Source organism: Cricetulus griseus, chromosome 2 (genome assembly GCF_003668045.3).
Source record: "Cricetulus griseus strain 17A/GY chromosome 2, alternate assembly CriGri-PICRH-1.0, whole genome shotgun sequence".
Lineage (NCBI taxonomy): Eukaryota > Metazoa > Chordata > Mammalia > Rodentia > Cricetidae > Cricetulus > Cricetulus griseus.
Window position 1 is genome coordinate 402,666,237 of NC_048595.1, and position 144,179 is coordinate 402,810,415.

General features: G+C 39.1%; 2 protein-coding genes across 5 annotated transcripts; one reads left to right on the plus strand and one right to left on the minus strand.

The window, feature by feature from the left end:
• Window positions 1–11,405: 11,405 nt before the first annotated feature.
• Window positions 11,406–22,156, minus strand: Ormdl1 (ORMDL sphingolipid biosynthesis regulator 1). Of its 2 annotated transcripts, none has more exons than XM_027396834.2 (4): window positions 22,026–22,156; window positions 20,333–20,513; window positions 15,447–15,598; window positions 11,406–12,896 (listed from the first exon to the last, which is right to left on the minus strand). In XM_027396834.2, exons 2-4 carry the CDS (start codon window positions 20,504–20,506, stop codon window positions 12,761–12,763), a joined length of 462 nt encoding a protein of 153 aa, XP_027252635.1. In that variant the 5' UTR covers window positions 20,507–20,513; window positions 22,026–22,156; the 3' UTR covers window positions 11,406–12,760. The 2 variants fall into 2 exon arrangements, with proteins under 2 accessions (XP_027252635.1, XP_027252634.1); XM_027396833.2 differs by having other exon boundaries at window positions 22,030–22,153.
• Window positions 22,157–22,211: 55 nt separating this feature from the next.
• LOC100751321 (PMS1 protein homolog 1) lies at window positions 22,212–109,382 on the plus strand. Of its 3 annotated transcripts, none has more exons than XM_027396831.2 (13): window positions 22,212–22,354; window positions 32,134–32,285; window positions 38,637–38,819; window positions 46,748–46,850; window positions 63,290–63,453; window positions 79,680–79,796; window positions 89,908–90,030; window positions 90,908–91,051; window positions 91,208–92,079; window positions 99,805–100,290; window positions 103,097–103,227; window positions 106,016–106,176; window positions 109,069–109,382. In XM_027396831.2, exons 2-13 carry the CDS (start codon window positions 32,154–32,156, stop codon window positions 109,231–109,233), a joined length of 2,781 nt encoding a protein of 926 aa, XP_027252632.2. In that variant the 5' UTR covers window positions 22,212–22,354; window positions 32,134–32,153; the 3' UTR covers window positions 109,234–109,382. The 3 variants fall into 3 exon arrangements, with proteins under 3 accessions (XP_027252632.2, XP_035296830.1, XP_027252633.1); XM_035440939.1 differs by lacking the exon at window positions 22,212–22,354 and adding an exon at window positions 33,082–33,186 and having other exon boundaries at window positions 32,154–32,285; XM_027396832.2 differs by lacking the exon at window positions 22,212–22,354 and adding an exon at window positions 33,085–33,186 and having other exon boundaries at window positions 32,154–32,285.
• Window positions 109,383–144,179: the final 34,797 nt, after the last annotated feature.

Below are 144,179 nucleotides of genomic sequence, written 5' to 3' on the forward strand. Positions count from 1 at the left end.
TGGTCTCCTGTGCCAATGCATTCCAGGCTATTTCCCACTTTCTTTTCTATCATGTTCAATGTAACTGGATTTATGTTGAGGTTCTTGATCCACTTAGATTTGAGCTTTGTGCATGGGGATAGATATGGATCTATTTGCAATCTTCTGCATGTTAACATCCAGTTATTCCAGCACCCTTTGTTAAAGAGGTTTTCCTTTTTCTGTTATATCATTTCTGCTTCTTTGCCATAAATGGTGTGTGGACTGATATCAGAGTCTTCTATTCAATTTCTTTGATCCACCTGTCTGAGTTTATGCCAATACCAAGCTGGTTTTATTAGTATAGCTCTATAGTAGAGTTTGAAGTCAGGGATGGTGATGCCTCTGGAAGTTCCTTTATTGTACAGGATTGTTTTAGCTATTCTGGGTTGTTTTTTAATATGAAGTTGAGTATTTCTCTTTCAAGGTCTGTAAAGAATTGTGCTGGAGATTTTGATGAGAATTGCATTGAATCTGTAGATTATTCTTGGTAGGATTGCCATTTTTATCATGTCGATCATACCTATCCAAGAGCATGAGTGATCTTTCATAGTAGATGATTTTTTTTTTTGATGTGTTCTTGGATCTGGTTTGCCAGTACTTTATTGTATATTTTTGTATCAATGTTCATGAGGGAGATTGGGCTGTAGCACTCTTTCTTTGTTGCATCTTTGTGTGGTTTGGGTATCAGGGTAACTGTAGCCTCATAAAAGGAGTTTGGCAATGTCCCTTCTGCTTTTATTGTGTGGAACAGTTTGAGGAGTATAGGTATTAGCTCTTCTTTGATATTCTGGTAAAATTCTGCACTGAAATCATCTGGCCCTGGGCTGTTTTTGGTTGGGAGACTTTTGAAGACTACTTCTATTTCCTTAGGCCTTATAGGTGTACTTAATTTGTTTAATATGGTCTTGATTTAATTTTGGTATGTGGTACCTATCCAGAAAATTATCCATTTTTTTTTTTTAGATTTTTCAGTTTTATGGTGTAAATGTTTTCAAAGTATGGCCTGATGATTCTGTTTTGTTATGTCCCCCTTTTCATTTCTGATTTTGTTAATTTGGATATTCTCTCTGCCTTTTGGTTAGTTTGGACAAGGGTTTGTCTATATTGTTTATTTTCTCAAAGAACCAACTCTTTGTTCTATTGATTCTATTCTCTTTGTTTCTCTTTTATTGATTTCAGCCCTCGATTTGATTATTTCCTGTTGCCTACTCCTCCTATGTGAGTTTACTTCTATTTGCTCTAGAGCTTTCAGGTGTTTTGTTAATTCACTAGTGTGGAATTTCTCTAACTTCTTTATATAGGTGTTTAGTTCTATGAACTTTCCTCTTAGCATTGCTTTCATAGTGTCCTGTAAGTTTGGGTATGTTGTACATTCATTTTCATTGAATTCTAGGAAATCTTTACTTTTTTTTATTTCTTCCTTGACCCAGAGGTGATTAAGTTGGGCACTGTTCAGTTTCCATGAGTTTGTAGGCTTTCTAGAATTTGTGATGTTTTGAATTCTAACTTTAAGCCATGGTGACCAGGTAAGATACAGGGGGTTATTCCAATTCTTCTGTATCTGTTGAGATTTGCTTTGTAACTGAGTATATGGTCAGTTTTAGAGAAGGTTCCATGTGCTGCTGAGAAGAAGGTATATTCTTTTGTGTTTGGGTGGAATGTTCTATAGATGTCTGTTAAATCCATTTGAGTCATGGCACCTGTTCAATCCCTATTTTTGTTAATTTTATATCAGGCAGACCTGTCCACTGGTGAGAGTGGGGTATTAAAGTCTTCCACTATTAGTGTATGGGGTTTGATGTGCAATTTAAGCTTTAGTAATATTTCTTTTACAAATGTGGGAACACTTGTATTTGGGACATGTATATTCAGGATTGAGACTTATTGCTGGATTTTTTTCTGTGATCAATATGAAATTTCCTTCATCATCTCTTTTGTTACCTTTAGTTTGAAGTCTGTTTTGTTAGTTATTAGGATAGTTACACCAACTTGCTTCTTAGGTGCATTTGATTGGACCTAATTCCCATTCCTTTATTATTCTGAGGAAATGTCTGTCTTTAAAGTTGAGGTGGGTTTCTTGTATGCAACAGAAGGATGGATCCTGTTTTCATATTCATTCTGGTAGCCTGTGTCTTTTTATAGGTGAGTTCAGTCCATTGATATTAAGGGATATCAATGATCCACGATTGTTGATTCTTGTTATTTTTTATTGTTGGTGGTGTGTGCGTTTGCTTTCTTTAGGATTTGCTGGTGTGGGGTTATTTATTGCCTGTGCTTTTCTGGTATGTCTAACCTCCTTGGGTAAGTTTTCCTTATAGTGCTTTTGGTATGGCTCGATTTGTGGATAGGTATTGTTTAAATCTTGTTTTGCAATGGAATACCTTGTTTTCTCCTTCTATGGTAATTGAATGCTTTGCTGGATATAGTAGTCTGGGTTGGCATCCATGGTCTCTTAGAGGCTGCATGCCTGTCTGTCCAGGACCTTGTGGCTTTGAGAGTCTCCATTGGGAAGTCCGTTGCTATTCTGAAGGGACTGCCTTTATATGTTACTTGACCTTTTTCTTCCACAGCTCTTAATATTTTCTTTATTTTGTATATTGTGTTTTGATTATTATGTGGTGAGAGGACCTTTTTTTTTGGCACAGTCTATTGGGTGTTCTGTAAGTTTCTTGTACTTTCATATTCATTTCTTTCTTTAGGTTGGGAAAGTTTTCTTCTATGATTTTGTTGAATATATTTTCTGTGCCTTTGAGCTGGTATTCTCCTTCTATCCATATCATTCTTAGGTTTGATCTTTTCATGGTGTCCCAGATTTCCTGGACATTTTGTTATTATTATGTTGGATTTAATGTTTTCTTTGGCTGATGAATCTGTTTCCTCCATCTTATCTTCAATGCCTGAGATTATTTCTTTCATTCTGTTGGTTATGCTTGCATCTGTAGTTACTGTTGATTGATCCAGATTTTCCATTTCCCGAATTCCCTCCATTTGTGTTTTCTTTATTGTCTCCATTTAAATTTTAAAGTCTTGAACTTGTTTGGTTTTTCTTGGCTTTCTTTATTCATTGATTTCTTCCAATTTTTTTTGTTTGTCTTTTCCTCTCTTCCATTTCTTTGTGGGAATCCTTCATTTCTTCTTTAAAGACCTCTATCATCTTGATCAAATTATTTTTAAGTCATTTTCTTTTGTTTCTTCTGCATTGGGATGTTCAGGTCTCCTGATGTAATACACCAGGTATTTATATTGTCCTTTAGGCTGTTGAATGTATTGACATTTACCCATCTCTTCTTTCCCTTGATGCAGGCAGTGTCTTTGCTTCTTGATCCAACCCTTAGTCCCCTTTCTCAGCCCGTTCTGTGCAGTAGATGTCTGTTCCAGGGGCCACTGGGATCTTGGTGGATGGGTAGATTGTGGGGGGAGATCCTGAGTCTTCTCTGTGCAGTAAAAGTCTGTGTCCCAGGGAGACACTGAGGTCACTGGGGGATGGGTGGGATTGGGGGTGGAGTGGGATTTGTAGGTTACAGGGTCTCCTGGGAGGCTGTTGGTGTAGCCTGCCTGCAGGAGTCTTTCCTGCTGACCTGTTAATGTGGCTGAGATGGGTGGGGAAAGGGCCCAGGGTTTTGCTCTGGGACCAAGGGCCTAGTAGCTGTGTGGTCTGGATGGGAAGCTGGTCACTCACCTCTCAGTCCTCTGTTGAACAGATAAGTTTAACTGGTAACAAAGCAGCAGTGTCTAGTTGTTGCCTACACTCATAATTAGGAAGAAACAATATCAGAGGTGAAAATAATTTTTCCTATGTAACATGGGCCCTTTGCATTTCTGTGGACTCCAGTTTAAGAGGCAGATGCATGGAATACCTTATAGGCCAGTTTTCCAACCACAGCACTCCCAGACTCTCTAGTGTCTGCAGTGATTCCTGCTGATTCCCTTTGTTTTTCATTCTGTAAGGTAAGAAGAGTTTGCCCTTGGTGCTGAGGGAAAGACAGCAAGGTCCATGCTATCTTTCTTCCCAACTGTGATTCATTCATTACCTTTAGGACAGAACTGGAAAGCACTTGAGTACTTGAACAGTACAGGAAAGAGAATGATAGACTCTCCAGGGACTTTCAGTATTGAGCATGCAGTGGCAGAATGAACTGACTTGCAGCTTCCATGAGCCCTGGCCCCACCACTTCTTTTCACACAGAGGAAATGACACTGAAGGCCATGGGTTACAAAACAAGTCACTGCTGACACTAAGTTCCTTTTGTCATGGTCTGCCTGCAGTGCTTTCTACCCTACTGTTTTGTGTCCACCAACCAGAGTATGAATGCCTACTCAGTGAGTGCTTAGAATAAGAACTCTTTGTTTTGAATAATTTAACTGCAAGTGTTTTTATTTGTCTCCCACTATTTCTTTAGAAGGAAAATTAAGCATTCCTTTTGACAGTTTTAAGGTGACATCTGATGCCATATGAGAGACTAGAAGATTTAAAGGACATTATTTCTGGAATACTTATGTACTAGCACTCTTCATATCACTCATTTCTATGTAGCCAGCTGAATGCCTGATATCCTGTATTTAAAAAATAGTCAAACACTGAAAGTCAACCACTCTATGTCACTCATTTAGCAATTATATTTACATTCTATACAGAATTAAGTCATAATGTGATTTACAGTTTTGAATATGACTTCCATTACAAATATATCACAATAGAATATAACTACATAAGATTATAAAATGTATTAAATTGTAATTTTAAAGAATTTCTCGAGATCAAAATGATAATTTTTCTTTTGGATTGTTATCTTATAATTATAAAATCGATGAAAAAATACAAATAAATCCTAAGATTAAAAATGAAGGAAAAGGAGGGAATAGGGTAGAAATGGGGGAAGGGGGGGAGGGGGGGTCGGAGATAAGGCAGTGTTTACAATGATATGTAGCATGTTATATAACTGCCTCAAAGGTGACACAAACAGATCTAAGAGCACCAGTACTCCCATTATTTGAAACACCATGGCAAATGTCATCATTTGCTATAATGTTTGTCTAAATTGGGGATAAGGTGGATTTGGTGAAATGGTGAAAATTAAATACAAAACACGGCAGAGCATAACACGCTGCTGTGCTTTCCTGACCATCCCACAGCACTTGCTCCACATAGGACATCCTGGGAGTCTGTTTGAAAGACCAACATTTAAGTAATGTGGTCCCTGGTTGTGACACCTGCAATCCTTGATCCTAGAAGGTAGAAGCAAAAGGATTTTGAGCTGGAGGCCAGTCTGGGCTATACAAAGAGATTCTGCCACAAAAATAAATTATCGATTTAAAATTGTTGCTATGGTACAGGACATTGGACTTTGATTTTTAAATTTTAAAGTAGTTCAGTTTGTTCATTTTGTATGCTTCCAAACCTACTATACCTGTAGGTAATAAAAAGAAACATTCAGGATATATGGTGCCCCAACTTAAAAAATGGAAGATCCAGTCATGAAATAGGAGGTGCAAAGAAGAATAGACTTATCCTTCCACCATAGAATTATTGTCAGGAAGTTTATAAAATGTTCCAGATGTGAGTCATCTGGAAACTGTGTTAAAACAACCTGTGACTTTGTGCTATAGTTTGAAGACCTCTATTTTATGGAATGCTGAAGCCACTTTAACTCAATTCAAAAATCTCTTATCTTTCATTTTCAAGCCATAGTATTGCACATGTACACTATTACAATTTTTTTCTTCCTTTGCCACAATGACATTCCTAGATAGAGGGATTTTTTATTTATACTTTTAGGTGTTGAGTTAGTTGTGCCACTTGACAACTTGTCCGTTGCATATAGGAAGTAGAAGATCTTTGTGTGTGGGAAAACAATGAAAACATGAACAAACAAAAGGAGGCTTAGAAGTGAGAGAAGAAAGAGAATATGTCAAACAGGCCATTAAACCAAAAGCATCTGTCTCCCTATGTGTGGTTAAGGAACAGGCTGGATGCCCAGAAATTCCCCCGGGGTACTGTTTAAAGCAGGAAGAGTGGAGTCAGATGTAATGTGTATTCTCCCAACACATTCCCCATATGACAATGCAAGCTCATTGCATTGTAGTTATACTACACCTTATGATTTACAGAACATTTTATAACCAGATTTCCTCAAATAGGCAGAGACTAAGCATTTAACACCCCATAACCTATAGACTGTGAAGCCCTCCATAGCATTTGCTGCAAGGCCATGCCTTCCTGTGGATGGCTCACAGCCAATGACTGATTGCAGTGGAGATCTCAAGGAGGCTGGTTCCTGGGAGATGAGGGATTTCTTTGACTCTACAAAGTCCTTGTCGAGTATTCCTTAGAAAGCATGACAATCTAGGAACATCTCAACCATCTTTTTCTCTAGACTCAAAGTCACAGGTACAGCATAGCCTGATGCCTCTGCCAGAGGTAAGGATGTGATTTTAGACTGCACAACACTTCACTCAGTAGAATCTTGCATATTTGATTCCGTCTTGGCATCTGGAGGACTAGACTGAAATAATGTACATAAATATGCTTTTCTGTATAATATGCAGTGAATCTACATATATTAAACATGTACATAACCTAGAAATCTACTGAGATGGAAATGAAAGCTTCACAGCTGTAGTGATCTTCCGAATCTCTGGACAGCCTGGGTACTTGGCAGTGGTGCCTCCAGAATTGGTTGCTACAGGCACAGATTCATTCATTCTGTCTAGGATGCCATTCAGACATTCTCATTTTCAGTGGATGTGGTGATGTAAACCCTAACAGGGAAATTTCTTTTGAAGGAACCCAATAACATGCATTTCAATAGTTCCTTCCTTATGTGGCAATTATTTAAATTCAAAGCCAGATAGAAAAATTATTTGATACAAATTCGGTAATTTAAAAATGTACTACTTAAAAACCTGTGGAGCAAAATAGCTTATGGTAAGTTCTCCCTCACTCTATTAGTTCTTATTAGCTGACTTGCCTGAAGTTTTCTGTTACCCTACTTCAGTTTTTGAGACAATTTTTGCTCATGAGAGCCTGTAGGTTCACTCTGCATGAATTCAGTTTTGAAATGTGATGGGGGATGTCCTTTTGTATGTTTCTCTAATTGGTTGATGAATAAAACATTGTTGGGCCAATGGCCAATGAGGCAGTAAGTGGGGCCATGAGAAGAAAGGTAGGCAACAGAGCTTGCCAAAATAGTCACAATGTAGCGGGCAAAGGAGTTGCAGGTCCAGCATTTTCCGGTAAGCCAAGACCATGTGGAAACAGAGATTAGTAGTTATGGGTTATAATTAAGACAGAGCTAGTCAATAGAAGCCCTAATCATTGGCCAACAGTATTATAATTAATATAAGTCTGTGTGTTCATCTGGGGCTGACGCAGCTGTGGGACTAGGCTGGTGGGAAAGACTGCTCGAAACAGAAATGAACAATGTTTTACTGACAAAGCCTGATGAGACCATTTGTCCCCATAATCTGTCCCTGTTGAGCCATGAGTGTTCCTTTATCCAGTATATCCACACTGGATAGAAAACCTGCTTACTAGTTGCTTTATAGCAGCCTTAATTAACAGTATAAAACATATAGAGTTCAGTATTATGTACAGATTCAGGTATCTGTGTCTTGACATTGGGGCTATGACATTGGCAAACTAGTATACAGGAGTTGGTATTTTTTCTTTTGCTCAAGAATTTGCTGTGGAGAAGCCACATAGTTGTGCAGAATTGCATGGCATGAATGTGTATCGTGCATGACTTTTCTTGTGATTTCATAAAACAATGAACCCTGATGGGAACACTCATGACAGACTAAAGAGATGCTATTTGATTCAAGCTTGATGAACCATGGAGCTTATTGAGGTTACTACAGAGAAATGGTTGAGGTGTCACTTTGAGAAGTGTGGGTGATCTAGATAGTTGCACCACCAAAAGCTCACACCTGCAAAAGCAAATGACTCATGAATATTACAGCTGTGGAGTTCTCCACACAACTTGCAGGCAGCCATTTCCCAACACTGTTAAAGCAGTTCTCCTTTGCCCCAGCCATTGTTCACTGTTCTATATAAACTTGGAGAGAGGCCTTGTGGCAAGTTTCTTGTGGATTTTATGAGGCTGAGAATACCCCCTTCATAAGAGGGACTTTTTAATCTGGAGGGGAAAGCTACACAAAAAAACTGAAAATAAGACTGTGGTCTGGGGATAGAGCTCAGTGGTATAGCACTGGCCTGGTATGCACAGGGTGCTGAGTTAAATCGCCAGCACTGGAAAACAATCCTGTAGAAGCTATAAATGAATTAGCAAATGGCCATCCATTCTACGAGTGCTGTTTCTCACATCATACTTAGTGTGTGCCTGTCAGGTGACATTCTCTGTAGCTTTGCTAGTTTGGGGGTAAGTACTTTGTGAATTCAAAATTTAGTCCTAGACTGGGAAAACTATGCATTTTCCTCATCAGAATGTTGAGGATGTTCTGACATCTGCTGCATCTGATGGTCTCATAAAGTTACAAAGCCTTAAATCTGGCCATCATTCCGGGTCCTTCTGTCAGAAGGCACAGGCTTCTCCTTCTCAATTGTCTTTTCTCCTGTCTGGAGAGTAACAGAGAACACTCAGGTGGACAAGAACAATTTCAACATCCGGGACCATGAGCAGATAACCAGCAGCTCCAAGACTCCCAAGTGGCAGCTGGAACAAGTGGACTGAGAACATTTTGTTAATGCTTATGCAGTCTTCCAGACAGCTTTCCATGGGGCTTTAACTTCTCCATTGTCTCCCATCAGACTTTAGAAAAGATGAAACATGTAGTAAGCTCTCAGTTGCTAGGAATGTGGCTGGGATCTGCAACAGCATGATTGAGGGCCCAGGTGGCCATTACTGGGTACAAGGCTTTGGAACTATGAGAAGCTGAAACAGTCCATCTCAGTACCACTAGGCTGGGAAGCTGCTTCTGTAACAACATTCTCCACATTTGTGTTCATTTATTTGGGGGCAGAGGAACAATATTTTAGTAGATCAGGATGGGGAGATAGCACTGTGTATCAGCGGACTTGAGCTTGGATCTCCAGCACCAAGAATAACTGGGCATGGGGGACACATGTATATAATACTAGTGCCAGCAAGGAGTTTGTTGGAAAGCCAATTAGTGAGCACCAGATTCTCTGAGACTCTGTCTTAAAGATTAAGGCAGAGAGCAATAAAAGAGAACATTTAAGAACACCTAATGTTTACTTTTGTACTTCATGCTCAATACACACAAACAGTGCATCAGTTTCACAGAGTGTACTTAATTGGCATTTCATGTGAGGAAAATTTTAAAATGTCTTCCAGGATAGAAAGGGGAAGATAAATTCTCAGTATAAGGCTAGCATTACTATTAAGAAAAAAAATATAGCCAATATTATGAAAATAGAAAAAATATTTTGTGTGTGTTGTAGAAATGGATGCCTTTAAAAGCTTTGCTATTATTTGGGGTTTATGTTGTGGTGACCCCCAATCATAAAATTACTTCATTGCCACTTCATAACTGCAATTTTGCTACCGTTATGAATTAGAATATAAATATCTGCTCTGATAAATATCACCTCATCCCCTCTTGTATTTAACTTGCATTCTACACAATAAAATCAAAATTGAATTTAGAGAAATCCTTGCAAAGTAGGATAAATGTGAGACTATACTTTATGGAACATGTAACAGCTACAGTAATGCTTACTCAAGACTGAACAGTTTGAACAAGTTGCTAACAGTTTTGTGGCATGAAGATTAGGATTTTGGCTCTATATAAATAGCTTATAACTTCCTTATAAAATGGGTTATGTTGTCCTCTATTACTGTTAAATCTGGCCCTAGTGGAGGAGTGGCCACCAAGTGCTGATTTGAGCTGGTATAGGGGACTGGAGTCTAGTCTTTAAGTATTTTTCCAACTTAGCGATGTCAACACATATCTATTAGGCTGAGTCACAGATACTCTTAAGTAGCTGCTCTTATGCTCCTTTAGAATCTATAGTTTGGTGGATATAACACCACAAATCTAAAACACCAAAAGGAATGTGGCATGCCAAAAACATAGGAGTCAACTTTGAAAAAAACATAAAGCAGTGAAAATTGGCATGAAGAAAATAGAAAACCATTACGGGGCCCCACAGTAAAAACATCCTCACTTAAGATGCACTCAGGCTGGAGAGATGGCACAGCACTAAAATGTGCACATCCAAGTTCCATTCCTAGCACCCATGGCAGGCAACTCAAAATCCCTTGACAATCAAGCTTCAGCAGACGAACACCCTCTACTGGCCTCTGTAGGCACTACACCCATGTACAAACCCAAACAACTGTAATTAAAATCTTGGAAAGATCTAGTGGCTCATTACTACTTATAAGTTGCCAGTATGTCTCTTGACTTCATTAGATTTAATTAAGTTTTGCTGGCCTTGTACTTGCAGCAGCCTTGCTGGTGCTGAGGTTACAGGTATATACTACCACATCCAGATTAGTAGAATTATGTCCCAAATAGTTAAAGTGTAAGTGTATCAAACTGGCATTTTTTTCAAGTTTGACACAACCATTCATCTAGAGGCTCACACCAAGTACTGAGTCCCTTCGCTTTCTGCTCTCCAACATTCACCAGTGTCATCCACGAAGCATAATCCTGACCACTCACCATTTTGCTTACTACTTCTTAGTCTGAACTACTGCTTGGCTGCAGTGCCTTCCCAACTATTCTTCCTGTTTTCTATTTTCTTGGCTATTTTCAACAGCACTCAGTGAGCTTTAAATACAACGAATCTCTCTCATCTTTTGTGTAGCTTTGTCCTGCTAAAAAGAAAATCTGCTATTTCCATGATTTTGGACACCTTGTAACCCAGCCCATGGTGTGCTGCTCAGTTCCGCATCAGCTGCCATTCTTTTTGCTTTTCCCTGCCCCAGTGGCTTTTTCATTCTCCCTCAACACATTTCTGATGTTCAAGAATCTCAACATCTGTTACTACTTCTACTGGTAATCTTATCTCGACCATCGTGCCTTTTTCTACTTCTTAGATGAAAGCAGGTGTCTATTCAAACCATCCCCTCTATGGCATTTCTCACTTCCTGAAGTACCTATACTGTAAGCAACTCCACTGAAGGAACAGGTTTTTCTTGTTCACAGACTCTGCATCAATCACTAAAACAGCATAACCAAGCAGGCTCCATATAGCTTTGAGTAAATATTTTTAAAGCATTAAAGTAGAAAGCACAGAAAGCAGGGGGCAATTTTTTTCTAAATATGTGTAAAAATATAAGCTTTTAAAAATGAAGTTAAGCAGAGGAACAATTTTTAGTAAATTCAGTTGCTTAAAAATAAATCTGAAAAGTGTCAACGTAGTTTTGATGATTGTCTTGGAAATTTTTAAAATAATCTTACACCAAGAAAAAAACTTTTTATTAAAGCATCAATTACCAGTTATTTAAAAAGACACAAGACAAGACAAACATACAAAGGCATCATCATTCAACTGATTTTTAAACTCAGTACTTTTGAAATATGAAACAATGATCACCACCCCTAAGTCTGTTTATTGCTAAAAATTGATTAATAAGTTGGTCTACAACTGTTTTCAATCTTAGGTTACTGAGTTTTTCAGCTTTATCTTATAACATTTTAGAAATATATTTCTCACAGTAGTAATTTCATACAATTAATGCTTGCAATTATAGGCAGCTTCCCCATGTCACAAGAATTCAATATAGTTGTTGCTGTGGCTATAGGTACCATTTGAGGTTGTCTATACTAAGACTCACACATTTAAAGGACACATGAATAGGCAGACTGTGGGGATCAAGAGCAGAAAACTAAGAGCAGATAAGGCTATCTTTTCCTTCAGACTAGTTAACAGAGGTTCTATCGCTTCAGCTCCACTGTTGGAGAAGCAGTTCGGCTCAAAGCAGCTGGTTCCATTCTGCATTTCCTTTTCTAAAGAATGATAGCCTTTACTAACTTGCACAGCCAAATAAAGTTACTTTAAGGTACCCCAAACCTAAACTACTTGAAATAAGTTATTCTCTTAATTGGTTTAGCAGCTTTGCTTCTGGAAAAGCAGTAAAACCCACTTTGTTCCAAAATGAGAATGCTGACTCAGAGCCTTGACTGTAAGATACCTGCCTGTCTTCTATCAGAGTGAGTCATGAAGGTGAACCTTCACAAACTTTGTAATATAATAAAGCAAACATGACCTCATTTATCAACACACAATACTTAGTCAGAAAAACCAAGAAAGTACACATATAAGGTTGAAGGGGCTTGTATAAAATAAGAGGGTGTATGTCATATAAAGGGAATGTGTACAGTAATAAAAACTTGTATACAAGATGATTCTGCTTTATAGAAGTCTGTTTAAACTGACTATAAATGAATGATTGGAGTTTTCCTTCCCTAACATAATGCCCATTCACTATAGGCTGGTCCTAGTTTCTTACAAATCCCTCATTTCTTTGGATTTAGTTACTGTACCCTCATTGTACTGCCATAACTTCTAAGCTGGGCCTGCCCAACCTGTGTGTAGAGCCTCTCTCAGAAATATACCAAGCACATTAGACAGAGGCATCCCTTAGTGGAGTTCTGCACTTCAAGACAGCCTATGAAGGACCAGTACTTGGCCCTCCAATGTAAATACCTCTTATTTCACATTATCACTGAAGCAGTGCAGTTCACTAACTACTCTTTCCCTACTGGAAACGTAGTAGCTCTAAGAATTTTGTTCAGTTGTAGAAACATTTCAATACTTATTAATTCCAAAGATCCGAACACCATGGAGCTGTGGCATTTTGGGAATAAGTACACTCAGAAGAGAAGCTGTGTTTAGGATGAAGTGAGTTGGGTCATACTTCGTATAGAAACTTGCCAGAAAGTATCTGCAGAGATAAAAAGTTAGAATACACATAGCATCCCGAAATGTAGAATTAAAAAATATTATAAAAGGGGGCCACTGAACACAAATGCATAGAAATAAAATCATTCTGATACTAAAACATTTTGATTTGGAATTTAAAAACCGAGTTGCACGTCTTACATTTCTGCAATGTGCATAGGAGCATGCTGTTGTTTAGCATCCCTGAAAGCAGACAGTCTTCACATGCCTATGAGATTTCAAATGTAGATTTGTATTCAGTGGATTTCTAAAAAGAAGACCTGGGTTTAAGCACCAGTATTCTCAAGGGATTCTGTGGCTTACCCAAAGATCATGAAAAACTGGTGTAGAGCTTTGGAAACTAGCCTTTTCGCACATGCATAAGTCAGTATCTTTGAAAAAAACATGTATTTAGTTGCCCTTCTGATATCATCATCTTCTTGCTTTAACTGAGTAGTCTATAACCAGTCAAACTGGAAACCCAGAAGGTGCAGTTGGAAATTCCATATGTTTTGCTATTACAGGTTCACAGAAAGACCATTTCCTCTAACTTTATCATTATTCTCATAAAGGGAGATGTTTTGTATACTGTGGTTAGAAAAGAACAGCTACCTCCACAAGTAAAAACATCTGCCAGAAGAATGTACATGTCTTTTTCAGAACTTTCTAGCATAAGAAATTCTGTAATCTTCCACTTACGCCATACTCCTCACCTGGAAAAAAAATTTAAAAACTATTTAATGTGTGTGAACAGTTTACCTGCATGTATGTCTGGGTAGCATGTGCATGCCTGGTGCCTGCAGAGGACAGAGGACAACAAGAGATCTCCTCACCCCAAAAATGAAATTACAGACAGCTGTGACCTGCCATGAGGGTATTGGGAATTGAACCCAGGTCCTCTGGAAGAGTAGCCAGTGCTTATAACTGGTGGGCAATCTTTACAGCCACTACTTCTTAATTTTTGCTGCAAAATCGTTCTTCATGCTTCCTTTACATACTTGAAGCATTGTATTCAGTAAGCCAAATGACTTGTTGCCAATGCCAGTTTAATTTATAATCTGGCAGAAGGAAAGGATATATCTCGGCATGTTTTTGCCTTATCACACTTTCTTTTAATGAAATTTAATAACACTGTGTATAGAGCTATGAAAATTGCCCCACTCTTAAAATAACCTAGAAGACGCTAGGGAAATGTAATTCCAGGTAGAATCAGTATACAAATTTATTTGCTAAGGTTTATATTAGAAAGAGACCTGCAATAGAAGACAGAAGTTTTCATTTAATCCAGGTTCTTGATTCAAAAGAGCCACAAGATCTTTACCAATGTAATAGATTTGAGTCTGTTTCAGTTTTCTTTCTTTTGAGATAGGATCTAAGTAGCTCTGGCTGGCCTAGAACTTGATATGTAGACCAGGCTGTCCTTGAACCCATTTGTCTCCAAAGTGTTGGGATAAAGGATGTGTTACTCTAGCTGGCTTGAGTCTGTATCTTTATCCAAAAATTTGTGCTAACAGCATGTCACACCAACCTGACAAATTAAAGCAAGTATGAAAGTACTTGTGAAAATGATCATGGCTGGTGATATAACTGATAATAGACTGCAGGGCATCCTAGGTTTGACCAAGTGCCACACAAGGAACCATGAAACAATCAACACTATACAGATGGCCTGAATGATACTTCTTCAGTTATGTGAGGAATTTAATCAGAATGCTTGAAATAATAACTTTGGGTTAAAGTTATATTTTGAGAACCAGGAAGACTGTATATATAGGTAGATCTTAACTGACTTTTTGGTATATCTAATTCCAAATTCAACATATGTCAAGCATTTTTATGTATATTATACTTCAATTTTCTATGTTTACAGATGCGGAGCCTGAGGGTTTTAAGAAAATGGCTAAAACAAAGTCCACAAGGGCCAGGTAAGTATCCTAGTCATAGTGTCTGTCTAGCAAGGCCAATGTCATATAGCTTAAAACCAATATAGCCCAAACCTATATTAAGGACATCTAACTGTCATTCCTGCTATTGCATTTACTTTTGTTAAATTATAAAAGACTTTCCATTTGAGTTTAATTTTACAAGGGATATAACGAACTCATTTCCATAAAATCTGATAAATATAAAGGGAAAAAGTCTATTGCGTTATGATCCTTTCTTGAAAATATTCTCATTTATGAAAACATCTATTCAAAATTTACCTTTCTTACAAAATCTTTCTCCTTACTCCAGACTGCATTGTTGCTTCATTATATATGAAGCTGTATGTGATAATGTTAAAACTAAGATACATGTGATACATAGTATTGTATTCAACGCAACCTATATACTTAGGTAGAAATGGGTAGGATAAAATATTCAAATGGAAGGAATAATGATGTAGGTACTGGGAGGAAAGCAGACACCAGATTCCAGTAGATGCTTTACAAATAATGATTATCATCACCAAATCATTGCTTAGGATAACTAATCTGACATACAATACAGAACATAATAGAGTGTTTACAGTTTCCTTAGCAATCCATGATGTCTTAACTTTTCTACCACTTACAGAATTATTGGAGAAATTGTGAAAAACTTCCGAGAAGATGTAAACTGTACTCCATAGTCGAGCTGTTCCCAGTGGGTTAGGAGCCTTGCTCTACCCTGATCAGGAGTTTCAAAAGGCGTTCCTTTCACTGCATGCAAAAACACATACATACCCTGAAAAGCAAGCAACAGAGGGTATCAAACACAGAGTTTATCCTTAAACATATGCATTATGATGGCTCTAGGCTGTTGGTGCCCAAGTACATAATTTAAATTAAGGACAAGTTAGATTTTCATAAAATAGTGAAAAATTATAGTCAGTATCTATGTAATGTAAAGCTTTCTGGAGTATGTAATTTGGTGAAAACCAATACAAGGGGAATTAAAAGTATCATTTTTACCTAAAACAAATATGAATGTTGGCATACACTACATCTATGTTTATTACTGCACTGTTCACAACAGTAAAGGAACAAGCCTAAATGCTTATCAGCAAAGTAATGGATAGAGAAAATGTGGTATTTGTACATTAGAAGAGCTTTATTGACTACTAATGAATGAACCAATGAGGGGGAGGGAGAGAGGGAGGGAGGGGAAGGGGCAAGGAGGGTAATGAGAGGAAGATAAAATATTGCATTTTTGCTAACATGTAGACTCTAGCTCTAAGTCTATACATCTATGTAGAGCATACAGGCAGTGGGAAAGGTATGAAGAAGAGGAAGGGTTGAGAGGGAGGAAGGGATGAGAGAACTACAAGCTGCTGAGAGAAGGACAATCAGTCTTCTCCAGGGACGAGCCCTGTAGTAGGTTATCCAAATCCAGTGGCCACCTTTAAACACATGTACATATGAGCAACACTAAATGGACCTAGCAGGTTGAATTCATATATACGTATATGAATATGTAACAGAATAACAAAAGAGGTCATGGCTTTGAGAGGGTATAGAAGCTGGAGGTGGGTGGGGTGGAAATAGTGTAAAAACAGTATTCACGTATTTAACTCTCACAAAAACTCTCAAGTTTAATCCAAATCCATGATTAAAATGGGTAGATTTTTGGTGTGTAGATCATTCATCAATAAAGCTGCTTGTAGCTTGGTGGTGAAGCACCTGGCATGCTTAGGCTAAAATACACCGAGTTCAATTCCAGGTAACCAAAACTAAAACAAAAAAGCAAATTTTTTTTTTCCCATAAAGTAGAAACTAGAAATAAACTGTAAAATGCTGTTATTTCAAGAAAACAAAATCAAGATAATCAGAGACAAGCTGAGAAAATGGATGAAAACTCCTGCAAAAATTTTCTATAGCCCTTTGCACTAGTTAATAGACAAAATAATTTTAATTTGCTTTAATGTATGTGGATGTGGTTTTGTCTTGAATATAATAAAAGGTTACTTTAAAAATAATTTTTATTGAACTATTACTGTTTTATAAGGAAAAAAGAACTACTCCATAACACATTATCTCTTAGAATACAGAAAAAAGAACTATCTTTTTGATATTTTCTTCAAACCATATTGCACTCATTAGTGTTTAAAATGTGATACTCAAATGTTTACCCCTTTCAATGGAAAAAAAATAATGTCTGCATACTTGAGTATATTTAGCTCTGTGATGGTGTTTGGGGAGCACGTGTAAGGCATGGATCAATTCCCAGCAACACACACATGCAGACATACACACACCATCTTTAGTGAGTAAACTTTTTCTCTTAGTATGCTCACTTTTAGTACCTTTTTTTATAAAACATTAATGTTCATTATTCATAAAGCAAAATAATTAGGAAAATAAAATTTGTATCTGGGGTACTAGCACTTAATATTTACCAAGTCATAGAGAACTCTGGTTCACTTTATAGCTAAACGATAATCTGGGAAGTCTCACAATCTTCAGAATGAACAATGGGGCAGGAGAAAAAGGCTTGGCAGTTGCTGCTCTTGCAGAGGACCAAGGTTGGTCATTAGTTCACAACTGCATATAACTCCAGGTCTAAGAGATCTGATACCTCTTTTTGGCCTCCATAGGTATCTGAATGTAGTATGAACACAGAGATGCATACATGAAAATAAAACACATCTTAAAAAACCAGAAGAATGAACTATAGCACCAAATCAAAGATAATCACTGTAAGGCCTGAAAAGCTGTGCAGGGTTTCACTCCATAGTGATTAGCTCCATTTCTGAATGCATAAAAAGCATTCACAGTTTACACTTCTAATCTAATCAGCTAATGTAAGCTACTTTTAAAGGCAACCTTAAATTGCAGTCATGTAATTACTACATTTATGACTGGATTTTTAGTGTGGTGGACTAATAAATGAGAAACATGCTTTCCACCAACAGTGAAAGAGAAACATGATTTCCTATATTGTGCCCCCTAGTCAATCAACTTTAAAACAAGAGAGATGGGAATGGAAATGACATCTATAATACATTCAAATAGTTTATTCAATAAATACATACATATATGTGAATATGTATGTACACACACACCATCAGAGATTGCAGAAGTTAAAATACAAAGAAGCCAGATGTGGCAGCTCACTCCTGAAATCCCAGCGCTTGGAAAATTCAAACATGATGAATGCCAAGAGTTCAAGGCCAGCGTGGGAACAGAGTGAGAGCCTGTTTCAAAAACCAAAGTAAAGGAACAATTGAGATTAAACTCTTAATTATAAAACTATGATGAATATATAATGGAATACAGAGGGTGTTACAGATTCCTGGAGTAGGTGAAATCTGAGTAGTTTTACTCAACAGGAATCAGCCAGGCACAATGAGGAAAGGAAAGAGAAAAACTGAAGCCAGGGCAAAAAAATTTACAGCAATTCTTTTTTTTTTTTTTTTTTTTTTTCCCCAAACTATAAAACAGCATGTATTTAATTTAGAGACCAGGGGAACAGAGATTGACTTTCTGTCTCTGTACTCAATAATTATGCCACACAAAGAGCCTGGGACTTTACCATAAACCCAAAGAAGAATCCTTGAAGAATTTACAAACAGGCCTTGTGTAGATAGATACACATTTAAAAAATGTTTCTAAGTCAAGTCTGAATAAAGGAATGTAGAAAAGAGGCATATGAAGAGGAACATTACTATAATAATTATCTGATAAAGAAATGAGGCTATAGCCAAGTAAAAAGTGAAGTAGTAAACAGGGCTTACACAGGAAAAAGCAATTACACAATGCAAAAGTGAGCATATCAGGCTTCCACCTAACTCTTGGAGTGGCTATTACTAGAGTCCCATTTGTTTATGAAAGTTCGGCGGTTAGTAGGCAGTAAAGGGAACAGTATGTGCTTCGGGTTAGGTTGGGACCATGATGGGCTCTGTTTATGTGCTTACTTCCAGATGCAAGGTGATCGAAATACAAGCAGTTTTCTACAGATAGGAAACTGAAAGGTCCAGGTATAACGGTATTCGCCATGTATAATGGTATGTACCTCTAGCCTCACTTTCTTGGGAATTAATTACTTGGGAAGATGAGCTGGGAAGATTATTTGAATCAAGTATTCAAAGTCATCTCTGGCAACATGGTGAGATTCAATCTCTCCCATCTCTATGTAGGCTGTCCTGGAACTTGTTATGTGTAGACTAGGCTGGCCTTGAACTAACAGAGATCCACCAGCCTCTGCTCCACTAGTGCTGGGATTAAAGGTGCGTGCCACCTTAATGGGTGAGTCCATTACTTAAATGGTATTTACTTGCTGCCAAACACTTTATCCTGACCACCAGCTTCAGCCTGCCTGCCTATCTATCTATCTATCTATCTATCTATCTATCTATCTATCTATCTATCTATATCAACTATAGCATATAAAACCCTAGTCAAAGTTCTGTACTATCTGCATCTTTCCCCTTCCATTCTACATTAGTAAGTACTTAAAAGTTTAAAAAAAGGCCACTGTCACGGTGTTGTGTGGGTTTTTTCCCCTAACAGTCAATTTCCAAGGATGTACATGCTCAGTAGTCAATGAAGTCTGTAATAATATCTAACGCTAATGCATACAGCTAATACAAAAGTGTGAAAATAAACAATAAATATTAAATGTACCATAAGATGCTGAATGTGCTTGAGCTTAAAATGTTTATATTGAATAAAGAAGGTATACTTAAGTAATTTAGAAAGACTTTGCAAGGATTCAAGCCAAAGATCTTTATTAGACTTCAATTAAACATAAGACAATTAATGTCCAAGTATTCTAGTGAATCAACAAATAAGCCAAATTATAAATGTAATTTTATTAAAATGGCAAACGATGAGAAAGTCTTAGAAAAAGGCCTAATGTTAAGGTGTGACAGAAAAATTCTTCAAAATTAACTCATATTATCACAAGCCACTGAATTATACACTTATTTATCTTTGCAATATTAAGTACTGATGTGTACATTTTTGTAGTTTGAGACAGGATTTCTTGGTGCAACAGCCCTAGCTGTCCTGGAACTAGCTCTACAGACAAGGCTAGCCTCAAATTCACAGAGATCCACCTGCCTCTGCCTCCCAAGTGCTGGGATTAAAGGTGTGTGCTACCACTGCCTGGCTAAATAGGACTTTTATAGTGCAGAATATAGAGTTGTTAATAAAATCACTAAGGTGTTGGGCTGGAGGTGTAAATCAGTAGAGCTTGCCTGCCACACACAGGGCCTTGAGTTCAATTCCCAGGACGGAAGAGGAACGTACCTTCCAAACACCACACCACTAAGTTACAGGCTTTATTTATAATGTATTAAATACCTTCATATTGTAATGAAAGCACCAGTCATTTATCTCCACAACACTTTCCATCATTTGAAACTGAAGATCTGTATTCATTTAATAGCATTTTATTGTTTCTCTTAACCCCCTTCCCCACCCATCAACACACAGAACCTTAGGGTTTCATATGTTTAAAATAAGACGAAATTCTTACCAGATTATGTATTATGTTCGTTAAGGTCCAAGCAACAGAAACACTGAAGAAGGGGATGCTGAGCAATACAATATGAAGTAAGCCAACTCCCAAAGCATATGTCAGCCACATACCACGGCTGTTCATTACACGAGTATTGGGGTTTACCTCACTGTGGGCAACTCCAACATTCATGTTTGCTCTGTAGGAAAGAAACAAACCAACAGTGCTATAGCTGGAAATCTAAATACCCACAATTCCTCATTCTGACGAGGAACACACAACTTTAAAACACTGTCTACAGATGCTGATATAAGCAATGAGGAATCCTCACTGGAGGATTTCCAAAAGTTGAGGTCAGCCTGAGTCACATAACAAGGCCCTATCTCAAATTTCTTTAACAAAAAAGAAATATATATATATATCTATATATATATCTATATATATATCAGAATGAAAGAAACTAAATATAAACAGGATAAACTAATACTAGTTTTTAATTGTGCAAGTTAGAAGGTTTCATTGTGGTATTTCCATACATGCCTTTACCATGTTCAAGACCTATTCCTCTTTATTACCCCTCTCCACTTCCCTTTCCCTGGTAGGCTAGCCCATTTTCTATTTTCAGGTCATCCTTTTGATTTGTTACTTTTATTAGTTTTCCATATACTTTAAAAAGGTGGAGGGAAGAGTCACCTGCCCAGTTTTCATGACTAGATGCTAACAAGTGATGAAACATTTTAACTATAGGGTTTAAAAGCTTTTTTTTTTTCTTCTTTGAAACAAGGTCGACTCACAGGTATACTCCTGCTTCAGCCTCCCAAATGGTGGAGTTAAAAGTGTAAGCCACTAATGTCTGGCTATGTGCCTCCTTTTGAATAGTGAACTTAGAAGTAACATGCTGTTGATGTAATGTGAAAACTTTACTTGGTTAAGGATTCAAATTGTAACACAACTAGGTTAAAGCCTTGAGTCTTTCTCAATGTTTCTTTAGCCAAACTCTCCAACTGGTTTTTCTTTATCTCACCCCTCGTCGGCTTTCTCCTTTTATGTTCAGGAAGAAACACTAAAGAACTGGTATTAGTGTTCGGCCATCGTGAGCATACAATTTATTGGGGCCTAAGAGTTTAGTTTGTTACAATCAAACTGAGGTGGGTATTGTCTGAGAGCGGGAAAATTGCTAGAAGAACATTTCACCTCCCATTCCAAAGTACACAGAACCCTTCTATTGCAGAATTTGTAGGAAGGCAATTTCACCCGGCTAAGCAAGTGCTTCTAGAGTGTAATGTTTTTTCGGCTTCTCGAGATCTACTGAATAGGCAATGATGAAAGTTACACTGTGGGAAAGTCTCGCGCAAATTTTGCTTCTATAAAAACCCAGCGTCTATAATGCATTTTAAAATGTTAATACTTCAAACATCCCACAGAATGTAAAAAAAAAAAACGCTGCAAGTAGGCCTCACATGGCCACGTAGGCCAGCCTAGAAAACCTTTCCCAGCAGGTGTGCGGCAAACAAAGAATTTCCTACGGGGCCGGGCCTTCCCCGCCTGCGCACAGCCATCGCCAGCTCCCACCGCCCCTGTCGCAGCCCCGCGGCGCGACGACCGCGAAGAGCACCCGCGGCTACCTAGCCTGCGCAGCGCGAGCCGGGGACGTAGCGGAAGTCCGCTCTGCCGCAGGCCGCCTCGCAGCTCCCGGAGGCTTCGAGCTTACCTACCGCCAGCTCCCGGCGGCCCGCACGTCGCAGGACCAGCCCGGCGACAGCGACAGCGACAGTACGTCCTCACGCCAGAGCGCCACTGCTGCGCGGCGCCGCTTCCGGAAGCCTGCCAAGCCTCTCTCGCCAGCAGCCGATTGGCTGTCAAACGCGCCAATCCCACTTCCCATGGTGGGCGGGTCTAGGAGGCGCTCGAGCTCCGGTCCCTCCGAACGCGCGCGCGCGCGGCGATCGTGCGGGCGTCCCACTCGGGATCCTGCTGCTCGGCCTTGGCTGAAGCTCGCCGCGGTGGGTGGTGAATGCCTTTCCTCGCGCGAGCTAGAAGGTACTGTCACCACGATCGAGCACTCCCGGTGATGCTCGGGGAGGCTGGTGCCGCCTCCCGGGGCCAGGGGCGGACCTGCGAGGCTCGCGCGCCCGCGCATGCGAGTCAAGCCCTCGGGGCTGCTAGGCAGTAGTGGGAGCTCACTCACACGTGTGAGTTTTGTCTTGCTAGAGAGTGTAGCGGCTTGTAGTGCTGTGTGTTGTCACAAAAATCTATGGATTTGTGTTTATCCCTGATGGAAGTCACATGTAGTACACCCCGAAGAAATGTGAATACCACCTGAAGTTCATCTCACTAAGGAAGGAGAGGAAACGACTTGATCAATCCATTTTCTTTCCTAGTCGTATTTGAAATTACATTTTCTTTGCTGTGGTGATTTGTATTTATAAAAGTTTGTGATATTTACTTCAGAAGTAACGCTGGAAAACATTTTAAAGTTGGCAGAATGCTTGCACTTATGTGTAATGTCTTGTATTTGTTTTGGTTCTATGGAACAGTTGGGTTGGGTTTAAAATGTGTTGTTTTCTCCCTAAATTCTAAGTTCTCGAATCTCGTTTTGTAGATACAGTTTTCTCTTAACTGACTTTTCTTATTGTAGAACACTTACTGAACTGTTCATCTCCTTAAGTAGGCATAAACTCTTTTCTGACACTGCAGGTGTCCAGTTCTGTGACAAGTAACCTGGCATCACCCTTCTGCTTTTCAAAAGAGGTGCACATCCCTTAATATGACACATTCCAGAATATGTTGTTAACATCAAGTCTTAGTCCTCTAAGGGGTCTGAGCCAGGAGGAATGGCCAAATAAATAAAATAGCCTTTTATGGTTTTGAATTAAAATCAAGGAAGGAATGCCAAACTAAGGGTTTGGAATAGAGAAGAACTGTAGGAACTGACCCCCACATCCCAGAAAGAAGGGGTCATGTGTAGCAGGAGTTCCAATAGGTCTTAATAACAAAAACACAGTCAGATACTAGGAGGGAAAGTGAAAGATCACAGAGGCAGAGCAGCCAGCCACTAGAGAGTTTTTACCTCTACCAAGGCTCAGACCAAAGGGCCATCCTGTTTCCAGAATAGTCAGACTGAATGCAGACTCAGACTCTGAGCTCCTGTTTCCTCCTTATATTCCTCCCTAGTTCTGGTATTAAAGGGCCTCTATGGCTAACTAGTGTCGTGCTGGGATTAAAGGTTTGTGCCACCACTTCCTGACCTTTATGGCTAGCTAGTGTGGCTGCTGGGATTAAAGGTGTTTGCCACCACTGCCTGGCCTCTATGGCTGACTAGTGTGGCTAGCTTTGCACTCTGACCTTCAGGCAAGCTTTACTTGTTGGATCATAAACAAAATATCACCACGGTCATGGGATCCAGGGAATGCCACCACATTGAGATTAAGGGAGCTGTGTTGTGTAGTATGGCCAGTTTAGTGCACATTTGAAAAATGGGATGAAATTAGAAAGATAGGGCAGTAGGGAATTTGGACTTAACATGCTTACCAATTGAAAAATCTTCAAAAAAATTAAAGTAGGGTAGCAAGAATATTTAAATTATAGAAACAACTTATAAATGTTCAAGTCCGGATATTAATTAGGTAGTCACTGAAGTCTTTGAGAGGGGGAATACTAACGGGTTGACCAGCAGTTCTGGGAAGAGTACAGTTCTGGAAGGACAGAGGGAAGACCACAGTGCGCAGGTGGGATCCCTACAGCATTGCTGAAGTTTTTCATGTGCTTGCTTGGACACACATAGTATGCATCTGTCTTAGAAAGATTGTGATCTTGTTTCCATTGTCAAGCTCTTCAGTTCCACGTGTAATAGAGGAATGGGGGTGTGTTGCGGATCATAAAAGAGCCTATGAAGTTCTTATGTTGTGTTTTAATTGTATTACCAAATGGGAATTAAACAGAGAGAGAGAGAGAGAGAGAGAGAGAGAGAGAGAGAGAGAGAGAGAGAGAGAGAGATTCTGTGATCAGATAAAATTTATCCTGATAAATCAGGCCCTAGAGTCCAGAAAGAAGTTAGTAGGAGGTACACTATGCTGGGGATGGTGTGGAGGTCAGTGTAAAATTAAACCTATAGATGGAGGGAATTGAGACTGTGGCAACTTGCTAAGAGGGCAGGCACCTTAGTATTAAATTTATTCTTAGTGTCCCTGACATTAATCATGGACTGCTTACCAGGATTGAAGTACAGTAATTGCTCTTTATTTTTCTTTCCCTTTTTTTTCCTTTTGCATTCAGAGATACATATTATATGACCTTGCAGTCAAAACAGCTATGTAGGGGCCGGAGAGATGGCTCAGCGGTTAAGAGCACTGACTGTTCTTCCAGAGGTCCTGAGTTCAATTCCCAGCAATCACCTTGAATGAGATCTGGTGCCCTCTGCTGGCGATCAGGCAGAAAACTGTATATACATAATAAATAAAATCTAAAAAACAAAAAACAAAAAAACAAACAAAAACCCAAAACAAACAGCTATGTAATTTAGCTTTTTGACAAGCATCCTCTCCATGATGCCAGCCAAGTACTTAGGAATGTGGGAGAGAGAAGAGTGATTCCAGTGAGTGATCAGAAAAGATTGCCATGGCTGATATTGGAAGTGATTGATTAAGAGGAAGCTGGGTAGTGGGGTACAAATAGAGTTTGCTAGCAAAGGAAAATGAAAGTTCTTGACAGACTGTGGTGACCACCAACAGAGACAGCAAAGCTAAGTGGCAAGCATGAGAGGGCAAGATGATAAATAAAGTCTGCTTTACTGACACCTGAGGCAGCAGTGACAATTATTGTTAGAAATGCTGCTCTTGCTTTGAAAGAGGATGTCAGTGAGGAGCATACAAATGGACTTTGGGAGCCCACTCCACATAGAGGGATACTCTCTCAGCCTAGACACACAGGAGAGGGCCTAGGCCCTGCTCCAAATGATATGACAGACTCTGAAGATTCCCCCATGGAAGGTCTCACCCTCCCTGGGGAGCAGAAAGAGTATAGGATAAGGTGTTGGGGAGCAGGGAAGGAGGGAAGGGAGAGGGAACTGGGATTGACATGTAAAAGAAGCTTTTTTCTAATTTAAATAAAATGGAAGAAAAAATAACTGGAACATCTTATATGTTTATTGTATATATTCAGAAATTTTAAAATATGATCAATTATTAAATAAAAAAAGAAAAAAGAAATGCTGGTCTTGGGAAGACCAAAATCTCATTACATACAGATTTAGGTTGGGGTATTAAGTTACCTAAGAAAAGGGGAGAAATGTTGGGGAGTACTCACATTCCTGGGAAGAAAGCCAAGAAAGACAAAGATATCTGTGACAGATAGATGGAAATATCTGGGAAGTATGGTCCCTCATGGGGATATAGCGATGATACAGCATTTGTCTATCATGTATAAGACCCTGGTTTGATCCTAAATACCAAAACAAAGAAAAAAGGAGCATAGATCCCAGGAAAGGGTTTCTTCTTTCAGAGATCATTGTTGAATAGAATGGAGTTCTGTAAAGGTGGTTGTGGCTATAGCTGCTTGGAAACAGTTTAGAAATGTTTGCCGATAGGGGATTTGTAACAGTAGGCCAGGATACTTCCTCAAGCCTGGTCACACAGAAAAGGACAAAAGTGCCGGAATGAGAGGGCCAAGGGAAGGTATTTGGCTAGTTTTTGCTTTAAAGGCCAACTTGCTTGTAGGGAGGCTAGATAGACAAAGGGAGGAGAAAAAGTGTTGGTGTCTTTGTCTATTCCAGCTGTTAGAGCCAAGTACTGAGCACCAGGAAGCTGAGAAGCAACAGAAACTCCTTACAGTTCTGGAGGCTTGCATGGCTGAGATCCAGGCAGATTGTATAGCTGCCTTGAGAGCCACAGAGAGAGGGCACCTCCTTCCTGTGTTTCACTGGATGCGAAGGGACCAAGAAGCCTCTAGAGCTTCCTCCAAGAAGCCTCTAGAGCTTCCTCCGTCAGCACTGTGTCCCAGTCAAGAGGCCTTCATTCTCATGACCTAATGTAATCCCAGCGGGCCCTGCTTGTTACTGACTTACAGAGAACAGAAATGTTCAGGCCACATGATTGGGTAGGAGAGAGGAGACTGACCAGATACTGCAGAGGGGACAAGGCAGGAAAGAATAATTTTATGGAACCACTGGACACAGGGGGATGGTGGCAAGATGCTGTGAATCACCATTATCTCTGTAAACTTGACTACGTAAAATTGGGGGAAAATTAGTGATTTGAACATTTGAAATGTTGTAGAGAGCAAGACAAAGAGATTGTGAAGACTTGCAGGACAGGTAAAGATCCACACGAGATTAAGTAAATATCCCAAACTTAGATTGGTGGGGTTCTTAGGGAGAGAAGACTTGAACCCCAGCCTACTGAGTGGATTGCTTTGGGTAGGGGTTAAGATGGCTGGGGGCTGGGGGCTGGGGGCTGTTCATTTAGTAATTTGAATGAACATAAGTCAGTCAAAGAATACACACCACTGTAACAAGTATCACCTTATCTCATAACCATATTGTGTTATACACTTTTATTTCACCTAATACAGCCAGGATACCCTTTGTGCTATAATCAGGGTGAGAGTTAATCACATTTTCTGTTTTTTTGTGCTGAGTTTGAAATCCATTGTCTATTAGCCATTTCAAGTGCTCACAGCTTTCCATGTGGCTGTTGGCTGCCATGCTGTCTTATGTCTCAGGCCAGTCTGAAGTCTTTGAGGAGGCAGAAGGCATTTTCTATCTGTGACAGCATCAATTTGTGTGAATGTTGTGATAATGGAGATGTAGCTAACTGTCCTGAGTTCTCCCCAGTGAGAAAGCTTTTGGCCCTGGAGACCTCTAAACAGTTATCGAGAGATAGTTATTCATAACCTTCTCTCATCAAACAGCTTACCCCGAAACTAAATCAAATTATTTGTTAGGTAATTGTTAGTAAAAGAAAAGAATCCCCACTATTCTTCTACATAATGATCTCACATTAAAATATGGGACATTTGCAGTCTGTCCTGATGACAAGGCTTATAATTCCCACTACTTGGGAGGTTGAGGTAGGAGAAAGGCAAGTTCAGGTCCTGCCTAGACTACAGAGTGAGTTCAAGACTAGCTTGGGCAGTTTAGTGAGACCCAGGCTCAGAAAGGAAAAAGGCATATGTGAAGCCCTGGGTTCAATCCCCAGTACGACAAATAATAATTGCATTTTTCAGCCTTTATCTTTTATATGGCATTTTACTCCCCCAGTAGTATCTTGCTGTTGAGCCCAGGCTGCTGTGAACATTTCATCTTCCTCGGTCTTCCAAGGCTTACGGTTATAGCTATGTGTGCTGCTGTGTCTACTCCCTTTCTTCTCTGCTAGTACACAAAGTAATGTGTATTACACCCGCCATGGCACCCCCATCCTCGGCTATCCTCTCCTGTACCTCCTTCATGCCTGTTTTTATATATGCTTTTTAAATTTGATTCTTGCACAACAAACCAGTAAGGTATCATCCCCATTTTCATAGGTGATAACTTGTTTTTGCAGAGGATCCTAAGACCTGGGCTTTGGCCTTTGGTCTGTTTTTCTGCTGTGCTAATCAGCTTTGTCTTCCTTATGTGTAGCAAAAAATATTTGAGGATTTTAAGAACCCAGAACGTTAGCCTCTTCCTACTTCATTGCCAAAATTCTGTGTAATTACTATAATGCCTGCTCCCCCTTGCTGTGCAGTTACTAGCTCTTTACATTGACAGTTGACCTGAGAAAGAACCGGAGGTTCACCTGTGGGTTTCACACTTTGTATTATCATTTTCTTTAAAACTAAATTCTATGGGTTCAGTTCATCGTATGAACATGTAGTTAGTCATGTGGAATTAGAGGGTTTTTTCCCCCAAAGTTATTTTGCTCCCCCCTCCCCCGCAAGAACAAAACCAAAACTTAACATTCTAGAGGAGTCACTTGTTGTCAAGCTACTCATATCATCCTGAAATATTTTCTGAAGTTAGGCATGAATGAAGGCAGATACAAAGCTCCCTCCTTGTCATATGTATGCCTGTCACTCAGGAGGTACAAAAAGGAGAATCTCTGTGTGTTTAAAGCTAGCCTGGTCTACTCCATGAATTTCAAGCTGCAGGGCTACATGCCAAAAATAGCAAATCCCCCCCCCCCGTGTCTTTTAAGTAGTAGAATTTTCATTTTAAATTTTGGGGATTTTTATTGTTGTTGTTTCTGCCTTGAACAAAGAGTTTTGTGTACACGTTGGTTCATCTGTGTAGGCTTTGAATGCCTACACAGATTTTTCACAGCATGGTTAAAGACATGTTTTAGGCCTAATAACACAGGAGGTAGTTATTTGACATGTCTCAGGTCTGACTAATTTGTATTAAATGTGATTCTAGAGTCTTGATAGCCAATCCAAAGGAGCTGCATGGACTAAAAAGGAATTATGGAGCTTCAAAATATTTGCATGACTAATGATGTACCAGTGAAGCTGTTGAGTCACATGGCTGAATCATTATCCACACCCCAAGGTGACAGCATCATTGCCAGCCAGGCATATCACACATTACATTCATTTCAGCAGTTCTTACCATTCTTCAATTATTGACAGCAAAATGGTGATTTTTTTTTTTTTTTTAATGAAGTCTCTGTGACTCTACTGCCTTCAGTGACTCAGTGATCTGATGTAATGACTTAGGACCAGGACATTTTAAGGAGATATATTTGAAGTAAAAGTTTTTATCTAACTTTTGAAAAGTAATCATGCCCAATCACTCAGCCATTCTGTTTCTATCCCTTCTTATTACCTAAAAACATCTTCCAAGATGAATGATGCATATTCACAGAGTTGAGGCCAAGGGAAGTTTGTAGCCACAAATGAGATGAGTTCATCAGACTTTAATAAACAGGGTGCTGTGACTGCTGGGGGAAGTGGCAGTAGCCTGAGGTTGAACCCTTGTAAGGTAGTAGATGTCCTTGCAGTACTTTTTGTGTCAGGTTGTAGTGGCCTCTGAGCAAGCTTGAGGTTCTGACCTTTTTGTGATTGTCAGAAATCATGTATAGAAGCCTTCCTAATTACTCCCTGGCTTTTGTCCTATTTTTGTGGGGCAGATGGAGAGAACATAAGCAACTCTTTGATCTTGAGAACATTTGTATTTATTGGTGTTTCAAGACAGGGTTTCTCTGTGTAGCTTTGTAGACCAGGCTGACCTCAAACTCACAGAGATCCCGCCTGCCTCTGCCTCCCAAGTCCTGGGATTAAAGGTGTATACCACCACTGCCTGGCTGTTTTACACATCTTAATGGTAAAATCATGAATGCTTGTACAAGTGTCTCCTTTTCACATTCAGAGTTAAGGCAATTCATGTATGAAGAGCCTAGAGCAGTGTGAAAAATGGAGCTCATTTTGTTTGGCTTTGACTGCATGGTTAATTGGATCAGAATACCTTGAGTTTGAGCTGGTGACTCCACCAAGTAGGTGGTTGGAATTTAATGGGAAGGAAATCAGAACTGTACATGTTGGTTGCACTCAAAACCCTTAGAGAGAGAAATAGAAAAACAGTTTTCTCCCACTTAAGCTATTTGTGGACTTTCTGGCTTATTTATTTGCTAAGTTTCCATGGAAATAGTGGGTTTTATTATGACATATTTGTTCATACATGTATTATATATTGTTCTAACTCTTCCCTATCCCCTATTCTCAACTCCTGCTCATTTTTTGTTTCTCTTCCTCCCTCTATTAGTTAATGCTTCTGCTTTCATGACATATGTATTCCATTGCCCTCTTCCATTTTACATCCTCCCCCTCCCTGGACTGGAGATACAACTCAGAGGTTAAGAGCATATATTGCTCTAGCAGAGGACTTGGGTTCAGTTCCCAGCACCCACGTGGTGGTGAAATGATCTGTGTGAGGTAATTATTGACAACCACTCTGATTAAGCCAATGAACAATTTTAGTCCTTTTTATTGATGGCTTGTGGGAGTAGGCTTGTGCCTGCCTCTTGGTGCCTAAACTCAGGGGTACAACATAAAAGACAAACACAAAGACTGTAATTTGCATTGAAGTTAGATGAGAGTCTGAGTAGCCTTGAAACCACCAATTGGGGAACAAGTGTTCAAATGGTTGAGACTATGGGGGACATTCTTATTCAAACCACCACAGTAAGTTTTCAAAGTATAACCTAATGATACTCGGGACTTCACTGGCCTCTTTGGTCATGTGACCTTTTTCACTTCTAACTTTATTAATTAGAATCTTCTCTTTGTTTTAGTTTGGCTAGGGCTTTGTCAATCTTGCTTAACTTCATTGGATTAACAACTCTTTGACTTTGTACCTTGCTCTTTTATCACCATTTATCAGTAGCTGCCCTGGTCTTTGTTATTTGCTCTCTACCACCTTTGGGTTTGGTTTGTTCTGGTTTTTCTAAAGCATTGATGTGCATCATTTGCTAGTTACTTGAGAGCTCCCTGCTTTTCTAATGCTTTTGTAATTTTTAACTCAAAGCTCTAAACTTCCTTTTGAAAATTGTTCTAGTTATATCCCAGAGGTTCTAGTAACTTGTTTTCATTTGATTCTAGAAAATAAAAAATGTTCCTTGTGCTTTCTGATCATTCTGGAATGTGTTTTTCAGTTTCCAAGTACCTTTATAGCTTTTTAAGCTTTAGGCCAAGAGTGTTGTCTGCTTTAGCAAAGCTTCCATGGGCTTCTGAGAATGTGTACTCTGTCTGTTGGAGAGAGTATTTTGTGTACAACAGTGGACCATTAGATATACGGTAGAATTTAACTATCAAGTTTCTTTGATGATTTTTAAAATTTTGATGATTTCTCTTAGCAGTGCTATAAGAAAAGGCCCCCTGTGCCTTGTGGGTTTGAATTCTTGGCCATGCCATATTTCCATGGTGTTAATTCTGTGACTAAATCTCTTACCCAAGAGGACAGTCTATCTCAGGGTTCCCTTTGAATCTCTAACCCAAGATCTTTCAGTATGGTCTTTTGGAGGGTTGGGTTGCTTTTATTTCTACTATGTTTCTGTGTTCTGATTTGTGCATCTGTCGGTTTTGTATCCCTCCCAGGTACTGTGGAGGGTCTTGGTGAGTAGCTCTCATTGGCTCAAAGCTAGTCCACTTCAGGAAGAGAATCTGGGTTAGATGGGTCCTCTGCCTCCCACTCCCCATTGTGTTCAGCACTGTATTGCTTCCTCTGTCTGGGATTACTTCTCAGAGTTTCCCATCTTTTCCTCTGCACTTGTTAAGCGCTCTGTCTTTACCTGTGTGAACTCCCAAAGCTCTTCTCTTTCACCACTTGCTCCTTTACTTTTCTCCCTCCAGCTCCTTCCATGTCTGGTCTATTTTTTTCTTACTCTAGTATTTTTACTTCACCAGTCACATGGAGAGAGCTTCCAGTTTGCCATCTTACCTGGAGTCTTTCTCCTATGTCACTAGTCACATGGAGAGACCTTCCAGTCTGATATCTTACCTGAAGTCTCCTGGACTTTTTCTTTAGAACTGTTTGGGTTGTTGTGCACTTGTGAGAGGTTACCTAATTACATGCTTCAGGACTTCCTGTATCAAAGTCCTGACCCTGTGTTTTAATAACTGAATGAATTTAGCCTCCTCTTCCATACCTCAGTAATCTTACAAAATGGATATGGTAATGGTACCTGCTTCTAAGGATATTAGTAGGAAACTAATTATCTCATACTGTGTGAGTTTACAATCAACCTTTGCTTACATAATGGCGCAACACAGGTATCATCTGTTGTTATTGTCTGCTCTGTGAGTCATGAGTGTTAATAATTTCTATTTTACACCTTGTGATTCTGTTCTAGCTACTCTGCTAAGAGTGAGGATGAAACAGTTGCCTGCAGCGACAGTTCGCCTCCTGTCCAGTTCTCAGATAATCACTTCCGTGGTCAGTGTTGTAAAAGAGCTCATTGAAAACTCCTTGGATGCTGGAGCCACCAGCATCGAAGTTAAACTGGTGAGTGCCCCTGTGAAACAAATGCCTGTGAAGCACAATGAGCCTGACAGATTTTCCTGTTAAATTGTTGCTTTTTTTCCCAGGCATTGGACACTTTGAAATACATTTTAAAGAGTAGATTGTAATTTAAACCAAGATTATAGTAACACTAAAGGAATCACAGAAGAAAACTTAGGCTAGATAAGGGGCCTTTCACCCAAACACTCAGTTGAATGTCTGTTTTCTTTTAATGTGTGTCCTTGGTTATTTATATGACTTAAATTCAGTTTCTGAACACATAGCACACACTTTGCAGTGTGCATGCTGCCAGGACATGCCTACAGTACCTCACCGTGAATTCAGACTGTTGTATGTTGTGAATTATTCCTATTGTACATACTAAGCTTTCTGCTCTTATAGACACATACATATTCAGTTATGAAAACAAAGACTTTAAATATTATCCTACCATCATTCTTCAACATGTAAGCACGTAAATCTCTGTTTTTGCAAATTACTATATTGTGTTAGGGTGTTAGGTTTTGTTATTTGCTGTTTTAGTTAGTGATTACATGAATTTTGGGTTTGGATTAGCATAGCCTTTCTAACAATCCCTGAAATGGCCCTGTTTTAGGTACTTCTCTAATGCTGTGAAGTGACACCATAAACAAGGGCATTTTTAGAGAAAGCATTTAATTGATGGTGGGTAGGTTTACAGTTTCAGAGGGTGAGTCCATGACCATCATGGCAGAGAGCAAAGCAGCAGACAGGCATGGCATTGGAGCAGTAGCTGAGAGCCTGCATCCTTGTCCTCAAGCAGGAAGCAGAGAACACTAATTGGGAATGGTACCGAAGGCCACCCTCTGAGACACACCTCCTCTAAGGCCACACTTGCTAGTCCTTCTCCAAATAAGTCCCACTGGTAAGTAGGACCAAGCATTCAAATATATGAAATTATGAGGGTCATTCCTATTCAAAACACCACATTCCACTCTCTGGTCCTGTATTAGTCAGGGTTCTCTCTCTGTCTCTCTCTCTTTCTCTCTCTCTCTCTCTTTCTCTCTCCACAATCACACACACACACACACACACACACACACACACACACACACACACACACAGAGAGAGAGAGAGAGAGAGAGAGAGAGAGAGAGAGGAATTTATTGGGATGACTTATAGATTGCAGTCCAACAATGGCCAGCTGTGAATGGAAAGTCAAAGAATTCAGTAGTTGCTCCGGCCCACAAGGCTCAACTGGTCTTCTGTATATGCTGGAGTCCGGAAGAAGTAGGCTCCAATGCCAGTGAAGGGATGGATGTACTTACAAGGTGAGGGCAAACAGGTGAAGAACGAACACACACCCTTCCTTCTCTCATTGTCCTTATATAGGCTTCCAGCGGAAGGTGTGACCAAGATTAAAAGTTTGCCTTCTAGCCTCAAGGTCTAGATTAAAGGCGTGTGTCTTCCTTCCTCAAAATCCAGAGCAAAGGCTTGTTTTCTCCTTGCCTCAAGATCCAGATCACAAGTGTTCCCTCCATTTCTGGATTATAGTTCATCCATATAGTTAAGTTGACAACCAATAGCCATCATGGGTCCCCAGAAGTTTATAGCTATATCATAATGCAAGATACATTTACTTCAACTTCCAAAGTCCCCATAGTGATGGAGGAAGTCCTTCTGTGTATATGTCTCTCTTATTGGTTAACAAATAAAACACTGTTGGCCAGTAGGGAAGCAAGCTAGTTGGGACTAGGAGAGAAGGAGGATTCTGGGAAATGTAGTAGGGGAAGTTGCCATGTGATCCCAGGAAGAGAGGATGCATAAGGATGGCGTCCTCAGTAAGATAAGTCCTTATAAAATATATACATCAGTAATTATGGTTGATAATTAAGACTGAGCTAGCAAATAAGAAATCCTAGTCATTAGCAGCAGCGTTGTATCTAATATAAGACTCTGTGTGTTATTTGGGGGTCCTAAAGCTGCGACAGAACCCAGGAAGCTGGTCTCAACACCTTAAAAGTACAAAGTTTCTTCTGAGATTCAAGGAAATCTCTTTAACTGTAACCTTCTGTAAAATCAAAACCAAATTACATACTTCTAACATACAATGGTACAGAATAAACAGGACCACTCAGAAAGGTAGGGAGAGTGTATATTGAGGAGACTTTACCAGCAGGGTAAAGTCCAAATCCTGCAGCTCTGTGTCCATGGCCCTTCAGATCTCCCACTCCTCGATCTTTGTTGTCTGCAGCGCACCCCCCCCCCCCGGTGTGTGTGTGTGTGTGTGTGTGTGTGTGTGTGTGTGTGTGTGTGTGTGTGCACGTGCCTGTCTCTGCCTCTCTCATTTCTATTCCCTGATTGCAGTTCTCCTCAGTAGACATCAGAGTTCTGGCATCTTCACCATCTTGGAGTCTTCAACACGATGCAGTCTTTCTTTTCTGGGCTGATGTGCAGGGACTCACTCCCCTGTCACTAAGACCAAGGGAAAACATTACACAGCCCCTTTACTCCTGCTCCTTGGATTACATTTGCAGAAGGTTTGATTCCTTGATGGTTTTCTTTGTTGCATAAGTTCCTTTGCCTTTTCTTTACACAGTTTGCAGAATTAAGCTGGGTGAGGTCTTGCCCTGAGGTCACACCCCCTCCCCCCAATATCTTTCAGCACAAAGCCATGCTCCAACATGATATTATATTCTCTTGTGCTCTTTTGATGGTCAAAATGTGATTATATCTCTTTTTGCTCTGTGTTTGCTCCTTTACAGTGAAGCTCTGCATATCAGTCTTCACTAGTAACCACATGACAGTCATCCTAGACTGTCTTGAAGTCTCTTCTAAGGACATTAACCCAAAGCTCTTCAATGTAGCCTGAAGCAGATTCTTAGGACAGGGGTAAAAAGTCTACATTCTTCACCAAAATATCAAAAGAACTGGGTCTCTAGCCTAGTTGCTAGTATTTGCCTCTGAAACGTCTTGATCTAGGCCTCCATAATGCAGATTGCTTTCAGCACTACTGTATTCCAAGATTGTACTAGGATGACCCAGCTTATGTCTCAGTTACTTTTCAGTTGCTATGAAGAGACACCATGATGTAGGCAATTTAGAAAGTTTAGTTGGGGGCTTGCTTACAGTTTCAGAAGTAAGTGAGTCTGTTGTTATCATGGCAGGGAGCATGGTGGCATACAGGCAAGCACAGTTCTGGAGAAGTAGCTGAGAGCTACATCCTGACCCGAAAGTTGGAAGCAGAGAGAGAAACTGGGCGTGAAGCTTACCCTAAGAGACACAGCTCCTCCAACAAATCCACACCTCCCAACTTGGTGCCACCAACTAGGGACCAAACACTCAAATATGGGCCTATGTGGGCCATTATAATTCAGAGCGCCATAGACCCTAAATGCATTTATGCAGTTTTATATAACATACTTACACAGAGTGTGTTATGAGCATTGGCAATTATAGAATCAGATCAAACCTGAAAGCTTTGAAGTTCTGTTCTAAAATAGCAAATGTTCCTCCATGATTTAATTATGTAAAAATAAGCACCTCTACCTAGCTCATTGGTTTGTAAATATGTATTCATCGTTAATAAGTGGTAAGATTATCTGTATAACAAGGTATAAGTTCAGTTAATACTGGATTTGTATAGTAGAGACAGGTAGAACTTTGGTGAGTAAAAAGAAATTATGGATGGAAAAAGTTTAGGAAGCACTAACAGTGCTTGTGACATATCGCAGTTATTTTTGAATATTTACCCCCTCATTTTAAATTTCAAGCTGAGAGTTATACCCTATATTTTTGTGTCCTCCCTACCTGTGTCTTATCTACCATATACTAGGAGTGTAAGCTTATGTTACTGAAAGTAAGAATCTGGTTTTTAAAAATCTAATTATCAGATATTTCCCTTATTGCTAGTACTGTGACATCATAATTCTGACAGGTATACTCTGTGATAAAATGATCTCACTTTGATGTATTATTACATAAAATTCAGATGGCTATAAATCCCAAGCTTCTCATAAAAATTGTATTGACTATTTTACAAATAATCAATGCTCCTCAAACTTGCCTAAGTCACTTCATTAACTAACAGCGAGTCTGAGATTGGAATCAAATGTCCCTGACTTCAGGTTCCTTGTCTATGTCCATGATCTTAGGGTGTTTGGGGGTACATCAGGTTAAGTTGGGGTATTTGTTAGGTAGTTACCAACCTCTACTCTTTTTTTTTTTTTTTTTGAGACATGTGTTAATAGCCATGGCCTCCTGGAACTCACTCTATAGACCAGGCTACTTTTGAACTCACAGAGATCAGTCTGCTTCTGCCTCCCGAGTGCTGGCACTATGTTCTGCTCATACAATTTCAGATTATAAATGAGGCTTGAGAGTGTCCATACTACATACACTGCTGTACATCCAGAGAGTGTACAACTCCTGCTGCTGCCACCACTGTACCAAGGAACACAATTAATTGTAGGATGTCTGCCCAATTGTGCCTTTAAATCAGCAGTTTTCAACCTGTAGGTTAAGACCCCTTTGGGGGTCAAACCACCCTTTCCCAGGGGCCTCATATCAGATAGCCTGCATATCAGATATTTACATTACGATTCATGACAGTAGCAAAGTTACAGTTATGAAGTAGCAACAAAAATAACTTTATGATTGGGGATCACCACAACATGGGGAGCTATATTAAAGGGTCACAGCATCAGGAAGGTTAGGAACTACTGCTTTAAATAATATGCTATGTGCTTAAGATGTGAAAAACAAGTTTATTGAATTAAAACCAAAGAGTGACTATTTTTCTTAGGCATTTCATATAATTAGTTTGAATAGAGTACAAGTGACCATCTCCTTATATCTGACAGATATCATTTAAGACTCCTAGGGAGGCAAAGATATATCTCATCCTTACTTCCTCTGGGTCTTTACCTTTTCCTCTTTTTTGTTGATCTCTTGAAATGTGTATCTTGTTCTTAAGTGACTCTGGGAGAAATTTTGTTTTTAAATAATGTTAACAAGTCAGTGGAAATGTTCTTACAGAAGTAACTTAATACTGTCACTTAGTCATTTCTTTACTGTTGGCATTGACCACTACTTAGCTGGGTCTGATCCATACACTTAGGCCTGTATTATTCTGATTCTGAACATATGTTGGTATTGTTTTAAACACTCATGGGGATTTTTTATGTTGTTCAGATTTCTGGAGTTATTTATGTTGTAAGATTTACATTTCTCTAGTTGATGTTTTTCTCTGTTGTTTGATAAGATGGAGCAGACGTGCTGTTTCCAGAATGTCAGCCGAATTTTAGATTGAGAATCATGTGAGAACTGAAATCTTAGGAATGTCCTGATAATGCTCTGTATGCCTAGTTTATTTTTAAAACTATGGACCAAGTATTATGTGACTTTAGGTTATTAAAGTGTGGTATCATTGTATAATATGGAGGCATTGTAAATCCTGGAAGATTTCCTGTTTGTAGTTGGCCCTGTGGTGATGTCTGTGGAGCTTTTCTGAATGAGGCTGATGATAGTTGGTGAGCGTATTTAGAATGTGGCATCCATGGCAAGCAGAGTCCTTATAGGAATGTGGTTTCTCTTGTGAATATGCAGCTTAGTATCATAGAATTAAGCAATGGACGGAGTTTGCTTTCTTAATTTTCAAATCTAAAAGAGATTGCCAAGTTAGATATATTTTCTCAACAATTTTCTGTTTGGTGATATCCTATAATGAGAAATTTAGAAAATTATAAGATACTAAATACTTTTTTTTTCAATGAAAGCAACAAGGGAGAACTTGATAAAAATAAGACTAAATAAGCAGGGGGGCTGGAGAGATGGCTCAGAGGTTAAGAGCACTGACTGCTCTTCCAGGGGTCCTGAGTTCAATTCCCAGCAACCACATGGTGGTTCACAACCATCCATTATGAGATCTGGTGCCCTCTTCTGGTGTGCAAGATATACATGGAAGCAGAATGTTGTATACATAATAAATAAATAAAATTTAAAAAAATGGTTGTTGGATTCTTGGTGAGCAGAGCCAGTGGGTTTTTGCTGGTGATAGTGTTTTATTTCATTTGGGGAATTATATACATAAAAGCTGTGTCAGAACTTTTAATTTAAGTTTAAATATAAATTACCACAAATACTTATCCTAGTAAAAAAGTTAATAGAACCCTCAGGAGATTAGCTTGACCTCCTTGTGTGACGATCCTTGTGTAGAGGCACAATTAATAGAGCTAAAAAATAGAAGCTCCTGTTTGCATAGTGTTATATTTCTTTCAAAGTTGCTAAATAGCCAGGTTGTTTAATTTGCACGTCTACATGTGATTACAGTTTAATGTTTTTATGAACTAAAAGATTCCTAACTTTCCATCGTAGGAGAACTATGGATTTGATAAAATTGAGGTTCGGGACAATGGCGAGGGCATCAAGGCTGTGGATGTACCTGTGATGGCAGTGAAATACTACACCTCAAAGATAAACAGTCATGAAGACCTTGAGAACCTGACAACCTATGGTTTTCGGGGTGAAGCCTTGGGGTCAATTTGTAGTGTTTCGGAGGTAAGGAAATTTATATCAACTAAGTTATTAATTGCATAATGACCAAATATTAGAATTAAGAGTAAACAAATTCATTGTCAGAGTACCTTTAGTTTCTTTAACTTATGGTAAAATACACTTAATATGAAATTTACCATTTTCAACAACAATTGGTGGTGTTAGGTACGTTCACATTATTGTGTATTTAGCAGCTATCCATTTCTAGGTCATTTTTATCTTCCCAAGTTACAACCCAGTACTCATTAAACAAAGCCCCTTCCCTCCCTCTTCTCCTGCATCTGGCAGCTACCATTCTACTTTCTACCTCTATCAATTGATTTTACAGGTACTGCATAAAAGTGGAAACATTAGATCTTTTGTGTCTGGCTTATTGTACTTCATATAATGTCTTCAAGTTTTGTGTCCATTATGTTGTAACACTTAAAGGACTTCCTAAACCAGGTGTGTTTATGCCTGTAATTCTAATGCCAGGGAGGCTAGCCTGGGCAACATAGTGAAATATATCAGTATGTATACATTTTATTTATGTGTTCATTTGCTGTTGGATTCTTGCCTTGCTGCTACCTTCTGGTTCCCATGAACAGTGTTGCTTTGATCACAGGTGTTCAAATACTTATTTAGGTTTTGCCATCACAGCTTTTTAGTGAAGTAGCCTTGGTATTTCATAAGATAATTCTGTCTTTAGTATTTTATGTTTTGTGATGATATTATTTATTAGAGGAGGTTGTTTGGTAGACCATTCTCTTGGAAAGGTTGTTTTTTAAAAGTCAATCATTTAACTTTAGCACTTCTTAGAGCCCTTTTCTATCCTAAAATGAGGTTGTGAGTCTAAAGGTAGTCTATAGTATGTGTACTTTCCTGTACCTGCTTGATCAGGAAATCCTGCTCTTAAAAGGCATGCCACTGAATTCGTTTTTAAGTCTATGGAACACACTGTGGAAATCCCACTTTGGTAAATGTAGTTGATGAGATTGAGTTCTGCATCTGTGAATTGACTTGTCCTACCCCATAGATACCTAGGGCCAGAGGGGCTCCTGCAGCTTGAGTCATGTGACTGCTGGGTAGGCATCTGTCTTTTTTTTTTTTTTTTTTTTTTTGGTTTTTCGAGACAGGGTTTCCCTGTGGCTTTGGAGGCTGTCCTGGAACTAGCTCTTGTAGACCAGCTGGTCTCGAACTCACAGAGATCTGCCTGCCTCTGCCTCCCGAGTGCTGGGTTTAAAGGCGAGCACCACCAATGCCCGGCCACCTGTCATTTCTTTAACCCCCAAATGTCAGTGCCTGGCATACTCAGTTGTCAGACACTGTTACTGCTCTGGATTTTATAATTACTGTAACATGAGTCTCTTGTTTCTGTGTATTTCAGTTGTTTTTGATTATATGCCTTGACTAGCCTCCTTTATTAAACTATTACTGTGAAGGTATTGGGCCTATTACTGATTGAAGGTGTCTGTGTGCTGGTAAGGGTGACAGTAACTGTGAGGGTCTCTTTAATTACTGAAACTTTTCCCATAGCCGTGTGTGTGTGTGTGTGTGTGTGTGTGTGTGTGTGTGTGTGTGTGTGTGTGTGTGTATGTTCCAGTTGTGCTAAGGCTAGAAGGCCCTACTCAGTCAGGTAAGAATGATCAAGTGTCAGAAAATAATAGCATTTAACTGAGTGTTTAGGAAAAATTGGCATGAACATGAACTATTGCTTTGTCCTCTCTGGTCATTGAATGTCTGTTTAGGAGCCTGATGTCAGCAGTGTTTGGTATTCCCCAGATTCACTGTAGTGTGTGTGTGTGTGTATGTGTGTATGCACGTGCACTCGTGTGCATGTGTGTGCTTCACTAAGGATTCACTTACTCTAGAGCTCTGTGAAGTGTTGACCTTAGTAGGCAGAGAAACATTGTGGAGCTGATGAAGCTTCAATGGGAAATTCTGCTGTTAGCACAAGGAGAACTATGCCTCATTTCCTGGACTCCAGATGTTCAAAGCTCACTTGAGGAGGAATCTTTTAAGTGTGCTCTTGAACTTCTACCCAAACCTAGCACACCGTGTACTTCTTTCTTACTTTACTCAGCACTTGCTTTACTTAGCATTAACTTGAGACTCCAAATAGGCCTTGGAAAAGAGGGTACAAATGGGAATTGCCTGTCTTTCTTCTGGAGAATAGTGTACATGGCAACCTACAGCCATGGAACTAGGATGGAATAGGATTTGAGACCTTGGAGATTCCTAGTACTAGTGCTGTGCTTTGAGCTTTGATTGGCTATTGTAGAGCATAAAGATTTGATCATTTATCTGCTGTCTAAACTAGCAGATAGGATTTAAACTTTGTAATTCAAGAGTATTGTCAAGAAATGAGTTTTGATGTGTGAAATGAGTTTTTCTGAAGATGTGTCTGACCATTCAGAGGCCATTCCAGCTTTGCCTGCTAGGTGGCAGCACTGCCCTTTGTTTTTATAAATGTGACTTCCTACCTCCTCACTCTGGCTCTGACTTTAGATGACAGTTTTGTTTGCCTACTGCTTACTATCTTGCTTGCTTGTTTCTTTCTTAGATTAGTTACGTTCACTTGACACCCTCATTTATCACTTTGTCTTTTGTTTTTGAGATAGTCAGAAGGTCTCAAGTACAAATAAGTGAAATAATTTTACATCAGAATTACCAAAGGATTATCAAAGTATCATAACGGGAAACTTTAAATGCTTTGAACAATTAAAATTTATAGTTTACATGTTGCAATGCTGTGTTAATTTATCCTCAACACATTAAGGCTTCACCTTTATAAATCTATTATAAAGTCACATATATGTGTGTGTTTACATTTGTGTGTGCACAGAGAACAGTTAGGTCTTTTATGTACTCTCGATATATAAAGGCATTATGTGTTGTTTCAGAAGGTTTTACATGCCCATCCTGGTTAACATTCCTCAAAGGTAACTGCTTTCTGACTAGTGTTGGCACAGGTCAGTTCTACCTGTCCTTAAGTTCATACCTGTCAGACTTTTCAGCTTGCATTATTTTGTCATGGAGTCTTTAGATATGTAATGACTAGGCTTGATTTTATGTTGTGGACCTTAGTGCACGGTCCAGGTTCCCTGCTTTAGAAGCAAGTGGCCAAGAGTGTCGCTCGCCAATGGCTCTCACATTGAGTCTCCTTCACCGCCTCAGAAGAGATCTGTACTATCCAGGTCATACAGAGCAAATCGTCATCACTCAAGGTCTGGGTGATGAAGCCTTGTTAAGGTCCAACCCCAGTTCAGGACAGTGCTCTGCCCTCTCCTGCAGGCGCTACCCCAGACCACTCCCCAGGAAAGTCATTAACCTCTGTCTCAGTCTATTTCATGGCTAAGCTTACTTGTATATCTTCTGTGGATCCATCTCTTCATATTACTCTTGAGGAAAATTCTTTTGGAGTTAAATTCCAATTTTTCTTATCCCAATTTCAAAACAATCTATAATGATCACTCATTATAATGGAGATGAAACCCTCTTGTAACTAGTGTTTTCTTAGTTGTCACATTGCACACATTATTCTGGGGTTGGTGGTGCTGATGTAAACAGATCTTCACTTCTGGTTCTGTAGAAGCATAGCACATTCAGTTATGTAAGGCCACAGGGCTTATGAATGATAATGAATTACTGTTTATGAATTTTCTGTTGTTACTTTTCACTGTATTCATACTTCTTATCAAAAACCAGGGTTTATCATAGCACAATATACCTGTTATGCTGGCCTTGTACATCTTATCTGTACCTTGTCTATTAGATACAGTGAGGTTATATGGTGTGCAGCTAAAAGGTTGTCTGCTTTGGACTCCAAGGTAAGAGTATGCAGCTGTACTTAAATCAGTGATAAAATCAGTGTCTTATCCCAGTCTGCAGGCTTTCAAGTTTATCTATGCTCCTTATATGGGGAATCTCTTCTGAAATTTTGTAGCCATCCACAGGCAAATTCCTCCTAATTCTCACCAAAGGTCTTCATTCTGTAGCCAAGTTCATTATTTTTTGTCTTGTTCTTTCAGGTTGCTAGCCATTGTCCTCTGGTAACATTCAAATTTGTTAGTAATCCATGCGGTATTTTTAGAGCGTTAAAGTGGGGTTGGTATTACTTAAGCAGTCACATTCATTACATGTCATTCATAGAGAGAACAACAGAATCTGTAGAGTTTTTGAGCCCTGTGCTTAGAGGGGTAGACTCGGAAGTCAGGAGAGCTGTAAGGGGGCAAGAAGAAGCCTCTGGAGTGAGACTGATGGCAAGCTAATAAAACCAGCTTCCTTCAGTATCAAGTGCTTCTGTGTCACTCACAGCCACGATGGTAGAACTTTAGTGTGAGTAGGATTGGGAGTTTTTGGAGCTTCCTAAATGTAATCTCATTCCAGGCAATAGAACCACTTTGAAAAGGGTATAGCCAGCTCTTCCTGTTGCTGGCCTCCCCATGTCAAAGTTTCAGGAAGTATGGAAGTCGACCAGGACATTAATTAGTGTATGTCTGTGCATAGCCAGGCAGGCAGACACCTGAACCTCCAGAAAGAAAGGCATTTTGGTCATCCAGGCAGAAGTTCATACTTCCCTCAATCATAAAGGTTTATATTAGTTTCTGGACACGTGATTCTGTGCTAGAACATTCGTTCATCCAAAAGTCAGGCTGTGGCTGGTGTTGTAGTTCAGTGGTAGAGCACCTGCCAAGTGTGCACAAGATTCTGCGTTCAAGTCCCAAAACCATAAAAACAAACCAAAAGCCCACTCCACCTCTCTACCTCAGCACCCCCCCCAAAAAAAAAAAAACCAGGTTTATCACCATCAATTTACATGAGTTTGTGTCAGGAAAACTTTGACTTGGATTGCTAAGATGTCTCCTAAGTAATTTTGTTTATATGTCATCAAATCCCGCTGGCAAACTGTGCTTATGTAGGATTTAAATGCCTTTATGTAATGTTGATTTTATAATTAGGCCCACTTTTAATAACACATAGTCCCCAGAGCCTCTGGAGAATCCTAAAAGGTGTTATCTTAAAACTTTGACATCACTGGACTCACCCTCTTCACATTTGCTCAGTGCCTCTAGTGAGAATGACCAGTGATTGTGTGTGGTATCAGAGACACTCCTGATAGTGGAGTTAGTGCCCGTCACAGGCTTCTGCTGCACAGCTAATGCATTGTGAAACTGTGCCTGTCCAAGAAGAGGTTTCCTGCACTCAATATAAGGTCACATGATGAAACGAAACCTTGAAATTTGATTCTTTCCTCTGAGGAGCACACTATACTTAATATAAAAATGATATATATGTGTTTTACTCACTGTCTTAACATGAATCACAAAGCATCTTCCATATGAATTAAATTTTCATAGTGCCCCATAAACTGAAATTCATGAAATGCTATTGTTGGAAGCCATAGTGTGCTGTTTTGTTTTTTCAGTTTAACATAAATGTTAATGTTCCCAGCACTAAAATCCTGCTTCCTTTCTTTGCACTTCAGCTTCTTCATCTAGGTTGGTATTTTTTTCTGTTCACTGATATGAGTGTCACAGAACAAATGAGTGTCACAGAAGATGCTTTGAAGTGGTAACAGAGTCCCGTGTAACCTTAAAAAGCATCAGCATCTTCGTCTTATCATCACCCTTCCTTGGAGAGGAGAGTGTAATCATTTTTCAGGACCATCTAGAAGCCATTGGCAGAGTTTGTACTGGAACTCTGAGTCCCAGGGCTGCCTTTGCTCAGTGACACCAACATTACGTCAGGTGGATAGCTCTTTGGAGAATAGAAATAGAATTCAGTTGACCTTGGCATTTTGGAGAAGCAGGTGTTTAAATGGAGAATTGTTTTTAAAGGGGGCAATTGTGGAATAATAAGACAGAAAATAATCTGTACCACTTATTGTCCTCTTTGTTTTGGGTAAACAAAATCAGTAATACACTGGATGTTTTAGACTTGGAGTGTGACAGGGATATTGAAGATTAAAGTTATGCATCATAAGCCTATGGAATGGATTTTGAACAAAGTAGAACAGTTAGAATACACAGAAGCACACATCTTTGTCTTAGGTAACAATCCCCTGTTTGTTTCCTTTTTTTCAATGGTTACCACACAAATAGCAGCTTGACCAAGTACCCCTTGCAAAGATAGGATAGACATTTCAGAAAACCTAGTAGTAATCTCTACTAGATCTTCAAACTAGAAAAAAATTTATTTATATATCATCTATTTGTCAATCTAGCATCTATGATGTCAATATATCTATCTCTATATATCTCATATGAATATATGTTCATATATATATTCATATATACTCACATAAACACACACACACACACACAAACATATATAGAGAGATGGTGTGGGGGTGCAGTTGGGTGGTGGTGATGATGGTGGTGATATACTGGTACCCACACATGGTGCCCATGTGTTCAACAGAGCATATGCCACTAATAAATCTACTGAGGACAGAGGACAGACCATCAAATGCAGACCCTAACGGGGCCCAGAGGAGCCCCAGAAGTATAGCTGAATTTTTGTAGGTTCTATCGTGCTGATCCAAAGAGAGCCAAGAGAAATGACTCCTGATGGTATCCCACTGTCCACCACTCTCTCTCCATCCATCTTGCTTTCCCTGACAGTATCCCACTCTTCACCATTGCTTTTTGTCTGGTTTTCATTTTCTTTTCCATCAAGGCTATGTTTCCTGCAAGGCTGGTAAATAGGATGTGGGATGTGGGTAGTTCAAAAAAGTGCAGGGTTCTTAAATTTCTGTTTCCACAGCTGACATCATAAGGAGATATTTTGGTACTCTCCTATGCTCATATGCTTAATGCTGATTTTTTTTAATTAATGAAAAATTTATACTTAAACACTGAGTTTTAAACTTGAGTCTTAAGAAAAATATCCTTACATATTTATCTATATATTTTAGATTTTACTATTTGAAAATATAAACTCGAAATACAGAAGTATTGTTTTGTATAAAATACGTAAGGAGGAGGAAATGATTATTAAACAATTAGCCATTTGTCCATAAAATTTATGGAAATTATTAAAAAGCATATCCCCTTGGTACAATTAAAGTATTTTACACTTGTGAATTATATAATACAAATGACCATTTGAGGTATACTGGTTTGTGTTTTAATTAAAATGCTTAAACATTAGTTCATTTGCAACATTAAAAAAAAATCGCTGGCTGCCTGCAGTAGTGGTGTACACCTTTAATCCCAGCACTTGGGAGACAGAGGCAGTTCAGTGGGGGGGGGGGGATCACAGGCTGTTTTGTTGTTTCAAAGTATAACTCCAGAAAATTTCTACCAGAGAAGTATTCAAAGTAATTTATCTAGCAAGGGACTGGAGCATGGCTTAATAGTTAAGGTCATGTGCTGCTTGCCCTTCCAGAGAACCTGAGTTCAATTCCAGCACCCGCTTGGAGGTGCACAGCCCCATGTAACTTCAGCTCCAGGGGATCTGAAGCCTCTGGTTGCCTAAGGCACATATGTGTACATAATCACACACACACACACACACACACACACACACACACACACTAAATATTACCAAGTAATATCTTTTTCAATATTAAGTTAATGTGATGGTATTTTTGTTTGTTTTTGCTTTTTCTTCTGAGACAGAGTCTCTACTCTGTATCCCATCCTGGTCTGGAACTCACAGCAATTCTCCTGCCTACTCCCAAATGCTAGAGTTGTAGGCATTGCTTACCAGGCTGGCTTTGTGACAATTATTTTCATTGCCACAGATGAGCGATCACTTTGGTGGGCTGCAGTGTTACATTCCCAAGATCCCAGGACTCAAAAGGAGGCTTGAAAAGCATGAGTTTGAGACTAAACTACATAGCAAGATTCTATCTCAAAGCTGGAAAAAAAGATTTAGGAGGGAGGGGAGGGGTCATTCTATTAGTTTGAAATACAAGTCCTTTTGGTTTGGTTTGTTGTTTCTAGGTGGTAGTTACAACAAGGACAGCTGCTGATGACTTTAGCACCCAATATGTTTTAGATGGCAGTGGCCACATACTTTCTCAGAAACCTTCACATCTTGGTCAAGGTAAGTATCTTTATAGCATTTTTCCCCTGTCTCAATTATTAATTTTTTAAAAGAGTTTTGCCTTGAATTTAAACAATGGTTTGGGTTGGTATTGATAATGTCTGGTTATCTTTTAAGCAAGCATAGTCTTTATAAAGAGGATCCACTTGAGGCTGGGTGACTGTGGGTGACTTACAATAACAGCAGTTGTTGTCCTGTGGTTGTGTCACCACTGTCATCTGCACAGATGAAGGAGAGGGCTTTACTGAAGCACCTGAAACATCCTTGATTTGTAATGAACTATAACCCCCAAGATACTATGATTAAATAAGTTAACACACACACACACACACACACACACACACACACACACACACACACACACACACACACACACAGAGGAAAACTTCATACATAGGCCTAATGCAGATAAACAATATAATCACTATTCAGCTCCTAGTTTACTGCCGTCCATCACATCCCTGCCTGGCATTTCATCCCCGTCTTCACTCTGTTATTCTGAGATAAATAATTATCAGTCATTGCTCCTATTATTCTGTATTGTTTTATAAACATCTGTATGTAATTTTATTTGGTATATTGTGATGTGATGTTTTACTCTTTTGGCTTTTGGGGGGCCTGCCTCCCAGCTCCCACATAAATCACACACAGAGGCTTATTCTTAAGGTTTGAGTGCCTGGCCTTAGCCTTTGCTTTTGGGCTTTTTCCTTTTCTCACCTCTGTATATTTTACTTTCAGTCTTACTCCATGGCTGCCTGGGTGGCTAGCCCCTGATGCCCTCCTCTTCTTTCTCATTTCTCCTTCTGTTTATTCCATCTGCCTACCAGCCCCACCTATCCTTGCTCCTGCCTCGCTATTGGCTGTTCAGATCTTTTTAGATCATCAGGTATTTGAGACAGGCAAAGAATCACAGCTTCACAGAGTTAAACAAATACAGCAGTAAACAAAAGCAACACATCTTTACATCGTTAAACACATGTTCCACATCATAAACAAAAGTCACACGCCTTAAAATAATCTTCCCCAACAGTATATTTTTAAGTTCTTCTAAAAAACTAATTCCAAGGTAGGAAATGGTGTCTAGTCTGAGTTGACAAAAATCCCTTCACCTTTTTACCAGCAGTGGATGGTTACAATTGAGACAGCATCAGAGGTGTCTCCTCTTCAGAGTTGAGTTCAGAGAACCACTGGCTCTGTGAGAGACGTGTGGGATATTTGCTGCTGTTCCCCTCCTTTAGCTTGTGGCTACTTGTTTAAATTGGTCAAAGTACTACAACTTTTTGTGGTTTCATCTCTCCCATTTTAATGTTAGATTATTATATTTAAAATAAATGACTTGGTCTTTGTGAAATTTACTTTCTTAATTTTGCTAAGTCCTCTCTCTGACTGTAATTTTGGAAATTGTTAGCATAGTTAGTAATTACTTTCACTCATTAGGAATTTATATTTTTGTATCCACAGAGGAAAAAAGAATTAGTAGGAAATTCTAAGAAAACACACTCATTTGTACTTCACTTTTTCATAGTCAATAAAAATGAGCTCATCTATAATCACCACTTAGTGTGATATGTAATAAATAATATATATTTTAGATAAAATAATACATTATTATCTTTTCAATATGTGTTAAACAAAGATAAGTCTAATTTTATTTTATTTTACTTTTTAACATGTTCCCTCTTTAGAAATCCTCTGAGCCTAGATCTTAAAAGTTCAAGTTAGGAAAGCACTAGAAGGCATTGGGTGCCTCCTAGTAGAGTGCTGCGAAGTAACCCAGTCACCTTATAAAACTTTAAAGTATTTATTTTTATCTCAGTGGTTGCCGGTCTGATCTGGGTGGCCCGTGGCTCTGTATCACTCATACTTGTCATGCTTTTCTGTGTTCATCTCCATGGGAACTGTGAAATAACAACCCTTATGTGAGGACTCCATCTGATCTTTGCCCTTTGACTGGTCGATTTGTCTTTTTCTACTGACGTCTGTCTTCTACCTTTAGTAAGTAAAATTAGGTATGCGTGTTGAGGAGGTTTTGTAGTCAGTAAATGCATCTTATTTTCATTAGCTTATTTCATAACTCAAGAAACAACACACTTGAAAGGTCAATAGTTACAAAATCAGTATGACTTTTTGTAACTCACTTTTTCCACCTAACTACACTTAATTGCTTAGGTAACAGCAACCAAAAAACCAAAGTCTTCGTTTCAGATTGTTCTAGATAGACAAATTACACAACTCTGTGCCTAATAAAAGTGTTCTTGCAGTTAGTTACATTGCTTCGTGTTGATGGTTTGTGAGCGACTGAATCGCAGACTCACATTTCACCAGCTGTCATTAGCTTCCATTTAAATGTTTTCTCTGTAAGATAAAACTACAGTTCAACTCTCCTAATTTATACCTGTGCATTTAAGGTTCTTGCAGATTAATCTCTGCTGTGATGTGGACACCCTTAGCAGTTACTCTTCATATCATCGGTCAGGTGGCATAACTGTAGGTACAGGGACAACCTCCAATAAAATCTCAGTTAGACACTGGAATAGTTTTGCATATTTAAAAGTGGTTTACTGAAAATTCGTTTTCTGCCTTTTGGGTACAGATACTTGTTTTTAGCCATTTAAAGTGTTAATGCTTTTAATAAATGTTATTTTAGTTGATCTTCCCTTTTCTTTATTACACTTTTTTTGTTGGTTTTGGGTTTTTTTGTTTTTTTTGTTTTTGTTTTTGTTTTTGTGTTTTGAGACAGGGTTTCTCTATGTGTAGCTTTGGAGGCTGTCCTGGAACTAGTTCTGTAGACCAGGTTGGCCTTGAACTCACAGAGATCTGCCTGCCTCTGCCTTCCGAGTGCTGGGATTAAAGGTGTGCTTCACCACCGCCTGGCTCTTCATTACACTCTTAAACATTATAACTGGTTTTCTTTCCTTTTAAAAAACTTATTTTTAATTGTGTCCATGTGTGTGTCTGTGTGTGCTTGTATGTCTCCCACTTTTGTATGGGTTCCTGCAAGGGCCAGGAGAGGCTTCCTGATTGACTGGAGCGGTAGTAGTTAAGTTACAGGTAGCTCTGAGCCATCTTATGTGGGTGCTGGCAACTGGACTCTGGTCCTCTGCAAGGCTAGTACAGTCTTTTTTGTTTTTTGTTTTTTTTCTTTGCAATTTGGAACCGTACTTTTGATTAAGAGGGTGCACTAAACACAGAAGTAGAGGAAGCACACTGGGGCAGGAAGTGCACTTAGAAAAGCAATCACACTGTCAGGAAGTGCACTTAGCACATTCACACTGGCAGGAAGTGTACTTAGGAGAGCAATCACACTGGCAGGAAGTGCACTTAGAATATCAATCACACTGGCAGGAAGTGCACTTAGAAGAGCAATCACATTGTCAGGAAGTGCACTTAGAACATTCACACTGGCAGGAAGTGCACTTAGAACAACTATACTGGCAGGAAGTGCACTTAGAAGAGCAAACACACTGGCAGGAAATACATGAGAAGAGCAAGCACACTGGCAGGAAGTGCACTTAGAACAGTCACACTGGCAGGAAGTACACTTAGAAGAACAAGCACACTGGCAGGAAGTGCACTTAGAACAGTCACACTGGCAGGAAGTACACTTAGAAGAGCAAGCACACTGGCAGGAAGTGCACTTAGAACAATTACACTGGTAGGAAGTGCACTTGGTTTTTATTCTAAGGCAGGTGGTGACTGCATCTTCTCTCCATTTACCAGGGCCACCTACAATCTTTAACAGTTGGCTAATTGTAAAAGGATTGGCACAGAGGAAGTGAAGGAATACGGGGAAAAGTTGTTTTTCAGTCTTAACCACCAACCCATCTCTCCAGCCTCTATGCCTGCTTTCCTTTAAGGAAACAGAAGAACTCTCCAGCTTTTCAAGTCTTACTTACAAAAGTGACTGAATTATTTGTGGTAGTCATATCTCTTTGTCCCCCAGTTTTATGCCTCTAGCTGATGCTCCAGAACAAATGAAAGGAGTATTTCATTCTGTGTCTTGAAAGACCCTTGCTGTAGATCACTGCTCTGTGGGATTGTGCTTGTGGACTGCGATTTTGTTTTTCACAACAGAACAGTGGAACTTTGTTTGCTAGTTTAGAATACTTTCTGACAATTCAGCACCCACATTTACATGAGAAGTATAAATAGCCGTCATCATAAGTGCCATAACATAGGGTCATGTAAAAATATAATGAAGCATATTGCAAGTGTTTGAAGAGTGTGCTAAAGTTAGAGAGCCGAGAGGTTCTTTTGTAAAATACGATAGTGCACTAGGGCCTCCTTCCTATTAGCCAGTATTACTTGGTACCTTTATTTTTAAGAACATTTCAACATTGAAATTCAAATATTTCATTTGAAATTTAAAAAAAATCATTTTTATCTGCAAATTTTATTTATCTATTTGTTTCTTTATTTATTGGTTTTTTGGTTGTTTTTTTGTGTTTTTTTTTTTTTTTTTCTTTTTTTTTTTTTTTGCCACAGGGTTTCTTTTGTAGTCCTGGCTGTCCTAGAACTAGCTCTATAGACTAGACTGGCTTCAAACTCACAGAGATCCACCTGCCTCTGCCTCCCATGTGCTGGGATTAAAGGCATGCGCTACCACCGCCCAGCACTGTTTTATTAAATCATAATTTTTACATTACTTGTGATTCTTAGTGTACTTGGACTCTTATAAGGTGGAAGAGTAATTTGTGAATATTTAGGTTAGGTATAATATGGTAGTTAGAGCATAATATATATTTAAAAATAAACAAATAACATTTTGTTTTCATAAGCTTGTTGTCTGGGGCATTGATTTCTGTCCACCTGCCTCCATCCTGCTCACATCATAGTAATGTCCTTGCATTGCCATTTAGGAATCAAGGGTTAGTAAGGAACAGATGAGTATATAAGGGATGATAGTAAGATGACACAGCCGAATACCTAGATCGTCAAGTAGGTTTTCAGAGACCATGACATTTGAGTGTGGCTCTGATGGGTTAGGGTAAGGAGGCACAGGAGTGTGTGTGACCTTTTAGCTGGAGAATGACATGTGGGGAATAGACCATTTCTCTGTGGCCATAAAGGGAAACACCTGCAGTTTAAAAAACTTGTATTTTTTTCTTTAAATTTATTGAAGAATTGTGTCTTGGAAAAAGTTAAATGAACTAGGTTCAAGAGAAAGACCATCCCTTCCTGGACAAGAGGTAACTGGTGATCACTTGCACTGCTGCTGGCATGGCTAACTGAGACTGGATGTGTAGCAACCTGCTACACATGGCACCCTGCCATAGACAGGGACTCATGAGTAACACTGGGGCAAACCATCAGAACTTCTCATAGCCTCCTGTGGACTGAATTGACAGGTTGAAATATATGTGGCACTCATTCAGAGTTCATTCACCTCCACACTGAATCTCATCAGGACTTTTGCTGACTGAGCAGTGGTGAAGAAAGTTGAGACTGGACTACACAAAAACTTTCAAACTTGCTAGACGAAGAGGACTAAGTAAATCCATCTTTAAGCCCGTGGTGACATAGCTGCAGCCCAGATTACTACACCTGCTAGACAGGTACACAGGGTTTTCCTTGGTAAAAAATGCTGTCATCTTCAGTGACTGTGCTTCTTCTATATGCAAATAAAATAAAAGCCTTACAGGACATGAAGAAGGAAAGTTAAGAGTCCTACCAATAGAAAGAAAGTACAGCAAATTCAGAGATGAGCCAGATATTTGCATAAACAGATGAGAACTTCTAGAAAGAACTATCTTACTAAATTTTTTTTTTTGAAGAAAATCCTGTACTACTAAAAACAGTTCGGAGTTTATATGTTAAGGGGAAAGTATGAAAGAACCAAATGAAAATTCTAGAAGTATAAAAGTGCTATATCCAAATAATTCAGCAGATGGGTGACATAGTTAAGATATTGACTGTCCCCCTGTTCAAAGATTTGTTCACTGGTAGGAAGCCTTCCAGTCATTAGAGTTGTGTCCTTTAAGAGGATACTGCTAGGATCCCATCCCTTCTTCCTCTCAATTTGTTTCCTAATTGCCAAGACAAATGCACCAAGATGCATAGCTATCCACAAGTCCAAAAGCATTGGACCAGCTGACTGTGGAGTAAAATCTCCAGTTATGAGTTAAAATAAACTTTTTGTCTTTTTAAGTTGATTGACTTACACATGTTGTTATGGTCACAGAAAAACGCCTATCCCAGAAAGCCGGTGATGAGAGGGTGGGTAATCACCATCACTATGCCTGGTAAGGAAAAAGTTTTAGAATTGGTTCTGAGGAAGAGTTTTGAAACATTTGGAGAATCATGTTAGACAGAGTCTAGAATGTTGTAAGTAGACTTCAAGGAGTGAAGACCAGAATGCTGATAGGAATATAGATAGTAGGGGCTGGAGAGATGGCTCAGCAGTTAGGATCATTTACTGCTCTTGCAGAGGACCTGAGTTCTCAGCACTCACATGGTATTCACACCTGCTGCAAGGGTCCAGTGCCTTTCTCTGGCCTCAAGCACCTGTACTCACCTGCATATGTCTAATCATTGCCACTCACATACATGCCGTTAGAAGTAAATACTTTAAGAAAAACAAAATACAGGAAAGATGACAATCATGTAGTTTCAAATGGAATTCTCTATTGGCAGTGAACTTAACACTATCTGTGTAATATACTGGCAAAGGCCTTAGGGGTTTCATTATTCCCATGCCCTGTGGGGAGTTGAGTATAAAGGTGATTAACTAGTATGTGTGGGAGAGGAAATCTGAAGGGAACACAGATTTTAGGCAGTGGCAACTTTTATCTGTATTTACAATAAGAATTGGTAACAAATGGAGAGGGAAAAAATTGTAAAACTTGCACTGTGGCCAGAAAAGCTCTGTATTCAATGTTCTGGCCTAGAGTGGCGTGGCTACTGGGAAGGTTAGAACTGCTTAAAAAGCCAGGAGTCCAAGAAAGTCTAAGAATTCAACAAGGCAGCAAATGAAGTTTGTCTCAATGGTCTTTCCAGGGCTTTTTAGATGAGCCCTGGGGGCCTTGCTCACTCTGACTGTCCAAGTCCAGTTGGCAAGGCACTGAAAAACTGGGACAGCTTGTACTGGTAGGAACTTGGCAGCCACATGATGCTAATTTTTAAGCATTCAGGATACAGGAGTTACAAGGCTCACAGAAGCATCTACCAGATTTAAGAGGAAAGTCTTAGGAGGTGTACTAGTTGGGGTTCTCTAGAGAAATGTAACTCATAGAATATATGTATGGGCTTTATTACCGTGGCTTAGAGGTTATGGTCCAACCTCTCCTAATCTCTCCTAATAAAAAATCCAAGAATCTTGCAGTTTAGTCCACGAGGCTGGAAATCCTAGCTAGTCTTCTTCATATGCCAGAATCCTGAAGAAATATGCTCTTCTACCAGTGAAGGAATGAAATTGCCTTGAGAGTGAGTGCAATCAGGGAAAGAGCAAGAGCTTCCCTCATAATGGCTGCCAATAAAAGGTGTATTTCAGATTTAAAGTGGATCTTCCTATCTCAAAAGATCCAAATGTAAGATGGATCTTCCCACTTTAGATGGGAAAGTCAGACAAGAAAAATCCCTCACAGATGTATCCAGATGTTTGGTTTTAGTCAATTCCATATGTAATTGAGTTGACAACCAAGACTAGCCATCACAGGAGGCCAGGCAGTGTGTGGCAGGGTTGGAGTGCCCCACAAACAGCACCTAACAATGTGATCCCTAATGAAACCAAGAGTGAAGCCAATGCTGTCATGCAGACCCCAGCCAGACTGAGATGCCAGGGATGTAGAATGCCGTTTGATAGAGAAGTCAGAGCAAAGGTGTTTTAAACAATGATCATTTCTAAGAAGAACTAAGACCTATCTGGCAGAAGCATCCTTTAGTAGGCTATTTTGAGGTGATTCTATAAGCATGTGATATTTAGGCTGAGATATGAAAGTTGATAATGGAGTTAGTGTACATGGGTTTTGGGAAGGAATATGTACAAAGACTCCGGGATAGAAACAAATCTGATGTGCCAGAAGAATAGGGAAGAGAAATGACCGTAGGCTAGATTATGAAGGGCCTGTGTGCTTTATCCTTCACCCTCACCCAATTTTTTTTAGTTAACTTGTATTACCAATAAATATTCAAAACACCAAGTCCTAAACTACTTCTTTATATATCTCTTTCATGTCACTAATCCTTCTTTATCACTTAGTTTTTGTTTCTTTGTCTACTAAATTTATTTTCCTTTTTAAAATATTATTTTTTTGAGAATTTCATACATGATTACTGTATTTACATAATTTCTACTCCTCCAACTCCTCCTGTGTTTCCCCTTCTCAACTTCTGACCTCTTTGTGTGTGTGTGTGTGTGTGTGTGTGTGTGTGTGTGTGTGTGTGTGTGTGTCCACCACTAAGAGCATTTAGTGTTGCTGTTTGCATATGCTAAGGCTACCACTTAGGTTTAGATAACCCATCATGGGGTTCATTTCTGTGGAAGATTGAGGCTCCCTCTTAACAGCCAATAATTGTCCACCTTGGAGTGGGTTCTTGTGAGATTTCCCAAGTCTGAGTTCATGTTACCATTGTGCAGGTCTTGTTTAGGTGACCTATTGTTAAGATTTCTTGGGTACAACTCTGTCCTATATACAAGACACTATTTTGTAGCAGACATCCTAGTACTTAAAATCTTTCCATCCCTTTGCTCCAGGTTTCCTGCACCCTAGATGTAGGGATTATATTGTAGATGTTTATCAACTGGGAATAGGTGCCCTATAGTCAGTTGTTCTCTGCATTTTGTCCAGTTACGGATTTCTGTGATGGTTTGCATCTTTTGTGCCCTTGGGAATATCTTGCCCTGCTGGCTATTGATGTGGTTCGTAGGCTTTATAGCTGTGTAGCACTTTGAATTACCACTTCCCTTGGAAGCTTGCAAAGGTTCTATGAGAGCTATCCTCAAAGAGAAGACTTTGAAGTCAATTTCATCTGTTCTTCCAAATTCCTGTCTGAAGAGTGTAATGTCTTTAGGAGTAGGGTCTTACCTTCAAGTTCTGAGAGGCAGCCCTGGGCTGCAGCAGTAGTCTGTATTGTTTGGGAGTCTCTTGGAATCCCCTAACCATCAACTCAGCGAGGTTCTCCATGCCTGGCACTAGGGCTAAATGAAGTTACACCAATTGGAGTGCTAATGCTGCCCCCAAGAGTCGTAGCCTATCCAAGTTTATTTTCTTATCTTCTCTTGTCATGAGCTCTCTATTCTGAGGTAATAGTCCTTTGGTTAGTGTTCATTTCCACCAGGTACACTTGGGTGATGTACTATTGAGTTCTTGCTATGCCAAATAGGTCTTCATTTGGCCTTATTTGTATCTGGAATACAAATTTCTGTTTCTTTAGGTTTATTGTATTTGTTTTCTCTAAGGAATGACATTACTTATAGGCCTCTGCCATTATTGGCTGAAATACCTGAGAAAATTATGCCTTCATCACAACCTTTCTTTTCACAATTCACCAATTCTGAATACTTATCATAAATACTTAATGTTTTTATTGCTGTGATCAAACATGCTGACCAAAAGCAACCTGGGGAGGGAACAGCTTATTTTACTTATATGTCCACAGCATAGTCTATCATCAAAGGAACTCGGGGCAGGAGCTCAAGGCAAGAACCTGGAGCTGGAAGCCATGGAGGAGTGCTGCTAAGTAGCTTGCTTCTCCTGTTGCCCAGTTTGCTTTCTTATACACCCCAGGACCACCTGACCAAGGGTGATACTTTGGCTAGGCCCTCCCACATCAATCAGTCATTAAGAAAATGCACTACAGTCTTGCCTACAAGCAGTCTAATGGAGGCATTTTCTCAACTGCCATTTGTCTTTCTAGATAGGTCTAGGTTTGTATACAGCTGACAAAAATCTAATCAACATAGGTATATTTCCTTCCTCCTTCTTTGCCCCATTTCCCTTCATCTCTCTCTCCCTCCCCTACTTTGTTTTATGTAAAACAGTTTTCTGTAGTCCAGTCTAGCCTCAAACTCAATGATGCTCCTGCCTCAGCCCCCTAAGTGCTGAGATTACAGGCTCATGTTACCATGCTCAGTTCAGGTGGACTGGTCTCTAATCAGTTTTTAGACAGAAACTAGAGAAAGTTAAAGGACTCAATAGTATGCTTGTTAACACAATGACATGATAGTAACCAATGCGTGTAGATCATGTTTACTGGTTCCGAGTACACATGTGTTAGTACATGTGTGTGCAGGTACCCTTATTTGGCTATATACCTGCATGTGGAGGACAGAATTCAATGTTGGGTGTATTTCTCTCTTTAGGACAGGATCTATTACCAACATGGAACTCACAGTTTCTACTAGACAGGCTGGTCAGTGTGTCCTTGGAGTCCATTTGTTCTGCCTCCCTCATGTCACTGTGCCACCATTTGTGTGTTGGGGCTCTGAACTCAGTTCCTCATGCTTGCATAACAGGCTCTTTACTTACTGAGCTATGTCTTTAGCCCTCTGAATGTTTCTCTCTTTTTTTTTCATTTTCTAATTAAAAAACATTAAACTATATTTTGTTCATATTCTTTCCCTTCCCTCAATTCCTCACAGGTCCTCCCCGCCTCTCTATGCACCCAGCTTAAAGTTCTTTCATTCCTCTATGTCAAGGAAAATAAGAGAAACCAAAGGTCAAAACAGACAAACAAATAGCTAATATGATAACAACAACAAAACAAGAGCATGGGAAAAATTTATTGTGGAATCTGGTATGGGGCTATCCTGGAATGTGGTTGATATACCCAGTGACATCCCATTGGAGAAGACGAAGTTTCCCTTTTCCAGTGGGTATCAATTATCAATTGCAGCTAGATTCTTGGTTAGGGATGGGACTTCGTGTTCACTTCTCCATCTCCACCCTGGGGTTTGTCATCTGCTTTGAACTTGTACTGGTTTTGTGTCCTGCCACAGTCTCTGAATTAGCCCTGTTGTGTCTGGAAGACACTATTTCCTTAAAGTAATCCACCACCTCTGACTTTCACAGTCTTCACCCCCTCTCCTGCACATATCCCTGAGTGTTGAAGGGAGGGGGGATGATAAAGACATCATAATTAGCACTGAGTATTCCAAAGTGTCTAGCCATCTGGACATTGTCCAGTTGTGGCCTCTGGGTTAATTATCATATACTGCAAGAATAAACTTCTCTAATGAGGGTTGAGTGATCTACTGATGTATAATATAGCAATATGTCATGAGGAGTCACCTTCTTGCTATGTTTCTTTAGCAGAAAAATGATGATAGATTTTCCCCTAATGTCCACAGCCTGTCTATTCTCTTATTGTTGGCTACTTTAGCAGTATGAGGAATAGGTTCCATAAAATGTTAATCTAATTAAGCTTATCAATAGAAATCAAGAGTCAAATATTGGGGTAAGAACCTGAAAGATCAGAGGACAGGGAGCAGCCATCAGTTGCTTTCTGCTTCTTCCATTCCTCTGTGCAAGAAGGCCAAGATCCTCTCTCAGCCCCACTTTAAACTTCCTATCCCTCTTTCTACAGTTCCCCAAACCTCTATGGTCAGTTAGTGGCTAGCTCCACTCTCTTACTTTAACAAAGTCTATTTGCATTTGACAAATTCAGAGAAAATACTTCATTATCTATCTAAAATATATCACTGTTTGACCTTGAAAACATACCTAACATGACCACAAGTTTGATTTTAATAGGTAATCAGTAATTAACTTCTATTTCTTTATTATCCTTTGTAATAATAGCTTACAAGGACTAGAAATTTATATTACATTGTTAAATTAGCTATATAGGTATAATACCTTGAACAAGAGTAGAAACATATGTACAGTATGTTCTAACCAAAATAACCATAAATTTTTATCAATATACAAAAGTATCTTAAACAAGAGTAGAACCATGTATACAGTAAAACCAAAATGTTACCTCAAATTTGTATCAGTATACAAAAATCCATGCCAATGTAAAACATTTAAAACTAGTAGTTGCTTTTTTGGTTTAAAAGTAGATTCAATAATTGACCCTTTTATCCTATCATTTCTATATCCCCCCTTTTTCTTTTCAGAATAAGATCCCTGAATCTAATCTCTTTGTTCAGCTTTTTTCATGACCATTACCAATAACAACTTGAAAACCAACCAACCCCCTAAATGATAGCAAATATCCATAAACCTGCTGAATGACCAAAAATTGCTCACCCCACCTCTTAGGAACATGGGTATTGTGTTCTTAAAATTACTTCCTGTTGTCTGGGGGTAATGGCATCTTTAGGGGCCCTGAAAAAAATTGAGATAGTTGTCAGGTCCTGGAAGAGGTAGCTATATCATTTGTTGTTCAGTCTCTGCATAATGGGAAAATGTGGGGCTTATCTCAAGTCCAGGCTAGAGTAGTCTGTGAGGCCAGATCATCTCAACTAGTCACCTTGAATTGTCCTAAGCAGTTTGTAGTCCAAAGCCCATCTTTGGGTGGTGTTTGCCAGTTTAGTGGTATTACCATAGTCCTGATAGAATCGTCATTGTGGGGCCCCAACCTCCTTTTGGAGACTTCAAAAGTCAATGTTAGGCATGGTCATGGTTCACTGCAAAAAACTTAAAACATATTAAATGTTATATGCAACAGATCTTGAAGAGGTTAAAGGACCATAATTTGTTATGTATATACAGAATACAAAAAGTTAATTCCTAGTTACCTGATACTCAAACTTGAAATCATGTACAGAAAGCTAGAAGAAGCCTTTTTCTAGAATTAGTATACTATATAACCATTAATATCATGACAAAATGTTTAATATATACATATATATATATTAATCTTATAAATTTTGAGATAATATTTATACCTTAAGAAAAGTTTTAAGAAGTCAAAATAAAACAAAAGGACTATGAGATTAGTGGCAATAGCATAATCCCTTAATTTTGGTTTTTCTTCTGACTCGTAACAGGTGTCTCTTCTGACATGAGACAGAGATTTTTGGGGGTTTCACATTAACAAGCATGTTTGGATTTAGAGAAGGACTCCAAAGCCAGCTTTTATTTTTAATTGGACTGGGACTATAAGAAGACCATTTGCAGTATATGAACAGCAGAAACAAACATTTGGGAAGATGTATGAAATTTCATCTTGTTGGAAATGTGATATACCAGTAGGCCAATTTACCCTTTTTCTTGGGATATTTTCTCTGGATGATTTTTACTTTTTATTCAGATGTCACATTTGTCCAGTGGTCTTCCGTTTCCTTATCTGGATGCCTTCATTCTCCTGGAAAGACAAAAACAAAACCCTGCCCCAACCCTAACTTTGGGGGCATTTCCCTTTTGGCAAGTTATATCTGATCCAATGGAAAGCATTTGTTAGTTTTATATGTTAGTTTAGATTGGATGGTCATGCTGTCTGATGAAGTATCACGTCTTCTAATCAAGAGGTCTTATTTGAATCTAATTTTTATAATATTTTTTATGGTTTTATGGTTTCTCCTGAAGTTTTTGTTTTATCTTCTAAAGCTGTTCTATCATTCAGAGCACAATGTTTTGTTTTGTTTTTTTTGTTTTTGTTTTTGTTTTTTTGTTTTTACAGTAGGCATTAGGTCCTTTAATTGCTCTGGGAAGAAGTTTCCCCCATGGTGACAGGGAACAGTTGGACCATACTTAACACATGGAGGCCTGGGAGAGGTCCCCTAAAGTGTTTCCCCATGGCAAAGGCTTACCTTGTCTGTCCCTTGTTGATCTATATTCATTGATCCAACGACAGCCTTTGCTGCACCTTTGGCATACTCCAGAAGGCAGGGGCCTTCTGTTTTTCTGTTTGGATTATTCCTAGAAAAAGAAGATGTTTCTAGAGATACCCTGCCTACAATTCTTTTTTAGATGACCTTGCCACAATTAAAACACCTGACATTGTGATTTTTCTTTGAGCCTTTGGAAATCACCTCTCTGTCCAAGCATCATCATGGTTATGAGATTCAGTATTGACTATTTCTCAGATCCATTTCTCTATGGGTGCTTATCTTGCCTTTAAAGCCTAATTACCCTTTGCATTGAGAATTAGTATTTTCAAAAGCTGAAAATTCAATTATGATTGTCTAGCTTGTAGATTTGGTATCATCCCATTTACAGCTGGAGTCAATCTTTGTAAAAAAAAAAAAAAAAATCAGTGAAGGTTTCTTTTGGGCCCTGTGTTCTCTTTCCGTCTTCTTCAACTCTGTCCCAAGTGTTCAAAGTTGCTGCATGGCATAGAGTCAAGTCATATAGAGACTGTCTTTGTACATCAGCAGTTCCGTCTCATAGAGTGGGCCTTAAATTCGTTTTTTAAAAAGTTGTTGGTTAATCCATAACATTTCTGTAACTAATGTACCAGAATATCTTCCAGACAGGCCACTGTTGTAGGTCAAAGGGTTTAAAGCTAGATAATATTGATGGTTACTTTTCTCCTCTGGTAGCATGTTCTACCAACCCTTTTCTTTTGGGTCACCAATCAGCTCCCAAATCATGACACAGAGAATTGCTAGTTTTAAATGCTTGGTGTAGTCTAGGCACATTTTCTGGCTGGCTCTTTTAACTTAAATTAACCTGTTTCTTTGTCTACCTTTTGCCTCAGAGCTCATTACCTTTCTTACTTCTGTATATCTTCTCTATATCTGCTGGTTGGCTGGTGGCTGCTTGGCTTCTGATCCCAGGCATTTCTTTCATTCTGTCCTCTTTCTCTCTCTCGCCCCTTCCTTTCTTTTCTCTCAAGCCTAGATTTCTCCTCCTATTTATTCTCTGCCCATCAGCCCTATTTATCTCTCTCCTGCCTAACTATGGGCTGTTCAGCTTTTTATTAGACCACTCAGGAACCTTAGGCATAGACATAAGGAGCACACCTTTACGAAGTTAAAATAATATTTCTACAGCATAAACAAATGTAACACATTTTTGCCCAGTTAAAATAATAATCCACTAAAACGTGCAAAGTACCTTGCAGTACCATGAATGCTAGTCAGTAGAGGTGAAGCTTATGGTTTGGCAACAGCTCTGTTTCTCCATGGTCAGTGACACAAGTAAGTTGGTTTTCAGAAGTAGGGTCTTACTGTCAGGTTATGGAAGGAAACCAGTAGCCCTGGCAGCAGCCTGTGATGTTTTCAGAAGGGAACTATAAGACTCCTTTGGCCAATAACTTATTAAGATATAGCCCGTTCCTGGAGGTTTTAACTGGTGCTATACGATGTCTAGTTGGGGCATTGCCTCCCTCATTATATGTGACTCCATTATTATTTTTTATTTTTTTATATGTGACTCCATTTAAATCCCTTTCATATATGTATATATTTTAGAAAGCTTCTACAATTGAAGGCCCCTGTTCCATACAGTGAGTTCAAGACCAGCCTGTGTTATATAGTGAGTTCAAGGCCAGCTTGGGTAACTTATTAATAAGACCCTGTCTCAAAATAAAAAGTTAAATGAGGCTGGGATGAGTCTGAAATAGATGGTAACTAGTAATTTTTAAACCACCTGGAGCTAGAGAGCGGGCTCAGTGTTCAAGAGTACTGTCTGCTCTTCCAGAGAGGATCCAGGTTTAGTGCCCACCCAATATTCACATCACAACTTTCAACCTTCTCTAACTCTGGTTGTAGGGGACACAGACATCCATGCAGCCAAAACACCCATACACATAAAATAAAAATTTAAAAGACAAAAACAAAGCACATGCTTCTATAGGCTCAGTGTAGTGTCCATTAGAATTCTATTAAAATTGACCACAAAACTAGAGAAAAAATCCTAAAGTTCATATGAGTGTACAAAAGACCCTGAATGGCCAGCTTAATATTGAGCAAAATAAACAAGCAAAACAAGCCAGTGTTGGATCTGTCACAATACATTTGACAGAAAATGGTATACTAGCACAAAAGCAAATAGGTAACCAGTGGTTTGGGTTTTTCAAGACCACCCCACTATGTAGTCTAGGCTGGCCTTGAACTGCCATAGTCCTCCAGCCCCATTCAACCTCCTTCTTGCTTGGACAGCAGGCATGTTTCACCATGCCTATTAATTACTCCATTCTTCATGTTTGCTTTTGAAGATGAGGTAAGTTAAACTCTATAATTAGATGATGTTTTAGGTAATTATTTTAATGGTGTGATAAAGGTTGTCACACATTCTGTCTTACATTGTGTATATATTGTATCTTAAAATGCAGAGTAACCAGATGGTTTGACTATCAGCAGATTCTTAAGATTACATTCTAGTGAACCTGTGTCTCTCTGCAGTATTAAAATTACTCTTGTTTAGTCAGTGGGTCAGGAGTGAGCAGGAGGTCTAGCAAGGTGTTTACAGAGGGGACCTTGATTTGGACTTCATATTCAGAGGAGGGTTGGCCTTCCTGATAGAAGGAGTTGATTACTGAATGTGTGGACATTTAGAGATGTGTAGTTTCTTCCACATCTAAAATGCTTTCCTCTTATCTGCCAACAGGTACTACTGTAACTGCTCTAAAGTTGTTTAAGAATCTACCTGTGAGAAAGCAATTTTACTCAACCGCGAAAAAGTGTAAAGATGAACTGAAAAATGTCCAGGATCTCCTCATAAGCTACAGTGTCCTTAAACCTGACATAAGGATTGTTTTTGCACATAATAAGGTGAGCATTAGTATATTGTGTAAGAAATTTTTAGAGCAAATTTTAGAGCAAAATTTTTAGATGGTATGTCCTGTATAAATCGGTTAGATGCTTGCCATGCAGTGGGCATTTGCCATATCCCACAACCCTTCTTCATTTGTGGAAAATCTAATCACTGATGTGAAGACCATGGAGGCAACTAGGTGATGAGGAAAAACCCTCATGGATTGGTGTTTTCGGAGAAGCCCAGAGAGCTGCTTCCATTTCCCATCACCCAGGGACAGGGAGAAGGAGCCAGGAGTTGGCTCATCAGAAACAGACTTACCAAGTATCTTATCCTGGCTTTCCCAACTTTCTTTGGTATGAGAAATAATTTTCTTTTGTTTACTTGTGCTGTTTGTGGTATTTTTTTCTTACACCAGCTCAAAGATGAATTTTTTTTTTCACCCTCAGTAAAAATTGGTCCATGTCCTTTCAGTTTTGTCTCTAGTATAACAAGAGCACTGAAGACCTATGGGAAGTCTACTAGACTTCCAAACCTCACACTTTGTAGTATCTGCCATCAGTGATTCCCGTAGACTTTCAACCAGGAACAGCTCTGGGGTGCTTCCCTTAGGCAGGTGACATTTGAAGACCAGCACTTCTTAACCCTTTGAGACCTCACCATGTAGCAACATGTCTCATCTTCCAAAGTTGCTTAAGATTTTCTAAAGGCCATCCTAGCTCATTTCCTTGTGTTTTGCAGGGAAGGACTGATTAGGTAAAGGGATTTGTCTTGTGTAATGAGTCTTGGAGGAAAGAAAGGTTTATATCATTTTTTCCTTAATCCCACGCAGCACATTGAAAGTCAATGGAAGGAGAGCAGACCACACAGTAGTAGATGGGAAATGAGGACTTAACATTTAGTGAGGATCTGCATAAATACATCTATCTGTGTAGACCTGGTGCTTCAGTCTGTGTTGTCCTCACTGTATGTGCAAATGAGCTGGCAATGCACCAGTTTGCAGTTGACCTCTAAACTGACCTCGTAGGACTTTAGTGTGTTGCTCAGAGTTGCACGACTGGTAAAGGGTTGGGATGGGATTGGGAACCAACCGGGCATACCTTGGAGTGTCAGTTCTTCTCACTTACTGTGTTCTCTTCCCATTTTACACTCATGAATTCCTCTTTATGCTTTAGAATACTTACAGTAACTGAAGTAAATAGTATTACCTGTACTTATATGAGGAACTTAAAGCTCAGAGTGATAAAGGAATTCTTTCATAAATTTTAGTGAGTGACTGTGTTCAGCCACAACCTTTTAAATTATTTCTTTTATTATAATATTTAAATATTATAGTATAATTTTATTGTTTCCCCTTTCCTTTCCTCCCATCAAATCCTCCCTTACACCCCTCATTTCTGTCTTTGTGGTGCATGGCTTCTTTTTTCATTAATTGTTACATACATACATGTATATACACATATATATTCCTAAATACATTTGGTCCAGTCTTACTTCAGTTTTTACTAACTTGTCAGAAGAATCTTTATCTTTGTGCCATGCAAAATGTCTATGATGAAAATCTTTAGTCATCTTAAAAAAGGAAAAATGAAGCCGAGTCAGCCACCTGTTCCTGCTGGCAGAGAGCTCTACCAGATGATATCTTGAGACCCTTCCAGCTCCACTGTGCTGAGGCTCCTCTGGTCGTTGATGGACGGAGGCTCATCTGCTAAAATAACCCTGTGACCTCTGATCCAGAGGACATTTAGTAATTAGAAGTTAAATGTCTCCAAGTTAAGAAAAGACCAAGGTCAAGAGAAACATAATCAGGAAGGGAAGGCAGGTTAAAAAAATTAAGATAAAGAGGAAAAAGAATTACACATTCATAAACAACTAAGTGATATAAAACTAAAGAGAATAATTTAAAGAGAAAGTAAAGGAAAGGTAAAAACAGGATGGAGAAAGTGAGCATAACAGAAGTTGATCATAAGAAGAGTTGTTACTTAGAATCAGGTGTATGTAGTCTAAGTTTTCAGGTTTATGTAATTTTCTTAGCCAGTGATGGATTATCAGAATAGACATTTTCTTCTGAGAATGGAAAGCAGAATTTTCTAATATGCTACATTTTATTGTTTGGTGGGGTTGGGGGGGACACAACATCAGAAACCACTTGAAGCAAAGTCAAGTCCCTCTGTGGCCTTCAGTCCTTTCAGGTGCAGTCCAGATCCTAGCATGTCTGTTGAGAATGTTATACCATGAACATAGTAGGTAATTAACCCAAGTCTAATAGTAAAATTGCTAGGTGTTATAACCACAATCACGGACTGAGTGGGATAAGCTTTCTACTTCCAAATCTATTTCCATCAGTATGCACAACTGTTCTTCTTTTTTAAAAATAGTACTATTATGCTTCAAAAAATATTAAAATACACTGTTAGCCTTCCACATGGTATTGACATGTCACCTACATGTGCACACTGAGCCCTGCTCTGCTCTCAACTGTTCTTTTAAACATGCTTACTTTCATCACTCTGTGCTCTGAAAGATTTTTGTCTTTGCCTAAAATTTAAGTATAATGATATTAATGTGTTTACTTTTTTGCATTAGAAGCAAATAATCTTATTGCACATAATATGAGAAGTACACTTGCTATTTTGATAACTTGGATTAGCTGGTGTTCCCTCTTTTTATGAAGGTTTAACCTGCCAAGACATTCTCTGAATACTGATAATGTTGATGTTCTTGCCAGTATGGTTATGTTAGAAAGAAGTATTTTTCTTCTTTCATCACCACGTTCCTTGAAAGCATATTGAATAATGAGACAGCCAAAGTATAATCAGCGAGTTTATTTAAAGTAGATATTATTTGGAGAATTGCTAGATTCAATTCTCATATGAGCACTAATGTTTTTAAGGGTTAGTGTCAATAACTAAATACCTATGAAGTTCTGCTCCATTTTTCACTTATAAATTAGTTACTTCTCAGAATTAAAAAGGCTTTTCCAGTCTGATGATATTGGAATTCCTGATTATTACATATGAATAAAAAATCTTTAGGTCACTAGTTTAGAATGTTATATTCATGATTTCTAATGAGGGCTACTTCCACTTCGTAGTTGCTCAATCGTGAATGCTTTCTTTATTCTCTCCCCTTTATTGCTGTTATTTTTTTCTTCTCACAAATACAATACATTCCAACCATAGCCTCTCCTCTTCCCACCCCATCCTCACCTCCCTTCTCCCCCAGATATGTTTCCCTTTAGAAGAGAGCAGTCCTCCTATTATCAATTATTGTATGGTGAGGGGACTTTCTTTTCTGGTCCAGTCTTTTATAGACAAGGTTTTCTTTAGGTTAGGAAAATTTTCTTCTATGATTTTGTTAAAATTATTTTCTAGGCCTTTGAGCTGGGATTCTTTTCCTCTATCCCTATTATTCTTAGGTTTGATCTTTTTAAAAAAATGATTTATTTTTTTTTTGATTTCACGTGCATTCATGTATGTTTGTGTAAAGATGGCAGCTCACCTGAAACTGGAGTTACAGACAGTTGTGAGCTACCATGTGGTTGACTAGGAATTGAACCCTGGTCCTCTAGAAGAGCAGCCAGTGCTCTTAACCACTGAGCCATCTATCTCTCCAGCTCCAGGTTTGATCTTTTTATAGTGTCCCAGATTTTCTGTTATGTTTTGTGTCAGGAATTTTTTAGATTTAACATTTTCTTTGGGCAATGTATCTTCAGTGCCTGAGATTCTTTCTTCCATCTCTTACATTCTGTTGGTGATGGTTGTATCTGTAGTTCCTGCTCACTTACCTAGATTTTCTGTTTCCAGAATTCCCTCAGTTTGTTTTCTTAATTGCTTCTATTTCCATTTTTAGGTCTTAGACAGTTTTATTCATTTCCTTCAACTGTTTCTTTGTTTTTGTTTTTGCTTTTTTTCTTGGCTTTCTTAGGGATTTACTAATTTCTCCAATTTCTTGATTATCTTTTTCTTAATTTTTTTAAAGGATTTACTTAGTCTCTTTTTTCTCTCCCTCCCTCTTCCCCCTCTTTTCTTGGAGACAGGGTTTCTCTGTATATCCCTGGCTGTCCTGGAACTTGCTGTGTACACTAGTCTGTCCTTTAACTCACAGATCTGCCTGCCTTTGGCTCCCGAGTGCTGGGATTTAAGGTGCGCTTCTTCATTGCCTGGTTATTCACTTCCTTAAAGCCAACTTGATGAAGATGATAGAGGCCCTTATTCATCTTCATATAGTTGGTTTTAAAGTCCTTTTCTTGTGCTTCCAGCTGTGTTGGTGTATTCAGGGCTTGCTGTGGTATGATACTTGGGCTCTGGTGGTGACATATTGATTGCCCTCTCAGCTGCTGATTGTGTTATTACTCTTTGTGTAGGCATCTAGGTTTGTGGTGATTATAGGTCTAGGTGCCGATTTCTGGGTTTGTCTTTGTTGGATGAGTGTTTTGTTCCTTGGTTTCTGTTTCTTCTCTGATCTTCTGGCCACTCTGGCCCATGGTTGAGCAGAGGGCCTCCACCTGAATTGGGGGCTGCACTTCTGTTGGCTGGCATGGCATCTCTCGTTAAGCAGGGTGTCTCCACCCAAGTTGGGGGCAGGAGTTTTGGTGGCCTGTGAGGCCCTGAATAAACAGGGAGTCTCCACCAGAGTTGCAGGTCAGTACAGGGTGACAAGCGAAGTGGGGTAGGGGAATTGGGGATAGTGTTTTGTGGGGCACCAAGAGGGTGGGGGAGGTCTGTGGTCTGGCAGACTACCTGGAGTTCTGGTGGCCTCTATGGCCTCTAGTCCAGCAGGGTATGTCTGTATGAGCTGGGGCTAGCATATAGCAATGAGGAAGGTGACTAGGGATAAGGCGGGCAGCTTACCTGGTCTTCTGGCAGGAGTGGCCTGTGACTGAGGGGAGGTCACTGAGGAAACCAAGAGAGTTGGGAAGGTCCACAGATGGCAGCCTACCTTGTGAGTGCTTTCTTTAAATATGTTTGTATCTCACATTTCATTTTTAATTGAATTTTTTAGATTTTTTAAAGATTAATTTATTTATTGTACATAGTATTCTGTCTGCAGGTATGCCTGCTGGCCAGAAGAGGGCACCAGATCTCATTACAGATGGTTGTGAGCCACCATGTGGTAACTGGGAACCGAACTCAGGACCTCTGGAAGAGCAACCAGTGCTCTTAACCGCTGAGCCATGTCTCCAGACCCTTGATTTTCTTTCTTTTTTTTTTTTTTTAAGGTTTTACATTTCTGGTGATAGAACCCTGAGATTCATTTCTTTCTTTCTTTCCTTCTGTCTCTCTCTCTCTCTCTCTCTCTCTCTCTCTCTCTCTCTCTCTCTCTTCTCTGTTCTTCTCTCTTTCCTTGCTCTGTGCCTTTCCTGCCTCTCTTTCCCTCTCTCCCCCACACACTAAAATAAAAAGATTATGGCATACACATTGTTTTTGATGATCCTTTTCTTCCACCTCCCTCCTTACTCCTTCATCCTCTCCTGCTTGTCGCCCCCCCACCCCCCGGCAGCCCCTTTTCTGCTTTCAGGTCACGTGCATTTCATTTCCCTCCTCTTCCCTCCTCCCAGCCCTCTCTGAAGACCAGACTTCCCCTTGTTATAGTTTCATGACCTATATGCCCCTCACACATATATAATCACATAGGAAAATTAAAATCTAGGATCTAGGGCAGGAGATACGGCTTAGTGGTTAAGAGCACTGGCTGATCTTTGAGAGGATCCAGGTTCAACTCCCAACACACACATGGTGGCTTATGATTTTCTGTAACTCTGATTCCAGGGCATCTGACACATCTGCAGGCACTGCACACGCATGAAGTAAATGGACGTACTCACAAGCAAAACTCCCGTAGACATTTTTAAAAATGAAAAGAATTTAAATCTAGGATATAGTTTAGTCTTTATGAGTCTGGGATATTTCACTTTGAATAATAATTTGCAATCATTTTCCTGTTTAGTTTTTTCCTTATAGCTGTATATATGGAGCACGGTTTCCTTACCCACTTGTAAGTGGATAGAGACTTAGGCTGGTTTCATGTCTTATCTGTTGTGAGTAGTAACGCAGTAAGGAAGATGTGCAGGTATAGCTGTAGCAGGATGTCAAGTTGGATCCAGTGGTAGATCCATTTTTAATGTCTAGAAGCTTCCATTTCCATAGTGGCTACTTTAGTTTTCACTCCCACTAACAGACATAGGGTTGGTTCCTCTTGCTCCACCCACAGACTTGACAGCTTTTCTTGATGTTATCTGTTCTGACTGGGGTAAGCTAAAATCTCACGGTAGTTTTCATTTTCAATTCCTTGACAACTAAAGATGTTCGACTCATTTAAAAATGATTATTGGCCATTTGTGTTTCTTTTCAGAACTGTCTGTTCAGGTCATTGATTGGAATATTACATGAGATTTTGTTTGTTATTGTGGTTTCATTTTTGCTGTTTTAATTTTTGCAGTTCTTTACTCTAGTCCCTCTGATATAGGTGGCCAATATTTTATCCCATTCTGTCTCTTCACTCCACTGATAGTTTTCTTTGCCCTGTAGAACTTGTTTTTTTTTTTTTAAGTTTTCAAACTAAAATATAATTACATTATTTTACCCCCTTCCCCTTTCTCTCTCCAACCCTCCCCTGCTCATGGCTACACTTGTTCTCTATCTCTCTATCATACTCAGGGCCTCAGTTTCTTTACTTGTTATAACACACACACACACACACACACACACACACACACACACACACAGGTGTGTGTGTGTGTGTGTGTGTGTGTGTGTGTGTGTGTGTGTGTGTGGATATATACAACCTGTTCAGTCTGTGTAATGCTACTTATATGTATATGATCTCAGGGCCGACCACTGGGTATTGGATAACCAATCAGTGTCTCTTCCCCGGGGAAGACTTTCTCCCACTCTCGGCATTCCTCAGTTGCCTATAGATCTTATCTAGTGCTGAGGCCTCATGAGCTTTCCCATTTCACACCAGTGTGTTTATTGATGAGTCCTTGTTCAGGTCTTATTTAGGCAGCCATATAGATGAGAATTCACGGGTAGCTGATGAAACCTTACAGCAGACTTCCTGTTCCTCTGCATCTTACAGTCTTTCCTCTCCTGTTACACCCCGAGTCTTAGGTACATGTATTATAGGTGTATCAGTTGGTGTTGGGCACCATAGAGTCACTTGTTCTCTGTATTTTGACCCATTGTGGTTTTCTGTAATGGACTTAAGTCTTTTGCTAGGAGAGATTTCTTTGAGGGGTGAGACCTATTGTAATGTGTGGGTATAGTTAGCTAAGTTTCCAATACCAGGCATGATTTTCCTCTAGTCAAGTAGCCTTAAGTCCAATTAGAGAGTTGTTGGTTCCTGCAAAGGTATGGATATCATTATTGCACTCTTAGTGCTTTTCCTTGCTGGTTGTTGTTTTCGTTTATAAATACCAAAGATAGATTGGACTATTGGTTACGTGCGTGCGTGCGTGCGTGCGTGCGTGCGTGCGTGCGTGCGTGTGTGTATGTGTGTGTGTGTGTACACATACATATGAGAGAGATTTATGTATTGTATGTAATTTTAGGTAGCTAGATAAGAATATGTTTCATTATGACTTTTTCAGACATCCTTACTATTATTTTGTCCGTCTTCCCTGCTTCTTATGTATTTATGCTTCTCTGTACTCTCTAATTAAGCCCTCTGCCATGTTTCCCTTTTCTCCCATAAAATCACTTATACCCTGTTGTTCTTCTCTCTGTTGCCCACTCACCCAGCACCCCTGCCATGGTCTCACTTTACTTTCCTAGCTTCTGCAGTTACTCTAGGCTGTATATTTATACCTTTAAGATTTTGAGCTCGGGACTACAAATGAGAGACAACATAAGGTGTTTGTCTTTCTGGTTCTGGGTAACCTCAATCAGTATAATAGTTTATACTTGTATCCATTTATCTGTAAATTTCATTTTCCTTTATAGATTAATGCATTCCATAGTGTATATATAACACATTTTCATTATACATTTATCGCTTGAAAGACATTTAGCTTGTTTCTATTTCCTATTTTTGTGATTAGAGCAGCAGTGAACATGGCAGTATGTGCAAGTATTCCACAGGGAGTAGGATGTTAACTCCTTTGGTAATATGCTAGGAAGTAGTGTAGTTGGATCATGTGGTAGATTGACATTTATCTTTCTGAGGGTTTCCACACTGATTTTCAGAGTGGCTAGACCAGCTTTCAGTCTCACCAACAGTGAATGTGAGGGTTCCCTTTTCTCTATCAGTATATGTTGTCAGTTGTTCTGTTGATCTTGGCCATTCTGACTTGGATAAGGTGAAATCCCAATGTTGTTGTGATTTTCATTTCCTTAATTGTTAGGGACAGTGTACACTTTTGGGATATTTGTTAGCCATTTTTATTTCTTTTGAGAACTCCTTTCTGATCCTATTTTTTGAATGGGAGAGTTATTTGCTTGCTTCTACTATCAGTCTGTCTGTCTGTCTGTCTGTCTGTCTGTCTATCTATCTATCTATCTATCTATCTATCTATCTATCTGTTCTTCCTGGATATTAATCCTCTGTCCAACTGGCAAAGCTACTCCTCCATTCTGTGGGCTTTCTCTTCACTCAATTGATTGTTTCTGTAACTGTGCAGAAGCTTTTTAATTTTTTGAGGTCCCACTTGTCAACTTCTGGGTAAAAGGGGTTCTTTAGATAGGCCATCCCTACACCCATATCATGTAGAGTATTGCTTATATTTTCTTCTGGAAGATTCAGTGTTTCAGATTTCCCATTTGTCTTTGATCCATATGGAGTTTATGTTCAAAGTGATAAATACAGGTTTAATTTCATTCTCAAAGAAGCTTTTTAATTTCATGTGATCCCAGAAAAAAAAATACCTTTGAATTTGAATTGTTACCATACCAATAGAAAGTTTTGTTAACTAGGCAGCTTGAAGAGAAAATCGGATAAAGCTATAAGCTACCTATATTTAATAGTCTCAAACGTTACCACTTGATTAAAACAAAAACAGTAAAGAGCCACACTGTTGGGATGTTTGCTTGCCAGCTTCACTGCAAGCTTCATTTCCAGTGAGTTATGGAGAGGAGTGGTTGCAGAGAAGGAAAAACTGTCCAGTAAGAATAAAAAGGACAGGTGAAATTAGATATGATAATAATGCAAAAGCAGCTTGTTTTAAAGTATCACTTTATGTGGACCTAGAGACTGGATTTCTGTAGTGATTGCCTCAGGGTCTCAAAATGACAGGAAGGCTAGACTGAAGGAGTTCCTGTGATAAGCACAGGTAACATTGAGATAGAGCAGAAAAGGACTTCAAGGTTGTCCTGCTTGGTAGTGGCAACATATACTTAACTAACTTTAAGGCTTAGCAGTCAACTTTATGAGACCAGTTATTGAAAATTTTGCTTCTGCTGTTTGCATAGTCTCTTAGTCCTGAAGCATTGTGTACTTCTTGATGAGCTACTATGGAGTGCTGTCACTAGAGCATCGAGGCCAACTGCCTCTCTGCCTTCTTGGTCATGGAAACAAAAATTGCTACCAATTTTAATATAGCATTTGTGCCAAAGACCTCTAGATTATAAAACTCAGCTCAAAATCTAAAAGCATTTTGGCTTCTCCCCACCCCCCCTGCCCCGCCTTCTGTGTGTCTTTTAAGTTACCTTGTTTCATTTGCTTCTTATTGAATAATTTAGCAATGTGTTAAATTGACATGAAGCTTTGAGCTAATAAATATAAGAAAACTTGCTTATTTTTAGTTAGTACAGTGAGTAAATATAAGAAACAAATTTATGGCTGGGAGTAGCTCAGGTGGTAGAGTACCTACCTTGAGATGGATTCCTAGCCCTGATGCCACAAAAGACTGCATACGGTGTAATATGCTTATAGGCACGAATATCAAAGTTCATGGCCGTCCTTGCCTACATAGTGTGTTGGAAGCCAATCTGAGCTCTGTGAGAGCAGGAGACACTGTCTCAAAAAAACAAAACAAAACAAAAAAAACAAAAGTCACATTGCTTTAAACTTTAATTAAACTTTATGATTAAACATTTCTCATATCTGTTTATGTGATTATATTAGTCTTTGTTTATAAGTTCTGAGTAATTATATGAATTTTTAAAAGTCTGAATTTCCCATCCCCATTTTCTATGTAAAGAGATGTCTTTTATAAGTTGAGACAAATTTCTGATTATTCTTTTTGTTCTTTATCTGGTAGGGAAAAGAAGCTCAAATGTTCAATAACTTTAATATTAAGGAAAATAAATTATGTGAGCCATGGGCCTATCAGAAACTTCCCACATTCTCCTTTTCATCTTAGACACACCCATACTCCCCCCCCCCAACATCTGTACTCTAAATAGAACAGCTAAGGATGGAGTGAAATCTCTGTAGCTAAGAGCATTTGTGGGTGCTAGGACCTGGGTTTGGTTCCTAGCACCCACATTGGGCAGCTCACAAAAGCGTTTCACGCTATCTCCAGAGAATCATCCATGCCTCTGGCCTCAGCGAGTGCCTACACTACATGCACTTTTCACCCTACACACACACACACACACACACACACACACACACACACACACACATACACACAGAGAGAGAGGAGAGAGAGAGAGAGAGAGAGAGAGAGAGAGAGAGAGAATAAAAACCAATTCCTTAAACAGCAATTTCGTTTCATACAGGTAGCATCCACTTTTCTAAAGAGAGTGCCTGTGGTCAGGGTATCAGAAGTGCAGTTTTTTAGTTAACTGTGCATTTTTTTTTTATACAACATGTCTTTACAATTGAAGCTTACTCTTTAAATGCTCTTTAAACTTCATTTTCTTCAAACAGTGCATGTCATTGAAGTGGGATGGGGACAAGATATATTTGACTAACTTAACAGTCTACGGACGATGTGTGTGTAATAATATATTCTTGATGGGTGCTTTTGCACCGTCATCATACTGGCCAGATCAGATCCTTACTTGGCACACCCAGATGATCTAGCTCTGTGTGACCTAGATAGAAAACATATGGAGCCGTGTGTATTTTTAGCATATGTTAAGCTTTCGGCCTAAGGGCAAGATATACAGATAACTTGAAGAAGTCAAAAAGATTATTTATGTAAGAGAGTGGTGTGGATGACCTAGAACTAAGGTTTCTTTAAAAAAAAAACACACATAGTAAATTTTCAGTTTCTTCTGGATTCTTAATTTTTATTGCAGTTAATTGTTTATTTCTTTAATAATATTCTGTATTGAAAACAAATATTGCCTGGGCAAGAGTGGAGGTTTTGCTTGTCTGCAGATGCTTGCATTATTCATTGTTAGGCCAAATGTTACTAAAGGTTTGAGTGTCCCTAAAATGATTCCCTTGATGGGACACGGCAGTCCCCAGAAATTGCCTGTGACTTAGTGTTCCCAGGTTGCCAGCAGTGTCCCCATCATGATTAAGAAAAACAGAAAATCACATTTCTTGTCTTTGTGTTCCCCAGATTTTCTAGAACCCATTTTCTAAAGGCATTTTATATGCTGACTTGAGTAAATCCATCACTGAGACCAGAACCTTGGGATTAATCAGCAGCTAAGATTTATACATGACAACAACACACTAATATATGCCTAGGTCAGCAGTGTGGTACTTACAAGCTTTATGGTTACATTTCAAATACAGGGACCTGACTCAGCACTTGCCTAGCATGTGCCACCCCTTGGGTTTGATCTCCAGCAGAAAAAAGGAAGGGAGGGTGGAGTATGGAGAGGGAGAGGAAACAGAGGGAAGTCAGTTCCCCCATGCCAAGGCCCGTGATCTGATGCAGTTTCTGTGACTAAATCGTTCTTGTGTGTTGTTGCCTTGTTATCAGGAACTTTTGATGTGGGCATTTTGGTCCAACACAGCTGCAGACCGTCCAGAATCTTTTGTCTACTTTCTGTTATTTAGGATAGGATACTGTTTCTTAACTCGACACTGTGGCTAGTATAAAAACCGTGGCCATAACAGCAGCGGCCAGCATTTCCTTGTCATTTTAGAGGCTTAATGCACATAGAGATTATATGCTAGTCAGCCATGGTGGTTTAAATGAAAATGGCCCCACAGGTTCAGGAGTGGCACTATTGGGAGATGTGGTTTTGTTAGAGTAGGTGTGGTCATGTTGGAAGAAATGTGTCAGTGTAGATGAGCTTTAGGGTTTCAGAAGCCCAAGCCAGGCCCAGTGTCACTTTCTCTTCCTGCCACCTGCCAGTCCAGATGTAGAACACTTACTTGGTTCCTTCTCTAGCACTGTGTCTGCCTGCACAATGCTATACTTCCTACCAGAAAGATAATGGACTAAACTTCAGAACCTGTAAGCAAGCCCCAACTAGATATTTTCCTTTATGAGTTGCTGTGGTCATGGTATCTCTTCACAGCAATAGAATCTCCAACCAGGACATCAGCCCTCAGAACAAAGCTATCATATGACCTAGGTACTTATCCAACAGAATTGAAAACATGACCATATAGAACGCCACTGATAATAATAGCATCGTTCATAATGGTCCAAACTGGAAACAGCCCAAATAACCATAAATTTATGAAATACTATATCAGATGCATGCCATCAATATTACTCAGTCACTAAAGAAGGATGGGGTTGTTGTAGATCATTCATGAAACTTCAGAATGTTTTGCAAGGTCTTCACAAAAGACTACACACTGTATGATTCTATTTGTACGACATTCAAGACAGGAACAACTTTATTAAGAGAGTGATGGTTATAGAGAGGTGGACAGGAAGTCACTGTTAGTGAGTGTGACATTCCTGTTTGAAGAAATAAAATTTTCTAAAATTGCAGTACAAATGCTACAGATCTGTATGCATACTATGTAATAAATCATATTACAATAAAACTGTTATATTTGAAGAAAGCAAAGATTGCTTCAGATTTTCCCAAGTAACAGACAAAGTCTGTAATTATCAGCAGGTTTAGAGTGGCATCCAGTGCTGATAAGAAGCTTTCTGAGAAGAAAGCTAATTGTAGCTCTATCAAGGGTACTTTTTCCCTAGAAAACTTCAACACATAATTCCTAGTGCACCAGTTCTCAAACTTCCTAACACTGTGACCCTTTAATACCGTTCCTCATGTTGTGGTGACCCCAACCATAAAATTATTTTCATTGCTACTTCATAACTAAATTTGCAACTATTATGAATTGTAATGTAAATACCTGTGTTTCCTGATGGTCTTAGGCGACCCCTGTGAAATGGTTTTTCAACCCCCAAAGGTGTTGTGACCCACAGATTGAAAACCACTGCCTTATCGGATCATGTGTGGAATCCAGTGCTGCTCTTGGTATCAGGGACTCAACACTGAACAAGCTGAGAGCATCTTTTCCCTTCTGCTGACAAACCTGTTCTAATGATGTGCTGTCTTGCCAACTGGTGTCCCTAACATCCCAGCTTCTCAAACCAGAGCTCAGGAAGCCTCCACGACTCTTCTTTTCCTCAGCACTTGCAATGATGTCATAAAGTGTCTCTTTCATGTTCTTTAGCCTTGCTGTCTTTTTTCCTCCTGCCACTGTGCTGGTTCTGTTATCTCCTGGGGTTAATCCCACCACTTACAAGGGAATTGCCACTAAAATCAATAAGTAAATGAATAAATGGGCAAACTATAAGGCATCATTTGTAAATGTCATTTTTGGGTTTGTGTTCCACTGTATCTTCAAGAATGGAAAGCAACCACACCACAGGTAATACAGCAGAAACCGCAGTTCCTAGAGATCTGAGGCAACATTTTGTGAATGAACTTCATTCATTTCTCATGCTCCCTGTCAAAGCTGGGAATCTCTGATAAATACCATAGCAGTGGTTTGTTTTGTTTTTCTTTAAGGCATGTTAATTCTAAATTCAGCTCTCAGTAAAATCACTCTTGCAAAATGTCTCTATGTGGTCATGTTTTGTTCTTAATTAAGATTGTTCCAGAATTCTGTATAAGGAACTGTAACTCCTGCATGCAATGCTAGGCAATTCATAATTATGTTCTTGTGCATCAATCTTCATTTCCTGCTTACTCTGTTCTTTCATGCTTTTGCATACATTGTTCCTTTTGTCAGCAATGTGCTGCCTGTGCTTTTTAAAATTAACTTATTAAAACAGTAATTGGAAATTCCATAGCAAATCACATGACCATGAATGGTAATTATCAAAAATACATTTGTCAGTCAAATACTTTATTGTTTGGGGATTCCTTAAGTCTAAAGTTGGTTCCTAAATTACTGTTTTCTTTGACTAGAAAGAAAATACTTGAATATGAAAAATAGGTTTAAAGCCAGAAAAAATAGGGGTAAAAAAATTGGTTCCATGACTTATTCTCTGTTTCTTTGAAAAAAATGGGTTTCTTTGAGCTTTGGGTTACTCATCTGTAACTACCTGAAATGATCATGGAGATATATAGTAGTTTATGGATTGGAGGTGCCTGGCAAGCAGTGAATTATCACTAATTGTGACTGTTTGATGGTGCAGGTACAACTCTGAAGAGTACGTACGGGTCCTCTCCTTACACCAAGTCATTTGTCCTACTGTGTGATTGCTCTTTGAGGGGAGGACATCCCTTAGTCCTGTTCTTACTGTACGTGCTCCAGGAGGACATGCTCTTAACCACATGGGTCCCTGGCCATCACTAGGGACTCCTCTGAATTGCTTTGGTCCACTTTCTTGTTTTCTCCTCTTCTTGGTTTCCCTTTTTCTTTTCCATCCTTTCTTTGCCTTTATTCATGCCTCTCTTTCCCCCCTACCCTGTGTATAATAGACCCCTCCATTTTTTTTTTACAATTTTTAGAAACAGCCATAAAATTTCCAAAGAGTGTACAAGTTTATGGAGTTGTCAGAGTTCTACATTGGATTGAGAAGTAAAGTGTTATTAGCAGCCTTGTTTACTAGAAACTATTTTTCCTGGTACTGGGTCTGCTTTTCTGAACAACATAGACAATGAAAGATGACCTCAGCTTGGCGCCACGAGGCAATTCTGTCTTATATATCTTATAAAGTTTATGTTAGACCCTTTTCACAATTGTTAAGTATTTAATAACCACATTTCTACTTTTCAAGTAGTAATATCTTACAAACTGTGCTTCACGGGCACGCACACGCGCGCACACGCGCACACACGCGCACACACACACACACACACACACACACACACACAAACTTCCATACCTGAGGACGTCACACTGACTTGCTCGTGTATGCTTTCTGCCTCCTCCTGGCCAAGTGTATCAGCATTCTGCTTCCAGTGTTGCCCTATCTGTTGTGCATTGCAGTGAGACTTCCTGAAGGAGATGTCTGCCTCTGTTGTTTGACCACGACCCAGATGACTAAAGTTTGGTCCTGCTTGCTCTTTTAGAATTGTGATCACTCTCCTGAATGAATTCAGTGGTCACAGTTGAATTCAGTTGAATTCAGTGGTCACATCTTTGTTGTCAGAGAGAAAGAACTGCTTGTTTGAAAAGACTTCTGTGCATCGCACTCTCCTGCCATCACTCCTCACATTCCTGGGGCCACCCCCCTCCTCATCCCGGTAACACTCCTGTGACCACCCTACTCATTCTGCCTCTTCTTGTCCCTGGGATGCTAGTAATGATTGTTCTTAGGTTCTTTGCATGTTTCATCGGGACATAAGGAGCAGGTGAACATTTGTTGGATGGATGAATATTTTCTATATTGATAATTTCTCAAATGTTTTCAACTGTAATTGGACTCAGCCATCTTTGGTCTAGTCTCTTGACTATCTCTTGATCTGCCTACAATATACAGTAGTAAAATAAGTCTACTCACTATGCAACATTTATTTATATAAGGTCCAATTAGTTATAAGTTCTCTGTATACTAAAAGTAACTGCAAATGTCATTTCAAAGCGCATTTTGTTTCTAAAATTTTTACATCTATTTGACTATGTACAGTAATCCTGTAGCCTAGCTGTCAGTTCTGGGGAGAGGGGGACAAATCTTACTGTCATATTTTAATTGTAAATGCATTTTGATGTCTGTATTCTGAAGTTTAGAGAAATAATTAGTATTTTATGAAATTGTAAGGACAAGGCTGAGGGGTTGAGCAGTGTACATTTCTGGTTATACAGCTTAAAATGCAGAACCAGGGTTTGCTCTTTCAGACCATTGCTCATGAGTTTCTTCTGAATGACACGGAAAACAGTGAAGATAAATGCTAAATATGTAAATACTCTTTAAGTTTTTGAGTTCAGTAAATCTTAATTATATCAAAGCACATCTCTGTTTTCTTGTTCCTAGGCGGTTATTTGGCAGAAAAGTAGAGTACCTGACCACAGGATGGCTCTCATGTCAGTTCTGGGAACTGCTGTAATGGGCAACATGGAATCTGTTGAGCACCACTGTGAAGAATCTCAGGTACATGACAAAAATGTCCATTCATAATTCTCACAACCAATGAGGTTGTTATAGTCCCTTCTAGGGTGGTTGTAAGACAAACAACAAAATACAAAGCTGACCTTCCAATCCCTGCTTTCCTTTTTATTTATGTTGGGGGGGGTGGAAAATTGATTTTCAATTTAGAATCATCTCTTTCTTTATTTCTGTCTCATCCTGAGTACAAACTCAGCTTGTCTCTGTCACTGAGCCATACTCCAAGTCCCTTTTTTCCCCAGTTTTATTTTTCAGTCATGTCTTACTAAGTTGCCCAGGGTAGGTTTTTAACTGTGTAACCTTGAACTTCCAGTCCTACCCCATTCTTTAGTAGCTGGGATTGTAGGCTTGGGCTTTCAGGCGTGGCTTTAACATAGTTCATATGTAGTTTTCTTTTCTCAGTGCTTAGGGTCTAACCCAGGGCCTCACCAGTAGTGGCAAGCCTTATGCCACTGGACTCTGCTCCCAGCCCAGAGGAGGTTTATTGCGTGTTTATGTACTTGTCTCCGTCTTTGGTCTAAATATTAATTACAAAGGCCCAATTAAGTCTAACCTTAGATAGAGTATAATGACAGTTGTAAGAAACCAATACAGAGCCCAGTATTGTACTAGGATTCTATTTCCTCTTTAAGGCTCCAATGTTTCCCTCTTATGCCGCACAAATAAGAACATCTCTACTATACTTACTGAACAGTCTCCTTTCTTGTATCAGTTGCTAAGAATTCAGGTTGGTTTTCTTCCCTTTGTGTTTTACATGGTCTACCTCATGTAAACTCCTGCCTTTCCTAAGCTTCTGAAAGTTAGCCAGCTTGTCTTGTCTGGTCTTTCTTTTTTGTTTATTCATTCTTTATTTCCTAATTTTCTCTGTAGCCCATACTGGTCTTGATTCAGACTGTGACACAGTGGTATCTCACCAGAGCACTGAAGACAGTGAGCTGGACATCCATTGTTTCGGGTGGGACAGTTAATGTATGTCAGCTCTTCCTGAATATATCAGACCCTTTTCTTTTTATCTGAAAATTCTCAGGATCGTTCCTTTATCTCTTATTTGTTTCTTTACTTTTAAACAAGGGTCTCAGTGAACAGCCCAGCGGGCCTGATATACACAGTCCCCTGCCCCACCTTTAAGTGTGCTGCTGGTCTTGTGGACCTGTACTAAGACCCATAATCATCTTTGTTTGTAAACTTTACTTAATGTTCATAACTTTTATTATCATAATAAAGAAGTATGAAAAATTCTATGGAGTTTTTCTACTTGTTCGTTTTAGTATTTCCATATTTATTTTTTAATGTTTTTTTTTTGTTGTTTGAAAGTTGTATACATTTACACAGTGATTTTTCAGCCCTCATTTTTTTCTCATCACCCCACTTGTCACAGTAAGACCATTCTTCCAGCAAAACCTTCTTGCTTCCATGCCTTATTTTGATGCGTGACCCAGTGTTTAATTGGAGTTTCTTGCCCAAGTGTGGATGGGAACCAAGGCACCTCATCAGGCCACGTGTAAAAGCAAATCACATTCCCTCCCCATATATAATAGTAGATGTAGTTGTAACCAGTAGTTCTCCAACAGTTCATCCATGGTAAAATGTTGAGGGTTCCAAGGCTGAACAGCTACAGTGAATTTCTGAGTACACAAGCTATGTCATATCCAAAAGCTGCTCATCACCTGGCTCTGACATTCATTTTGTCTCCTCTTGTTCTGTGTCTGCTGAGTCTCAGAGGGCTTGATACAGAGGTTTCATTTAGGGTCAAACACCCTGCCATCACTCCTTCTTGGCATTTTTGTGGATTTCTGCATTAACTACCCCACTGAATAAAGAAGCTTCTTTGATGACATCTAAATGCAACACACTCCAGGAATGTAAACAGTACGGCCTTTTAACAAAAAATAGTAGTTACCTCCTAAGGCCCATGATTTCCCAAGTCCTTTGACCAGACTTACAGTGTCAGGCATGAGTTTTCCTCTTGTGAAGCAGGCCTCAAAGACAGGAAGTTGGTGCTTAGCTCATTTTATACCAGCATAGTATTAGAGGACGCATCTTGCCTCTGAGGTTATTATTGTGTCTTACCATATTCACAGGTTAGTAATATTGTTAATAATATCCCCACCCCAAACTGCATAGGAGCTTGGCATCATGACAGCTGGACAGTAGGGAAGAGGCTTACAACTCAGCTCCAACTTGACTTCTGTATCTTGTGACCAGAGTGTGCAGTCCTTGGCAGTCTTTACTACTGAATTCTGGTGGCAACCAAGAACAGTGGCCATAGTCTTTATTGTTTGGGTGCCCCTGGGACCTCTCTGAGCAGTCACTAGTATGAAGGTATTCCATTCCTGGCACTGTGATTATAGTGTAATAACCCATGGCTTCTAGGAGGGACATCATCTGTATCCATGGAGGGTATCGCCCTCCAAAGGGTTGCTTTTTGTTGTTGTTGTTGTTGTTGTTTTTTAAGAGAGAGAGAGAGAGAGACAGAGAGAGAGAGAGAGTGTGTGTGTGTTTTCTTGAGACAGAGTTTCTCTGTATAGTCCTGGCTCTCCTGGAACTCACTTTGTAGACAAGGCTGGCCTGAAACTAACAGAGATCCATCTGTCTCTGCCTCTGAAGTGCTGGGATTAAAGGTGTGTGCCACCACCACCCAGCTAGATTATATTTTTTAAATAAGGTTATAGAACAATTGGTTTCTATGAGGCTTTTTCATATCCTCTTAGTTTTGGTTACTTTTTCTTTTTTTTGCCGAGGGGGGGGTTATTCAGTTTATGCTTCCATATCACACATCAAAGGAAGTCAGGACAGGAACTTGAGCAGGGTAGAGACCTAAAGGCAGGAGCTGATGCGGGGCCACAGAAGTGTGCTGGTCCTCGTGGCATGTTTAGCCTGCTTGCTTGCTTGCTTGCTTGCTTGCTTGTTGCTTGCTTTTAATTCTCTTTATACATTATCAAAAGATGGGAAGATCTTCCACATTTATGTAGTCTGGGCTGACATCCATGGTCTCTTAGAGATTGCAGCACATCTGTCCAGGCCATTCTGACTTTTATAGAGTCTCCATTGAGAAGTCAGATGTAATTCTAATAGGTCTGCCTTTATATGTTACTTGTCCTTTTTCCCTTGCAGCTTTTAATATTCTTCCTTTGTTCTTTTGTTTAGTGTTTTGATTAATATGTGGTGAGGGGACTTTCTTTTCTGGTCCAGTTTATTTGGTATTCTTTAAGTTTCTTGTATCTTTATAGGCATTTCCTTTAAGTTGGGAAATTTTTCTTTTATGATTTTGTTAATATTATTTTCTAGGCTTTTGAACTGAGATTCTTCTTCTCTTATATTCCTGTTATTCATAGGTTTGGGCTTTTCATAGTTTCCCAGATTCCTGGATGTTTTGTATCAGGAATTTTTTACTTAGATTTAACATTTTCTTTGACCGATGTATCTATTTCTTCTATGATATCTTCAATGTCTGAGATTCTCTCTTCCATCTCTTGTATTCTGTTGGTGATGGCTGCATCTGTAGTTCCTGTTCACTTATCTAGATTTTCCATTTCCAGAATTCCCCCAGTTTGTGTTTTTCTTGTTTCTATTTCCATTTTCAGGTCTTGAACAGTTTTATTCAATTCCTTCAACTGTTTGTCTTTTCTTGGCTTTCTTTAAGGCATTTATGAATTTCCTGAAATTTTTTGATCATCTTTTCCTCTATTTCTTTAAGGGATTTATTCACTTCCTCTTTAAGGATCTGTATTATCTTTATAAAGATGGTTTTAAGGTCATCTTTTATGCTTAAGCTATGTTGGAATATTCAGGGCTTGATGTAGTGGGTTGGTTGAGCTCTGGTGGTACCTTATTGCCCTGACTATTGTTGGGTTCTTATACTGGAGTCTAGGCATCTGGGTTTGTGGTGATTATAGGTCTAGGTGCTGACTTCTGAGTTTGTCTTTGTTGGGTGAGTGTTTTGTTCCTTGGTGTCTGTTTCTTTTTCTGGCCCGAGTGACCTGTGGTTAAATAGAGGGTGTCCACCAAAATTGAGGGATGGACTTCTGATGGCTGGGGTAGCCTCTAGTCTAGCCAGGGATCCTGGGGTTCTGGATACCTGTTTGGCCTCTGGTTCATCAGGGATCTTCAGCCATAGGTGTGAATAATAAGGCGACAAAGAACTATTAGGGTTGGGCCGGGCAAGCACTGGGGGAATGTTGGTGATCCATGGGCAGGGGGCTTACCTTGTCATCTGTGTGCCAGGATGGCCTCTGGTGGAGGAAGGTTGGTTACCCTACCTTACCTAGTGTCTTTTCCCCTATCCTCCGACTTCTCACCATATGTAAGTTTTATAAAGATGGTTTATGTTTCATTATTGTGCCGAGGACTTAATGTGGATGCTTCCAATTCAAAAACCCATTTCTTTCTTAGCTATCGGGTTAAACATCTATTCATTATCAATGTCTCTGTCTCTCTGTCTCTCTCTGTGTGTGTGTCTCTCTCTCTCTGTGTCTCAGCTCATTTTTAGACCCTCTTATTTTTCTCAGTATTTCCCTCTTTCTGTGTTTTTTTTAGTAGATCTCACTATATCTTCAAACTCTTCTGTTGATTATTTTACTTAGAAAGGTAAGTTTAGTTTCCAAGAATATTTTATTTAAATGCTGTTTTATAGCTTCTTGTTGTTTTTTGTGGATTCAAAAGCTTGAATCATGGTGTTTGTTTTTAAAGTACTGTCTCCTTAAACAATATTCATTTCATAGGAGACGAGTGTTATTTTGCTCAGAATGTCTTGTTATTCCAAACCTGGCTCTCTCTCCCTGTCTTCATTTTGTTCTGAGCTTTTGATTTTGTCTTTTTGCTGTGTGAGAGAAACTCAACTGGGAATAAGTGAATGTCAGATTCCCCTTGGGTGATCCTTTCATGTCTGTCTGTCTATCATTTATCCATCCACCCATCCATCTATCTCTGTTAGCTCCACCTGTCACCTTCCTTTCTTTTTAAATTTTAAAATTTCAAACACTAAGTTAAATTAATTTTGATTGATCTTCATATATTGTCACTATTTAGTTTCTTTAGGCAAGGGACATATCTAGTGTTATGCTGCTTATAGTGACTGAGTTGGGGTGCTGAGGGTAAATCTGAATTTCCTTAGCTTCCCTCTAGTTTCCTGGAACTTAGTTATCTGTGTGTGCTCATGCTCTTGATATACCAGGCATCCTGATATGATCTACAGACTGATAGTGTTGGCATCACATGGAAGCTTGTTAGAAATTGGTGTCAAAGGCCTGTTTTCAAGTAAACTGAGGCAGATCTGTATTTTCAAAGTCCTTAGGTGCCACACTCAAGTGTGGAAAACAGTTTCATAGACCTTCATTAGCTGTAATGTGTGACTGGGAGTCACACAAGTCAGTCCTGTAATTTTTTTTTCACTCTATTTTGAGACAGATCTGTGTTTACTATTTTTTTTTTGTTTTAATTTGTTCCTTTGTTGTTGTTGATTTGTTTGTTTTGATTTGTTCTTCCTTGGTTTGGGAGACAGATTTACAGAAAGATTCCTGGTAATTTCTCATAGATGGCCGGAATTTTCCTTATCTTCACATGGTTATTTTTGCATGGAAGAATGTATAATACATGTGTTTATAATGTTCTAGTTCAAGTGCTGGAGAATGTCTCCTAACTTTGGAATGTGTAATCACACAGTCTGATCTCTCTTCTGTTACTGTTTTGTGTTGTGCTGTTGTGTTTCTGTGCCAGCAGCCTTCCATCTCCACACTCTGGCTTGTATACTCAAAGTCTTGTTCAATATCAGAATTTCTTTGGGCATTTTCTTATCTTTGGTCAAAACAATCCTAATTTTTGTTATCCCAGCTACTGCCAGCTATCACCTCTCATTTGATTCTGCTCCCCATTAGGTATCTTTGAGTGTAAAATTTGCCCACCATGTTTTCCTTCCTTGGACTGGAATGACTGATGTATGTGTTGGCCTTTGGGAACCTTGGATACAGACTGTCTCTATATCTCTTCTTTTTGTGACAAGGGTCCCTTTTTATGTGTTTGGTATTGGAAGTATCTTTGTTATAGGCTGTGGTGCCACCTGAGCCCCTGCATTAACAACTTTTGTGAGGTGCTTTCTGGTGTCAATTGTTGGAACTCCTTAGGTTGTCCTTCTTGTCACCTATCCGCTCTTTGATATTTTTAGCTCTGCTCCAAGCTGAGTGAATGTCTTAGTACCACTTGATTTTTAGTCCTCAAACTATGTTTTTTTTTTTTCAGAACTTAGAATTTGTTTTCAGTTTTTTCTAAACCTTATTCGTAGCTGTCTGTGCTTGCTTACTTTCTGACTTAATTGATACTATTTTCTGGTTTGAATTCCACGCCATAATACTTAATCCTGGAGTCACTTCCACAGTGTTCTATCATTTCTCTCTCCTGAGAGAAAAGAGTTTTCTTCTCTGTTGTTTTATGTGGTTTCAAACTGTAATTTGCAGACTCGTGGATAGCAGTTTGTTTCTGTTGTTACAGTCCCTTCCTGCAGCCCAGCACCTATCTGGTCCCAGTTTGAAACCAGGTGTTACATTAGTAGTTTATGCCTCTCACCCAAGACTTCCAGGCTGCAGCTTGGCCTGGCTTTGTCTTGGTTTTGCAGCTGGCTCTGTTCTTTACTGTGGCCCTGGCAAGTGGTTGCAGACAGTGGTCACAATATGTAAGTCGTTTTGTTTTCTTCCAGAGAGGTGTTATGTGAGCTTCATGTTCCAAGTGGAAAGACTGATCCTTCAGCCCTCTGTTAGATTTTAACTCCAAATGAGGCCTCCTCCTTCTGGTCCTAACACATACAGGGCCTCTTCTTTCAGCCCTCACTTCCCATTATGTAGCACACACACACACACACACACACACACACACACACACACACACACACATACACACACACACACTCTTGAACTTCATCTGTCATTGGTGTTGTTAGTTCTTTTGAAATTCCTTTAAACATTGGTTTTTATCACCCTCTATAGTTTGCATTTAGGAGAGGGAATCTCCATGTGAACTTGTTCCACTCCATGTGAACAGTTTTTAGATGACTATTTTAGAAATTGGTATGTTATTTAGATATGTATGATATTATGGAGCTTTACTGGAAAAAAAGAGAAAGACAAGGGTCAGCAGATCAGACAGGCTGCATTCTTATACTCAAGGTAAAGAACAGATTTGTCTTACAGACTATGGACTCTCGAGTGGGATAAAGAATACAGAAGTTGCCGGTTGGACAGGGGGTTAAAAGTGAGATAAAAATACTTTACAATGTTTTAATATAAATTCATTTTTTGACAGCTACTTGATGCAAGAAATAACTAACTACAACATTGCTGTCTCAGTATTAGCAGTGGGCAGCTGTTGGAACTAGAGATGAGAATGAGATTACTGAGAAATTACAGAGCAAAGGGGGCCTGAACATGGAACCTGGGGCGGGGGGATACAGTCATCCTTCAAGAACAGAGGTAAAGAACATAGCAGGTGAGACTGAAGCAGAGGTGTCTCAGAGGAGCCAGTAGATCCAGAAGGAGCTGGAAGTCAGTTCATTCTGTAGATTGCTTCTTACAGGATTGTCATTGACATCAGGCCTGCATGGTGAAAAACAACGAAACAAGCTTGCATTAGTTATTGAGAAAGAGAAGCCAGTTTATCTGGGTGTCTGTTGTTACTTGAGGCAGAGCCCCACTACAAGCCCCATCTTGCCTGGGAATTGCTGCAGTGCTGTGTAGATCAGGTGGGCCTCAAACCTCTGCCTCCTGAGTGCTGGATTAAAGGTGTGTCAAACAGTGCCAGGTGAGAGATGCCAGTTTGTAAAGGAGGCTGGAGGAGGGAGAGAGGTTCACCTGAAAAACAACTGAGAGGATGGAATTTATTGTATTTTGAGGGGATTTTTGTTTTCTGTTTTAGGTAGAGGTACAGAAGTCTTTGAGGCTTTGTTTCTTTATTGAACTGGTCTGGGTTTTTTGTTCTTTATCTGTGAACTAGTCAGATGTTTAATCTGCAGAGTATTACATGCACCATGGCTACTTGACTCGCCATGCAACTTTAACATGCTTTGTCAGCTTTTCAGATTATCTTCATTTTTAAAGCCCAGTGTCTAGTAGTAACAATAGTTACACAATGGGAACCAGAGTAGTGAGAAAGGAAACCACTGACTTTGTACTGTACTTCATTTCCTTCATTCTTTTCCTATTTAGGGCATGGGGGTACTTTTCTTCTCTTTTCTCTTCTCTCCTCCTCTGTGTCTTTTCTTTAATCCACATACTCAGTAAGTCCTTCAGAGGCTAAGCAGACTCTTCTGGTGCCCAGCGGGAGCTTTAAGAAGAGACTCATGTTACCTGGTAAATTACACAACCATTTATAAATGCTGTGAAGTTCTACAGTTAATTAAGTGCTATCATCTTGTAATGGATTATCCAGATTTATTAATTTATTTTTTCAAATTGGTACACATTGGCACTGTGACAGTAATGCACTTAGTGTTCTAAAATTGGTGCTGCATCTCCTTAAGCACTTACTTGCAAGTGCAGGGATAGCCATAGACATAGGTGATAGCCTACAGGCTGTGTTGTTAGAGGGAGTCATGGTTACTGCTTGACTATAAATAGCACTGTACTCACATATTTGCTTTCCTTAAACTAAGCTGAATGTTTACCTTTAGAGTTGCGCATTGGGGTTCATAACACATCTAGTTTGATTTGTTTCAGATAAGGTTATACCTCAGAATATACATATGCGTATGCAAGCATATGCACATCACATACACACACACACAGTCCATGAATGTAAAGGGGGGAAAGTGGACTGTAAGTGAAATCCCTAACAGTTTTCTGTGCTATGATGATTATCTCAAGGTAGAAGTAGGCACATCCTTCTATTCCTTAAATCCCTCTTTTTTTCTGGTCAGATTTTCTAGTACCCTTCAGTGTAGATGATTTTTTTTTTTTGTACTCTTTGGGGGTCCATCCAAATCCCAAATAAATATAGGGAGGCTTATTCTTGCTTGAGAATGCCTGACCTTAGCTTGGCTTATTTCTGGCCAGTTTTTCTTAACTTAAATTATTCTTTTTCTCTTTAACTGCATTTTGCTTCTGGGCTTTTTACTTTTCTTTATTCTATTTCTCTTTCTTTCCTTCTTACTCTGTGGCTGGCTGGGTAGCTGAGTGGCTGACCCCTGGTACCCTCCTCTCCTTTTCCTTTTCTCACTTCTCCCTTCTTCCCCTGAGCCTGGATTTCTCCTGCTATTTATTCTCTCTGCCTGGCAGTTCCGAATATTTCTCTCTCCTACTTAGTTATTGGCCATTCAACTCTTTATTAGACCAATTAGGTATTTTAGGCAGGCAAAGTAACACAGCTTTACAGAGTTAAACAAATACAACATGAAAGAATGCAACACATCTTTGCATTAAACAAATATTCCACAGCATAAACGAATGTAACACATCTTACTATCCCACAACACTTCAGAGTTTTCCTTTTCTTGATATATTTGTAAACTAGAGAAAGGCATTGTATGTAAGTAATCACAAAAATGTCCGTAGTGAAGTTCTGTGCACTGTCATGAAGATAGCATACACTGTAGAGCCAGTATTTAGCCATAAGGAAATTAATTCAATGTAAAAGTTTTTCTTTTTCCTTAAACACAGCAGTGAAAACCCAGTGCAATTAGCTTTGTATGTATTCAGAACAAAGAGAGAAACAGCTGCTTTTTGTAGGAACTAATAGTTGAAGAGGAAAAGACAAATAGCCAGTGAGTGGGCGGGGACTCACTGTATGAGGAAAGACATTTTAAAACAAAACAAGGTATTTGTCCTATGACAGTTAAAATTTTGAAACTAGGGCCATTCATAAAGTTTTTTTTTTCAAATACCAGTATTTTCCTTTGAATTACAAAATGTGTTAGAGCTGAGAACAATGGTTTAGTACTCTGCAGCATTTACTGATGATTCATTCTCAAGCCATGCTTCTCAGCATGTATGTGACCTGAAGTTACAAATCTCATGTGCTATTTTGTATGATGCCTTCTAGTATGTTGTAGGTAATCAGACCTCTGGAACATTATTATTGACATTGCGTCTTCTGTACTTGTGCATCACAATTGTAGATTTACCTAAGTGGATTCTTTCCAAAGCTTGATGCAGACCACAATTCCACAAGTCTTTCAACCCCAGAAAGAAGTTTCATCTTTATTAATAGTCGACCAGTACACCAGAAAGATATACTAAAGGTAATCACTTTTAGAAAGAAAATTATCCCTTGGATCAAGAATTTAATATTTTTTAAATATTTTTTTTTCTTTTTCTAAGTTTTATTTTATTTACTTTATTTGCCCTGCATGTATGTCTGTACCATGTGCCTGGTGCCTAAGAAGGCCAGAAGAGAGCATCAGATCCCCTGGAACTGGAGTTCTGGATGGTTCTGAGCTACCGTGTGGGTGCTGAGATTAAACCTGGGTCCTCTGGAAGAGCAGCCAGTGCTCTTAGCCACTGATCCCTCTCTCCAGCCCCAGAAATTAAAAACTTTAAATCTGTCATTTGTCAAATTATTAGAGACTACTTCTAAGAACTTGGTTTAAAATAAGAAAAAGAAAAATAAACAAAATCCCTTTCATCTAGTATTTTACTTATGTTTCATTTACTTTTTACAACTCAATGATGCATTGTGATCCCCACTTTGAGTGCTTAAGAAACAAATGTTAAATGGTTTTTAAGATATTTATTTACTCACACTTTTGCTCATGCATTTGAAACAGGTTGGCTTTGAATACTAGAATGGTAGCTGAATTACCACACCTATTTAATGACAACCTGAAGGGAAATAACCAGAAAGGAGCATAGGGGTAATTTGTACTCTAGGCCTTCAAATCTCCATGGCACTGTGATTAACTGTGAAGCCAAGAGCACTGAGTGTGGACGTGTTATGAGAGCCTGTGCTCCACACAGAGTCAGGGCCTCCAAGGGACAGTCCTGCTCAGGCAGGCCCTGCTCATCCAGGACAGTGGTCACATCTACTTAGTTTCTCCATTCAGGGTACACTTTTCAGTAGCATTTAAAGTTGCTAATAACAAGATACTTTTGTCTTTTATTCATTGCATATATTTCTAGCTAATCCGACGTTATTATAATCTGAAGTGCCTAAAGGAATCTACTCGGTTGTATCCCATTTTCTTTCTGAAAATTGATGTTCCTTCAGCTGAGCTGGATGTAAATCTAACACCAGATAAGAGTCAAGTGTTATTACAGAATAAGGTAACCTTTTTCAATTAAAGATTTGTATGTATTTATGCTATTTATAAACTTATAGAGTCTTAACTGCTCCCATATTAAAGTTATCTTTTTAAATTTTTGTTATTATTTTAGATATTGTCAGTGTGCCCCCTAATATTTATTCATTTGTATTTTTAGGAATCTGTTTTAATTGCTCTTGAAAATCTGATGGTGACCTGTTATGGACCACTACCCAGTACAGAGTCTTGTGAAAATAACAAAACAGATGTTTCCTCAGCCAACATGGCTGCTCGTGAAACAGCAGAAACAGATGTGCTCTTTAATAAAATGGAGTCATCTGGAAATAATTATCCAAGTGCTGACACTTTGGCTATTGACTTCCAAAATGATGAATCTAGAAAAAACATTGATCATTATTTAAATCAACAGATAAATGCAAATGACCACTGCGATAGTCATTTTAGTAGTGAACATTCTAGCATTAGTAAGGACACCAGAAGTACGTTCCAAAATATCCCCATGAATAGTTTATCATCAGAGGATGTCCAGAGTAAATACAGTAAGACTTACTTGGCAGGCTCCCGTGAGCCTAGCCAAGAAGAAAATGGCAGGAATGGGACAGAAGAGCGAGGGGGAGATCGGGGAGAAGCATTTCTTGAGAAACCTGTGGAAATCTGTGCAGATGACTGGAGCAAGGGAAATGTGTTGAATGCGATGGGAGAGAATATCGAACCTGTGAAAATTTTAGTGCCACAAAAAAGTTTAGCATGTAACGTTAGTGGTAATAGTCACCCAACCCTTGAACCAAAGAATCTCAGTGATGGTCCTTGTAGCAAGCCCTCAAATGTAATAGATAACAGATCTGGACAGCTTACAGCCTATGACTTAATTAGCAGTCGAGCAGTCAAGAAGCCCATGTCAGCACGTGCCCTGTTTCTTCAAGATCATCGAGCTCAGTTCCTCGCAGAGCATCCCAAGACTGGTCTGGAGGATGCAACGGCACAAATTGAAGCACTGTGGGAGACATTGAGTGAGGAGGAGAAACTAAAGTAAGTTTCCAGAGCACATGTGCTCCTGTTGCTCAGCTGTTTCCATTGTATATGACTCATGGGGTAGAAGCTTTCTAAACGTCACATTAATGGAAGAAAAGACAAAACGGAAAATGCTGCTTGGCTTGACTAAAGTATCTTTCTTGGTATCATTTTTATTGTTATTTTGAAGAATGGGATGTTATTTTTAATTTTTGTTTCGAAAACATTTATTGTGTCTACTGCTTCCCTATTTACTGCATGCTGTAGCCTCTTTGGTCTGAGTTTGACTCCACTTTCTTTATTCTTTTTTATTTATGTTAAAGAACTCTGGAGCAGGGTTTTTTCAAGCTTTTGCATCACAGTGGTTTTTGTATTTATTTTTTTTATTTTATTTTTTTCAATTTTTTAATTTTTTTTAAAATTTTTTTTATTAGTTCAAGTTAGGGAACAAGCTTGTTTCACATGTAAGTCCCTTCTCCCTCTCCCTCTCCCTCTCCCTCCCCTCACCCCCATCCCTCCTCCCCCACCCCAACCTATCCCCACCCCATCCACCCACCACTCCCCTTTCTTATAAGACACCGAAGACAAACCAAAGTACAATTCCACCGAAGTCCGACTCAGGGAACCAGTAACTTTATTAGGCATGGTTACAGTTAGCTTTCCACCCTCGTATTCTTTAGTGCCTCCTGCAGCAATGACGCCATATGCAGTTAAGTCAGAATTCCATACAGCTGCCAGAGAGGTGAAGGAGAAGAGCTGCAACCTTGCTGAGGGTCGATGACCCTCCCTACTCCTTACGCCCCGAGAGAATGTCGACAGTCAGCAGGTTCAGTCTTGAGAATCACTTGCAAGCAGGCACAGCTGCTCTAGTAAAGATGATGGCTGTCACACTGCCTGGGTAGCACTCGACACACAATTTTATAGCGATACAAAATGTTGCATTTTGAATTTCTGGCCCATTAGAAATGAAGGATAAAATTAGACTTCCAATCACTTATTGTTATCTAATTATTTCAAAACTCTGTCAAATATCTGGGGAAATATTTAACTATAATCCATCACCTCTGGTTTAAAATTCATTCTAAATGAAGTAGGTGTTTAACTTCTTCATATCTTCATTCGTGAATTCAGTCTTAGGAATAAACTATCAGTTAAAAATAATAGTGCTGACTATTAACATGTAAAATAATGAGCTGTATTAGAAAACTGTTACTAAAAACAGCAAAGATCAAATGTTTGCTCTCTTCTTAAATACCACACACAAGACAGCTTGTTTAGGGGAGGGTGTGCTTGTGCCTTGTTCTGTTCCAGACATTTATCAGTGTGAGATGCAGTGAGCCCACTACCCCATTTCATCCCATCATGTCATGGTTGGTCCGTCCCCTCATGACTCTGAGGCCAGGCTGAGGCATGGCTCATCAACTTCATAATTATGCTTGTATATATCCTTAAGAAATAAAGATATGCATTCACATTTTAAGACTAACTAATATAATTGTTGTAACATAGTTTTATATGTATGGGCGCTTTGCCTGTATGTACGTTCTGTGTACCACATGTATGCCTAGTGCCCATGGAAGCCAGAAGAGGTCGTTATATCCCCTAGGACTGAAGTTACAGTTAGTCTTGTGAGTCTGTATGTGGGTGCTAGGAATCAAGCCTAGGTCCTCTGGGGGAACCATGGGGCCATCTCTCTAGCCCCTTATAATGTTTTAAAGAACTCAACTGAAGTGGCCAGGTTTCAAAATGCTAATTATTTCATAAATGCCAGTTTTTTAGAGTCTTATTTTGAATTATTGTTCAATAAGGCTACTACAGTTGTCTTAAGTTTTACCTAAATGATGTAATTATGTAGTTTAAAGATGAGTGGATTTTTTGAAGCTTCACATGGTACCCTATAAATGTGTGTAGTTCTCATGTGTCAAGGTGTCTGAAGAAGCAAACATACTTCCAGCTTCTGTGAGTGTGGACAGTGCAAACTCAGGAAGGAGGAGTTCCCTTCAGCCTTGCAACAGCTTCTCTTTCATTGCCTTGTGGAGAGGGGTAGTTAGCATTGTCTTGCCTTTGAGTCCCAAATGGTCAGATTATTAGTATTATGGTTAATAAGCTTCATCTAAATTTTTCTTTAGTGGTGTTACAGAATCCATTTAGAGCAGACCTCACAAACTACCCCTGGCCCCTGCAGGTGGCCATTCTTTGCTGGCTGTTGGTGCATTGGTATGTGGGTGTGTGGTGTGTTTATCTGTCATTGTTGTGAGGTATAGATAAAAAATAGCTATTACAGTTCAGGGCAATGTCCACTATGTAGAGAGTGATTTCTGTGTTAGTGTCATTGGGGTTTTTAAACTGTGACATGAAGCTTTGTATCGTAAATGGCAGTTTTCATTTTCTCTAAGTCAGTTCAGTTGGCAGGGGTTCCAGAACCAGAAATGTGCCTAGAAAATAATAATGACTTAGAACCAGATATTCAGATGCCTTTTTAAAAATCAAAATGTTTAGGTTTCAGGTCCTGGGAGGTGCTTGGGCCATGACCCATTGGATTGGAGCCTCGTCTGTCAACTCTCCTTCAGCTTTTATTTTCAAGTTCTGTCTATAATCCACAATTCTGTAAAGAATAGAAAGTGATCTGAGAGTAGACTTGGAACTACAGCTCAGTGGCAGAGTACCTGCCTGCCGTCTGCGAGTCCCTGCCTTTCATCCCCAGTAGACCTGCCTGGCTTCCATGCCTACTGTCACAAAGGGTACCTCCTACCTCTCTTGAGGTCCTGGCTTCCATCCCCAGTACCACAAGGGTGGACCTCTTCTGCGGTGCTTCAGTTATTTTTGCTATTCCTTTCTTCCTGTCCTTCACATTTCCTTTGTCTTTCTTCTTCCTTCATTTAGGAAATACTAGTTAAGGGTATTCTGGCTAGTTACTTCTGTTAAGAATAGCATACATTTTCTATTCAGAAACAGTGTAGTCTGCAGTTTGTCATGTAGTGATCATAGAATTTTGAGCTTCTTTTAATTGAAACACATTTTTGTGCAATATATTCTGGTGACAGTTTTCCTTCAGCTCCTCACAGATGATCCCTACCTCCTTACTCACCCAACCTCCTGCCCACCCTCAACCCCACTCTGCTCTCTCCACCTCACTCTTTAAAATACAAAGAAATAAGAAGTCACATACGCAAGTCACAAAAACACAAAACCAGAAACCAAAATATACACCCAAAAGAAAAGGAAAAGAAAAAGATGCCCAGTCCACAGAAATACCATTGAGTCTGTTTGTGTTGGCCTTCTGCTGCTAGGCGTGGAACCTACACTGAAGTGTGGTTAATATAGCCAGTGAGACTAAGTTTTTCTTTACAAGTGATGTCACTTCATGTCCACATCCCACTCTCAGTGCTGGGACCCCACCTGTCTTGAACCTGTGTAGATCCTGTGCTTGCAGATCCTGGTCTCTGAATTCACATGTGTGTCAATTGTGTTTTATCTGGAAGACAGTTTTCCTCTGACAATCTTCAGGTCACCTTGTCTGCATAGAGGACTGAGTCCTCCAAAGTCTCACTCTGAACATTGTCCAGTGTGGGTCTCTGTCTGGTGCCATCGACAGTCTTCATCATATCACCGATGAGCTTTAAGAGATAGGAGATATGGAGAGTTATGAACGGACTTAGCAGTTGTCCCATATGTGGAATGGAAAATGGCTGCCTTGTATACAACTAACCGGAAAGGTTTTAGGGAGTCACCACATGAGGAAGAGCACGGTATTGCAAGGAAATGTGAAGACTCTGACGACACAAGGATACAATGTGAGAGAGTGCTGAGGATTGGGGCAGGGCAGGTTTCGAATGGGTCTGCAAGTTCCAGGACTAGCCAGAATTTCAGTCTCTGCTGAGAACGTGGGACTGACTCGGGTAGGGAAAACTCAGGTCTTTTCTGATTTTTGTTTTGTTTTGTTTCGTTTCGTTATCCTCTTCTTTTCCTCACCTTTGCTTTAGTGGGTTTGAATCCAGGTGTGAGCCATATACCTCCCCCTGCCACATAGGCGAGAGGGGGGGCCCTCTAGTCAGGTGACATTAATTTGGGCTTTCATTTGCAATATATTCCTACTTAAAATAAATAAGTGATGTTGCAATTTGGATATTACTGGAAATGATAAATAAACTTTATAATTAAACGAAGCCTTTAGTCTCAGAAACATCATTTGACCTGACTGGTTAGTCAAATAAGTGTGAATACTTTCCATTCAAGTTGCTAAGTCCCTTAATGGCATTAAATAGAGAGGCAGCATCTGTTCTTACTTAACATTTACCTCGTATTATTTTGGACATAACTTTTTATGTTTCCCCAGGAACTAATTAAATTGACTTCTTGAATAAATCAAAAGATTAGTACCATATGCAAAAATTTGCACATTATAATTAATTACAAATGGTGACCTTTATCTTGAACTCATTTTCCACCCCATAGGAAAAGTCTGGAGTTCTGATGTCTAAGAGCTAAAAATATACTTATTTCTAGTGCCTGTGAAAGTAAACTATTACAGATCATGTGTTTTGTGTAACTAACCCATATGTCATGTTCTAGGTATAATTTGGAAGAAAACAACTTTCGAAAGTATGAATACGAGAAGCAAATGATAAATTGTTCTCTAGTTTACAATGAAGTTGACCTTTTTTGCAATCTTATCCAACTACGTCTACTTTTTCTTTTTCAGAAACATGTTCTGACTGTAGACTGCACACTCTGTTGTGGCCTCTTGTCTCTCAGCCTCACTTTATAACACACATGCAAGCAACATTCTGCAGCGTCTAAGCCTGCTTCTTACAAGACCAGAAATAATCTTTGTTTTCTAAGTCCAGATTTAAAGCTTAATTTTAAAAATGCATGTGACTTAAATACTGATTTTTAGTCAATGTGCCATTCACATTGTAGGATTTTTTTTTTGTTTTCGTGTTTGTTGTGTTGAGGATTGAACCAGCCTTTTGTGCACTAAGCATGTACTCTGCCACAAAGTACATCCTCAGCCCCAGCCCCAGCCCCAGCCCCAGCCCCAGCTTAGGCTCCTTGATGGAGTAAGCACCACCTTTTACAGTGTCCCAAGCAACTCATTCCTGATAACAGAATGAGGCAGTGATGTAAATGGCCCACATAGTATAAGTGAGTACCCTGAGGGACAGAAGAGCACTTTGCATTAAGTTTATATGGTTTTTAAGCAGCAGAAGGCCACCAAATAGGTCATTGATCTCTATCTGGGGCCATTGGGTGCAGTTTCATGAGGTGAACAAGGCAGCCGTTAATTCTCATGCCACAGAATCAGTGAAAAGCTGTTTTAAAACAGTCACCCAGTGTCAGCCAGGCACCTCAGTTTTCTACAGTGTGCTTGACATTGCCACTGTGGTGGATTGTCTTTGGCTCTAGAGGCTTCTTTAACTCCTTTTATAACTGAGATAAGAAGAAAGTCCTCTTACTATTCACCCACTATAAAATTGAAATACCCATTGTTTATACTGTTGATATATATATAGCTTGGATATGAAATGAAATTGCTTTATAGAATCTGGCCTTGGACTGGTAACTCTGCTTCCGCCACCATCCAAGTGCCGTGACTGTGGGCATGAGCTGCCATGTCTGGCTCCTCAACACTTCCTTAAATCATTCTTTGAATTGGGTAGCATTTACCTACAGTGGAATGCAAAGATCTTAGCAGTGTAGTTGAGTGCATTTTTGGAAATACACACACCCCCATGACAATAACCACAGTGAAAACAGGCATCTCCATCAGCCCACCTCCCTGCAAAGGTGGACATTATTTTGATTACTGTTATATGACCTGGGTTTTGCCAGTACTTAAACTTCAAATAAATAAAATTATGTGACATCTCCAATTTTTCAACAATATTTTCATGACACATCATTTTTAAGTGGTAATGTTTAGTTCTATAAGAATTATTAAGTTTGAAAATAAAATAAAATAAATAATTAAGTTTGTTAATTCAGTCTCTAATTGTTAACAGCTGAGGCTAGTGCGAATACTATTGTGTTGGTTAGTTTTCAGATATTTGAGGCTTTTAAAAAATAAACTTGGTTTCCAGTTTAACATAAACAGAAAATATCAAAGTTAGATTTCCTTCACCTTTTTTTCCATGTCTGGCTCATTGTATTTCCTGTCCTGGTGAATGATTTGTGCTCACAAATAAAGAATGAGAATTTCTGCCAATTGTTTAAGTTGAGGTAGTTGACAGTGTTGCTAAGATCTGTCATTTCACTTACATTTCACTTACATTTCACAATCTGTTCATGCCACTCATCAAGAGAAGAGACACACATCTGAGTGCTAAGCTTCCGGGTGGCACTTCATCTCTGATAACCTGGCATTTTGATCTGCTTCATCTAATGTTGTCAGTCTCTAGTTTTCTTACTCTTTCTGTTTGTATAGTGCCGTTTTTTCATTCTTTTATGCTATCTGTGTTATTACAAAAGTGCAGCTCTTAGACACCCATAAAGTTGGGTATCCTGTCCCTTATTTATATTTGGCCTATGTAATATAATAATTGGCCTCTTGGTTTCCTTCTCGATGACTGATGTGAGGAATTCACCTTTAGTTTTCATCAGCTTGCTTCTGGTATATCTGGCAGGCTTTGTTTGCATTTAACCTGCCTCTATTTGCATTTCTTAGATCTTTAAATGTAATTTCATTTAAAAAGAAATTGACACTTGGCCTGTTGGGCTGCTTGTTCATGAGCCCCTGGCTGCTCAAGTGTGCATGAGTCCCTTTTCTGTCCTCCTCACAGTGGTGACTTCTGTAGCTCTGCCTTCAGGTTTACTGGCCCATTTGTTGTTTCCATGTGCGCTCTGTAGTTAAATCTACCCAGTGAATATTTCATTCCAGATACTGACTCTCAGTTCTATACTGTTCCCATTATTCTTTGTATACTTACAAATTCTACCTCTCAATTGAGCTTCCCCTTCAGTCCCTCTATTTCCTCTCTGTTGCTCTTCTCAGACTCACAAAACTTTTATACAAAACTTTCTATTAATTATAAATCTGAGTCATTTTGAATGTGGCTTTTCCGACTCTTCTGCCCTTGCCCATGACTCGAATTTTTCTGTTTTCCTTCTTGAGTAGTGACTTTTAATTGTGCAGTAGACATTGTGGGTGATGCCTGTTCATTTCTGAAGAGTGTTGATTTTATTTGTTTTGCATTGATTAATGGTAAGTTTTACTCAGTTCTGGGGTGTAGGGTTTTCCTCCTAAGATATGCCCCCCTCCTAGTTTTAATTGAAAGTCCAACGTGTTTACCAAGACCCACATGTAACTCAGACACCAAACTTTCCCTTGTACTGGAAGCAGCTGGAAACTCTGTTCAGCTCATTAGCCTTTTACTGTTTTCCTGAGGGCTCCCACACATGGGATTTTTTCTCGATTTCAAGTTGTTCTGGAAGCAAGTATCTGTGTTCTGATGACGCAGGCTAGTTGGTGCCATCTTTTAGCTAAGTTCCTGATGCTTCCACCCTCTAATGCTGGGTAAGAGCTCCACGAACACAAATTCGAGTCCTTTCCTGTTTGTTTTAGGCTGCCTTTTCAGAAGCCAATTTCAGTGCTCTGCTTGGAGTTTATTGTAAGCACACAAAAGAGGGCCACTCTAATATACATTTCCTTGCCATTATTGAATAACAGCTCATTTTTAATGGAGTTTACTTCAGATAATTATTGTTTTTATTTTGAGCTCATTAGTTCTTTTTTTCTGTTTTTAGATATGAAGAAAAAGCTAAAAAAGACTTGGAACGATACAATAATCAAATGAAGAAAGCTATTGAACAGGAACCACAAGTATCATTAAAAGATGGCAGAAAAAAGATAAAGGCCACCAGTGCGTGGGGGTTGACACAAAAACACAAGTTGAAAGCCTCATTATCTAATCAGCCAAAGCTTGAGGAGCTCTTTCAGTCCCAGAATGAAAAAAGGAAGAGTGAAAATATTAAAATAGCTGAGGTCCCCTTTTCTATGGAAAACTTAAAAGTGAATTTTAAGAAACAGAAGAAAGTTGACTTGGAAGAGAAGGATGAGATTTGCTTGATCCACAGTCTCAAGTTTCCTGATGCATGGCTGGTCACATCTAGAACAGATGTCATGTTACTGAACCCATACAGAGTGGAGGAAGCCCTGCTATTTAAAAGACTCCTTGAGAATCATAAACTCCCTGCAGAGCCACTGGAAAAGCCAATTGTATTAACAGAGAGGTATGGTAAAGTAAGAGGGTTTTTTTTTTCTTTAACTCTTAATGTTTAATGTTAAAAGTTGAAGGTTCTTTTCTAGTTAGGATAAGTGATACTTATTTGAAGGAATATGTTAGAAAGTTTTTCTGAACACTAATGGTGCCACTAACTGCTTAGAAACAATGTTAGAAGATTCTGAGTGAGTTACATCTTGACTCAGTACGCAAGCACGTTTCTCCTGTACCTTTGTGACTTCTCTAAGATAACCGAAAGCTAGAGGGCTGTGGCTCTCTCTGCTGTTCCACTGTTCTGTCATTAGCAAACACCAGAGCAGAATTAAACAGTGAATGCCTTTAGCAGGCATTACCAAGAGTTTTTGCCCCATCCCGTTTCTAGCTGTATACAAGTATGTACATAGACACTTTTCCTTTCATTCATTAAAGTATGTGAGAATAATTCTTACTCTTAGTCCTTTCACATACTCATAAAAATGATTAGTTTTTAACCTAATCACAAATGCCTTTTTCATACCTTGCTCAATAATGAAAGCTTAGAATTGTTCCTCATTGTTCCCAAGGGTTTTGTTTTTGTTTTATTTGGTTTTTTAGTTTTATAATTTTGAATTTAATTTCTATCTGTAAGTTCTACATATTATATTTGGGTGTAGTTTTTTTATTGTGTGATTGATTTACTATGTAGCAGTCAATGAAATATTCTTTTGTCTCTGATTAGCATTGAGGTTTTGGGGTTGGGATTTTTTTGACATTTGTTTATTTGTTTATTTTGTGTGTGTGTAAGTCACATATAATTGGGTGCTTTCAGATGCCAGAGGAAGGCATCAGACCCCTAGAGCTGCAGTTACAGGCCATTGTGAGCAACCAGCTGTGGGTGCTAGGAACTGAACTCTGGTCTTTTCTGGAAGAGCAGCCAGTGCTCTTAACCACTGAGCCATCTCTCCAGCTCCTGATAAGGTACTTATCCCTCACCTCCCCTGTCTTTAGCTGGAGGTTAACCACAGGAAAAGAGAGGAGACTTAGAGTTTACTCTCCAGTGGGGCTTCCACCCAGCAGGAAGGGCTGTGTGCTTCAAACCTCAGCACAGTTCCCCAGCTCTGGACGAAGGTGATCCTCCCTCTCAAAGTCCTCAACTACCTCTCTATCTAATGTCTAATAATCTGCTAATAATTTTTCCTGAACTAATTATATTTTTTCATTGTAAAGGTGGTGTGTCTTTTTTATATCTTATATGAGTAACTTGTTTATGTACAAATAAGTAATAACCAAGCTATAAACTATCTTTTTTTAACACTTAGTTTCTAGTCTGAACCAGACTGAAATACTAGGACAAAGTAGCTAAAACTGCAGTTTACAGGCTGGTAAGAATGTTCTCAATAGAATGTTCATCACTGGATAACTTCAAAAGGACCAGGAATAAAGAAAGCAGTGTCCGTGTGGGGGTATGTTGAGAATATGGCCATTTAATGAAAAACAACATAGCACAAACAGGAGGACACTTGTCCAGTCTGTCTTTTCAATAAGGCAGCAGTGATCACATGACAAAAACTTAGGACTGTCCACAGCTTTTCTAGAGACTGACTCGGGAATCTTACCCAAGGAACAACTGACAGCAGTTTTTCCCTGTTTCCTCATGAACAGCCAGGACACATCTGATTTGGTAACTTGATTGCTTTTCTCAATGGTATTTATAGATTTTCATTTACTTTTCAGAAACTCTTTCTGTGCCTACTTAAAATTCAGCTTCTTACACATGTTAGCGTGACTTTTTTTGTTCACAGAGATGCAGTGAGAGCTGTTTTTTGTGCTCATGCTCTAAGGGAGGCAGTTTTCCTGACTGAGCATCGGCCCTGAGAAAAGTGATTCCAAGTGTCTCCCTGGTATCTGATGCTGCTTTTCTAATGGAGCCCTGGACTGAGCACCTCACTGGGCTGATAGGGGAGCTATGGATTGGGTGCAGTGTTTTCAACAGTAGACTAATGCTAGCTGTGTAACTTATGTCTGAAGGGAGTGATTGAAGTATGTATATAGCGATTATAACCACAGAACAATGGTTCACGTTTGCTGAGCCCTTACTGGATGACGGGAACTCCACTGTGATCTTACAGAGTTGGTGAGATGAGCTACACATACAGCCATAGTGTTCCGTGATATCTGCTCTCACCGTCAATGGAGTCCTCAGCCTTCTGAGCCAATTGAAAGACTTCATTTGTTTTCCAAGGGGAATGGATTTGTAACAACACACTGTACCTCAGACAGCGCTTGGTTGTGTACCTTAGTCAGTCTCTCTGCTGTGGTCAGCTCTCTTTTGTAATGACTCTTCAGGGGCACCTTTGTCAAGCATGCTGTGCTTGCATTGGACTGAAAGACTCTCTCCCAAGGTTTGAACTGAAAAATTTACCAGTTTTTGGAAGAAAAGGGATCTTCTATTTAATCTTCTTGCTATTGAAGAAGCCTTGAGTAGCATTTGACTTTGAGCATAACGACTCAAAGTGAGTAGCTTTTCATTTCAGATAGCTACTTTAAAGGTATTCACCGTGGGTTAATTTTTGATTTGTACTATATTTAGAGAAATACTGTTCATATTTCTCATTTAGTTTGTGACATTCTCAAAGAGACAAGTTGTCCTTTATGTTTGTTCTTCCTCCTTTCTGGGCATACTCCACATTGGGCCTCTTATACAATGCTAACAATGCAGAGTGCTTCCTTACAGGGCGTGGCACACTCTTCAAAACACCCCTGGATTATCGTCCATAAATCCTCTTATTTCAATTTGAATATTTAAGATAAAGGACCTTAATTTCTTTCTTTTTCAGTCTTTTTAATGGGTCTCATTATTTAGAGGTGTTACATAAAATGTCAGCAGTCGACCAGAGATGCAGTGGATCAGCTTACCTGAGTGACCCTCGTCTTACAGCAAATGGCTTCAAGATCAAACTGACACCAGGTACAATAATGTGGCTTAATATCTCTGACTTGGGAAAAAAAAATAAACCTTCTTTCAAGAGCTGCATTTGGCTTTTGGGGTTTTCAGGTATATTTTCATTTCACTATAAGTCATTGTCAGCTGTGCAGAAGTGGACTTCCTTCAGAGGGCCATTCAGGTGATCGGTGCACTTTCTGTTGTCTTTCCACATGGCAACCCAGCTGCCTTCTTGCTATCAGAACTCTTTGGTGTCAAAACAAATATGTAAATGGTCTAATGAAAATGGCTATCTCTTTTGATGCTTAAAAACATTTACTTGTTTTGCCAAGTGACATGGAGCATCAGCTGTCTCACATGAACGTCTGGATTCCATGGCCTCACCAGACAGATTGAAAAGAATGTATCTGCTGTGGGGAGTCCAGTTCTTTGTTGGCCTTCTCTGTCTTTTTATAGATTCCATACTGCCATAGCTCCCTGGGTTAGCCTTTCTGTTACTTCCCCTTTGTCTTCTGTCCAGTACCACAGGCACCATTCAGAAAGACTCCATTGCCTAAATAAATTATCACATCCAAAATGCCAGAAAGGATTTTTTAAAGGAGTATTTTCACAGAGACACAGTAAGTGGGGGCTGGAGAGATGGCTCAGCAGTTAAGAGCACTGGCCGCTTTTCCAGAGGACTCACAGAGCAGCACACAACTGTCTGTAACTCCAGTTCCACAGAATCCAACAACCTGTTCTGTCCTCCTCATGCAAGGCTTCACACAATGCAGACAAAACATACAGAAAATAATAAATATTAGAAAGAAAATAAGTAACAACAGTATATAGAAGCACAGAGCTGGATATCTGGGAAAAAATGTTTCAGTATTCCAAACTTCCAATTTTGGGTGATTTTCACAGTTTGACAAGGTAAAGATATCTCTGCAGAACACCTTACCTCCGTGATTCCAGCTGCTTAGGCATGGGATGGAGATTGCGTGTCCAGAATACACAGTTCTCAGTTTCTTTGTTAGTAACAGCTAATAACTTTTGAGTAACCATTATATGCAGAGTAGCCTTCAAAGAATTAACATATCAGCCTGTTTACTCCCCTAGCCATCTCCAGAGTAGCTTCTATGGCAGTCTCTGTTTTACAGATGAAAAAAGTTAAAGCCTGGAAAAGTTAAGTGTGCTCTAGAGGACACTCAGTGTTAGATCTAGGATTAGAACCCACACGGGCTGCCTCGAGAGTCCAACCCTTAAGAAATTCATTGCATAGCCCTCCACTAAAGTGAGTATATTATCTTCACAAAGTAAGTGTAAACCCAGAGGTAACAGGACTCCTTGGCAAGGCTGGGCATGGTGATCCATGTTTGTTACCATACCCTGAGAGGCTGGGACAGGAACAGTGCTTCCTTCATGTGTGGGACTATCCTGATGTATATAATGAGTTTAAAGCAATCTTGGGCTACATAGGGAGGTCCCAAAACAGAAAGCAAACAAACAAAAAATAAGCTTAGTACTCTGCAGTAGCATGGCTACCCGTTTAAATCCTTCTCCAGCCTTCAGCCCCTCTCAGACCTGAACTGATTCAGAGTCATTTCTCTTAGTCTTCGTTGAGATCTTTTCCTTGAGGCCTCTGGCATCTTTTAATTGGAAAATTTGAAGTATGAAGAACGGTGTGTGTGGAGGGGGACAGATTTTGTTTCTTTATCTGTTTCTCTAGTTTGTATTGCTGGAAGGAGCCTTTTCTTCAGATCTGTGTAAATATCTAAGAAGGATGGCCTGGAGCCTGCTGTGTCCTCCTTGCCTTCCTTGGTTGGTGATTTTGAGTCCCACTTGAGGTCCTTCCGCTCATTTCATCTCCCATCATTGAACTCTGTAGCTCTTCTTGTAGTGCTCGATGATATATCATCTCATCTTTCCTCAGTTGTTTCCTGAGGGAAACATTAGTGTTCCTACTGATCGGTCTGCCACTGTTGCATCTACCATTTGGTCTTGAAACTACGCAATAACTGAGAACAGGTTTGAGAGCAGATCATTCAAGTCCCTAGACCTGCAGTCCTTCAAGCTCTACCACACTCCTGTTTTCATTGGTTCACCAACAGCCATTAATCCACAGTTCTAGGTGGCACGATATTGATTCCAGTATAAGGGTGCTATCGTTCAAATGGGATGAGTGCCTTCTGTTCGCTAGTGTCAGAGCTGATGCTTTGGAATACCTACCACTGTGGATGTTCTGCCCAGTTACACATTCAGTCATGTGGCCCTTGGTTTGAATGACTAAATTACCTAAAATAGCTTAATAAATAACACCAGTTTCCAGTATTTTCTTAGTTGAATCTTTGAATAAACACTAGCATTTTAATTTCCTGAAATACTATAGTAACAAGTGTCTATTTTTATTCTTGCTAAGTTAAAATAATTGAGGTCTTTAAATTAGATATAAGGCCAGTGGGCTAGAACTTGAAGTACAGCAGTTGATAAAACACTCAAACCATTTTGATTTTAATAAATATCATGGGACTTCATTCTCTCTCCAAAGAAAGCAATGTTCTAACTAAATGCGAGGAACAGACAGTAGGAACTGAGATTCAATTAAATTATATAAAGCACATGTGGTGTCACTGAGCACCTATGACTTAATTGAAGCCTTCTGGGAAATTATTATTTGTTCTCCATAAAGGAACAAACTTTGTCCTGAAATATTAAATTCTGATGAAGGTTCACTAAATGTTCTAACAGTGATTTTTTTTCCAATGGATTTGTTCTGGAATATAATGCTAACTAACTTAACTATGCCCCTGTGTGTTTTTGTTTTTTCTCTCAGGAGTTTCCAGTACTGAAAACTACTTGGAAATAGAAGGCATGGCTAAGTGTCTCCCATTCTATGGAGTAATGGATTTAAAGGAAATTCTTAATGCCATAATAGACAGAAATGCAAAGGAGCTCTACGAATGCAGGCCACGCAAAGTGGCGAGTTATCTGGAGGTGCGCTTCTTTGGTCACATGGGTGACCTCACTTTTACAGCTCTTAATCAAATAGAAACCTTATTTTTGTCTTGTTTTAAGATAGGGTCCTACTATGGGGCCCTCGCTAGCCTAGAGTCCCTCCGTGAACCAGGCTGGTCTTGAATTCTCAAAGATGCACTGCCTCTGCCACCCTCCTTTAACCCTCTGCTGGATTCAAGGGCTATGTCACCCACTCAGCCCCACAGTAAATGGCCAAAAGGGTAGATTCTAAAATGTTTGTTTTCACAAAGAAACTGCTATTTTAAAATACTCAATAAAAATATTTCAAAGCATAGACTGTGATAAATGCTATGAGAGCTCTTATAATACAATTTTGAGACACTCTTATTTATGAAACACGCTGTAGGATTGTTTTCTATTAATTTCATATGTAATCTCAGAATGGATTCCAAATTTTTCAACTTTTATATCATATTGTTTGTCTAAAACATTGTATTTTGATTCTAAACCTGAGCTCTTCAAAAGGAAGAGAAAGATCTAAATTATTGAGTAAATGGAGCTAAATTGTTGAAAAAATGGAAATTTCACTTTGCTAAGACTTTATAGCATCTACCAAAATGAGAATTGCAAAATTAGGTTTAAAAAGTTCAGAGCAAGCAGGGCTTGATGTTGTTTCTGTCCTCCCAGCACTCAAACAACTGAGGCACGGAGATCACAGACTTGCAGCCAACCAGGACTACATACCTTGTCTTAAAAGAAGAGGGCTAAGCCCATCCAAGTATAGTTTAAGGGCCATGACTTTTGCACTGAAGTTCTAAGTGTCTCCCATTAAGGTCAGCTATTGTTATTTTCAAAACAAATATGACTTTATTTACATCCTCTTTCTTGTCCATGGTGTTCAGACACAGGGCATGCCCATCCCCGTGACTCTGGAGAGTACACTCAGACCAGCTCTGTTGACAAAGCCCTTGGGAGCTTTGCCTTGTGGAAATTCCCAGCCCGTTGGCAGGGCAATTCAGCACTGATAGTTTCAGGGAACTCCAAAGAAGTCTTTTTCTTAAGAGCAAAAAAACATGTGGACAAGAAATAAAGTTTCAGAAGTAATGGAGAAAAAACCAGTTGAGACTAGACTTAAATGGATTTGCTCATCTGAATCACCTTGGAGTAACTAGGTATGATTGTGATGGGAATGCTCTTTTAAAAAAGAAGCTGACCAAGCACACATCTTTAATCCCAGGACTTGGGAGACAAAAGGCAGGAGGATCTCTGAGTTAGAAGCCAGCCTGGTCTACAGAGTGAGTTCAGGGATAGCCAGAGCTACACAGAGAAACCCTATTTGGAAAAACCAAAGGGAATGATAAATATTCCAGTGGGTTTTTTTTTTCCGGGGGGGGGGGGGGGGTAAGGATGTTTTTGTCCTTTTGTTTGTCTGTCTGTTTGTTTGTTTGTTTGTTTGTTTGGGAACCTCACTATGTAGCCCAGACTGGTCTCAAACTCATACCAGTCTCCCTGTCTCAACTTCCCAGGTACTTGGGATTACACATATACAGTGTCAAAGCTAGCTAAAAGGAAACTTGAGGTGAATAAGAAGGTGCCTGTGGTGAAAGGAGAAAAGTTGTCTGCTTGGAGTGGAGGATTAGGGTGACTTGGGCATGTCAGTACTGTAACAGATCTGAAACCAAGAAAATAGCTACAATAAAAGAAAGGACAGTCTGTGCAGAACAGGACAATCTCTAGGTGTCAATGAGGGCTCTTAAGACCTGACATTTGGATTGGGTCAGACCGTAACAGCTGCATGACTCCAGTATTGTATGGTAGAATTTATCTTACACGAAGGATATTAACAAGTTGGATATGGTGAGAGACTAAGGATCAGTGAGAGACACCCAAACACACTGTACACCAGAAACTCACTAAGTCGACCCTAGTGCTGGATTCTGAGTAGTTCATTCACTACTCAACCTCGGGGAAGGAAAGATGTTCCAGGGAGGCTTGTGAGTCTGAGAGTAAGGAGAGGCTAAAGGTCAAAGGGAAGGAAAGACAGATTATGGTGAAATTGTTAGGGTGATAGACTTGTGGCTAAAGAGAATAATGTTGAAATGCACAACTCTAAGGTGCAGGATTTTTTTTTTTTTTTTTTGATATTGAAAGAACCAGCCTAGTTTATAATTCTCATCCCCTAAGCCCTTCTTTTTCCTGTATCAGAAAATGACATTTCTATACCAAACCTGAGGGCATCCCCTTTGATTTTGGCAGGCCTCATAACCAGTCTGCTAACCACCTGTAAGGCAGATACCATAGCAGCTCTTGTCACTACAGCCACAGCTCTCACCAGCATCACAATGGTTGTCAGCCTCAAACCCCATTTCTCTCTGCAGCCATGGCATGGGAAACACTTGGCAGGCATTTTTCAACCTTGGTTCCTTCCCTGTGTATTCAAATAAACTCCAGTCCTCCTGTCCTGGACAGTGATCTGGTCCCAGGGTCTCCCCGTCCCCCCATGCTCAACTTCTGTCTTGTCTGCTTCTCTCTGCCACACCCAAACAGAACATCCCATTCTCTGAAATGCTTTACTTTGCTCACGGCATTTGCATGCTAATTGAAAAGCCTAAATGTCATCCCTCTGAGTAAGGCTTCCTGTTTACACAGTCACTGCTATTGCTCAGTTAATTGTGTGTATGATATTTATTCAGTTTTTTGTCTCATCAGTTTTTTGTTTCTCTGCATTAAAATGTAAATTCCATGAGAAGATCTTGGGTTCAGTTGCCCACTACTTTATCTCCAGAATCTACAGCATTGTTGGTGCTTAATAAATATTTTTAAGTGAATGAATATCAGTTTTTATCTTGCCAGAATGTATTTTTACTTCAGGGTCTATCATGATGAAATGTGTCACTTTTCTTTTTACAGGGAGAAGCAGTCCGGCTGTCACGACAATTACCCATGTACTTACCAAGAGAGGACATCCAAGATCTTATCTGTAAAATGAAGCACCAGTTTGGAAATGATATTAAAGGGTGTGTCCATGGCCGCCCTTTTTTTCACCATTTAACCCATCTTCCAGAAACTTCATGATTAAACTTATAATAATTAGTTACTGTTGAAATTAACGTGGGTTTTAAACCATTTTTGTATCAAAATGATTATAAGTGAGGATTTACTGGTTTATTTGTATACTGGAAATTTTTTTATGTAAAATATATAAATAAATAATATGCAGTGTTGATTTTGTTCTTGATTCCAACCTTCAAACCAGTTGTAAGTTGTAGGCACCACAGCAGAGGACAGGTGTGCTCCCTGGTACCTGACTTAGGAGGTTAACTGTTTAGAGAGAATGTACCTATCACAAATTAGCTGGCACATCACAAAGGAGTTTTCAGTTCAGTTTTAAAGTAGGCTGCAGAGGGAGGGAATGAGAACATGACAAAATAAGGTATTGCTGCCTCTCCAATATGATAATATTTTAGCTTTTAGGGTCAGATTTTGTCAGAGACCATTTATGGGAAAATCAACATTCTTAACAGAAAAAAATAGGTTACAGTCTTTATTTTTTTCCTCACATGTATTCCTTTATAAACCAGGTCAGTGTTCTGATACTTTATCAAAAACTTGGAACATGGTTTATTTAATGATTACATTTGGTGTCTAAATTAAGGGTATGTTGTAGTGGGTGTGGCATTTCCACACACTATCTACAGTTTTCATGAGTCATCTATAAATTCTTAATATTTGTATCTACATACAAGTTACAATACCTGGAGTTATTCCTGTTGCTAAGTCTGTTTCCCCACCAAACTTAGGTTTCCCATGACCCAAGTACAGCTCTCCCTCATACCTCTCTAACTCACTTTGTAAATTTGGGGCATCTTGCTGATGTGTGTGTGTGTGGTATATGTGCACATTGGTATGGGTTTGCCCCCATGCGGGAATGGGAGAGCAGTCTTCTGCAATATTGCTTCCTGCAATGATCTCTTTTAACAGGGTCTCTTAGTGAACATTGATCTCATTGGTCTTTCCGTCAGGCTATCTAGTCATTGCCGGGTTTGTAGACTCCCGCTGCCAACCCAGCTTTTTTTTCCATATTGTGTGTTGAGGCAGGAGTGCTGGGGATCCGAACTCACATTCTCGTTCCTTACACACCCTAGAATCATCATCCAAGCCAAGTTAATGCTTTTTAATTGGACAAACTGAGAGGTAACAGCTCACCAAAAAAAAAAGAAGGAAAGTGTATCATACATGCACACCAGCCCTAAACAAAACATGGGGATTCCTTTCTCAAGAAGGCAGATTGGTCCTACCATAATTGAGTTAGAGAAACTCATTTTGTATTAGCTCATTTGAGCATCAGTTTAGAATTGCAGATACTGTCAACAGTAATTCCGAGGCGGAGCGTTCCTAACAGATAACATGAAAAGGGGTCTAAAGGCGCCTTATGGTCCACAAAGTACAAGTGTGCGATAGGGGCTCCACTGTGACAAATGCTTCCTTCAGCAAATGAACTCGGGTCTGGGACTAACTGCCTGCTTTTCTCATGTATTTCTTGAGATCATCCAAGTTTTGTTGTTCTGGGTTCTTGGCTCTGTTGAGTGTAGCCTATCTTCCAAGACACCCTCCCCCGCCCCGCCCGCCCCCACTAGCCCTGCCTCAGTCCCAGCAGCACCCGCGAGCCTTGGACAACATGGCTGGAGCAGGCAGCAACGGAGAGGCCCTGGCTCCCCGGATGGAGGTAACGGTTGTGGGCTGGGAGACTGAGAGCAGCCGAGTTAAGGACAGGGTGGAGAGATCCAGAGAGAAAGGACTTAAGTTACTCATTCCTCCTCTAGGCTTTTCTGTCCTCAGCTAGAGAAGGGGGAGGGGGAGGCTTTTAAATGTCATTTTCCCAGAGCACCGTTGGTACCCAAATGTGTTACTTATGGGGATGCCACTTCCGCCACGGTGTTGACACCCACACGGAGGCCTGTGGGTCCCTTTTGTATGAATACTTTACCAGACCAGACGCCAGGAGTGGCGTAGAGAGGTCTAGCATTTTAGGTTATTTACATAGTGAAAAATTTTGGTTCCAGATTCAGATGGACAGATTATTATTCTCCTTGATTATCTAGTTGTGGTTTTATATATTTTGTGGTTTAGGTTGCAGTTACTGGAACCCATACCTCTGCAGCCTACATTTTTAAACTAAAAGCATAAAATGGTTTTCCCTTTTTCCTTTTTTTTTTTTTTTTTTTTTTTTTTTTTTTTTTTTTTTTTTTTTTTTTTTTTTTTGCAAGATTCTTCCAGTCTCTTGAAAGGTGGAAAAGGGAGTGAGAGCCCTTAACTAAATTCAGGTTACAGTTCACACATACAAAATAGGTTAACTCTTAACAGTTCCAACTGCAAAGGAAAATGCTGATGAGACACCAACAATGCTGGCTAACTTACCCAGATATTAAAACAAGATGGGACTCCGTGTAGAACATCCACCTGTCATGCACAAATGGTCAAGACAAGACTGGATCCCCAGCATGCCCATCCCCTCCAATAAGAGGAATTAGATACCCAAGGATAGAGTGTCCATGGAATCAAGGATTTGTGATGCTATCCAGACAGCGGTACACATGATGAGATGGAAGCAGATGCTTGTTAAGAGACTTGAGTACAGGCTCCATTTCTCTTTGTTGATGTGATCATTAGTGAAACAAAGAAAGGAACTGACAGAAAATAGTCACTTTTACTGCAGAGCCAAATGAAAATAGAGATTGTCAACAACTTTCTACATTCATTAGCGTGAAAAATCAAAAGTTAGCTTTAATCTGGGCCTGGGCTACCAGGCCTGTAACCTTAGTTATTCAGAAGGAGGAGGAGGCACGAAGATTGAAAACCAGAGGCCTGGCTGGATACAAAGCAAGTTCAACGCCAGTCTGGGCAAATTAGCAAGATCCTTGTCTCAAAAGTTTAAAACAAAGAGGAAAGAGGGGTGCAGCTATAGATACAGCGCAGAGCATGATAGACTACACTGCTAGTGTGTGTGTGTGTGTGTACTTCAAAACCTTCCCTGTGTTCAGAAATGCTAACAAGCCAACAGCCCACTGTGGACTCTTACACCACTACTTTACAACACCCCTTTAAGGTTCGTTTCTCTGTTTAATTGGTTAGGGGCCACAGGTTTTTACTGTAACTTTAAAATCTTGTATCAGTATCATCAAAAATGGGCTTTGTATGATGGGTTTCATAAAAATAAATTGATAGGCATCATATCCAGAGTTCCAAAAGGGAGTAGGGTGGAGGGAGGATAGGCAAATGGGATAAGACCAAAACTTAATTTATGACAACTTGCCAGGTGATGCAGCATTGCTGGTGGGAATGCCGCATGTGGACAAGTGCTGTCCCATTCTGTGACACAGAGACCCGTAGGATTTCAAGTCAATTTATTTCATCCTTTTTCTTAGTTTTTGATACTCTGTGTGGCATTCATTTCTGTAAACCTGTATTTATTTATTTTTGTTTTTGTTTTTTGAGACAGGGCTTCTCTTTGTAGCTTTGGAGCCTCTCCTGGCACTTGCTCTGGAGACCAGGCTGGCCTCGAACTCAAAGAGATCCGCCTGGCTCTGCCTCCTGAGTGCTGGGATTAAAGGCGTGCACCACCAACGCCCAGCTTATTTATTTATTTATTTATTTATTTATTTATTTATTGCTGAACCATTAAAGTGCACTATCTAGAATAGTTAAAAGGTCTCACTCCAACTCTGCTGTGGTGCATGGCCATCTGCTAAGTTCTGAAGTTCATATGTGAACCTGATCCCCAAGTCCAGGATCATTTCTAAAAGTCTGTATGTAACGTGACCCTCTCTACTCTATCTTGAACATTCATCGGGATCGGGAATGGTCTCTCTCTTTTTTTTTTTTGTCCAGCAAAATTTAACTATAATAAGTCATTCCTCTCTGAATTAGGTCACCTTTTTCATAAATTTTTAACTTCTCAGAGGATCTAGATTTCCACTGTCCTCAAGTATGACTCAGAATCGTAGCAGATTCTCGGTCTTGGTTGAATGGCACCTGTGCCACACCCGTGTGCAATGAGAGGGCATACCTCACCTCTAGAGAGACGGAATAGTGGATGCTAGTGTTCTTGTGAAGTTATAGAGTGTTGTTCGTGCACAGAGTGCCACTGCAAAGAGACCTATTGAAGAAATTATTGAACCTAAACTTTTTTAGTTTTTCATTAATTTTTTTGTTTTACACACTGACCACAGTTTCCCCTCCCTCCTCTCCTCCTGTCCCCACCCTGCCTCCCGTCTACCCTCCTCCCTACACATTCCCTCCCCCCCCCCCCCCCCCGCATTGTTTCCATTCCGAAAGGGACTGGCCTCCCATGGGTGTGAACAAATCATGGTACATCAAGTTGAGGCAGGACCACCCTGGATCAAGTGTGGGCAAGGCATTCAGCATGGGGAATAGGTTCCCAAAAGCCAGCTAAGTGTGGAAGGGACAAGTCATGATCTCCCTGCTAGGAGCCTCACAGTCAGACCAAGCTATACAACTATCGCACACATGCAGAGGGCCTAGGTGGGTACCATGTTGGCTCCCTAAGTCCAGAGTCCATGAGCTCAGGTCAGCTGTCTCTGTGGTTGAACCAACTCTTAAGATTGATAGGAATCTTGCAGAAGAACAAATGGGTTTAGGGGATAGGGACAAGCATGTATGCCAGTGTGTGGTGAGTGCAAGGAATGGTACAGACAGAGACTGGGTATCACCAGCAATGCCTCGATGAGAAAAGGCCTCAGGCCTGGAAGGACTGAAGAATGCTTGTTTTCTAATGACTGTGAGAGGCTAATACAAATTTTAAACACGAAATGCTAAAGTGCAAAATAAGATTAAGGACACTTCACCCAAATTATTAGGGAAGTTATGTTTGAAAATTAGAGAGTTTGAGGGAACCAAACAAAAAGGGTTAAAGGCTCTGTGGAAACATAATTCATATGAGAGTTGAGGCCTTCGCCACCCTGCAGTGTTTTCCACTTTGGTTCTGCAGGTACTGTTGGAAGGTAAGTGGAGAAGCCTTTGCCCCACTGCCACTAACTTATGATGATAAGAGATCCCTAGAACAGTTAACCATCCTAAGGGAACCCATGTCATATACCACATTTTAAAACATGTTTAATTTTGAGCTGAGTTTGCACTTGGTGTCTTTTGGAATCCAACCTAAACTTTGTAGCTGTTACTTAAATGCAACAGTTCTCTGGTATAAGAGACTTAAATATCCAAATACAACTTTATGGGTAGCATTTATATGGAGATGCTCAATACATAATAACAGGCAATCCAACTGATCATTAAAGCTAGACTTCCTTGATTTTTAAGAACTTTCTGTTAGATAATTTATTTGTGCTTTCTAATTTAGCTCATAGAGATGAATGACAAGTTAAGAAACAGGCAAGAAATTGTGAATGGACTGAACATTTTTTTGGAAGAAAATGGTACGTTTGCTTAAGTGAATTTACATTTCTTTGAAACTTAAGAACATGTTATTTCTTAAAGAGATGTTTCTTTCTTTTTTTTTTTACTTGCTTTCATTTCATCTACAGATACTGGTGAATTCCAGTTTGTTTAAAAAACAAAACAAAACAAAACCCACAATCTGGGCTGCCAAAAGTGTATCTCAAGTCTTTCCCTAATATCAATAACAAATCTATATTCCTACATAGAAATCATCAAACATTTGTTAGGTGTTTATGATCTACTTTAAAGTTCTTTCCACCTTTTCTTTGTATTTCAATTTAGTTTTCTTGGTCATATAAAAACTTGTAGATTATAGGTAGCACATTTTACCACATACCTAAAGATGATAAACTAGAGTTTTCGCTACCTGAACAGCTACCTCCCCATCTCCCTCCCTTTCTTAATAAGGTCTCTCTGTGTAACTCAGGCCCATTCAGAATCCTGCTTCAGCACCCCAGGGACTAAGTGAGATTAGCAATGTGTACCAACATGCCCTCCTTACATTCTGAATGGGGTATTAATACAATTAGATCAGACATCCTAATATTACTGTACATAGAATATATTTCTAGTCTCTTCCTAATGTGAAATATTTTGGTTATTCTTCTTAAATTGCCTTTCATAAAGCAGGTAGCCAAAGTGGATGTTTATCTCCTTAGCATGTATCTTTTGGTGGTAAGTTTATAACAAGGTATTTTTCTACATTCTCAAATAAATTCTTGGAGCTCATTCAACTCACTGAGTAGGCGCTGAAAACTTTTATCAGCTGTGCATCTCTTTCCTTTCAGATTCTATTTTCTAGTCTTCCTTTTGTCATGTCCATTCTGACATGACATTTTATTTATGTGATCCTGCTTCTACTTTTAGTTTTTCTCTTATGCTCATTTTGTTGTTGTTGTTTTGTTTGGTTGGTTTGGTTTGGTTTGGTTTGGTTTTTTTTGAGACAGGGTTTCTCTTTGTAGCTTTGGAGCCTGTCCTGGAATTCACTCTGTAGACAAGGCTGACCTTGAACTCACAGAGAGCTGCCTGCCTCTGCCTCCCAAGTACTAAGATTAAAGGCTTACATCACCACTGCCCGGCTTGTGCCCTCTTCTCAATGTTATTGTTTAACATATAATAAGCTGTACTATAATCTATCAGTTGCCCTCTTCTCAATGTTATTGTTTAACATATGATAAGCTGTACTATAATCTATCAGTATCATTATCACAACAAAACATTGTTAATTACATAATTTATTATTATGACCATACCTTAGAGATAGTATTATAAAAATGTAACATCTTAAAATATATATTAAACAATATATTATAATATGTTAACATTTTATGGTTAAAATAACCTTCTAATGGGAAAATTTTCAGTCTCTAAAACTTCCTCTCATACTTTATTCCAGATATGATTAAGGGTGTGGCCCACAGGTAGGGTGTAACAAGTCTTTCTCTGTCTAGCCAGCTCCCAAATAATGACATAGAGACTTTTTTTTACAATTTTTTTATTAATTTATTTTTTCATTCCTATCCCAGTTCCCCTCCGTCCTTTCCTTCTGCTCCCCCCACCTCCCATCTCTTCCTTGGAGAGGGTAAGGCCTCCCCTAGGAAGTCTACTAAGTGACACAGACATTTCTTATTAATTACGAATGTTTGGACTTAACTTATACTTGTTTCTAACTAGGTCTTACAACTTAACCCATTTCTATTCATCTCCATGCTGCCAGATGGCTCATGGCTTTTACCTCTCCCCACTGCATATCTGGCTTCCTCTGTGTCAGGCTGGCAGCTCCTCCTTTCTTCTTTCCCAAGCTCTCTCTGTCCAGAAGTCATGCCTATACCTCCTACCTAGCTAACTATTGGCCATTTAGCTTTTTTTTTTTTTTAACCAATCATAGTGACATATCTTTATACAGTATAATCAAATATCTTGCAACAGTAGAATGCTTATCTAGTATTTGTAGGCTCTGGTTTGATCCTCATCAGCAAACATGATGATGATGATTTCAAATGTCAACAAAGGTTTATACTTGTCCTGTAATCCTTATTCATATTTTAGGAATTTAAAGACCATACTTAATCATCCTCTTAACCAAGAATTGCCAATTGAAATTTAGAATAAAATATAAAATATTATTAGGTTAATAACAATTTGGTTAATATTAAGATATTTGAGTACTGAATTCTGGTCAATTGAAAGAATAAAATGAATGAAAGAGAAAATTTGAAAGAAAAGGTAGCTTGAATACTATTTAAAAAAAAAAAAACAAATGCAGTGGGTTGCAACTAGTGAACAAATAAAATGATGTCAAAGCCAGTATCATAGTCAGGAATTGTGTCACACATCTTTAATCTTAGTGCTTAAAGAGACGGGGCAGGCAGATCCCTGTGAGTTTTTGGCCACTGGTCAATACAGTGAGTTCCAGGGCAGCCTTGGAGAGGCTTTGTCTCAACACACAAACAAACAAAACAAAACAGTAATATATTTGTAAATACTCATATTCAATAACAAAGGAAAGAAAAGATAAAATACAGAAAAAAAGAAAAGTGAAAGTCTGGGTGGGGGGATGTGAGCTGTAGGAGAATCAAGAGTGGAGGGACCTGCTTAGGGACAGATTGCCAGGATGGCATTTTCTAGTATTCTGTACGAGTTCATAAATAGCCCTGGTGTCAGGTACTCTTAATTGATCAAAATTCCCTGGTTCCTTTTTTTCCCCTTTAGCATTGCCATAACGTTTGTGTACTCACACAAGTGCTTCTCATTCTTTGGGTGTTTGAATTAACACCACTAAGTTTGCAACTTACGATGTCTGTGTGACTTTATCTCTGCCTTTCAGTTGACAGACATCCAACCAGAAGACAGTCTATACATATGCATGCTTGTGTGACCCTCTGCTTCCTCTCTCCTTCAGTGCTTCTCTAGATATCATGCCCCTTGGGGAGACAGTCACAGGGAAATAAGATTCAAGATTCATTCAGAACCAAATCGGAATAAACTTGGATGTCAAGCCAAGACTTTCTACTTCCTGAGCAGGGAAATGACAAGTGCGATCTGAATTAGAATGGGGTGGGAGTCTGCTAAAATTCCATTAAAGTACTTTAGTCATATCATGTTCATTATGTTCTTTCTACATAGAAGAAGAAGCCTCTTTAGAAGAACTGGAAGAAGAGTCTGACGTTTTTGAGGTATAAACACATTTCTAAACTGAAATTCTATTAAAGATTTGAAGTATCTCTTTTTTTTCTCATCTGACACCTGCCAGTAGCATATGTTAATGACTTCACAGATGACACTGGCCCCATAGCTGCCAGTAGCATGTTGAGGACTTGAGGGATGACATTGGCTCCATGTAACAACTGTGCTAAGATTCTGTCATACTTTGATAAAAAGATGTGTGGAGTTAATTTAAATGTATCTTGATTCTGATGTTTGTCAGAATGTATTTGTTTTCCTCCTCAGTGCTATTGTTTTTTCCTTTCTGTTTCCATGTCATATTTTCTTCTGCATTCCAGATGGGTCCAGATATTTCCAGATGTTGTTGTTTGACTTCTTCTGACCTATAGCTATACTTCCTTTTCCATTAATTTGGTTGACTAAGGTTAAGGGCTAAAGCAGAACAAATCAGGCAGATGTGATCTTTGTCAATACAAATACTACTAGGATGCCTTTACTTTTAAGGAGAAAACTTAGTGTGTAAGACATTTGAAGTTTTAAAGAAATTGATTTATCAGCTTACATCTAATGCCTGAGTTTTAGGTGAGTTGTGGTGTACTGTTGTTGTTTGCAAGAAGCTACTTCCTGCCCTGTGCCTCTGACTGACCCTCACTCACACTGTGTCTCTCTTCTCTGAAGGAGGAAGAAACAGAAGCTCTGAGTGAAGATGGTTCCAAAGAAGCACACGATAAGTCAGTGAGATGCATACCATCTTCCAAAATTTATAACTTTAATCAAATGTAGAGCAAATACAATAGGCCCTGGCATTCTAGAGTCAGTAATGGAGTCTTCTGCAAGACTGTGTGGGCCTCAGAGGTGGACAGCTTTGGGTTCACTCTCAGATTTATTCATTACTAGATTCATTAGAGGTAATATTTACTTCACAGTATGTAAAGACCACATGAGATGAAACACAGAGACTAGAAGAACACTCAGGACATGTGCAGTGACTGATAGTTCACACTTGGTCCCTCTGTACATCTGTTTTTCAAGGGAAGTTACGTTGAAAAGACAAAGCATTTGTTGTTTTTATTTATTTAGAAACAATCATTTTACATATCCACCAATTCCCTATCCCTCCAATCCTCCCATGCCCCCTACCAACTCCCCAGCCCACCCCCACCCACGCCCCAAGGACGGTGAGGCTTTCCATGGGGAATCATCAAAAATCTGTCACCTCATTTGGGGGAAGATCTAGGCCCTCCTCCGTGTATTTGGGCTGAAATAATATCCCTCCATAGGGAATGGGCTCCCAAAGTCCATTTGTGCACTAGGGATAAATACTGGTTCCACTGTTAGAGGTCTCATAGCCTGCCCAGGCCTCCTAACTGGCACCCACATTCAGAGGGTTTGGTTCAGTCCAATGCTGGTTCCCCAGCTTTACGACTGGGGTGACTGGGGTTCGTGTGTTCTCACTAGACCAGGTCAGCTGATTCTGTAGATTTCTCCAGCAAGGTCTTGGCTGCTTTGCTCATCCCTTCCCCGTGTCTACACCTGGATTCCAGGATATGGCTGTGTTTAGATGTGGGTGCCTGCTTCTGCTTCCATCAGCTACTGGATGAAGGCTCTAGGATGGCCTTTAGGGTAGTCATCATTCTCATTATAGGGGAAGGGAATTTAAGGTAGCCTTTCCACTATTGCTTAGGTTCTTAATTGGGGTCATCCTTGTGGATCTCTGTACAATTCCCTAGTGCCAGATTTCTCTTTAAACCTATAGCGCCTCCCTCTATTGATGTGTCTCTTTTCTTGTTCTCTATTCCTCTCTCCATTCAATCCTCCTGATGCCTCATGTTCTCCTCCCCCTTCCTCTTCTCCCTTCCTCTTTTTCCTCCCTCCCACTTCCCTCCCTCAATGCTCCCAATTTGTTCAGGGGCTCTTGTCTTTTCTCCTTCACTGGGGGACCATGTATGTCTCTCTTACATCCTCCTTGTTTCCTTGCTTCTCTGGAGGTGTGGATTGTAGACTAGTATTCCTTTGCTCTATGTCTAATATCCAAATATGAGTGAGTAGATACCATGTTTGTCTCTCTGTGACTGGGTTACCTCACTTAGGATGGTTTCTTCTAATTCTATCAATTTGCCTGCAAATTTCAAGATTCCATTGTTTTTTCCCCGCTGAGTAGTACTCCATTGTGTAAATGTACCACATTTTCTGTCTCCATTCTTTGGTTGATGGGCATCTCGGTTGCTTCCAGGTTCTGGCTATTACAAATAATGCTGCTATGAACATAGTTGAACAGATGTCCTTATTGTATGAATGTGCATCCTTTGGGTAAAAGGCAAAGCATTTTTTTAAGATGCAGAATATGTTATTGTGCACCTAACTGTAACATGAATTTACTTTTAGAGAAGTCACTCATGTAGTGTTTCAGAATCGTATTCCAGCTTCATAGCTAGATACAAGAATATGATGATGCATTACTGTTGACCTTAAGTCAGTAGAAGAAACTCATATGTGGTTAAAAGTGTACATATATTCTGTGAAGTCAGCTTTGGAATAGAATATTTCAATGTGCTTATAATCTTCAAGTAAAATAGAAAAGAACATTTTAAAGGTCCATTTCAAGTAATTTTGAACAATGAATTTCTCTACCTTTTTCTTCTCATACATTTTCAAAAACACAGTGCCCCAGCTGTGGGTGACATATATTGTCTTTCTAAAACAGATTTGAAGACTATCTCTGGCATTTACATGAGATGGATAACTTTTCTACATTTCATTTTGTAGGGCAAAAACACATACTTACTAAAACTCATAAATAAATGAAAATAAAGAGGGAGAGAAGGAACTGATACTCAGAGTAATGCAATAACTAACATTCACTGACAGCTTAATATTTGTCGTGACCCGGCATGTCTCAGCTATAACCCACGACAGCCATATGGTTCTACCTGAGTGGGGGTGTGTGGATGTGGAAGCTCCTAGCAACCCAGCCAACGATAAAGACCAAACACAGGCATCTTGTCATCTTCAGAGAGCTCTCAGTTCCATGTTGTAGAGCTAGAGTCATTTCTTTATTAGCCATCTTTTCTGGTGTTTCTTAACCATCCTGCCAACACCACGAGGGAACCATCTCTCTTTGTTCTCTCTGCTCTGGTCGTTCACTCCTAACTCCTAACCTTCCATCCTCATACACCTCTGCTCTCCCTGCCCAGGTGAGGGCCTATTCAGATGCTTAGATGCATAGAGATGCAAATTAGAAGGCATATTACCCTGAGGCCTTGATAAACAATAGTAGCTGTACTGGCATTAACAATACAATAGTGGGCTGGAGCTTTCTGGTGCTCCATGTTTAGTGCAACCCAAGGCTGGATCTCAAAATATTCCATAGCAGAAATATTTTGGTCCCCCACAAATATTCTCTAGCTAATTTGACACAGCAATGAGAATTGTGGACAGTAAGACATCCACAGACACTTTCCCCCCAACTTCTCCCATCTTGTCCCTCATACATACTTTCTGTGTGCTTAATTTTGTGTGATGCTCACATTTTTCTACTGGTGCCCTTATTTCAATGTAGGTATGTATACCTTCAGTTCAAATGTACCTGTGAACACAGAAGTAACATTACACAGTCCACTCCCTTCCCCACTGAGGAATTGGGAGCCATCTTAGCAACCCCCAGATCACCTTTGCAGTGCTCCTTTCTAAAAGTGCCTGCCACTTCCCTATCTGAATTCTAATCTCTTCTCATTTTGACCCACCGAAAACCTCGTAGCATAAGTTCTTTTCTCCTAATCTGACCCACTTCTTGACCATATTCCATATTGCTACCAAGGAAAGTCTAATCTGATTAATCTCAGTGACAATCCTTAATTGGAACAGAAAATTTTCTTATGCTTGTGAAACTGGCCAGCCTCATGTCCAATGCACTTTTTCTCCTGTATTTAAACCTTAGCACACTAAATTGCTCTAAGTTTTCTGAAATAAGCCCTTTCTTATGTCTCTCTCTAGAATATGTTATAGCTAGATAGGAACTGGTAGGTCTGGAGTCTGTTGAGGATGGATCTGGACCTCCTGATCAGCTTTGAACATCACCTCCTATTTCTCTCTGTCAGCAGTAGTAAGGGAAGCATCGGTCCTTAGACTTTAAAATACCATCTGGGGCAGGGTGGCAGGGGTGGGGATAGGCTTTGAGGCCCATTAAGGGAGAACTGCCTCATGAGAGGAATGGGGTGTGAGTTCTACCTCTGGTCCCAGGTGGAGACATGATGCCCTGGTCAGCTCCAAAGGTTAGATTCTGCACGTACATAAACAGACATCACTTATCAATGGGACTAGTGGGTTATACAAAAAGAAAGAAGATGGGACACATGGGGGAGGGCCTAGGCCCGTCCCAAGATGATGTGGTGGACTTTGGGGAGCCACTGTCAAGGGCCCTACCCTGCCTGGTGGAATTTTCAAGAATAAAGAAAAACTGATAATAAAAAAGACTAGAACATTACATAGTATTGGCTCATTCTTGAAGAGTTAATCCAGCTGGACATGGCAATCACCTGGCCAGGAGACCGCACCTCAGGAAAGCAGATTCACCTGAAAACAGGCTGACACCAGGAATGATCATCCCTACAGTGACAGTTACCCTTCCCCATTGCCCCTCTGCCATGCAGGTGCTGAGATCCTATCTGCCCCAGAGTCCTGCCCAGCCTGCCCAATTTCCTGAGATCTTTTCCTTTCCTTCTTCGTGTGTGTCTCTTTTCCTTTTGCATACTGGCCAAAAGTCTCTGCTGCCTTTTCCTGGCACTCTGGGCTTCCTCATTACATTTGTGAAGCTTCCTCATTGTGAAGAAGCTTGGTCCAGCTTCTCGACAAGTAACAAGGTGCAGCTTTCTTGGACCCAAACTCAAAACCTGCTTTCCCCCTTTCTCTCCTCCATCTCCCTCCTGATGGCCTGCCTTGTTTTTTGTTTTGTTTTGTTTTGTTTTTTAACTCAGATTTTTAATAAAAATGTCCTTGTGCTCCCTAGTCTGTTTCTAAGTTCTTTAATTAATTAGAGTAAGAACCCAGTTGGGAAACCACAGTTCCCCTGGTAACATACTGTCTCAGATTTTCCCCTACCCAGTTTTGCTTGCTGTATACCTTAGCCCAAAGCCAACCAGTAGATTTTTACTTCTCTACACTTGGAATTAATATTAATTCTTGGAAATTGCTAAGGACTCCTGGACAAACTGGATACCTTCTTGGTATTTTATTATCCATATCGCCTAATTTAATTTCACATTTTATTGCATATTTATTTACATATATTTCCTTTAAGCATATTTATTTCCCTATCACTTGTTTCTACTGTATAAAATATATAGATTTGAAGTTACATCAATATGTATTAAATGTAATGTAATATTTTTGGTTGTGAGTCTAGCCTCTAATGGCTGAGCCATCTCTCCAGCCCAAATGTAATATAATATACAAATTAATTTTATGTGTCTTTCTTGCTCACTGAATGTTGATGCCTTAAAGGGAAATGGCAGCTTTGGGATTTTTCCTTAAATCCAATACAACAACCTGGTATATTCAGGTCACTAAATAACATTTTGCTTATCTGTTTTTTTGCCTCACAAATATTTATTGGGGTTTGCTGTTATGTTCCAGGAGCCATTATAGATTTTGACAAATATAAGTCAAAGCCTACCACAAGGTCCTGGCCTTCATAGAGTTTGTTCTTTATTAATCAGCCAACTAGTATCAGTTCCCTAAACACTTAGTAGTATGAATTTACAAAGCACTTTGTTCTCTTTTTATGATATCATTTGCTGATAATACTTAAAATAGTAATCTGAATTATTACTATTCTAAATGTCATCTGAATTAATGCTACTTTGCATTTTTTTATAGTGTAAGAACATCTCATAAAGTGTCCCTCAGGAGTATCACATCAATGACAGATGAAGAGGTTAGGATTAATTTAATTAAGTAATGTAACATGTCAAACTTTAGGAACTTGGTAACAGAAATACCAAGTGTTATTAATCACTACTTTAAAGTTCTGTAAGACTTAGCTATTGATGTGTGATTTTTCATGATTTCTTCACTTCCACATGTATATGTATTTCTAAATATTTTATGTGTCACAATAAGAACAGCTTCACCCTCTGTCTCTCCATCACTCTCCCTATCTCTGTGTATATACACACACACACATGCACACACAGAGAGATGCGTGCACCACTCTGTAGTTACAAGTGATGTCACTTAGCACTCACTGATTGACAGCCCATGTGCAGCTGCTGGCAAGTCTTCTGAACGCCATTTTTGTATAGTTCAGACATACACAAAATACAAAGCAACTGTGTTCAATGCACAGGTGTAATCAGTATTGCTATGTTCTCCTTGAACCCAAAGATAGCCTGTCCTCACATGTGAGATCATCAGAACTACACAGCCTCAGGACCTCTCACTATCGTGTTACTGAATCCTGACCTATGTTTACACAAATCTGTGTCTTGCAACTTGTCCTTTAAAAAAGAAAAGTCATATGTATAGCTAAACTGCCCCCTCTCCTTCCTATTTTACTTTACTGCCTGCCCTGTGAGTTAGCAGCAATCCTATAGCTGATTTATATCCTTCTTGCCTATATTTTTACTTTTTGATACTCACAGCTGGTCGAGTAAGATCTCACTAGCCACAGATCTTAACTTATTCATTTACAATTCTGGTGATTGAACTCAGGCCTTGTGCATGCTAATAAAGCATTCTGTCACCAAACTACACCTCCAGCCTTTATCTACATTGTTATTGGGTAGATTTACACATACACACACACACACACACACACACACACACACACACACACACACAAAACACACACCATTCACAAGCTTTTGTATAAATATATAAATGTGATATTCTCTGCAACTATTTTTATTGATTGATGGTTTGTAGGTATATTCGTGTTTGGAGGTTTAACAAAGACACCCTGAGTTGACAGGCTGGCTACACCCTATAGTTAGACAGCATACTGGCCTTGGGTTTGACAATCACTGAAGGGAAAAAAATGTAGAAGTCCTTTACATCAGTGTCACTAAGATTCACTCATTATCTTCATAGTTTTGCTGACTTTTCATTGTGTTAGGGAACCTAGACTGTGGAGGGGACCATGTTCAGGTTTCACAGTGGAGATGGTGTCATTAGTGGGAAATATCACAAAGCCCAGTGCTTTTTTTTTTTGTAAGATTTTATTTGTTTATTTGTATACGACATTCTGCTTCCATGTATATCTGCACACCAGAAGAGGGACCAGATCTTATAATGGATGGTTGTGAGCCACCATGTGGTTGCTGGAAATTGAACTCAGCACCTCTGGAAGAGCAGTCGGTGCTCTTAACCGCTGAGCCATCTCTCCAGCCCCAGCTCAGTGCTTTTATAAAGACAGGAAATAAGCAGTGGTCACCAGGAAAGGTGACACTAAGTTAGATCAGTGTGGGGCCCAGTGTGGGGCCCTGTGTAGTCGGTTCCAGAACAGCACTGTATTGAACTTTGCTGTGTTCAGGGAGCAGCACTGTACCTCCAACACTACCACTTTGAAGAAGTGAATTAATGTGGAATTTCTTTGTGTATGCTCTATAATCAAACATGCCTCATTTTATGCTGTATATAACTAGTTCTCAGTTGTCCTCATGGTATTTATTAATGCAGAGACCATTCCTGTGTGTCTATCCCACAGATGCTATGCTTCCAGTTATAGATTTTATTTTTAAATATGTGTTTTAAGCATGCTTGAAAAGTGTACTGATGCTGAGTGCTGACTTGTGAGTGCTCCTGCCTATATTAAGCTTTCAAGCTGTGCATGGACACAAGCATGCCCAATTCTTCAGGATTTTGTTCTTTCACTTGATCTTGTACTGAAGAATGTGGTACTTACGATTGTCATTTCTTTTTGTGGGGTTCTGTGAAACTGCTAGGTGTGTTTTGATGCTGTCATTAGATGCCTGTAAGTTTAGAATCATAGTTTGTGAATTTCTTATGTAATAATATTTCTTAGTAATAATATTAACAATAGTAAATAATATCACTAGAAACAAGTTTTATCTTTAAATCTACTTCATTTGATATTAACCCAGCTAGACAAAATTTGTCTTTTATTGTATTTGGGGTGTTTCATTTAACCCTGTTAAGTCTCACAATCTTTCAATTAGAAAATGTGGCTATAGCTTGTTTTTTTTTTTTTTTTTTTGTGGCATTAAGTACTTGCTCCCCCTTTCTTTTGCTTCCTGCTTTTCTGGGTCTGTTTATGTGTGTGCCCTTCTCTTTGGTTTATAATTTGATTGGTGTGTGCATGTGTGCTTTGGGGTGTGTGTGTGGGGTGTGTGTGTGTGTGTGTGTGTTGTGTGTGTGTGTGTTTCTCTTGTGCTGGTGGAAGATGGTTTTTATTTGGTTCTCTAATTTGAAAGTTATACTCAAATTTTATTTTGTGGAATTTTCTCACCTATAATGCCTAGTGTCCATGCATATTTAGGTATTTAGTAGGTTATATGCATCTCGACATTACAGAGAATAGAGCTGAAAATGCATATTGGGAAAATATGTAAAGTAAGCCTTGAATTTGGGTAAGTTATTTACAAAGAAGGTTAAAATAGTTGGGGCGAAAGGTAGTTAAGAATATTACCCTAGCAAACACCAGTAGTTTAAGGAGCAGACTGAGCCCAGGGAAAGGCAAGAAAAGGATGTGGAAGAAACAGATTAGAGCAAGAAACAGTCACCTCAGAAATCAAGGAAGATGTCAAGTAAAATGAGGATTTAAAAATAACCCCAGTTTTCACAGTTTGGTGGCCTTCACCAAAACACTTAAAGTAGTGTACAAAGAACAGGTGTTAGTGGTGAATGTGAGTATATAACAGCATCCAGGAAGCATAATATGATGGGATTAGAGTGTTACAGCTAAAGTGGAATATGGGATTTCCGTTTTCATATTAGGAATAAGGCATAGAGAAAGGTGGGGAAATTCGGAAGAGGCGTCGTCTTTGGTGCAACAAGATAGAAATGGGATTTGCACAGCATCACTTTCTGTCCAGGAACAGCTTCTTATCAACCTTAGCATTCTATAACTGCAGAACAGTGTCAGCCATGCAGTGCATTTACTCTGGGAGCAAACGCTGGCCTAGAAAAATAGACTGTAGCTCCTTTCCCCCATTTTCATCATGGCTTCTTTAGGGTGCAGGCAGACTTGATTTGCTGCACTTTGCTTTATTTAGTACATGTTATACAAATTGAACTGACATAGCAACTTTTCTTGGTCAAATACATTTTTTCTAACAGCTTATTGGCACTTTTAACTCTAAGGTGAACAAATTAGCCATCGTGCTATTCTAACTTAATAGACTACTATCTAGTGCAAACAAAACATGATGTTCTCTGAAAGACTAGAACTTTCATGGAGCTATATTTATTGGGTTATTTGCTGCACTGGAGTAGTCTGTAGCCTAATCCACAAATCTCTGAGATATGCCTATAATTTTTTAAATACCCCCAGCTATAACCATGGGTACTCCTGTCAGCTAGGGCCCGATTTAGTGACAGAGATGCCCATGTAAATGGAAGAAAGCCATAGTGACTCCATACAATATCATGGGTTGAGTTTTAGAAGGAAATGGGGACACATATATAAAAGTCTGCTTCCAGATTTTTAAGAATAAGGCTGAGCTACTGTTCACATGGTCATCAGTATGCTGCCGGTTTCACTTGCAGACTCTCCCTTAAAGAATTGTATAATGCATCTGCATCATTTTTATGTTGATTCTGTGTATTTGTTCTGTGTTCCAACATGATTCTGGGGTGGATTGAGACAGGGTCTTTCTATGTAGCCCAGGCTTACCCACACGATACCTCTGCTGTAGACTCTGGAATGATTCACTACTATAGGAGTGCATCACCACCTTGTCTGACTGATAGTTTTAATATAGGAACAACAGGAGTATATTTAGCCTCTGTCATATTTCTTAGAAATGTGTCATTCTAATGAACACCTTTGTTCAACTTCTTGCTCTGTTTGTTACCACTCCCCTTAGGATTCACAAGCTAGTTCTCATTCTGGGTTAACCTCAGTGTTACTCTTTTATACATTACTAGTGACATCATTTGATGCAGTCAGAGTTTGCCAAGTGCTTTCATTGTGTCACCTGTCTTCTTAATTTTCTTCTGTAATTACTTCTTATATGATCTTTATATAGGTTTCCTAGACCATTGCACTAGTACTTATGGGATAATAGAAGGGTTTACAGTATTCTCTCTTCATGATCTATGATGTCTTTGAAGTTCTTTGAAAATGCGTGGCAACCTCATTCATGTAATAATTTTGAAATATTTTATTCTGTGGTCCAAGTGTTTGTACATGTATGTCTGTGTGTGTGTGTGCATGTGTGTGTGTTTGTGCACGCACAAGTAAGCATACCTGTGCCTTATTTGACTGCTATCTTTTCTAACCCTCTTATGGGTGAGTCTACTGTGCTGCATTTTCTTATCGGGTAATTTCCTTTTGACTCTCACACACTTTGTCTCTTTTCTTTTGTTATCTATTATCTTGAAATCATTATCTTAATTTCCTTCTCAACTTTACACTTAACATTCACCTTTCAGATTAACTTAAGGGGTTTTTAGCATTGCTATTTATATTAGAATAGGCAGAAAAAATTACAACCCACAAGGGAAAGCATCATCAAAGTCCCTACCCTTATACAGTTTCTGTACATCTGGTATTTTTTTCTGTGAGCCTGTACAATACTCATAAATTAGCATTGTAGTAGATATTCTTTTCAAGTAAGTATAGATTAGAGTCAATATTTTAATCATAGCATCTCATAAGGTGGGTTTGGTATAACTTATTAAGACTTGAGTTGCTTCCTTGTCTGTAAAGTGGAGATAATAAACTCATAAGTTTGTTGAAAATTTTAAATATCAATATTAAAATGTAAATATGGAATGAAAAAATGCATCAAACATTTAACAGCATGGTAAGACATGGCACAGGTCAATCAATAGGTTCTTACTGTTAACTGCATCACAATTAATACTGGTGAGGTCATCTGTTTTTGGAACAAAGTTCTTTCTCATTTTTGCTATCCAATAGTTTTTAAGATCTGGAAGGCAGTGGTTCTCAACCTTCCTAATGTTGAGATTCTTTAATACAGTTCCTCACGTTGTTGTGGACCCCCCATCATAAAATTATATTGATGCTACTTCATAGCTGTAATTTTTCTACAATTATGAATCATAATGTAAATATTTTTGGATATAGGAGTTTGCCAAAGGGGTTGTTACCCACAGGTTAAGAATCATTGTTATTTCTGTTTCTATAAATCCCATATATTTGTCCTTATGTTTGAAATTTTCATGTATCCTTGCTTAGTGCTCTGGTCAAGATAAGTAGTTGTGTGAAGCCAGACATTATTCATGATTATACCACCTGTTATTTTCTTCTGAGAGTTATTATTAGACATAGTCTCTGGTTTAAGCTTTTTGGTGTTTTGCTTTTGCTTAGTTTTTTAAGCTTACATGATATTTCATTTATATATTTTCAGAGATTTAATATGAGAATTAAGAAGTTTGGTATAAATACAAGTAAAGAATTCAGAAAACCACCAGGGGCTTCTTGGTAATTCCTGCTTTTTTTTAAACTAAAAGATCTTTGAATTTTTTTAAAATGACAATTTGAAATATTTGTTGCACAACTAGAAATGTCTCATAGCACTTTTCTTTTTATTTTTTCTTAAAGCTTTGGACTGACTATGTCAACTGGTATGTATTGCCACTATTTCAAGTATTGCATGAATTTAATAAGCATGTCTGAAGCATCAATGCCATTATAATGACAAGTCTGTGAAACTGTTGGGCTCTGAGCAAGTCATAGTAGAACTGTGAGCAAACATCAATGTAGAGCTTGCTTCTTTTGTTTTTCTGTTATTCAATTTTTTTGTTTTAGTTGAGTCACTAGGTAATTAAAAGTTTATTTTATTACACTTTTTGGCACATATGTTTTCTATCATTTCATTATTAAAGTGCAGTAAATAAAAAATAAACCTTTATTAATAATTTCTTAAGAGATGGTGAGCAAGCTAAGGAGAAAAATTTTGATTAGTAATTTATTAAAATGAGCAAGAAAGGAATTAGTATATATTAACAAGATAGATATTAGAGAACTTTTTAAGATAAGTTTTCCGAGTGTTTTCAGTGTAGGAAAAAAATTCACAGTGACAAACTATAGAGAAATTCAGGAAGAACGGCACAAGATTTGGGCGAGATGACTACATTCCTAGCTGTACATTTCCAAATCTTTTGTTTTAAAAGGTATAGAAATTTTAAGTACTATTAGTTATTAGGTTTAATTTTTATAATTATAGACTAATTAAAGTAATTTATGACAAAAGAAGCATGAAAATAATACATTTCATATTACTGTTTTATATTATACATTTTTGTTTTCAATGATACCTTTATTGTGAGATTAAAGCAGGAAGACCTTTTTGTTTTTATTTTTTGAAATTATAATTACAACATTATGATTACATTTCTCCCCTTTCCTCCATTTTAAAAAAAGATTTATTATGTATGGTGTTCTGTCTGCACACCAGAAGAGGGCCCCAGATCTCATTATAGACGGTTGTGAGCCACCATGTGGTTGCTGGGAATTGTACTCAGGGACCTCTGGAAAAGCAGCCAGTGCTCTTAACCTCTGAGCCTTTTCACCAGCCCCCCTTTCCTCCATTTAAACCTTCCTATATACCCCTTCCCTCTTTCAAATCCATGGCCTCTGTTTTTCATTGTTATTACATATATGTGTTCCTATATATAACCTGCTGAGTCTGTATGCTCCTTGAGGGCTGACCATTTGGTGCTGGATAACCAATCGGTGCACTCTTCCCTGAGGAAGACTATTACTGGCACTCTCGGCACTCCTTAGTTGCCCGTAGTTCTTTGTGTAGGGTTGAGGCCTTCTCCCATCCCCACTTTAGCATGTCTATTGTTGCTATCTTGGTTTAGCAGTCTCACTGGTGAGAGTTTATGAGTGTAGCTTGTGGCATTACTAGGAGACACAATCTCACAATAAATTCCCTGATCCTCTGGCTCCTAATCTCTCCAACCCTTCAGCACAGTACTCCCTGTGCCTTAGGTGCAGGAGACACTTTGTAGATGTATCCATTGGGACTGGACCCAGCACATCTTGCAGGCAGAACAAATTGTCTATCAGAAGTTATATGGCTGGGTGGGTGTCACAGTCCCACCACTGGAAGTCTTGTCTGATAACAGAAGATGGTCATTTCAGGCTTTGTAGCCTCCATTACTAGAGTCTTAGCTACCCCAGGTTTCTACTTCACCCCTAAAATGCCCCCAATTTCAATCATATCTCCCAGTACTCTCTTCCTCCATCCTCCCACAAGCTGATCCTTCCTGTTCCCATCCCACCCACCCCCAGTCTACCCACAATATCTATTCTATTTTCTCTTCCCAGGGAGATTCATGTTGCCCTCCAGCCCTCCTTGTTACTTAGATTATCTGGGGCTGTGAATTGTAGCATAATTATCCTTTCCTTTGCAGCTAATATCGTCTTAAAAGTGAGTACATACCATGCTTATCTTTATGGGTCTGGGTTACCTCACTCAGGATGATTTTTTCTAGTTCCATCCATTTGCATGCAAGTTTCATGATGTCTTTTTTTTTTTACAGATTTTTTAAAATTTGAGTTAGAAACAAGATTGTTTTACATGTCAATCCCAGTTCCCTCTCCCTCCCCTCCTCCCCTACCACCCCTCCCACAACTAAAACCCTACCTAGCACATATCCTTAAAGCTCCCCAGGGAGGGTGAGGCCTTCCATAGGGGGTCATCAGAGTCTATCATATCCTTTGGGATAGGGCCTAGGCCCACCCCCATGTGTCTTGGTTCAGGGAGTATCCCTCTATGTGGAATGGGCTCCCAAAGTCCACATCTATACTAGGGATAAGTACTGATCTACACAGGAGGCCCCATAGATTTCCGAGGTCTCCTCACTGAAACCCATGTTCCTGGGGTCTAGATCAGTCCCATGCTGGTTACCCAGCTATCAGTCTAGGGACCAAGACCGTTGTTCAGGTCAGCTGTTTTTGTGGGTTTTACCAACCTGGTCTGGATCCCTTTGCTCATCACTCATCCGTCTCTGCAACTGAATTCCAGTTCAGTTCACTGATTAGTTATGGTTGTCTTCTACTACTACCACCAGCTGCTGGATGAAGGCTATAGGATGGCATATAAGTCAGTCATCAATCTCATTATCAGGGGAGGGCATTTGAGGTAGCCTCTCCTCTGTTGCTTAGATTGTTAGTTGGTGTCATCTTTGTACATCTGCAGACAGACATTTCCCCAGTTCCTGATTTCTGTTTAAACATAAAATGTCTCCCTCTATCGTAGTATCTCCCTTCTTGTTTTCTTCTATTCTTCCCCTGACTCAACCTTTCTGCTCCCTCATGTCCTCTTCACCCATCCTCTTCTCCCCTTCTCATTCTCCTAGCTCCCTCCCCGCTCCTCCCATGCTTCCAATTTGCTCAGGAGATCTTATCCCTTCCCCCTTCTCCAGGGGACCATGGATGTATCTCTTAGGGTCCTCCTTGTTTCCTAGCTTCTCTGGTGGTGTGGATTGTAGGCTGGTAATCCTTTACTCTATGTCTAAAATCCACATATGAGTAAGTACATACCTTTTTTGTCTTTTTGTGATTTTGTTACCTTGCTCAGAATGGTTTCTTCCAGTCCCACTCATTTTCCTGCAAATTTCAAGATTCCATTGCTTTTTTTTTTCCCACTGAGTAGTACTCCATTGTGTAAGTGTACCACATTTTCTTCATCCATTCTTCAGCTGAGGGGCATCTAGGTTGCTTCCATATTCTGGCTATTACAAACAATGCTGCTATGAACATTGTTGAACAGATGTCCTTTTTGTATGAATGTGCTTCTTTTGGGTATATGCCTAAGAGTGGAAATGCTGGATCTTGAGGTAGACTGATTCCCATTTTCATGAGGAGTGGCCATACTGATTTCCAAAGTGTCTGTACAAGTTAGCACTCCCACCAGCAATGGAGGAGAGTTCCCCTTTCTCCGCATCCTCTCCAGCATAGATTGTCATTGGTGTTCTTGATTTTAGCTATTCTGACAGGAGTAAGATGGTATCTCAGAGTTGTTTTGATTTGCATTTCCCTGATGGCTAAGGATGTTGAACACTTTCTTATGTGTCTTTCAGCCATTTTAGACTCTTCTATTGAGAATTCTCTATTTAGTTCTGTACCCCACTTTTAATTGGATTGTTTGGTGTTTAGGAGACTAGCTTATTGAGTTCTTTGTATATTCTGGAAATCAGCCCTCTGTCAGATGTGGTGTTGGTGAATATCTTTTCCAGTCTGTGGGCTGCCGTTTTGTTTTGCTGACTGTGTCTTTTGCCTTACAGAAGCTCCTCAGTTTCAGGAGGTCCCGTTTATCAATTGTTGATCTCAATGTCTGTGCTACTGGTGTAATGTTCAGGAAGCAGTCTCCTATACCACTTAATTCAAGTATTTGCCACTTTGTCTTCTAATAGGTTCAATGTGGCTGAATTTATGTTGAGGTCTTTGATTCATTTGGACTTAAGTTTTGTGCATGATGATAGACATGGATCTATCTGCAGTCTTCTATATGCCAGCACCCATATTGCCAGCACCATTTGTTGAAGATGCTTTCTTAATTCCATCGTATAAATTTAGTTTCTTTGTCAAAAATCAGGTGTTTGTAAGTGTGTGGGTTAATAACAGGATTTTCAACTCTATTCCATTGGTCTACCTGTCTATTTTTGTGTCAGTACCAAACTGTTTTCAAGGCTATAGCTCTGTAATAGAGCTTGAAGTCAGGGATGGTGTTGACTCCAGAAGATCCTTTATTGTACAGGGTTGCTTTGGCTATTCTGGGTCTTTTATTTTTCCATATAAAGTTGAGAACTGTTCTTTCAATGTCTGTGAATAATTGTGCTGGAATTTTGATGAGGATTGCATTGAATCTGTAGATTGCTTTTGGCAAGATTGCCATTTTTACTATGTGGATTCTACCTATCTAAGAACATGGGAGATCCTTCCATTTTCTGGTATCTTCTTTAATTTCTTTCTTTAGAGACTTAAACTTATTATGGTACAGGTCTTTCACTTTTTTGGTTAGCGTTACCCCAAGGTATTTTATGTTCTTTGTGGCAATTGTAAAGGGTGATGTTTCTCTGATTTCTTTCTCCATGAATGTATCATCTGTATATAGTAGGGCTACAGATTTTTTTGATTTAATCTTGTATCCTGCCACTTTGCTGAAGGTATTTATCAGCTGTAGGAGTTCCCTGGTAGAGTTTTTTGGGTCACTTATATAGACTATCATATCATCTGCAAATAGTGAAAGTTTGACTTCTTCCTTTCCCATTTGTATCCCCTTGATCTACTTTTGTTGTCTTATTGCTCTAGCTAGAACTTCAAGGACAGTATTGAAGAGGTATGGAGAGAGTGGACAGCCTTGTCTTGTCCCTGATTTAAGAGGAATTGCATTGAGTTTCTCTCCATTTAATTTGATGTTGGCTGTTGGCTTGCTGTATATTGTTTTTATTATGTTATGGTATATTTCTGTTATTTCTGATCTCTCCAAAACCTTTATCATGAAGGGGTGTTGTATTTTGTCACAGGCTTTTTTGGCATCTAGTGAGATGATCATGTGTTTTGTTTTTTTTTTCCCTCAGTCTGTTTATATGGTGGATTACATTGATGGATTTTTGTATGTTGAACTATCCTTGCATCCCTGGAATGAAGCCTACTTGATCATGGTGGATGATTTCTCTGATGTGTTCTTGGATTCGATTTGCCAGTATTTTATTGAGTATTTTTGCATCAATGTTCATGAGGGATATTGGTCTGTAGTTCTCTTTCTTAGTTGTGGTTTTTTTTTTTTTTTGTGGCTTGGGTATCAAGTTTATTGAAGCCTCGTAAAAAGAGTTTGGCAATAACCCTTCTCCTTCTATTGTGTGGAATACTTTGAGGAGAATTGGTATTAGCTGTTCCTTGAATTTCTGGTAGAATTCTGCACTGAAGCCATCTGGACCTGGACTTTTTTGGTTGGGAGACTTTTGATGATTTCTTCTATTTCATTAGGGGTTATAGTCTTTCAAGTTGTTTATCTGTTCTTGATTTAATTTTGGCAAGTGAAATCTGTCCAGAAAATTGTCCATTTCCTTTAGATTTTCAAATTTTGAGGAATATAGGTTTTCAAAGTATAACCTGATGATTCTCTGGATTTCCTCTGTGTCTGTTGTTATGTCCCCTATTCATTCCTGATTTTATTAATTTGCATGTTCACTCTCTGCAGTTTGGTAAGTTTGGATAATGGTTTTTGTATCTTGTTGATTTTCTCGAAGAACCAACTCTTTGTCTTGTTCTCCTAGTTTCCACTTTATTGATTTCAGCCCTCAATTTGATTATTTCCTGGTGTCTGCTCTTCCGGGGTGTATTGGTTTCTTTGTGTTGTAGAGCTTACAGTTGTGCTGTTAATTCTCTAGTGTGATTATTCTCCCGTTTCTTCATGTGGGCACTTAGCACTATGAACTTTCCTCTTAACATTGCTTTCAAAGTGTCCCATAAGTTTGGGTATGCTGTGACCGCATTCTCATTGAATTCTAGGAAATCTTTAGTTTCTTTTTTTATTTCTTCCTCGACCCAGGAATTGTGCAATTGGTCATTATTTAATTTCCATGAGTTTGTATGTTTTCTGCAATTCATGTTGTTGTTGAATTCTAACTTTAAAGCATGGTGGTCTGATAAGATACAGGGGGTTATTTCAATTTTTTTGTACCTGTTGAGGTTTGCTATGTTGCCAAGTATGTGGTTGATTTTAGAGAAGGTTCCATGTGGTGCTGAGAATAAGGTATATTCTTTTGTATTTGGATGGAATGTTCTATAGACGTCTGTTAAGCCCAATTGCGCTATAACTTCTCTTAGTTCCCTTGTTTCTTTGCTAAGTTTCTGTCTGGTTTTCCTGTCCAGTGGTGAGAGTGGGGTGTTGAAGTCTCCAACTGTAATTGTGTGCCGTTTTATGTGTAATTTGAGTTTTAGTAATGTTTCTTTTATGAACATGGATGCCTTTGTATTTGGGGCATAACTGTTCAGAATTGAGATTTCTGATGGATTTCTCCTGTGATGAGTAGGAAGTGACCTCCCTCATCTCTTTTGACTGATTTTAGTTTAAAGTCCAATTTATTGGATATTAGGGTTGCTACCCCTGCTTGTTTCTTGGGTCCATTTGATTGGAAAGTCTTTTCCCAACCTTTAATTCTTAGGTACCATCTGTCTTTGAAGTTGAGGTGTGTTTCTTATATCGAGCAGAAGGATGGATTTTGTCTTCTTATTCATTCTAACCTGTATCTTTTTATAGGCGAGTTAAGACCATTAATATTGAGGGATATTAATGACCATTGATTGTTCATTTGTTTGTTTTGGATTTGGTGGTGATGGTGAAATTATGTGTGGGTTTCCACCCCTTTTTTCTTTTGGCTGTTGGTAAAGTGGGATTATCTATTGCCTACATTTTTCTGGTTGTAGTTAACTTCCTTGGGTTGCAGTTTTCCTTCTAGAACTTTCTGTAGGGCTGGATTGATGGATATGTATTGTTTGAATCTGGTTTTGTCTTGGAATATCTTGTTTTCTCCATCTATATTGATTGAAAGCTTTGCTGGGTATAGTAGCCTGGGCTGGCATCTGTGGTTTCTTAGTGTAGGTAGAATATCTATCCAGGACCTTCTGGCCTTCAGAAGGAAAGGTCAGGTGTGAGGAGACCCTTTTTTTTTTTTTTTTTTTTTTGGTCCAGTCTATTTGGTGTTCTGTAGGCTTCTTGTACTTTCATTGGCATGTCTTTCTTTAGGGTGGGATAGTTTTCTTCTATAATTTTGTTGGATATGTTTTCTGCGCCTTTGAGTTGGATTTCTTCACTTTCTTCTATACCTGTTATTCTTAGGTTTGGCCTTTTCACGGTATCCCATATTTCCTGGATATTTTGTGTTAGGAATTTGTTGGACTTAAGAGTTTCTTTGGTTGATGAGTCTATTATTCCTAGTGTATCTTTATCTCCTGAGATTCTCTCTTCCATCTCTTGTATTCTGGTGTTTAAGCTTGCATCTGTAGTTCCTGATCATTTACCCAGCTTTTCTATTTCCAGCATTCCCTCAGATTGTGCTTTCTTTATTGTCTCTATTTCAGTTTTTACATCTTGAACTGTTTCCTTGAAAGATTTGTTGATATCCTGTATTTTTTGGTTTGTTTTTTCTTCCATTTCTTTAAGGGATTTTCTCATATCCTCTTTGAGGCCCTCTGTCATTTTCATGAAGATGTTTTTAAGGTCATTCTCTTCTGCTTCATCTGCATTGTGATGTTCAGGTCTTGCTGGTCTAGGGTCCCTAGTCTCCGGTGGTGTCATATTGGTTTTTCTGTTGTTGAATGTGCTTTTATATTGTCTTCTTCCCATCCTTTCTTCTGGTGGGTGTAGCAGGAGTCTCTTCCTCTCCTGGTGGGTACGGGACCAAGGTTCCCTTCTGGTAGATGCAAACAGTTCCAATACTCTGATGTCTGTCCTCTTCTCGTGGATGGAGTCAGGACTGTTACCGGGGCCTTGGCAGTGTCTGGGTGTGTTGGCTCTCATCGAGTTTGGATCCCATGAGCAGTCCCCAGGCCTCAGGTGTCCCCGAGCAAAGCAGCAGGATGTCATTTTTTTTTTTTACAGATGAGTAATACTCCATTGTGTGAATGTACCACATTTTATTTATGCATTCTTCGGTTGAGGGACATCTAGCTTGTTTCCAGTTTCTGGATATTAAGAATAAGGCTGCTATGAACAAAGTTGAGCAAGTGTCCTTTTAGTATGGTAGAGTGTCCTTTGGGTATATGCCCAACAGTGGTTTATCTCGGTCTTGAGGTAGGTCAATTCCTAATTTTCTGAGAAACTGCCATAATGATTTTCAAAGTGACTGTATAAGTTTTCATTCCCACCAGCAGTGGAGGAGAGTTCTTCTTACTCCACATCCTCTCCAGCATAAACTGTTATCTGTGTTTTTGACCTTAGCCATTCTGACAGGTGTAAGAAGACATCTCAGAGTTGTTTGGTTTGCATTTTCCTGATGGCTATAGATGTTGAAAATTTATTTGTTTCTTGCCCATTTGAAATTCCTCTTGAGAATTCTCTGTATAAATCTGTATCTCATTTTTAATTGGATTATTTGGTTTGCTGATATCTACTTTCTTGAACTCTTTATATATTTTGGAAATAAGCCCTCTGTCAGATGTGGGGTTGACGAAGATCTTTTCATATTCTATAGGATATTGATTTGTCCTGTTGACAGTGTCCTTTGCCATACAGAAGCTTTTCAGTTTTAGGAGATCCCACTTATCAGTTGCCAACCTTAGTGCCTGTGCTATTGGTGTTATATTCAGAAAGTTGTCTTCTATGTGTTCAAGGCTATTTCCCACTTTCTCTTTTATCAAGTTCAATGTATCTGGCTTTATGTTGAAGTCTTTGATCTACCTGGACTTGAGTTTTGTACAGGGTGATATATATGGATCTGTTTGCATTCTTCTAAATGCCTACATCAGGTTAGTCCAGCACCAGTTGTTTACCATGCTTTCTTCTATTGCTGTATATTTCTTGCTTCTTTATCAAAGATCAGGTGTTCATAGGTATGTGTACTTATGTCTGGGTCTTTTTATTGGATTGCATTGACCAACCTGTCTGTTTTTATACTAATACTATGCAGTTTTATTAATATAGCTCTGTGCTATAGCTTGAAATCAGGGATGTTGATACCTCTGGAAGTTCTTTTATTGTATGAGATTGTTTTTAGCTATGGTTGGTTTTTGTTTTTCCATATGGAGTTGGGTATTGCTTTTTCAAGGACTGTAAAAAATTGTGTTGGAATTTGATCAAGACTGTTGAAATATGTAGATTGCTTTTGATAAGATAACCATTTTTATTCTGTTAATCTTACGAACTCATGGATATGGGAGACCTTTCCGTTTCTTCAAAGACTTGAAGTTCTTGTCATATAGGTCTTTTACTTGACTGGTTAGAGTTACCTCAAGATATTTTATATTATTTGTGACTATTGTGAAGAGTGTTGTTTCCCTGTGTTTTTTTGTCATTTATATGGAAGGGCTATTGGGTTTTTTTTTTTTTGAGTTAAACTTGTATCCTCCACTTGATTAAAGGTGTTTATCAACTGTAGGAGTTCCTTGGTAGTTTTGGGGGATGCTTATGTATACTATCATCATATCTGCAGATAGTGATACTTTAACTTCTTCCTTTCCAATTTGCATCCCCTTAATTTCCTTTAATTGTCTCATTTCTCTAGCTAAAACTTCAATTGAATAGATATGGAGAGAGTGGACAGCCTTGTCTTATTCCTGATTTTAGTGGAATTGCTTTGAGGTTTTTCTCCATTTAATTTAATGTTGAGTATATACTTTCTGAAAATTGTCCTTATTATGTTTAGGTATATCCCTTCTGTCCTTGATTTCTCCAAGACTTTTATCATGTTGGATTTTGTCACAGGCTTATTCAATATCTAATGAGATGATCATGTGGTTTTTTTCTTTCAGTTTTTATATGACTGATTACATTGACAAATTTTCATAATTGAACTATTCCTGCATCTCTGGGATGAAGTCTACTTGATCATATTGGATGATCTTTTTGAGGTGTTCTTGAATTCAGTTTGCAAGTATTTTATTGAGTATTTTTGCTTCAGTGCTCATGAGGGAAATTGGTCTGTACTTTCTTTGTTGAATCTTTGTGTGGTTTGGGTATCAGGGTGACTGTGGACTCATAAAATGAATTGGGCAATTATCCCTTCTGTTTATATTTTGTGGAATAGTTTGAGGAGTATTAGCTCTTATTTGAAAGTCTGTTAGAATTCTGCATTAAAACCCTAAGGTCCTGGGCTTTTTTTTTTTGGTGGGGGGAGACTTAATGACTGCTTCTATTGCCTATTTAAACTGTTTCTCTAATCTCATTTAACTTTGGTAAGTAATCTCTATCAAGAAAATTGTCCATTTCTTTTAGATTTTCCAATTTTGTGGATTATATGTTCTTTGAAGTATGACCTAATAATTCTTTGGATTTCTTTGGTGTTTGTTGTTATGTCACTCTCTTAATTTCTGATTTTAATTTGGATATTCTCTCTCTGCCTTTAGATTAGTTTGGATAAGGTTTTGTCTATCTCATTGATTTTCTCAAAGAACCAGCTCTTTGTTTCATTGATTCTTTATATTGTTCTCTTTGTTTACTTTATTGATTTAATCCCTCAGTTTAATTATTTCCTGCCATCTAATCATCTTAGGTGGGGTTGCTTTTTGTTTTAGTCTCCACTATTAAGGTGTGGAATTCTATGTGTGGTTTAAGCAGTTGAGTGATTTAATCCTTTATTGTGTGGTTAAGCTTTTGTAGTTTCTTTTACAAATGTGGGTGCCCTTGTGCTTGGGGCATAGATGCTATGAATTAAGACTTGTTGAATTTTTTCTTTGATGAGTATGGTGTCCTTCCCCATCTATTTTGATTAATTTGTTTGGAATTCTGTTGTGTTATGTTAGAATGGCTAAACTGGCTTGTTTCTTTTGTCTATTTGCTTGGAAAAATCTGTTACCAACTCTTTACTCTGAGTTAGTGTCTATCTTTGATTTTGAGGTGTGTTTCTTATATGCAGCTGAATGATGGATCCTGTTTTCACATCTGTTAGCCTGTGTCTTTTTATTGGGGAATTGAGTCCATTGATGTTGAGAGATATTAATGACCAATAATTGTTTATTCCACACTAAGGATGATGGCCAGTTCAACTTCTCCATGCTCAATGGGTTATGTAGATGTTGTTTTTAGCAATGGGGTCTTGCCATCAGTTTCTGGACACCAACCAATAGCCATGGCAATAGCCCGGGAATTTTGTGGATTCCAATAGGGGCTTTTTGGCCAAAAACTAATTAGATGTAATCCATTCCTGGAACTGGAATCTTACTTTGGTGACAAGAAGTGTCTAGCTGGGCTTCCATCTCCCAATTATTTGGCAATTCCATTAAGTTCACCTTTGTGTGTGTGTGTGTGTGTGTGTGTGTGTATGTATATATATATATATATATATATATATATAATATATATATATATATGGGAGTTTTTACTATATTAGGTATTTTACTATCCAGCCCCTCAAATGACATTTAGTTTTAGTTGTCTCTTACCATATTTCCTTCCCCAACCTCCTCTTTTCTTCCCATCCCTGTTTAAATCTCCTGTTCTGGTTCTAGCCCATCCATTCCTAACTATCTATTCTATTTATCCTTCCTAAGATGATCCAGCCCTCCCCTCAGTCTCTTACTCTATACTTAACCTCTTTGGTTATATGCATTGTAGCCTGCTTATTGAAAATTTAACAGCTAGCATCAAAAAGTAAGTGAAAATATGGGTCTGGATTATCTCACTCAGAATGATTATTTTCTAGTTCCATCCATTTATCCGTGAATTTCATGATTTTATTTTTAACAGCTGAGTTTTACTCCATTGTGTAAATGTACCACATTCTCTTTATCCATTCATCTGTTGGTGGACATCTAGGCTGTTCCTAATTTGTGGCTATTATGAATAGAGTATAAATGAACATGATTGAGTAAATATCTCCATAACAGGGTGTAAAGTCATTTGGGTATATGCCCTATATATAGGTGGTATAGTTGGATCTTCAGGTATGTTTATTCCCAATTTCCTGAGGGACCACCACACTGATTTTCAATGTGACTGTACAAGTTTGCCTTCCCACCAGCAATGGGTGAGTGTTCCCCTTTCTCTGCATCTTCACAAGCCTGTGCTATCATTTTTTAAAATTAATCTTGGTCATTCTGACTGGGATAAAATAAAAACTCAAAGTAGTTTTAATTTGCATATGCCTAATGGCTAAACATGTTGACTTTAAATGCTTCTCAGCCATTTGTGTTTCCTCTTTTGAGAATTCTCTGTTAGATCTATTCAAAATGGGGTCATTTTGAATTGAGTAGTTGGTTTTCTTGATGCCTAGCACTTGTTGCTCTTTATATATTTTAGACATTACTCCTATCAGATGTATAGTCAGTAAAAGTCTTTTCCCATTCTGTAGACTGCCACTTTGTCCAAATGAAAGTGTCCTTTGCCATACAGAAGCTTTTCAGTTTCATGAGGTCTCATTTATTGGTGTTCTGTTCAGAAAGTCTTTTCCTGTGTCAATGAGTTCAAGGCTATTCACACTTTCTCTTCTATTAGGTTCAGTGTATATGGCCTTATGTTGAGGTCTTTAATCCATTTAGTTGAGTTTTGTGCAGAGTGGTAAGTATGGCTCTATTTGCATTCCTCCACATGCAGCCATCAGGTTGACCAGCACCATTTGTGTATTTCTGGCTTCTTTGTAAAAAATTATTATTTTAATTCCAACCCTCAGTTTGATTATTTCTTGCCACCTACTCCTTTTGGGCATAATTCTTCCTTTTTGTTCTAGACCTTTTAGGTGTGCCATTAAGTCACAAATATAAGATCTCTTATATGTAGGTATTTAGTGCTATGAAATTGCCTCTTAGAACCTCTTTCACTGAGTCTCATAAATTTGGGTAGGCCCCAATCTACATAGCTTCCCACTGCCACTGATTGTCCACTGTAACAGTCTATTTTAAGGTGCCCAAAAATGAACTAGCTATAACTAAGTACACTTTTACTTATTTCCAAGTTTTATGTTTTTGATAACTAGTTTGCATCATTTTATGTTGTACATTTTAAAAATTATTGTAGCTATAGCTTTTCATGATTTTTGTTTTAAGATTTATGAATTTTTGTTTTTTTAGGCAAAGAAAATGCCGATATGGTAAGCTATAATATTTAATATGCAAAAATTGGATTGGTATTTTTATTAGTGAGTATTAGTATATTTTTTCCATGACTACACTCCTCTGATGAATAGCTATTGGTTCCATAGTGGTAAATTTACATTAGAAAAATACAGACTGTTTTAAGTTATAAAAATGATTTGTATAGGGAAGGTTAAGTGTAATAAAATCTGTATTTTCTTGGTTTATGAATAGATTTGTTTTAAGATATTCTATACTTTTACATATTCTGAATAGAACATCATAATATAAATCTTGTTAATTCAGTAATTTATCATTTGAAATTGATGTGTCAAGTATTTTACCTTTATAATTATAAAAATTGCCAACTAAATTAAATTAGTTAAATTAATTTGTATAATGAATTGACTAAATTTATAAACACATAAAAGTGAAACAGCATTGTAAGTTACTTTAGAGCAAACATTAAGAGCTAAAGTTGTATAAAATCATTATGGTTTTAGCATCTTATTTCATAAAGGACACCTTTAGGAACAGGAAGTATGTTTTGGAAAGCCATAAAGCAGTTAAAGATCATGGTTGCAGCCTTATATCATAATTAAATATTGTCATTTCTTTGTGGGTTTTTATATAGGGTTCATAATATCACAAAATTCTTTATGTCTTTATGTATGTTTGTGTTTATATGTATATATGTTCATGTGTGGACATTTGTTCATTTACATGTGATGTGTGTGGCTTGTCTGTAGAGGCCAGACAACATTAATTGTTTTTCTTAATTGCTCTTCACATTAGTGTCTTTTTTCTTTATCTATTGATCACTGCTTTTGAAATATTGCCTATTCCACCGTTGACTGGGGAAATTAAACCTTCAATATCTGCTAAACAAACCAGTGAATTTCTCTGAAGGAAATGTCAGGCAAAACAATACTGATGTCTCTCAGGGCCCACCAATAGTTGGTTGCTTCTAGACCTATAACCACACTAGTCTAAGGACTGGGGAAATAACCATAAGATGAGTATGGGGACCCACTGGACCTACTATGATTCAGGCTTCAGCCAAAACTCCATTTATTACATAACCTCCATAAGGCCTTACTTGAACTGAAGGGCCACAATGTTTCTTGGAGTCTCCTGGAGTCAGCATCAATTCAGAGCCAGTATCCAATAGACTCCAGAAAGTCTGATTGTTTCCTTTCCCCCAGTGTACAGTTATCCTTGTCTATAGGTCCCTCTGGGGGAAGAACTGGAAAAAGCTAATAGTAAGACTCTCAGGTACTTTATCAAAGTCCTTCCTCAGAGGAACCTGAGGAATGAATCTCTTCATTTAAGAGATTCTAGGTCTGCATACTGGCTCAAGACTGGAAATTGATTCGCTGGCTGAGATTTCCTTTTGCCATGATCCAATGCAGCCTTTCTTTCATTTGTTTGAGAATTTTTCTGCTTATACAAATCAAACAAAAATTCAGTAGGCTTCTTATCTATTTCATGCCTG

Excerpts from the sequence above, each read along its gene's own strand:
- Ormdl1 (XM_027396834.2), bottom strand. The coding sequence starts at position 20,506 with ATGAATGTTGGAGTTGCCCACAGTGAGGTAAACCCCAATACTCGTGTA. Across the intron at positions 15,599-20,332 it reads CGAACATAATACATAATCTG|GGTATGTATGTGTTTTTGCA; the intron begins GTAAGAATTTCG and ends CTTGCTTTTCAG. Across the intron at positions 12,897-15,446 it reads ACAATTTCTCCAATAATTCT|ATACTTTCTGGCAAGTTTCT; the intron begins GTAAGTGGTAGA and ends TTATCTCTGCAG.
- LOC100751321 (XM_027396831.2), top strand. The coding sequence starts at position 32,154 with ATGAAACAGTTGCCTGCAGCGACAGTTCGCCTCCTGTCCAGTTCTCAG. Across the intron at positions 32,286-38,636 it reads CCAGCATCGAAGTTAAACTG|GAGAACTATGGATTTGATAA; the intron begins GTGAGTGCCCCT and ends TTTCCATCGTAG. Across the intron at positions 63,454-79,679 it reads TTGTTTTTGCACATAATAAG|GCGGTTATTTGGCAGAAAAG; the intron begins GTGAGCATTAGT and ends TCTTGTTCCTAG.